The 130,196-nt window shown below is 41.9% G+C and overlaps 4 protein-coding genes and 1 pseudogene across 5 annotated transcripts; 4 read left to right on the top strand and 1 right to left on the bottom strand.

Annotated features, from left to right (window-relative positions):
* Positions 1-21,104: 21,104 nt before the first annotated feature.
* Positions 21,105-23,197, bottom strand: LOC139469184 (uncharacterized; annotated as a pseudogene).
* Positions 23,198-45,106: 21,909 nt separating this feature from the next.
* LOC139468606 (RYamide receptor-like) lies at positions 45,107-98,706 on the top strand. Of its 2 annotated transcripts, XM_071250727.1 has the most exons (4): positions 45,107-45,375; positions 72,591-72,725; positions 89,318-90,128; positions 96,357-98,706. In XM_071250727.1, the coding sequence occupies exons 3-4, from the start codon at positions 89,364-89,366 to the stop codon at positions 96,741-96,743; spliced, it is 1,152 nt and encodes a 383-aa protein (XP_071106828.1). In that variant the 5' UTR covers positions 45,107-45,375; positions 72,591-72,725; positions 89,318-89,363; the 3' UTR covers positions 96,744-98,706. The 2 variants fall into 2 exon arrangements, with proteins under 2 accessions (XP_071106828.1, XP_071106827.1); XM_071250726.1 differs by lacking the exon at positions 72,591-72,725.
* A 7,695-nt stretch (positions 98,707-106,401) lies between these two features.
* LOC139469015 (uncharacterized) lies at positions 106,402-110,287 on the top strand. Its single transcript, XM_071251151.1, has 4 exons — positions 106,402-106,451; positions 106,646-106,724; positions 108,110-108,244; positions 110,070-110,287. Exons 1-4 carry the CDS (start codon positions 106,431-106,433, stop codon positions 110,132-110,134), a joined length of 300 nt encoding a protein of 99 aa, XP_071107252.1. The 5' UTR covers positions 106,402-106,430; the 3' UTR covers positions 110,135-110,287.
* Positions 110,288-116,965: 6,678 nt separating this feature from the next.
* Positions 116,966-121,030, top strand: LOC139468761 (uncharacterized). The gene is made up of 4 exons (XM_071250892.1): positions 116,966-117,066; positions 119,598-119,738; positions 120,382-120,505; positions 120,962-121,030. Exons 1-4 carry the CDS (start codon positions 117,027-117,029, stop codon positions 120,969-120,971), a joined length of 315 nt encoding a protein of 104 aa, XP_071106993.1. The 5' UTR covers positions 116,966-117,026; the 3' UTR covers positions 120,972-121,030.
* Positions 121,031-124,597: 3,567 nt separating this feature from the next.
* Positions 124,598-129,809, top strand: LOC139468760 (uncharacterized). The gene is made up of 4 exons (XM_071250891.1): positions 124,598-124,679; positions 128,854-128,988; positions 129,313-129,433; positions 129,739-129,809. The coding sequence occupies exons 1-4, from the start codon at positions 124,607-124,609 to the stop codon at positions 129,746-129,748; spliced, it is 339 nt and encodes a 112-aa protein (XP_071106992.1). The 5' UTR covers positions 124,598-124,606; the 3' UTR covers positions 129,749-129,809.
* The last annotated feature ends 387 nt before the right edge of the window (positions 129,810-130,196 follow it).

Genomic DNA, 130,196 nt, shown 5'->3' with positions numbered 1-130,196 from the left:
GTTCCATCAGCTGGCAAAGTTATGGCTTCGGTTTTCTGTGGTTCTAAAGGAATGCTTCTGGTGGAACACCTCCTGAAGGGTCCGATAATTGATGGATGATATTACGCTAAACTGCCCAGGCAACTGCATGAGAATATCCAGGCCGTTGAAAAGGTCGTTGAAAAGTGAGTGAGTGAGTGAGTGAGTGAGTGAGTGAGTGAGTGAGTGAGCGAGCGAGCGAGCATGTTTTTACACCACTTTTAGCAATATTGCAGCAATTATTTATTTTCATTTATTATTATAATTTTTCATTGTTTTTTATATGTAGTAAATCAGATGTAGATAGCCAATGATCCCGAATGATCGTTAATGGGGGGTCATTTAGACATGAATGTAGCTGCCTATACAGTATTCATGTTCTTAACATGACATTAAATATTACAATCACCCACAAGAGATCCATCAAAACAGAATAGTTTAAAACCTTAGAGGGGATCTTATTTTACAACAAAACAGCGTGACAGACAAAATACGGCCTCTTAGGATGCGATGATCCTGGTTATATGCTCAGTCAGGGCAGAGCCTCATTTAAAGACTTGGATATAGATTGAGGCAAACTGCCTTTCAAACAAAAGTCCTGTAGAAATTTCAAAATACCTTGTTTAATGTCATACGCTTTTCTTAGATAGTGCATGTCTGTTGCTTACAACATATTTTGTAATTGCATTATTGCAATGACTCCTATGTAACTAAATGGTCAACTGTACTCCGATTTTTACAAAAAAACACATTAGAATGAATATTCGTGATTAATTTATTGTTGACCATACCGTCTGTAGTTTCATAGTATCAGTAGGTATTGATATGCGTACACTTTGCGTGATTTTCAGTGATTCATTCATATAATTGTCACCGTTCTATTACCTTTAACGCCAACTGGAACCTGTCTGGGCACATAATCGAGACTGATTATTCTCTGGCGTTTTATATTTGCAAACGCAGCAGGTCGATGAAACAGGTCGATGAAATAGGTCGACAAATTGGAGGGATTCCAGGTTTTTAGTATGGGAACAACTATTGCATTACGCCATGATGAAAAAAATTTGAAGTGGTCATAATTGAAGAATTTTGTCAAAGTGCAGGTATCATAAAAAAAACAGTGACAGTGTTTTTACATCATTGTGTAGCCAGTATGATGTACAGTGTGAAAATGTAAACTTAGCGCTCCTGCGCTTAATTAAGATTATGCATTTTATTTGTAACAACACAAACAAATCCCAAACAGTGTCAAAGAGGAGGCGTGGCTTAATTAAGCACTGCCGGCTAAGCCTGCAAGCTGACTGGGTACAGAATATACGCGATCGTTTCATTAGTGATATTGAGACCTGAGTTGTATCTGTAATACCCGTATGGATTCCATGTAAGACAGGATTATGTCTAATGGGGTCGTGTCGCGTAACCTTGATTAAACATCAGTTATGTAATTTTAACACGGTAGAAAATATTCCTTTTTCGGTTTTAGGGGTTCGTAACGCAGGAAGTCTTATAACGGGTTTTCCCCATTGTCTGATTAAAAGTTGTATTTTTCATTTTTCGCCGTTTTTGGTATTGTGGAATTAGGCCAAGTGCGTACATTAGTTGATGAGGAAGAATGCGTAGCCAGAGTTTCCCCCACATTTATTTATAACACCTTTTGTTACCATCACTTACCAATTGATCCCCATTTTTAAGATGCGAGATGCTTTAGCATTTAAAAACGTAATCAATGTTGAGCCTTTTTCCGTGCTTTCCTGGCGTTTGGCTGTCATCATTAAACCACCGCTTACGATTGAGTGGATGCGAAGAACACTTAGGAATACATTCATCAGCTATTTTATTAAGTTTATGGGGAATTAAAATAAAGGGTCAATAACGTCAATAAACTGACCAGGTAAAGTATTTCAAGGCCAGTTTGTCTTTGCAGAATTTCATCTTGTTGAAGGAGGAACATATGAACATCTCTCACCTCCACTTCCATTGAGCCTAACCCTGCCCCCAGAGCACCAAAACCTAACCCTGACTCCAGAGCACCAGAACCTAACCCTGCCCCCAGAGCACCAGAACCTAACCCTGACTCCAGAGCACCAGAACCTAACCCTGACTCCAGAGCACCAGAACCTAACCCTGACTCCAGAGCACCAGAGCCTTACCCTGACTCCAGAGCACCAGAACCTAACCCTGCCCCCAGAGCACCAGAACCTAATGCTGACGCCAGAGCACCAGAACCTAACACTGACTCCAGAGCACCAGAACCTAACCCTGCCCCCAGAGCACCAGAGCGGAGTTGAGGATGTATACAGCTAAAGAAGTGGGGCTACTGGGTGTTTGTTTCTGTTTAACTGTTTTCTTTCTGTTTTGGATAACTTTCGTTCCGAAATGTCTGGATCTTCAGGGACTGGTCTCAGACTGAAAGTCTATAAGATGATACTGTAGATTGACCGTAATGAATATCAAGCTGAACGACAGAGGCAGTTGCAACAGGTCGATCAGCGAACAGATGAAGTATCCGCGGAATGAGAGACAGCTGCGGAATAATTGAGAAATGGCGGAGGTGTGTTGACTGACTGGCAACAAGTTTTTTTATATTTTCTGCAAAAGAGGTGTTATTTCAATAGTTTTGTTTCGTTTGCCAAATAGGGCAGGAATTGGAGGAGACTCTGTGTTGGTAATCACACCTGGAACACATAAGGTCTTTACTCCAAGCAGCGCTCTCATGGTCTTCCTCCCAACATGGACAAACCGTGGAAATACTCGAACCATATGTCGGCCGTAGGATATGGTTGTTCTAGGGGATATTTCTTCAATTTACAACACGAGTCCGTCTTCGGGTCCACTACGTGTTATTGTGAGAGCTTCACCGGGTGTTCAGTGTTCACCTCCAATATATCTCAACAGCTGTCCAGGCCGCGTAGTATCTCGTCCACAGCCCATATGACTCTCGTGCACTGGTCGTCAGGATGATTTGCTGTTTGTTTGTTGTTAAACGCCGGGCTCAGCAATATTCCAGCTATATGACGGTGGTCTATAAATAATCGAGTCTGAACCAGACATCGATCTGCGCAATTGGGATACGGTGACATGCATCAACCAAGTCAGCGAGCCTGACCACCCGATCCCGTTAGTCGCCTCTTACAACCAGCATAGTCGCCTGTTACGGCAAGCATGGGTTGCTGAAGGCCTATTCTACCCGGGACCTTCAGGCGTCGTCAGGATGATCTTACTCTTGATCTTATAAGACAACATCATCAAAATTGCTGTCCCAGAACTCCAAGGATAAGTATGGCCGGTGTCACGAAATATATTCGCCCCCAGAATAAAATCTCCCCCCGGCGAATTTATACCGGTACAGTTCCGCCCCTCTCGAAATAAACACTCCCCCACATTACGAAATAAAATCTCCCCCCAGAATATTTCCTCCCCCGGTCGTTTTATAAATACTTGCCATGCAGTTCAATAGTTGATGTTATTTTGGGTTAGGTAATGTTGTAATCTATTTTTAGCCATTGATTCCATTACTTTGCATACGTTTGAAGTTGAGATAATGGTCGATATGAGTTAACTTGATTAGCTGGTTTATTAGGTTTAGGGATTGGTATGACTAGGGCCTGTTTCCAGGGAGTAGGAACTTGTCCGTTTAGGTAGATGAGATTGTATAGTTTGAGTAGTGCCTGGAATAGTTTTAGGGGGAGTTTTTAATTATTTGGTAAGAAGTTAGGTCTAATCCTGGGTCTTTTCTCTTTTTCCTGTTTTTGGATTACGTAGAGGAGATCCTCCACTGTGTAGGGTTGGTTTATTTCTAGATTGTTATTGTTTGGTTCTTTTGTTGGTTTGTTTTTTGTTTTAAGTTTATCTTGGAATTTTTGGCTTTTAGTTGGTGTTACTGCTAACGGCCGAAAAGTGGTTGGCGAGATTATTTGCTTTTTGGGCGAGGTTGGTTGAGTTGTTAATGTTAGGTTTTCTATGTCGTTTTAAGCCTCTTATGGCGTGGATTTTGCGCCAGACCATTGTGGCATTTGTACGGTTATTTATACCTTCGCAGAATTTTTTCCAGTCTCTACTTTTGGCTAGTTGGACTAGTTTTTGAACCTGGTGGTTTAGTTCGTGGGCTATGTTTAGATATTTGTAGTCGCGTTTTGCTTTATTGACGGCTGATTTACGTTTTCGTCTAGTCTGTTCTATTTCCTCATTCCACCATTGTACCGTCGGTTTGCCTGTCTTAGATGTTTTGAAGGGGATGGAGGATTTGGCTGCGTTTATGATATAGTCTGTTAGGTTTTTACAATAGGTTTCTGGGTCATTATTTTCTATTTCGTTTAAGTTAGCTTCGTTGCAGATATCTTGGAATTGGTCCCAGTTAGCTTTATTGTAATGGAATGTTGGTTCTTGGTTTTCTGTTTGTTTTCTGTTTGTCATCTACGGACACGTTGGAATAGTTCGTTTGAAAATGATTTTTTTGGTTTGTACTACATTCATAAATTAATATTACGTTTATAAGCTTACTTTTCAATGATGCAAGCAACAATAGCTTTATTAAAAATCCTAAAATTCATATTTCAATTAAGAATATATCTTTCTGACGTGTTTCTTTTGAATGAAAAACACTTTCATTCAGTCAGTTCGCCACGCGGTTTGGGGCCCGTTTTGGGAGGTGGTTGAGATGTAAATTCAAACGGCGCACCTCAAGTCAAACCGCTATGCAAAGATTTTTTCAAAGATATTAGGGCTTATTCTGCAAAATTACCCTTGGCTCGGGTAGAACCGCTGGGCTAACCACGCTGTTCAAGATATACGAGCACTGTTCGATTTTAGGCCGAATGGTCCTAACCGCGCCAATGGAAATACTACATCATAAATGAACTGTTTCGATTTGCGCGGTTTTACCAACCGCTAGCCCCTAGTTTTTTCTGGGTTATATATTCATCTAAATATACATTCAGTTACTTGTGTGTGTGTGTGTGGTTTGTTTTTTTATTTGTTGATTTTTATTTTTTATTGATTTTGCGGTTTTTTTTCTTGTTTTGGGGGAAGGGGGGGGGGGGGGCACTTTTCCTTTCGTTTATCATAATATTTATTTTTTTAAGTTGTATATAACGTACGAATCCCTTCACAGATTACATTATCACATTTCTCTATGACGTGCTATTTTACTTCTCTGTGTTTTTCTTGTTTTCTCTTCAGTATGAGGTTATACTGTATCATTTTTACTATTTTGATATTTTGCAATATGTTTTGGTCATCAGTTATGCAAATCAGTTTCGGTGTGTCTTTTAAACAAGGTGTCCTTCATTAAGATTCACCGCCAGCCCGATTGTAACAATTACATGTACACTTTGCTTTGACGATGCCGGTTGATGTTGTTCAATACATTCTTAGTGTTAAAACCGAATGTTTGCGAGGATTAATAAGATTTCTGAATTCTGTTACAACAGTAACCGTGCATGTATTTGTTACATTAAGTCATTTCATTCAAATTTGTTTGGTATGATTATGTCTTATAATTATTTTAGGATAGAAGGTACAGGTACCAAATAAAATATGCTGAAATATCAATTCATTATGACCATATTTCATAATCTGTTTTTAAGGTAACCCTCCTTACATTAAAGATAACTATTTAAAGAATATAGTACTTAAAGACATTGCAACAAACCGAATAATCAGGGGGGAGACGTTATACTGAGGGGGGCGCGAAACATATCCGCCCGGGGGAGATTTCTACCGGTATAAAATCACCGGGGGGAGAGGTTGTAAAGTGGAGAGTTTATACCGGGACACCGGCCTCCCGTACCCCTCACTATCACCGGCAAAACAGCTGAGTCTACGTTTGACCTGTGACCTAGTTACACCCCAATGAAGCGTTGGGCTAAGAGGAAATGGAAGCTACAGCTGCCCAGCGCAGTGAATATGAGGTACAGTGGACAATCGATATAAATATATCAAAACTGAAATTTCTTGAAATATTGTCTAATCGCTGGGCAATAATTGTTGTAGATGGACATGAATTACGAATTAGATTCGGTGGTACAATCCTTTCACGTGTACAACTTTTTTTCGTAATAATCGTTCAATGCAATCTCTAAATACATTCACATACATAGGTACAGTCATGAAATAGAATGAAACAAATAAACATAAACAATGATCTACTAATGCTGGTTAATGGTATATAATCAACATATGTATTACAAAACTCACTAGGTTTACAAATCAATACAAATTACTGCACAGCAGTTACAGGGCAGTATGCAATAGAGTGGTGGTACAATATTCAATGACAGTGTATAATATGATGACAGTGGTCAGTATCACATACACAAATACAGTGGTGATAGCAAAAGTCAGGGATAAGAGTATATTCACTCAGGGGCGACGGTGGTCAAGCTTCCGAGATGGGCCTCGGCAGGGACTCCGGGGTGATCTTCACACGAAAACTGGTCCTGATATATTCTCAGGTGGAAATGTGCGATGACATGTGAGATGCATGCTACTTTTTACCCCTTATATACTTTCTAACTAGCTTACAAAACTTTCTACACAGTGCCATAAGGCTCTATACAATGCTGGACGAGTCTAGCTGTGTACGGAAGTTGCCAAATGTTGTTGTTGCATTAGGTGTTTAAGATGTCGCCTTCTGCCCAGGCAATTTCGGCTGACCTGTCCCTCTTTGGGACTCCTGTGTGTGAGAAGGGTTCACATATCTATTGTGAGTTCGGTGTTCGAAATAATGTATGTTTTTGCATTGATATGATTCCTATTTTCATATATTGATATGATTTCATTTTTATCCTTGGCTGCTCTGTTTATATACGTTCGAGCAGCTGTCCATCTCACAGAAATAGAGTTAGTTTGGCCTTCGCTATTGCATCTCTTGGCTTTAGGAGATCTATTACAGATAGCGGATCTAACTGCAATTCTTGTTTTAACCTAGCCCGGGCTGGGTATGGTCTTGACATTCTAGTAACACATGGTCAATGGTTTCAGCCTGATTGCAAGATGAACAAACCTTGTCATAGTGCTTTTTGTGACCAAGTCTGAGGCGTGAGATAGCAATTTCAATTTTCCTTTCATTTGAGTATGAGTTTGGCTTTTGTTGGACCTTGGGTTGAAGTTTGTATAGCCATCTGCCGATCTTACTTGCGTCCCATTGGGCTTGCCATCTTTTTGCTATGGAGGCTTTGATTTTGCTTTTTATCTCTAGTTTACTAAAGGGAATAGGCTGTATATCCGCTTTGTCTAGAGCTAGCTTCGCCAGTGTGTCTGCTTTTTCATTTCCATGAATATCTATATGAGAGGGGATCCAACACAGCTCCACCTGTTGCCCTTGGTCCGATAGTTTTGTATATTCGTATAGAATATTGTTGACTGTGTTTGGCCTGGAGTTTGAGTTTGAGTTTCTCCCACTGATGGCCTGAAGTGCACTTAGCGAGTCTGATAGGACGACTGCCTTTGCTTCCGGGAGTTCCGGTATGAGTTTGAGTGCATGATGAATTGCCTCCAATTCAGCCATGAATACTGACTGACCATCAGGCAATCGAACTGAAAGAGCTTGGGGTTTGGAGCTGTGGATATGGATCCCGTAACCAGCACTGTTGTTGATAGGATTCTTGGATCCATCAGTGTATATATGGGCCCAGCTGTCCCAGGTAGTTTGAATTTTAGTGATAGCTATTGATCGTAGTAGGGTTGGGTTTTCTTTTTTAGCGACTTCTGATGTTAAAGCAGTGTCAAATTTGGGAGTTTGTAAAGTCCTGGGAGGGTGTAACCCTTTGTAGTGACTTTCTGGAGGCTGACTGTCATCGCAATTGTGACTTCGAATGAGTTCACATACTAATATCCCAGATGGCTTTAGTGAGGGATTTTTTCGAGCTAGGGCTTCATCTCGAGCGTTTTTGTCTTGCCATATCTTTTTAACCAAAGGGTTTGATGTTCGTCCCCAAAACGATAATATTGCCTGCTCTCTTCTTAGTTTCAATGGGAGTTCTCCCGTTTCTACTTGTAGTGCTTCTAGTGAGGTGCCTGTCGCTGCGCCTGTGGCCAGCATTAGGGCTTTGTATTGTATTCTGTCTAGGCGCCTCAAGACAGTATTTGATGCTGAGTGAAAAACCTCAGAACCATAGTCAATTTTTGATCTGATAAGAGCTTTGTAGAGGTCCAGCTGAGTGGTCTTTTCAGGTGTTTTTGACATCTGTTTTCCACATATTCTATATGCTTGCGCCAAGTGAGGTGTTGATCAAGGATAACCCCAAGAAATATTGCAGATTTTTCGAATTTGATAGCTTTGCCTTTTATGGAGACACGGGGTATCGTTTGAATAGAACTCTAACAGTTTTTTCACTTGAAAGGGTGAATCCCCATTTATTGCACCATTGATCTACTCCGTCCAGGGCTGACTGGAGTTTTTTTCTGATTTGTGAGATATCTCTGTGCTTTACCCTATTGCTCCGTCATCAGCGAACTTAGACGGCGTTTGGGTAGGAGAGTTGACATGGTCAAAAAGATCATTGATCATGATATTAAACGGGGTTGGGCAAGTTGCCAAACCACACTAGCATCTTAATATAGTAACTTCCTGCCGACTGCCTACATTAAACAGTACTACATGCTTGACGACTAATCATTGTCCAAATATAATGCAATGAGGTTCTATCGATACATTACAGAAACAATATACAGTTACGATCATTGTTCAACAAAAAAATACATGCATTGACAGTAGCGGGTGACCTCGCGTGGTGAACACTACCAAGCTGACTGTCGTTCATTACGTCAGTATGTCACGTGATTACGTTGTCAATCGAGCGGAGTCATACAGAACTACTTTACGTGAATTCCTCATTGTCTAAAAATAACATTAAAAATCATTAGCGACAACTGACGACATCGATTCCTGCTATGATTTGTGCGAGCTTTGAGGCCAGACAGATCACACAGGTCGAAATGAAGCATCCATGGCCATTCGAAGCTACAACAGAGAATGCTCGACTTACCAAAGGAAATCCCTGAGCTTCACACTGCCGTGTATTGCTTCGGGACTTCCAACCGCGCCGCCTGAAGCGGTAATCCCCGTCATCAGCAGCCGTAGTATGACTCAAACACACACCCAAAGTTCAGAGAACGTTATTATTAATCATTTTTTTAGCATCAGCCGCGTCTTGATTTCTTTCCAACGCTAACTTGTTCTGGGTGCTTATTTCAAGTGAATGACATTTCCGTAGCCGCCATTTTCTACCGTTTGTAAAACTAAGGGATGTCACTCCAAATGGAATGTTTGGGACGGATGGCGTCACGCGTTGATATAGATCGCTTTAGATAATTAAAGTCGGATGTTTAATGGATAGTTTTGTTATGATTTATGTTTCTGTCAATATGAGGATTGAAGTTGTATTTGTTGACTTTCATCAGCTGATGAAGACAGTGCCTCACGTGAGCAAATTCGCGCTTCATGGTAATTTGCTCACGCGAGGCACTGTCTTCATCAGCTGATGAACGTCAAAAAATACAACTTCAATCCTTAAATACACTGCCATCTAACACTGTACTTGTGGCTGCTGCAGTATACAGTTCCCCCTGCTGCCATTCCCTCCCCTGTCCGCACATTCCCCTGGACAGTCATGTCGTTAATGTACGGAGTTATCTGTTTGAATCAACAATGCAGTAGTCGCGTAGTCCGAGTTTTGTTGAGTCGGTTGCCCCTCCCCGCGGAGTATACCACAACAGGAAAGTCTACAAAGGAAGGTTTCTCCCACAGCTCTCTTCCATCTAAAACATAACAGTGAGGTCGCGCTTTGTTAACAAAACCCCGTGGTAGGTATTGATTCAGGTCAAAGAAGGCGCAATAATGAATATATTGCAGTTATCTCGTCTCTCAACACAGCTCGTTATTGTGTGTGCTTCTCAGGGCGGTGTGAATGTAATAGTTTAATAAACGCCAGAACAGTACATAACCACCAACAACATCAACACTGACAATGAGATTATGTCCTTCATCCTTGGTTCGTTTCTTCTTCTTCTTCTTCTTCTTCTTCTTCTTCTTCTTCTTCTTCTTCCTCTTCTTTGTAGAAGTGGTGCTAATTCTGAAGACGCTGTGTTCCCAAGATACCGTCACGTAGGGCCCTAACATCATGGGATTCCGTATGTCCGTGTGTGTATATCATGGTGCGTGTAAATCAAGGTGCGTGGATATCGTTGTTCATGTAAAAAAGTGTGTATGTATATCGAGTATATCATGGTGTGTGTTTATCGTGGTGCGTGTATGTCATGGTGTGTGTTTATCGTGGTGCGTGCATGTCATGGTGTGTGTTTATCGTGGTGCGTGTATATCATGCTGTCTGTTTATCATGGTGCGTGTATGTCATGCTGTGTGTTTATCATGGTGCGTGTATATCATGGGGTGTGCTTATCGTGGTGCGTGTATATCATGCTGTCTGTTTATCATGGTGCGTGTATATCATGGTTCTTTGTGATTGCATAGCGAGCGTAGGGTACTGTAAACCAGCTCGCCACTCACAGCTGGAGTGGACCAGTAGTGACCCCCTCAACTCTCTACAGGGTTGGGTTCCAGCAGCCAACTCGATAACTTCTGTGGGCACTGCAAGTCATATCCCTTTTCACGAAGGGAATGTTAGACACGCTTAAAGGTCAGTTATCACTGCTAATTGACTTTCCCTGAGAAGATTTCTTTGGGAGAGTATAGAGATAGTAATCATCATAGATAGATAGGTATTCTTTATTTTGTTCATATGAATTAAGATAACAATATGCAAAGGTAAGTAAGTTACATGTTAACATGGAATGGGGATATTTATAAACATTGACATACAAATACTTTATATATTGTTATAAAGTTGCTAACATTAATGATAAATTCTGACTACACATCTCTTTCTGTATTCATATTGGCTATCCACCAAGTACAGACGCCAGTAAAACAGCAGCAGCACAATTCATAGCATCATGTACGGCCTTGGACAAGCATTTATTATTATTAAATTGACAATCCTTAACCTAGATAACAAGTGTAGCACTTCATTTATATTTCTGTAGAAGCTGCAGCAATGACATATCGGAGACTGTGTACTCCATACGTCACATACAGAACTTCATTAATTTATGTATTGACCCAAGCGAACTAAAAACATTACTTTGAAAACACAGTTATACTTGGCATCACTGGCATCACAAGGAGTGCTCTTTTATCTTTGAAATCCTGCAGTGGCATAATACCGATAGCGTTCAATCCACCAATACCAGTAGAGCCATCATGTAGTCCAGGGCCACCTGCTCTAGGGCTAGGAATTCTTAAAAGCGATCGTAAAGCTTTCGAAATTTGACTATCGCTATTCTCAAAACTATCGTGAACTTAAGAATTCTTAAATTTAAGACAAAGTCTAACATAGATCAACAGCTGTCGTAAGAACATTCAAATTGACGTCTTATTTTCTAATTGGAGGATTAGTTGATCAGGAAGATCGACTAGGAACGACGAGCGTGTGTAGCGTGTGTGCGCGGGTTAGACCTTCAGGTACTCATCAGCCAGTATCTTATGCCTCGTGATGCAATTGAAAACTTAAAAGATCTTGTCCGTCCCTAACTTGAGCCCAGCGTCCTACCCCTTGATCCGTAAATCTACGCGTTAATCACCTTAAGGTATTTCAGCAAGGGGGAGTTCAATCGGAACTAATGTGATAAAGTTTCTGAAGGGTGCACCATCTGGACGCTGGTCAAGGCAGGAAGTTATACCATTGCTGATTTTCGGAACGTTATAGGATGTATCGATGGGTACCATCATCCAGATCATCCGGCCATTAGCTGACGGAGATCCGTACCTTGTATAATGGCGGGCTCATTAGAAGTTCATATCATTGTATTTTGACATTATTTATTGCTATGTTATGTAAGCAAGGGTTTGGAGGTTAGGATATTTTTTATGCATTTCGAGTCAAGTGTAACCTGTAATCAATGTCGACAACTATAGGCTAATCAAGCATGGTATGAAACTTTACTTACTTATTTACTTACTTACTTACTTACTTACTTACTTACTTACTTACTTACTTACTTTGGAGATTTAACGTGCGCTTTTCGACTGATGCGTATTTCGCACACGGGCCCGGCCAGGCCATTTAATGTGTTTCCGAAAGGGGCGAAAATGGTCTGTGCAACCCAAGAGGGGGCTTTAGGGGTTGCTTATATAGAATTTGGGAATTTGGAGACTTGGAATAGATGCCGATGGGGTTGGGGGGGAGGGAGAACTAAGGGAGCTGGATATGGTGGATGTTTGTTTGTTTATGTGATTTTGATTAGGTAGATTATAGTGTTTTTAGATTAGTTCCGTTTTGATTAAGAATACGCCTAAGACCTTGAAGTTTTCTGGTTTATTTTGTTGGTTTAGTATTGCTTCTAGTTTAGTGATTAATCTGTCGATTTTTTTTGATGGATGGAGAATTTTTGGTTTGGTTAGTGGTTTGCTGGGCACTTTTTTGATTTGGCTATTTGAGTTTAGATAAAGGTTATGCCATTTTTTGTGATTTTTTGCTTGTTTACGCATTTCATTTCTGATTTTGAAATAAGTAAGTTTAAGCTTATTTCTGGGATTTGTGAGGGATAGTTTCCGACTCCCAAACAACCAATCAATATTCACGGCAGAACTAATGGGCATGGCCTCAGCCCTCCATAATCAAGAATCCAAAAACCACAAAAAAATCCTAATACTTACCGACTCCTTAAGTGGACTGCAAGCCCTCCAAAACAAAAATACCAAAAACCGACCTAAATTAATAAATCAAATACTTAAAAGGTCCAACGACCGAACTAAGGCAGGCAAACAAATAACCTTCTTGTGGATACCCGCCCACGTAGGAATATACGGTAATGAAAACGCCGATAAAGCAGCTAAACTTTCCCTCAAAATCCCAGAAATAAGCTTAAACTTACCCATCTCAAAATCAGAAATTAAAAGTGTAAACAAGCAAAAAATCACAAAAATGGCATAACCTATATCTAAACTCAAATAGCCAGATCAAAAAAGTGCTCAGCAAACCACTAACCAAACCAAAAATTCTCCATCCATCAAAAAAAATCAACAGAGTAATCACTAAACACCATACAGGACACACCAACCTAAATAACCACCTAAAAATTTAAAAAAAACACACTACAGGTAACTGCCCACACTGCAAACAACCAGAAACCCCAGAACACGCACTCATCCACTGCACACACTACCTAACACATCGAACCGCATTACAAACCACCCTCAATCTAAACAAGGCTCTCACTCTAGAAGCAATACTAAACCCACAAAATAAACTCGAAAACTTCAAGGCCTTATGCGTATTCTTAATAAAAACGGAACTAATAAAACGCATCTAAAAACACAATAACCTACCTAATCAAAATCACATTAACAAACAAACATCCACCATACCCAGCTCCCTTAGTTCTCCTCCCCAACCCCATCGGCATCTATTCCAAATCTCCAAATTCCCAAATTCTATATAAGCAACCCCTAAAGCCCCCTCCTAGGGTTGCACAGACCACTTTCGCCCCTTTCGGAAACACATTAAATGGCCTGGCCGGGCCCGTGTGCGAAATACGCATCAGTCGGAAAGCGCACGTTAAATCTCCAAAGTAAGTAAGTAAGTAAGATGTAAATCACTTGCTTGATAACGGCGTTAGAACCTACACCGAAACATCCCTCTTAATTGTAACAAAGAAGTTGTTCATCCATAAATTCTTATCCTTACTTAGTACTCCAACTTCTAAATGCCTATCAAAGAAGTAAGTAAGGAAGTAAGTAAGTATTGTTCACTGGGGAAATCGACACGTTCTTCGCGTAGTTTGTGGCTGTTCATTATTTGCAGTGTCTAGCTAATCACGACGTGTAGTGTCTGGCTGATCATGATGTGTAGTGTCTGGCTGATCATGATGTGTAGTGTCTGGCTGATCATGATGTGTAGTGTCTGGCTGTACATGATGTGTAGTGTCTGGCTAATCATGATGTGTAGTGCCTGGCTATTCATGATGTGTTGTGTCTGGCTAATCATGATGTGTAGTGTCTGGCTGATCATGATGTGTAGTGTCTGGCTGATCATGATGTATGGTGTCTGGCTGATTATGATGTGTAGTGTCTGGCTGATCACGATGTGTTGTGTCTGGCTGATCATGATGTGTAGTGTCTGGCTGATCATGATGTGTAGTGTTTGGCTGATCATGATGTGTAGTGTCTGGCTGATCATGATGTGTAGTGTCTGGCTGATCATGATGAGTAGTGTCTGGCTGATCATGATGTGTAGTGTCTGACTGATCATGGTGTGTTGTGTCTGGCTGATTATGATGAGTAGTGTCTGGCTGATCATGATGTGTAGTGTCTGGCTGATCATGATGTGTAGTGTCTGGCTGATCATGATGTATGGTGTCTGGCTGATTATGATGTGTAGTGTCTGGCTGATCATGATGTGTTGTGTCTGGCTGATTATGATGTGTAGTGTCTGGCTGATCATGATGTGTTGTGTCTGGCTGATCATGATGTGTAGTGTCTGGCTGATCATGATGTATAGTGTCTGGCTGATCATGATGTGTAGTGTCTGGCTGATCATGACGTGTAGTGTCTGACTGATCATGATGTGTTGTGTCTGGCTGATCATGATGAGTAGTGTCTGGCTGATCATGATGTGTAGTGTCTGGCTGATCATGATGTGTAGTGTCTGGCTGACCATGATGTGTAGTGTCTGGCTAATGATGTGTTGTGTCTGGATAATCATGATGTGTAGTGTCTGGCTGATCATGATGTGTAGTGTCTGGCTGATCATGATGTGTAGTGTCTGGCTGATCATGATGTGTAGTGTCTGGCTATTCATGATGTGTAGTGTCTGTTTCAGAAACCGTGGAGGAAGCTAGGGGCTAACAGGTGGCAGGAGAATTCATGTGAGACTCTGTGAGTGCCCTTCCTACTTGTACCCAAAGCATATAATGTCCTCTGAGGCTCTAGTGAACAGGGGTCCATTTCTCTTTGTCGAATACAATAGGGACTTATCTTGATTCATGTATACGTCGAGGCTCTACAAGTTTCCCTTATCATCTTTGGCTAAACCAAGTAGATAAAAGTACTACACATTTCCTCCTCGCTAGGACTTCTGGAAGACACTTAGCATGTGATGTCCACATACATCATCTATTCCACTCTCAGTATTGCCACTGACGTGGGGAGCTACAAGAAAGGACGAAGGCCAAATAAAACTATTCATTTGGAAGATATGTTCCTTCAAGAACCACTGGGACTGCACAAAGTAAGCACAAGACAATAATCTGTGTCGTTGAGAGAAATCAAACGACCCCAGCAACGTGTCTTGATGGTTGGGTCTAGACACTGTTAGCGCCTTGAGAGTATAATTCCCGATAAGGTTTTTTCAACGCTTGTCCAAACAGAAACAGTCTCAGAAAAAAACGCATTATCCCCGAACTGTCCCACCATATGTCAAATTTCAGGAACGTGTTACAGAACGTGGCAGCACCTGCCAATTTCCACTACTTGTGACTGCCAAAAAATACCATATTGCTATTGCTACAAACCTGATGGTCATATAATCATAGGTGACTTCCGTAAAGTTGACAATAACAACCTTCGTCAGTTATTCAAATATGGACAAAATATTGTGAGCAGCCGACCAATTGGGATCACCATATGCCAAAGGAGAAGGTGAACCTATTGAATGTGGTTCAGAGTTGCTTCAGTCAGCATGTGTCTTGTCACTGGATGAATGTACAGACTGAAAAATAGAATCACAATTGAAACAAACCCAGAAGACATGGATTCGAAAGCTACATAACCATCCGTACAAAAGGCGATATACTGTTGGGTCCAGCAACTGTATCACCAAAATTAATACCTGTCACAACGTTTGACCATAGTCCATCAAAACACTTTCTAAATATTCGTTGATGGAATTAATACCATTGGGATTTTAAAAATCTCTATCTTGAAATGTTCACGACAATTTGTGAAAAATGGAAGCAAATGTCATCTAAAGTTTACTGAGAAACAATATGTGAAATGCTGGAAGGTCAGATAACATCCATCTAAAATGTGGTGATGAGACGTTTAGGCAGGAAGCAGCTTATTGTGCCCCCCTTCTTGCTAACCTGTTTCTTAATGCGTATTATTCGGAATTTCTTCTCGAAATAAAAAAATCAAAGCAAGGGAATTGGACCAAGTAGTTTAAAGTAAGCTTCGTGTTTATCGATACTCTGATTATATCTATTTATAAAGATTTAGAGTGACAGAAACATCCCCACAAGAGGGTTGACGTTACTTTTCCAATAGTCAACTTTCCCTCTATGTCGAGCCATAGTCCAGCTGCTCCAGGCTTCGATGTCTACTTTTCACAAACATTTATATAAGCGATGAGACCAGATGTTCCCGCAAGTAAAGTAAATGATTAGATGACAGCAGACAAGCATATTCAGTCAAATATTTTTTCAACTAAAATATGCGCCTGGTATTTTGGTCGGATTCATTTGACAACATTGTTGTTTAACCACAAGGATTTCAACAAGATATTCTACCACAGATAAGATGTGTTTTACAGGCTGTTATTGATAAATATATACCAACAAAACGTTGACAGTTTTTACAATATTACTGAAGTAAGATTATATACTTAACAACAAAAGTTCCAGTGACACCAATATTTCAGTGTATTTTTCAAACAAGTAAAGTTTGGTTTTCTATATTGTAGTACATGTACATGTTTTGAATCAAGTCACAAAAACGCAAGCATGCATTCCATGACAAAAGTTGCCTTTTAAGCAAGCCCCATGCATTTCACTACACTACGAAAAGCCACGCCTCTCCGAAAATGAGCGTCTGCGAGCCATTGGAATGCTTGAAGCAGGATCGAGTCAACGTGATGTTGCAAGACAATTTAACGTCCACAGAAACAACATTTGGTGTTTATGGCAACGTTGGCAACAGACGAATGCAGTCAGAGACCATCCTCAGTGTGGCAGGCCACGCGTAACCAATAATCGACAAGACAACTATATTCAAACAAAACACCTACGAAATCGATTCCAGCCAGCAACAGTGATTGCAAGAAGTATCCTGGCCTTCGACGAATTTCTTCACAAACCGCACGTCGTCGCCTCAGATGTGCAGGGATTGTCGCCAGAAGACCCACCAGACGTCTCATTTTGACAGGAAACCAACCGTCAAGCACGTATACGGTGGCGCAGACAGCGTCTACGCTGGACGTCCATGCAGTGGGGACAAGTTCTATTCACTGACGAGTCTCGTTTTCACCTCAGCCACAGCGATGGACGGATTCGAGTGAACCGACGTCGAGGTGAACGTTACATCAATCATTGCGTCATGGGGGCAAGACAGAGGACCCATTTGATAGTGGTAGAGGGAAATCTCAATGGACAGCGCTACCACGACGAGATCATCGGCCCTGTTGTTCTACCGTTTTTGCGTCTTCATGGCCAAGGCATTATCTTTCAACATGACAACGCCCGGCCTCATATTGCCCAACTTGTTCAGGGATCTCTTCGTCAAAACAACGTGAATGTCATTCCCTGGCCGGCTCGCTCCCCTGATCTCTCACCAATAGGTCACATGTGGGATGAGATGGATCGGCGCCTTCGACGTCAACCACGTCTTCCACGGATACTCTAGGAACTTCGAAACATGCTCCAGCACATATGGACAGATATCCCACAGGAGTCTGTGCGATGAGACAAAGATGTGTTGCTTGCATCGCAACCAGAGGTAGACACACACGCTATTGATTTGTAAATAGACATTTTGGCATGTACATTTTTTTTTTAAATCACGCATTTTCTGAAGTCAGTATGGCAAATTAAACCATTTCAACACTTACAGGGGTATTTCATCTTTTACAAACCTAAATTGTTTCAGATTTGGTAAAAAACATAACTTTGCATTCAATCTTATTCAATGTCACATGAACTTTTGTTGTTATATTTATATAGTGGAAAAGAGATGACAGTTTATTGTTTGTGGAAAACGGTTTTGACATTCTTATTATTGTACATATGACCACGGAAGACACAATTGTAAAGGTGGCTAAGGATAATAATTGACGAAACGCCATAGTAAAGCTAATGAAGCTGACAGTGACTTATTTATTCCGGTTCTTGTCTATAACAATTAAACGGCCCTATATTCCAACACGTCGTTCGATAAACACATGTATATGTTTGGACACACATATATATCTTGATACAAGGCAATTAATGACGTACTAAAGCTGGTAGTAATTGACAGAAAGATCACATAACGGAATAATGATATGATGTCCCCCATAAACCTAACAGTAATCGCTGGTTTAGTGGATGCGAGATTGTGAATAACAACCTATTTATTTAATGTTAAGCTTCAAATACTGATATTGTTATTTGAAGCAATAATCAGACGGTCAGTACAATGTACTTATGCTGATGTTTGGCAGTGGCTAGACGGGAGTGGAAAGGGAGTGCGCCCACGTGTGTAGAGAAGGACGAAACCCACTGTAGCAGGAAAGGTTCGTGTTCACATAATAGATCAACCTGTATTGCTTCCCAACCGATAGATCAGAAATTGCTGAAGTGTAAATGTTCATCAGTTATAACAAAGCAATGTTGTTTCACTTACAGATTGTTCACAGGTCTTTGCAGGTTCCAGTTTCAAAGGTCCACCACATCCGACATGACCGGTGCTGAGTGTGCAATTGTGTTTATAGCCTTAACGGAACACGGGCGTGTCGTCTTGTAACTAAACTCGTTCAGAATCCGAAAACAATGAGCTGGGATATTGCAACATACCAAGAATTAATGTACAATCTAAACATGCTTCAAATCCATACTTGTTTGGAGTCTAAACGTGTTCACAATCCAGACAGTCAATGTTTGTAAGCTGAACGTGTTAAGAGCTTATACATGTTCCCCTTCTCTGGTTCTCTTGTCAACCTGATGTACGTAACTTTAAAAAAACTACTGTTGACGAGAACAGCTTGACGAGAATTGTGGGTGAGTTGAGTTTGATAGTATTACCCTTCAGACGAGCCTTAAGGACTTCGAATGGTTCAGGGAAAAGTTTTCTTGCGTCATCATTTGACAATGAAATCAACGACAGAAATGTTGATAATGATGCGATGTGTTTAAACTTAAAGCCAATACTGCCTTTAAGCCATATCATAATCATATCCAGGTAATATCTTCATTTATTACCCACGCGGTGAAGACACAGGTGGTAAGATACTAAATCCGTACGTCAAACGCGTGTCGAACAAGGTTGACCTCGTTTTATTTGTTTTGCTTGGATAACCGTGGCCTCTGTCACACCGGGACCATTTTTTTTCATTCCAAAAAAATCGCGAGACGTCATTCATTTTACAACTACAAGGCAGAACTGAAGCAAGCTCATGAGGCCGAGGGATATTAACAAACACTTTATTAAACCAAGAAGATAGTCACACGCATCAAATTCGTTTTGCATCCTATATAAGTTATACATTGAGCTTCTACAGACATTATATAATCGAGCTATATCCATTTACAATGTACGACCACCGATCAATAGATCGAGGGTCCCAATGAGCGTGACGCACCCGACCATTTTCGACCAACTTCCAATTTGATTTAACGTAAAAGGATAAGCGTGGTGAAATGAAGTCAGTTTAAACTCCCTGAACAGGTATGTAGACTTACTTGGGATGATCTGGTTGTGCAGTGTCCATTTTGAATGCACAGACGGAACCCCGACAATGCGAGTGACCGACTGTTGGTCCGATATTCAAGGCGCAGCGCTAATGTGACTTTTCAGATGTAATCGGTGTCCTGCGAATTAACAACATGGCGCTTGAATTACCATAAGTTGAAGAAATTCTTCCAAAAGGATCTTGAGCGTCGGTGCTGTTATGTTTGCAAACACAACTCCAGGCGCATGTTGTTAATGCGTATGGATAAAATGTCAACTGTAACCGGGGTTTGTGATGGCAAATACAAGGTCCAACACAGGCTACGGGTGTGAGTCTTATACCATGGTAGATAATGACACCCTGTAATGTACAAAACAATAACATTATAAAAACAGCAGTACATAGGTTTCATACACACATATATTAATACAATACAAAGCGACCTTTCACTTAATATAAGCATAATCAATGATTTATAAATCATTATCTTAATCCTGAAGTATACAAACAATTCATCACGGGCGATAACTCGATCCCGACATTACTTATAAGATACAATATATATATAGATGGTCCATGGTTCTAAAATACAATGAACATTACAAATGCAATTACCACTTTGTTGAAACTACTATATTAATTCATTAACTGATCATACATTTGGTATGATACACAATTTACAAAGTATATTTCGAGACACGACAAACATGTAAATTATCCCTACCCTGTGGTGGCCACGCAGCTCTCAGCACACTCCCATTTACAGAATCAACAATGAATAAATATAAGATACAGAGTACAGTTGAAGCATTGTAGGAAATGTAACTGACTACACACTATTATAAAATGATTGACATTGCATACAAATACAGTATATACACAATTATGATATTCAACGCATTCACTCATACATTCACACACAGAAAGAAGAAGGATGAGAAGCATTTATAGTGTTTACTTAGCCTTATTTAAATATTAACTGAGCAATATGGTGACACAATGCAATCACCATACCAGAGATAAGCATGTTAATGATACTGAAATAGCATTCCACATAACTTAGATAAGTTTTATGATTATACAAATACATACATAGATATCAGCTAGCAATTTTATAGATTACTAACCTTAACAATAGAATGATTTATCCAAGATGCGTCCAAATTGTTGACTGACTTCTGAATTGGTGTAGTGTCTAGTGCAAGATGGATGAAAAGTGCACAGTTTGAACAAGCCAATGAAAACAAGGTTTTGGTTAGAACAAGAGAAGAAACAATGACACAAACATGGACCAACCCAACCACCCTCTACATAATAAGTAAACTAATCCAGAAGCCCACTATAGACATTGAACTAAGAACCTAATTTACTAAACAACTTAAAATAATATTACAGACTTAACAGTATGTCAACACTTGTGTCTGCCACATTCTCCAGGTGTGACCTGGTTCTGGTTGACTGCCGTGGCTGAGAAGCATCTTCTTGCAGCAAATTTGTTTGTTCTTCTCTGTCATCCTCACTACCTGTGGCCCCAGTCTCAGATCTGTCTTCATCATGCTCGTTCTGGTGAACAGTATCATCAATTGGCTCTTCTTCTTCAGTGGGAGTCTCATCTCCTTCTAAAGATTCTGTTAACTCTCCTTCAGTTGGCCTTTCCACTGGGATCTAAGTAGGAACTGAAGGTTCTGAAGAACTGGTGTAGCTGATTGCCGATCCCTCATCAGACAGATCTTCACTCGTTTCGACAGCCATGTTCTCCCTCGGCTTAGGCACAGGTATTGGTACTTGTCGTCGTCTGGGTTTAACGGCTGGTGGCATTTTGACTGGCAAAGAACTAACCGGCAGCAAGAGGTTACGATGTAGCGCTCTATTCCTTCCCTCTCCATTCTCCTTTCCAACCTCAAAGACAGGTATCGATGGATTGGGATGGTGCAGCACAACATATACATCTTCCTCCAATCTGTTAGCTAATTTATGTCTTCTGTCAAAGGCATCAATCTTCACAAGGTCTCGATCTCCTGGTTCCAACATTGCAGCTCTGGTCCTCTGGTCATAGTAAGTCTTCTGTTTAGCCTGAGATTTCTGAGATGCGTTTAAAGCTATGTCACAGGATTGCCACAAACGGTCCTTCAAGGATTTAGTGTACTCCGTTATGGACCTGCTTTCCTGAATTTCTATGTCCATTTCCAAAAACAAGGTCAACTGGTAGTCTTGAATGTCACTTTTCTACCTTCAGAAGCTGTCACAATTCCTGCATCACCTTCCCTGTAAAATTAGCTCCTTGATCAGAATGGATTCTTTTTGGAGTATTGCTGAAAAAGGCTTCTGCTGTTGTTCTTGCTGACATATTCTTGGTTTGGTTGGCTTGGGCGTTGTGAGTGAAGTGATCTGTCACATCCAGGACATGTGCTATTCCTCCTTTAGAGGGTTCTAGGGAAAGGAAGTCCATGCATACAAGCTCTAGTGGCTCGGAAGTTTTGATGTTGATTGAGTTAGCTTTGATGTTGGTTGCAGTTTTCCTCCTCAGACAACGCTCACAATGTTTTAGGTGGTTCTCCACGTCACGTGTTATCTCTGGAAGTAGAACCTGTCCCGTAGAACTGATACAGTCCTGTCTCTTCCAGGGTGTCCAACATTGTCATGGAGTCTCCTAATTGCTGCAGTTCTTAATCGAGAGGGTTGAACTAGCTGTTCCCTGTCAGCGCCATGAACACTGACGACACTGTATAGAACTCCTCGCTTGAGTTTGAACTGACTGTAGTTCTTCATCAATGATGTCATTTCAGGATCCTTCAGGTACTTGATCCGGTCTCATCTTGCTCTATTCCTGAATTGTGTGATAATTTCTACCAGTGCTTGGTCTTTAGCCTGTGATCGTCTCCAGCCTCTAGCATTTTGTTCACATCTGTCTTCAGTTAAGTCAATGTCTTCATCTTCAACAACATCTGCAGAGAGGCACAATCTTTCCACAAGATTCCCCTCATGGGTAGAATGACAAATAGCTGTGACATAATCTTTGGCAATCTCATCCATGTCATCATCAGTGTCTTCCTTGACTGGTAACCTAGACAGAGCCTCGGCATCACTGTTGGATTTCCCTGGTCAGTACTTAATGCTGAAACCATAGCTGGAGAGAGCAGGAAGCCATCTATGACCGATGACGTCCAATCGAGCACTTGTCAGCACATACGTCAACGGACTGTTGTCTGTAAAAACCACAAAGTCATGACCCCACAAGTAGTCATGAAACGTCTCTGAGATAGATCATTTCAGACACAAAAACTCCAGCTTGCGTGCGTAATAATTTCTCCTCTACTTGCATAAGCTATTACTCGTGGCTGCACACTTGTAGAGTACTGCACCTGTTTGAAGGGAACTTCATCAACAATGTCTATCCGGTGATGCACCATGTTGCTATATCCAATGTCATCATCATGTTTGGAGAAGATGTCTGTGAACTTCATGATGATGTCAAGTCCCATCGGTATCTCTTCCCTTGTCGGGTCCGTGTCATCAGCATCGTGTCATCTGGGTCACCTTGTTCTCCACTGGGTAGCTCCGGAATAGATACAGACTGAATTTCACACAACAAAGCTCTAGGAGGGACAACTACTGTTCTATTTGTAAGGTGGGAGATGTGCACATCCAGTGAGTTCGGACTGTCATAGTTGTTAGATGTTAGCGTAGGTGCTATTTCCAAATCCCGTGGTAATGAAGCAAATCTGGTAGGCTGACAATTCATTCAATTGACAAGGGAACACCTGGTATCATCACTATTTAACAGTGATTCATAAGCATATGCTCATGATATAATCGGAATCGTATAATGACAATTATGAAAATGGAAAAGGTTTTGTCGCTTTTATTCACAAAGCTGCCAAACATGAGAGTCATGAATCTTTATAAACAAATGTCCGGAAAAAAGTATACCAGCAAAAAAGTTTTCCACTATATTGATAACTTGATAAAAAAATCAATATGAATTAAGACGTAAATATGTCGTAGGAATACAACCAAATGTAATCGGCGAAGACAATCAGGAAAAACTGACTATATTTCTGAAAATCGTGCATTTAGCCAGGTCTTTGGGCTACATAGAACTAAATGCACGCCACATTCGGACACCATCTCCGAAACTGCGTAATTACAGCGACGGTAACTGCAGCGACAGCACTGGAACACAGGGTCAGTCGACAGACAGTGTATAACATATTAAGTGAATGTGGTATAAGAGCACGTCACCCTACCGCGATGTGATGATAACTCGTCAACACCGACGTAACAGGTTGACATGGGTCAGTCGAACATTTATGGGATCACCTTGACCAACAGATCAGAAGACGACCAGCGGCTCCAGTCAGCCTTAAAAACTGGAACAATGTCTCCTTGGGGAATGGCCGCGGATTAGCCCCAACGTCACCCAACGTTTAACGTCATCCATGCGTCGTCGTGCTTAGCTGGCATTAATGCACAAGGTGGACACAATCGGACAAGTTGATTTTGAATTTGCTTTCTTACATTTTAAATTCATGCTGAACAAGATTGATATTGTCAAACTTGTCATGTTTGTCTTTTTGTCTCAGTCAGTGGTAAAGTGTGTTTTCGGATAACACGAATACTTTTATACATTATGTTAAAACTCAAGTCAAATGAAATAATACATATTGACTTTTTACATGCTTTTGTTTTTCTTTCATAGTCTTTACAACTCTTGGTATACTTGCTTTGGGACATTCTTTATTTTGAATATGTTTGGTTCCCGTTTCGATAATGAATATGTCTGCACGTTTAAATATGCTTATAAGCATGGAAATAAGCTTAACATGAGTCTATATTTATCTCGTAATTTCCATTATTTTTTCTCGTTATTTCAAAAACTCGAAATTTCATTTTTTTTCTCGATACATCGATTACTTCCTCGTTAGTTCAATTAAAATTTATTCCTAACTCAAAATTTCGAGAAAATAATTGAAACAATGAGAAAATAATCGAAGTAACGAGGAAAAACCCATAATTTCGAGAAAATAATTGAAATAATTAGAACAAAAATCGAAATCGAGTTTTTATAAATAAACTTGCAATACCGAGAAAATAATCGAACCAACGAGAAATTAATTGAAATGTCGAGAACAAAAATCGAAATACTGAGGTTTTTTAAAAGAAACCCTTGAAATAACGAGAAAATATTCGAAAATACGAGAAAATAATCGAAGCAGCGAAAAATAATTGAAAAAAACTCAACCCCAAAAGTACTAGAATCTGTACTTATTAAGAAAACGTGTTTCCAAGCATAACATTTATATGGTACAATATAGTTTCTTACCAGGGTGAATGTGTGACTGTCATCCGTATTTATACCTTTTCTAGCTATTATAAATATACACTGTCGGCGCCATTGAACACCTTTTTGATGGAAACAAGGAGTTCTAATGTTGATATAATCGACTCATTGAAAATGCTACTATTAACCCGAACATATTACATTTCAATATGCTTTGTATTCTCTGTTTCATTGTTTATAGAATCGGGCACTGAGCTGATAAAGATTTCTTTCTTTACATTGTCCATTCAAGGTTACCGCCTGACGACAGCAGTGCATTATCAACAACAGTGTAGTGTATGGTAATGATGTTTTAACGTGAACTCACACTCAACTCCCACTCCTCTGAACTTAACACATATGATAGGTGTCGATTTCAAAGGAGCCGGTGTTGATTATCCTATTTTAAAAGCATTTTCAGTATCATGGGGGCATTCTTGATGACAAGTCAACCAACATGAATATTGAAACTTACAGTGCCATACAGACAGTCAAGCATGAGCTTATGGTCAAACATCAGTGGCTATGTATTTTCACGAGGACCCAAAACATGCACAAGTTGACCCACAATTTAGCAGTGTCTTAGAGACATTATACAGACTCAAAGGAGGCCAGGCAGCTGGAAAGGAATGAACGCCTGAATTATTTTGGAGTGGTTCCATCACATGTGAATCCAACTGCCAAGAGAAAATACAGAGAAATGTTGGATATTTTTTTTCCATGACAGATGCCTGACGAAAAAAACTAATTTGCTTAGACAACGAATAACAGAATATTCATATCAAGTGATGTGTGACGTTATGAAGTGCATCATATGTGAATTTCTTGAAATATTTTCTGTGATCATTAACTAACACACTGAAGAAATTTACATAATGTAAAAGAATCAGTGATAGATTGAAGGAAGTGGAATGTTTCAATATCATTTAAACATTTATGTCCTTTTTCAATACTGTTCATGATTCATTGGTTATCATACTGCTACAAATGTTTGGTAATTATTGAACATTGAGATGGTGTAAATGTTGTCCAAACTGCACGAAATTGCTTGAACGCAATCAAACGTTTGAAAAAATTTCACCGACCCCCTAGAGTGTTCCATCTTTTTGGGGAAAACCTGCCCACATTCCTGAATATTCTGCATATATTTAAACCCATTTCTACACTATATACTTCAATTATACATTTCAAAGGAATTTTGGAAAACATAGATTAAGCCATGAAACAGACTTATTTCGAAAGGTGTACGATTTTTGTGTCTCCCGAGGAATGTCACAGACATCATTTAAGACACGAGCCAACGTGTTTGTTTGATGTCTGATCACAGAAAGTGTTTATATCAGTCATTTTAAACCACTCAAGAACAACGTTTGCGTCATCGTTTTGATATCGCTCTCAGCTCCAAGCTATCTTCACTGGCAGCCTTGCTTTCTTCCTTACAATTAAGTACGATACGAGAAGGCTGGTGTTTCGAATGATGTCAAGTCTTCTTCCATATCAGCATTCAGCACACAGACACAGTGTTTCGGACCAATCAGCACACAGACACAGTGTTTCGGACCAATCAGCACACAGACACAGTGTTTCGGACCAATCAGCACACAGACACAGTGTTTCGGACGAATCAGCACACAGACACAGTGTTACGGACGAATCAGCAGGCAGGCACAGTTTTAAGGATGAATCAGCGAACAGGCACTATGTTAAGGACCAATCATCACCCAGCTACCAGGTAAATCAGCTTATAGACAAAAAGATATGGTTCAAGGAAAAAGCTTATCGCCCGCCATTAAATGTTTAGAGACTTTTCCAACTACGGTAATAGCAAAAAGGACGTCTGTTTAACGAAGAAGAGTTAGCTGGGTTTGCTCATCTAACAGTATATCTCAGAAAGCAGGAGGGTTTACATCTTGTTCTTATATCAGTGATGACAACGCTGGAGAGGGGCTGGATTTGACAGCATGCATGAGACCAAACACGAGCACACGAAGAATCGAGTATTTGTTAATATTAATGTAACATATTACAGCAGATGAGTACGTGAAATCGTCAGATTGAAGTAGACTTGAACACTCAGACAATCACGTAACACAATGAGTCGACATGAACACTCAGACAATCACGTAACACAACGAGTCGACATGAACACTCAGACAATCACGTAACACAATGAGTCGACATGAACAATTAGACATAGACGTAACACAATGAGTTGACATGATCAATTAGAGATAGATGTAACACAATGAGTTGACATGAACAATTAGAGATAGACGTAACACAATGAGTCGACATGAACAATTATAGATAGATGTAACACAATGGGTCGACATGAACAATTATAGATAGATGTAACACAATGAGTCGACATGAACAATTAGAGATAGACGTAACAGAATGAGTTGACATGATCAATTATAGATAGACGTAACACAATGAGTCGACATGGACAATTAGAGATAGATGTAACACAATGAGTCGACATGAACAATTAGAGACAGATGTAACACAATGACTCGACATGAACAATTAGAGATATACGTAACACAACGAGTCGACATGAACAATTAGAGATAGATGTAACACAATGAGTCGACATGAACAATTAGAGATAGACGTAACACAATGAGTCGACATGAACAATTATAGATAGACGTAACACAATGAGTCGACATGAACAATTAGAGATAGACGTAACACAATGAGTCGACATGAACAATTAGAGATAGACGTAACACAATGAGTCGACATGAACAATTAGAGATAGATGTAACACAATGAGTCGACATGAATAATTAGAGATAGACGTAACACAATGAGTCGACATGAACAATTAGAGATAGATGTAACACAATGAGTCGACATGAACAATTAGAGATAGATGTAACACAATGAGTCGACATGAACAATTAGACATAGACGTAACACAATGAGTCGACATGAACAATTAGAGATAGATGTAACACAATGAGTCGACATGAACAATTACAGATAGACGTAATACAATGAGTTGACATAGAAAACTGCAGATAGGCGTAATACAGTGACTAGACATGGAAAACTACAGATAGATGTAACGCAATGAGTCGACATGAACAATTAGAGATAGACGTAATACAACGAGTCGTCGTAAACAACTACATATAGACAAAATACAATGAGTAGACGTATATACAGTAAGGTGACAACTACAAACTGGCTAATACAATGAGTATGTGTGAACAACAAGATATAGACGTAATTCCTTGAGGAGACCTGAAGAGCTAGCGATAGGCTTAATACAGTGAGAAGACACGAACATCGAGAGGTAATACAACGTTCATGTCTACTTCAATGCTACACATCGTCATAGAGCTGACACAGCGTCATAGAGTTGACACCGCGTCATAGAGCTGACACAGCGTCATATAGAGAACACAATGTGATCTAGATGAGACACTCCAATAGGGCTCACTCACTGTCACAGAGCTGACACCACGTCATAGAGCTGACACACCGTCATATATCTAACATGCCGACAAAGAGGTGACACATCGACATACCGCTGAAACATTGTCATAGAGTTGACACACCGTCAGAGAGCTGACACACCGTCAAAGAGCTGACACACCGTCAAAGAGCTGACACAACGTCATATACCTGGCAAAGCGTCATAGAGCTAACACATAGACACTTACTGGACACAACTTCATATAGATGACACACTCTGACACACGCACTGAGACACCGCCAGAGAGATGACACACCGTCATATACCTGACACAACGTCGTAGAGCTGACACCCCGTCAGAGAGCTGACACACCGTCAAAGAGCTGACACACCGTCAAAGAGCTGACACAACGTCAGAGAGATGAACCACAGTCATAGTGCTGACACACCGTCAACTAGCTTTAATACTGTTCAAGTGGCTTTAAACACACTCACGCGCTAAATCATATGATCTATGTGAGAGATGTAAACATCCTACCATGGATCTGAATCCTTAATATACAACGTATATCACCCGAAATATGATCCCTTACAAACAAGTCGAGTGAGGCGTGCCCTATAACAAGAGACCCCGGGGAAAGTAGTGCCAACACACAAACAGAAGCCTTTACACAGGATCTGGACAGAAGGGATGACAAGAGTCTGTAACCAACTGACTTAGTACCTGGCAATGGCCGAAACATACATTAGTTGGTGAAAAGATGCATATCGGCTACTAGTATTTGCTTTCCCCGCAATGAGTAATCTTCCCCCACACCAGCCCCTAGGTGACAGGTCGTTCCATACACATTGGTACAATAACAGTTTAGACCATCCAATGGGGATGTGAATTAATCCTACAACACACCAGGGGTCTCAGAAAACATTATTGACGCCGTATAGCCTTTTCATTGAAGTTGATCTTACAACTGATATGTCCACAGGTGGGGTGGTGCCGTGTGTAATGATGGCCTCCGCTCGGGGGATCACTGGGGCATCAGCTGCCGGAGGCAGCTTCCTGGGGGGGGGGGGGGGGGGGGGGTGGCACTTCACCTCACACCTTCACACTTCTCATCCGCTGGCGTCCTCAGTGACGGATACAGCGACCAGGAAACTATAGGAAACATCACCTTCACTACCAGCTGCTCCAGTGTTATAACTAGGCATATACTTTGACTGAGGGACGTGACAAAGAGCTGAGGCCGGTCAAGTACTCTTCTTGCCGCCTTTAGTGGTCTACATGTCCACTTAATGCCATAGATGCCACTCTACGCATGTAAAAGTTCCTGAAAAAGATGTGTTCTATTGCAGTATACTACAAGTGATCCGAACTGAGCACACGTCTAACACTTCAATGCTTGAGTTTAATTAGTGCAGTTTATCAATTGCAGAAGACCAGCTACCGGTCCAGTACAGGGAAACACTATTTATTGTAAAGCGATCAAAGAAAACTCTATAGAATGTTCAAATAATTCGGCGAACATATGTGACCACTCATGATATAAGGGACCATATGGGCGAAAAATCATATTTTGGATTCTAAATATATTTTAAAACAGCATCTTAAAATACAATTTATAAGCTTCAATTTATATTTATTACAGACATCAAACACTTGGACTCATTTTCTGCAAAGTCCCTTTCACAGGCTTATCATGCTTAAAAATATTTGTGTAGTAATTACAAGGGTTTTTTTATAATTTAATGGACGTAGAGATGTTTTGAAATATTTATTATTATTATTATTATTATTATTATTATTATTATTATTATTATTATTATTACGAACAAACGAGAGAAAAATATGATATTCTTGTACAGTCCTCACACGGCCATATCTTCCGGAAGTAAAACGTCCCTCTTTATGACGTCACAGCACAATTGTATCCTAGCACCCATAAGGCCCCTTTGTCTCCTGCTGAGACACACATATTTACGTATTTAGTTTGCTAAAACAAAACAACGTCTGAATACATTTCCTACTATAGAATTGACTTCCAGAGACTAAACCAAGAATCTAATACAAATATTGATGACAAGAACGTTTAGCGAGTCTGTTATTATAGGCAGCCTGATATAATGATACGTCCATGAATAGGGGTAAAAACAATGCTGATGATGCTGGTGCCATCTTCATTATTCAAACCACACCGCCGATATGCTGCAGAAACTGCTTGACCGGAGGCGTTAACCCCAACTATGACGACGCAACAACTGGGATCTTCTGATTGCGCGGCTTCCCGCATCCCTGATTTAAGCGATGGTAACTGATAACATTTAGAAAGTTTGTCGTTTTACCTGTTTAACACCATAAAGCCAAATCGAAGAATTGTCACACTCAATAGCGTTCAAATATACGATTATGTAATATTGCCTATTCCTTGGTCTAAAAGTCCGTTGAGGCTGCGATGCAAGCGTCATGTATTTTAAACGAGGCAGTACTGTTATAGAGATGATCAAGGTTGCACCGTCCTAGACTGTCCTGTAGCGGAATGTCTCGGCAAAAGTATGGTTCGTTGGAACTATTTATAAGGGGGATGAATCTAATCTAATTCGTTCTCAGGTTTTCGAAACACATTTGTTTGGTGAACGTTTCAAACATCGCCATATGACTTTTGCTCAGAAGCTGTTTGATCAAAGTTATAATATTCCAATCCTCGGTAAGCTTTCAAAACGTTGATGATAGACATGTGGAGGCCAATTCCAATTTGACGCATGAGTAACAAGAATGAAGTCCAAAGCAATTCCCTATTTTGACTTGTACCATATGTTCCGTGGTTTTCAGGTGTCCAATTGTCTTGACTTTGCATGTATTTGTAACGGATGCCAACAGCGGGGCAAGATACGCTCACCTTTTAGCGAACACCTGGTGTCATCACTATTTTATGGGCATTCATGATCACATGATATAGTCGGAATCGAACAGTCGACTCTGTTTGTTGCAGCGGTGTCTTATGGATATAGAAAGGGTTTTCTCGCTTTTATTTAATTGAAGACAATGTATCGTGAGCCTAGCCTCAATGTTTGTCCACCCTCCTACTCATATATCTTGTAGCGCAGACAGAAAAATACATTTTGCTTCAAGCAAACATTCCAGACCCAGACGCCAGAATATTAAATGTTCGGTCTCTATAAGTGTTTCATGTTCCTCCTCCGTATCAGAAGAGTCTGAACCACATTCCCGTCAAGGGCTGACCAAGTGACCAAAGTTCCTGTGACATTGAATAAGATTAAATGCAAAGTTAAGTTTTTTACCAAATCTGAAACAAGTTCGGTTTGCAACAGATAAAAGACTCCTGTGAGTGTTCAAATGGTCAAATTTGCCATACTGACTTCAGAAAACATGAACATGAACATGCCAAAATGGCAATTTACAAATCAATAGCGTGTGTGTCTACCTCTGGTTGCAATGCAAGCTACACATCTTCGTCTCATGAAATGGACCAGGCGTCGCACAAAGTGTGATATCCGTCCATATCTGCTGGAGCATGTTTCGAAGTTCCTGGAGTGTCTGTGAAACACGTTGACGTCAAAGGCGCTGATCCATCTCATCCCACATGTGCTCCATTGGTGAGAGTTCAGCGGAGCGAGCCGGGATGACATTCACGTTGTTTTGTTGAAGGGATTCCTGAACAAGTCGGGCAATATGAGGCCAGGCGTTGTCATGTTGAAAGGTAATGCCTGGGCCATGACGACGCAAAAACGGTAGAACAACAGGGCCGATGATCTCGTCGCGGTAGCGCTGTCCATTGAGATTTCCCTCTACCACTGTGAAATGGGTCCTTTGTCTTGCTGTAAACCCACCCCATACCATAACTCTGCCGCCCCCGAACCGATCTTCTTCCATGACACAGTGATTGACGTAACGTTCACCTCGAAATCGGTACACTCGAATCCGTCCATCGCTGTGGCTGAGGTGAAAACGAGATTCGTCAGTGAATAAACTTGTCCCCACTGCATGGACGTCCAGCGTAGACGCTGTCTGCGCTACCGTAGACGTGCTTGACGGTTGGTTTCCTGTCAAAATGGGACGTCTGGCGGGTCTTCTGGCGACAACTCCTGCACATCTGAGGCGACGACGTACGGTTTGTGAAGATATTCGTCGAAGGCCAGGTGTGCTTCTTGCAGTCACTGTTGCTGGCTGGAATCGATTTCGTAGGTGTGTTGTTCGAATCCAGTTGTCTTGTCGATTATTGGTTACCCGTGGCCTGCCACTTCGAGGATGGTTTCTCATTCGTCTGTTGCCAACGTTGCCATAAACACCAAATGGTGTTCCTGTGGACGTTAAATTGTCTTGCAACATCACGTTGACTTGATCCTGCTTCAAGCATACCAATGGCTCGGAGACGCTCATTTTCGGAGAGGCGTGGCATTTCGTAATGTTGAATAATTGCGTAATTTTGTTGTTTTTCTGAGTGGCTGTTGTCAGCACGATGCTGAACAATGCATTTGGAATCCCGTTAACGCCCATGTTTTAAATGCATGGGGCTTGCATAAAAGTCAATTTTTGCATGGAATGCATGCTTTTCTGTAGCAGTTGCATTTTTGTGACTTGATTCAATACATGTACTACAGTACTGAAAACCAAACTTTACTTGTTTGAAAAATGCACTAAAATATTGGTGTCACGGGAACTCTTGTTGTTGAGTGTGTATATATATATATATATATATATATATAGATAGATAGATAGATAGATAGATAGATAGATAGATAGATAGATAGATAGATATATATATATATATATATATATATCTAAACTGCCGTCCAAAAGAAACTTTACCAGAGTTTTAAATCACTCTTGCTAACAAACAACAAAACATACGTGCATGAAGTAAAGTGTATTGAGAAGATCAATATAATATCAACATAATCAACACTGAAAATGACAATCGTACCGCGACCGAGAATGACGTCAGAGCCCCCCAAAGTGTGATACAAAACTCGAGCTTTCAGAATCATGGACAATAGGCAGAGTACATAAATAATCGCTCACGTTCAATAACAAGTCATTAGTATCGTATGTGACCACCAAATGCCTCAATACACGCAGAAACTCTTCGACGCACAGAAAAATTCAGTCGTCTGATGAGGTCACGTGGGATTTGACGCCATTCGTCTTGGAGGGCCAAGATCAGTTCTTGCGGGTTGGCTGGAGAGTGTGGTCGTTGTCGGACACGACGATCCATCAAGTCCCAGAGGTGTTCTATGGGGGACAAGTCGGGTGAGCGTGCAGGCCTCGGCAGGACGTTGCCGTTGTTGGCTGCGAGGAAGTTAGTGACAATTTTGGCCGTATTGGCTCCAGCGTTGTCATGCTAATAAATAACACCACGTGGCTGCTGTTGGAGAAATGGTAGTACAACTGGACGAAGAATGTTATCCATGTAACGCTGAGCTGTCAAGTTTCCGTCAACGATGACCAGCGGTGTCCTCTCCTGCCCACAGATCCCTCCCCACACCATGACACTCCCTCCACCATATGGTACGACCTCCTGCACGCAACACGCCGCCGTTCGTTCACCCCTTCGGCGGTAAACACGTTGTCTTCCATCAGCCCTAAACATACAGAATCGACTTTCGTCAGTGAAGACAACTCTCTGCCAGTCACGTCATTGCCAACGTCGTACAGTCCGGGCCCATCTCAATCGCAGACGACGATGTTGCGCTGTTAATAGCCGTCCTCTGTATGGTCTAAAAGCCCTGATTCCATGAGCCCTGAGTCTCCTAGCCACTGTCTGTCGACTACCCCTGTGACCTAAGGCATTTGTCGCCGATGACGTCACTGTCTGGAAGCGATTTCGGAGGTGCAAGGTATGCATGTACCGGTCATCATGGGGCGTGGTCACCCTGGGTCTGCCTGTTCTTGGCCTGTCAGCGGTCCGCCATGTCTGTCTGTAACGTTGCATCAAGTTGGTAACGGCAACACGGGAGCAACCGAAGGTTCGTGCAATATGGGCGTGGGTGGCTCCCATCTGTACCATACCGAGGGCTCGTTCACGTTGTTCGACTGTGGCATTTCATTTGTGGTTTTTTTTATCACTGTGGATGTGTGACTTGCCGTTGCAATCGTTTCATACCCTTACCCGCACGTGCATTTGCAGTTGTCCGTGGTGCACGTGTTGTTCACTTTTTCGCGTGTTATCTCGCAAACATGTAACAGACGATTAACATTTTCTGCATACATTATTGTTGTATTTAGATTATGTGTTTTGGAATAGACTTCATCGAAAAAAAATTATACTTTGTCTGAAATTTATATTTTCAGTTGGTAAAGTTTCTTTTGTACGTCAGAAAATTCAGAATACGATGTTATTAAATAATTGGTATGCTAAACTTTTTTTGAAGCGTTTATTTTGCTTGGTGAATTATCATATCTTGTGGGCAGTGTGAAGTCAGGAGTCTCCCAGGTACGAGGCATGCGGGTGATGCTGGACGGGGGTCTGATAGGGACAGTTAATACTGACACTGTGTGTAATCCAGGCGCTGGAACATCTAAACGTGTCTTCTGCGTCAATTCAATTAAATACTTCACGTACGACCGTAACAACGTATCATAAACAATTATCCATGAGATGTATAGATGGCGTTGATGAGACGAGATACAGGAGGCAAGGGATCATGCAGGACAGGTCAGTGATTGGTCAGTGACTGGTCAGCAAGATACAGATCCGGCAGTTGTGGCGCCCCCAGGGACGTCCCGCGACTGCGAAGTCCCCCTGCACCATCATCATCTGAACAGTACAATAAAGATCGGTGACTGCATAATCCATCAATTATCTTGACTTGGAGGTTTCGGTAAAATAGTTCCAGAGCCGTGATGGCCAGACGTGCTGCACTAATGGGGGAAGCTGGGGGGACATCTATCACAACCTTCACCTTAAGAGGAGAGGGGTAATTGTGCAGTCCGAATTCAGAACGGCCAAGAAGACATGCGGCCTCTCTACATGCGCAATAAATACATGATCCTGTCTGCATCCATGTAATACCATGTCTGATAAGCCCACAGGACACCATTATGACATTGCCTTCTGTGCATTGTGTTTTCGTGAGAAAACTACGGTGCACTCAACTAAATGAACGAACACAATGTCCGCCCGACGGGTCTGTCTGAAGGTAGACTATGGAGGGCTATAGTATAATATATGCCATTCCGCCAGTAAGGCTACCTTCACAACAACCTTTACAATTACATTTGGGATATTGTAGAATGTAAAGACTATTATTCACCAAAGAGTTGGGGAGTGATTGACTGATGAACGAGTACAATGTAGCGGTTCCAGTCAAACAGAAGATGAAAAAAACACAGGCAACTGGTCCCATCATCTGGTAGTCCATTACGGTGAAGTCCACATCTGCTAGGACAAGTCTGATACGTTGAAGTCCACATCTGCTAGGACAAGTCTGAAACGGTGAAATCCTCATCTGCTAGGACAAGTCTGATACGGTGAAGTCCACAACTGCAAGGACGAGTCTGATACGGTGAAGTCCACATCTGCTGGGACAAGTCCATCAGGGTGAAGTCCACATCTGCTAGGACAAGTCTGATACGGTGAAGTCAACATCATTTGCTAGGAAAAGCCTGATACGGTGAGGTCCACATCTGCTAGGACAAGCCTTATACGTGGAGTCCACATCTGCTAGGACAAGTCCTTTACAGTGAGGTCCACATCTGCTAGGACAAGTCTCATACGTTGAAGTCCACATCTGCTGGGACAAGTCTGATACGGTGAAGTCCACACCTGCTAGGGCAAGTCTGATACAGTGAAGTCCACATCTGCTAGGACAAGTCTGATACGGTGAAGTCCACACCTGCTAGGGCAAGTCTGATACGGTGAAGTCCTCATCTGCTTGTACAAGTCTGATACGGTGAAGTCCACATCTGCTAGTACAAGTCTGATACTGTGAAGTCCACATCTGCTAGGACAAGTCTGATACGGTGAAGTCCACATCTGCTAAGACAAGTCCATCAGGGTGAAGTCCACATCTACTAGAAGAAGTCTGATACGGTGACGTCCACATCTGCTGGGACAAGTCTGATACGGTGGTCCACATCTGCTAGGAGAAGTCTGATACGATGGAGTCCACACCTGCTAGGACAAGTTTGATACGGTGAAGTCCACACCTGCTAGGGCAAGTCTGATACGGTGAAGTCCTCATCTGCTTGTACAAGTCTGATACGGTGAAGTCCACATCTGCTTGGACAAGTATGATACAGTGAAGTCCACATCTGCTAGGACAAGTCTCATACGGTGAAGTCCACATCTACTAGGACAAGACTGATACAGAGAAGTCCATATCTGCTAGGGCAAGTCTGATACGGTGAAGTCCTCATTTGCTAGGACAAGTCTGATACAGTGAAGTCCACATCTGCTAGGACAAGTCTGATACGGTGAAGTCCACACCTGCTAGGGCAAGTCTGATACAGTGAAGTCCACATCTGCTAAGACAAGTCCATCAGGGTGAAGTCCACATCTACTAGAAGAAGTCTGATACGGTGACGTCCACATCTGCTGGGACAAGTCCATCAGGGTGAAGTCCACATCTACTAGAAGAAGTCTGATACGGTGACGTCCACATCTGCTGGGACAAGTCTGATACGGTGGTCCACATCTGCTAGGAGAAGTCTGATACGATGGAGTCCACACCTGCTAGGACAAGTTTGATACGGTGAAGTCCACACCTGCTAGGGCAAGTCTGATACGGTGAAGTCCTCATCGGCTTGTACAAGTCCGATACGGTGAAGTCCACATCTGCTTGGACAAGTATGATACAGTGAAGTCCACATCTGCTAGGACAAGTCTCATACGGTGAAGTCCACATCTACTAGGACAAGACTGATACAGAGAAGTCCATATCTGCTAGGGCAAGTCTGATACGGTGAAGTCCTCATTTGCTAGGACAAGTCTGCTACAGTGAAGTCCACATCTGCTAGGACAAGTCTGATACAGTGAAGTCCACACCTGTTAGGACAAGTCTGATACAGTGAAGTCCACATCTGCTAAGACAAGTCCATCAGGGTGAAGTCCACATCTACTAGAAGAAGTCTGATACGGTGACGTCCACATCTGCTGGGACAAGTCTGATACGGTGGTCCACATCTGCTAGGAGAAGTCTGATACGATGGAGTCCACACCTGCTAGGGCAAGTCTGATACGGTGAAGTCCTCATCTGCTTGTACAAGTCTGATACGGTGAAGTCCACATCTGCTAGTACAAGTCTGATACTGTGAAGTCCACATCTGCTAGGACAAGTCTGATACGGTGAAGTCCTCATTTGCTAGGACAAGTCTGCTACAGTGAAGTCCACATCTGCTAGGACAAGTCTGATACAGTGAAGTCCACACCTGTTAGGACAAGTCTGATACAGTGAAGTCCACATCTGCTAGGACAAGTCTGATACGGTGAAGTCCACACCTGCTAGTACAAGTCTGATACTGTGAAGTCCACATCTGCTAGGACAAGTCTGATACGGTGAAGTCCACATCTGCTAAGACAAGTCCATCAGGGTGAAGTCCACATCTACTGGAAGAAGTCTGATACGGTGACGTCCACATCTGCTGGGACAAGTCTGATACGGTGGTCCACATCTGCTAGGAGAAGTCTGATACGATGGAGTCCACACCTGCTAGGACAAGTTTGATACGGTGAAGTCCACACCTGCTAGGGCAAGTCTGATACGGTGAAGTCCTCATCTGCTTGTACAAGTCTGATACGGTGAAGTCCACATCTGCTTGGACAAGTATGATACAGTGAAGTCCACATCTGCTAGGACAAGTCTCATACGGTGAAGTCCACATCTACTAGGACAAGACTGATACAGAGAAGTCCATATCTGCTAGGGCAAGTCTGATACGGTGAAGTCCTCATTTGCTAGGACAAGTCTGATACAGTGAAGTCCACATCTGCTAGGACAAGTCTGATACGGTGAAGTCCACACCTGCTAGGGCAAGTCTGATACAGTGAAGTCCACATCTGCTAAGACAAGTCCATCAGGGTGAAGTCCACATCTACTAGAAGAAGTCTGATACGGTGACGTCCACATCTGCTGGGACAAGTCCATCAGGGTGAAGTCCACATCTACTAGAAGAAGTCTGATACGGTGACGTCCACATCTGCTGGGACAAGTCTGATACGGTGGTCCACATCTGCTAGGAGAAGTCTGATACGATGGAGTCCACACCTGCTAGGACAAGTTTGATACGGTGAAGTCCACACCTGCTAGGGCAAGTCTGATACGGTGAAGTCCTCATCGGCTTGTACAAGTCCGATACGGTGAAGTCCACATCTGCTAGGACAAGTCTCATACGGTGAAGTCCACATCTACTAGGACAAGACTGATACAGAGAAGTCCATATCTGCTAGGGCAAGTCTGATACGGTGAAGTCCTCATTTGCTAGGACAAGTCTGCTACAGTGAAGTCCACATCTGCTAGGACAAGTCTGATACAGTGAAGTCCACACCTGTTAGGACAAGTCTGATACAGTGAAGTCCACATCTGCTAAGACAAGTCCATCAGGGTGAAGTCCACATCTACTAGAAGAAGTCTGATACGGTGACGTCCACATCTGCTGGGACAAGTCTGATACGGTGGTCCACATCTGCTAGGAGAAGTCTGATTCGATGGAGTCCACACCTGCTAGGACAAGTTTGATACGGTGAAGTCCACATCTTCTAGGACAAGTCTGATACAGTGAAGTCCACATCTGCTGGGACAAGTCTGGCACGGTGAAGTCCACATCTGCTGGGACAAGTCTGATACGGTGAAGTCCACATCTGCTAGGACAAGTCTGATACGGTGAAGTCCACATCTGCTAGGACAAGTCTGATACGGTGAAGTCCACATCTGCTTGGACAAGTCTGACACGGTGAAGTCCACATCTGCTGGGACAAGTCTGACACGGTGAAGTCCACATCTGCTGGGACAAGTCTGACACGGTGAAGTCCACATCTGCTGGGACAAGTCTGACACGGTGAAGTCCAGACCTTCACCAGTATATAATTCCCTACAGCATCACCTATGTCCTTCCTTTACACTGCCGCGTCCTGTCATCCTCCCACTTCTTGTTAAACTTCAAGCATGGCCGTTGATCTTTTCGACAGAGAACATGGGTATGAACTTCAAAAACGACTATGGACTTATAACACAGCGCGTGACGCAGAGTCTACACATGCACAACGTAACACAACGAAGAATGTGAAGGATATAAGATATCTGGCTAAATCTCACTCTTCACTGGAGGGTGTATTTCGTGTTCGGGCCAGTCTGATCGTTCTCACCAGCATTGTAGTAGATAAAACTTTCGCCAGCATCATATGCTAAACGATTGAAACAGAGTCACCACTATGCCACATTTGAAACCTTCACCATGTCAGTAAATATTGACTCCGCTGATTGTAACTGTCATGTCCAATAAGACGTTCAGGCCTTCTGACATTACTTGTAGAGATTTTATACCATGGAACAGACGTTAGGGAGACACAGGTTTCAACGACACAGGTGGCTGCAGTCACCATCTGAATTGACCTACAGTAAAGTACGGTTATAACGAACTCAAAGGGACTACTAATTTTAGTTCGTTATAACCGTAGTTCGTTATAAGCATATGTACAGCATAACTACAGCAAAAAGTCGGGACCAAAAAGGTAAGTTCGTTATATCCGTCAGTTCGTTATAAGCGTGTTCGTTATAACCGTAGTTTACTGTACTTGGTAAACACCAAGGCTCTTAATGGCTCTTAACCGTCTTAGCAGACATTGTCAAATATATCCTAACTTCACATGACAATCACTTTTAGACGCTGTCAATCATCGGTTGCCAAGTAACGTACGTGTGGACCAGGTTTTACTTGAAGGAGTTGCTGGGTTCTAAGAGAGAAACGACATACGTGGGAGTAGGAAACTAGCCTGCCACTTGACTGGCCGTTTATGCAAGGCTGTCGCATGTTACATAACATCACGTGATTGTACTTACCTGCAACTAGTCACATTAAACAAACAGACGTCTGTTGGCGGACGTCATAACAGTACACATTAGTTTACAACTACTGCATTTCAATAACAGATATGACAGGAGTAGACAAATTACATGAGTCAGTTATTGGCGACATACTGCTATCACCTCACTTGACAACCTCAGTAGTCAGCTGTGTTAGATTGTTGTACTTATGATGTATCAGATGACGAACATGCCCTCCTATGTGTCACTACTCCTCCGTACTGAATGGAGTACTTGTGGGAATATGTAGACAACATTGTACACTGAATGGGCAAAAGCAGATAACGAGCACATATCAATCTGAACTGGCTATATGTTTACAAGATATTAACATTCCACCAGGTGAAGTATCACACGGGAGCGTGGACATGTATAACTCCGCAATAACTAATCCCTTGTTGGTTTCTGATAAATGTACCATCCAAGTCCAAGTTTCAAATCCCAATTAAAACCTTATTGGAAGTAAAATGGCTAACATAATTATAACTATGAAAAGGGAGCATCCAGGATACTTGGTATGCTCACAGTAAGCCCCGGGGACGTAATTCTACCACGTATGTTGAATATAAACCAGCTAAACGCAGGTGTAGGTGTTACATGGGATAGCCGATATGAGATATAATGAAGGCAAATAGCTGCTCAGAGGCATACGCTGTAAAGATACTATTTCAGATAGAGAATACTCAACGGCACTTTGCCAGAGTCATTCAAGGTCTATAGCCAAAACCAATCCACTGATGCAACCACAGTGAGACGAGGGATGTGGACACTACCAGGATACACAGATAAAGGCTAATATTCCTCGGAGGACTCTGTAAAACTCATGCTACTCTGCTATAGAATAATATTATATGTGCATGCTTATCTTTAGTCAATGTTCATAATATTAAAACTAGCACCAGCATTATTATGTGACACATTGATATTACTGCTTGTAAATAAACTGAGGGGCAAAAGAAACGCCAGCAAATAAATAATGGTCGTCGGTTTTCAACAAATTGGCCAAACAGCACGAAAACAGTTGGGAACATGTGCACGTGCTTCACGTAGTTTGCGAGAAAAGTGAATTTATTCACTAAAGAATGCAAAATGTGCCCAAAGTTACCCGTATGAAATTGTGGTATAACACATGAACAGGATGGTACTCTCTCATCACATGGAACCTTTTAAAACAACGAACATTAACCGCAGAGCAGAGGGAGAGAGCCACCGGAATGTTGCAAATGGGAGCGACGATGGAGGAGCACGTTGCCAGGATCATGGGCTGCTTCAAGTACACCATCGCCAGACTTGTCACATGTCACAGGTAAACTGGCAGTACTGCAGACAGGCCGAAGAGTGGAAGACCCAAGGTCACGACCCCATAGGAAGACCGGTAAGTACGGGTGCTTCACCTAATGTCCAGGCTGTGACGTCATCGTCCGCAAACAGCCTTGGACATCCAGTCAGCAGAAGGACCGTTGCTAGACGACACTCCCTGTATGGTCTCCGTGCCTATCGACCTTTCAAGGGCATGACGTTAACGTTAACAGACTGAGATGGGCCAGGAATCTACCGACGACGTGGTAAACGGGTGGCACTTTGTTGCGTCCAAGAAGTGAAGCCTTATGGAGGTGTTAGTGTCATTGGCTGGGGTGACAGACCAGAAGACAGATCTGGTCATCATCGACGGAAATCTCACTGCACGTCGTTACATTGATGAGGTTTTGCGGCCTGTGGTACCTCCTTTCGGAAACAGCCACATGTATTATGGAACCTAGCACTAACTCAAGTATTGCATCCAATGCTCTCTTAAGACAGCTTCCTGGCCCATTACACCTAGAGAATGTTCTTAATGTAGTGACCATGCCTTTGATGAAGACAGATATGTACTTCTACACTGGAGTATTTTAGCAATGACCGAATGAATTCTTCCCCACCCTCATTGACAAACTGGATGTTGAAAGTTTTGTTCAAGTTGAACTTCTTGAAGAACATATGCTTGTACTCTTCTAAGGGCACATTTCAATACAATCTGGAATTGTGAACAAGTTTACCTGGGAGAACATATCATTAATATTCTGCGAATTTATCGTAAATTTGAAGAAAAAAATGTTTTAAGTCATATTCCACAATATTGCAACATCTGTAGATATTGTAGAAAACAATACGAATACATAATAATATTTAATGTATCGAATGAGTCTCGTGAATGGCAATGTTTTTTGTTTGTTTGCCTAGCGCTCAGGGCAATTACAATGTGAAGATTTTCTAATACAACTTAAAAACAAGTCATCATCCATCCAAGTACACATATACTAGGACAGTCGTGGGACCACAGCAGTCAACGCCAGGGAGAACATCCGTTGTTGATATTACAGAGGGAGAGGTTTAGTATCATCACGTGTACATGACATAGTCAGGTGACATACGTAGCATCTGGCAACAGTATGACTCACAATGAAAATGATAATTTAATACAGTTTAAAATGCAACAAAATTTAAAATTTAAAACTTCCATACAATACAATAGAAAAAACAGCATATTGACTGGTGGACAGGGAGCCATGGTGATGTGACGGACTATGAACTGGTAGACAGGAAGTCATGGCGCTGTGTCGGACTATGTCCTGATAGAAAGGGAGTCATGGCGATGTGATAGATATGTCCTGATAGACAGGAAGTCATGACGATGTGACGGACTATGAACTGGTAGACAGGGAGTCATGGCGCTGTGACGGTCTATGAAGTGGTAGACAGGAAGTCATGGCGATGTGACGGACTATGAACTGGTAGACAGGAAGTCATGGCGCTGTGTCGGACTACGTCCTGATAGAAAGGGAGTCATGGCGATGTGATAGATATGTCCTGATAGACAGGAAGTCATGGCGATGTGACGGACTATGAAGTGGTAGACAGGAAGTCATGGCGCTGTGACGGACTATGAACTGGTAAACAGGAAGTCATGGCGCTGTGACGGACTATGAACTGGTAAACAGGAAGTCATGGCGATGTGACGGACTATAAAGTGGTAGACAGGAAGTCATGGCGCTGTGACGAACTATGAACTGGTAAACAGGAAGTCATGGCGATGTGACGGACTATGTCCTGGTAGACAGGTAGTCATAACAATGTGAAGGACTATGAACTGGTAGGCAGGAAGTCATGACGCTGTGACGGACTATGAACTCGCCATGACTCCCTGTCTATCAGTTCATAGTCCGTCACATCTTCATGACTCCCTGTCTACCAGTTCATAGTCCGTCAGATCGCCATGACTCGCTGTCTATAAGGACATAGTCTATCACATCACCATGTCTTACGGACGCAATCAGTAGTGTTAACTGACTAATCGCAGATTCTACCACTGATAATTAGGTTTCTTATATTACATTGTCACAGACCGTCATCTGCGCGTGATTGGTGTACACATGGCGATATCCTTCCCCTGCTCTCAGGCTCCTGATGTGACATGCATATATTTCATTGGGGAAAGGTTACAAGAAGCGTGCACATATTTCGTGGAGCAATTACCAGCTAATTATAAGTTGTTAACATAAATGTAAATTGACTTGAAGGAGTTTAAAACTTCGTAATTTCTGAAATTACCATGACTATTTCTGAATACTGATCACGTTTGTGAATGTCGCATGAACTCGATCATGGAGTTGAAGCACGTATCTCCAACATGGCAAGGTGAGTGAGTGAGTGAGTGAGTGAGTGAGAGTGAGAGTGAGCGTGGGTGAGTGCGCGAGCGAGCGAGTGAGTGAGTGAGTGAGTGAGTGAGTGAGTGAGTGAGTGAGTGAGTGAGTGAGTGAGTGAGTGAGTGAGTTGGTGAGTGAGTTGGTGAGTGAGTGAGTGAGAGTGAGTGGGTGGGTGGGTGGGTGGGTGAGTGAGTGAGTGAGTGAGTGAGTGAGTGAGTGAGTGAGTGAGTGAGTGAGTGAGTGAGTGAGTGATATTTTAGGTGAACCTGGTGCAGGCCTGCAACTTGCTTGAGCACGTTTTTTTAATTTTTTGTTGACTTTTCCTTGTTGGGTGAGGGGGGGGGGGGGGGAACAAATCAAGAGTCACAATCGGGGCGACATGTGGAGTGGGGCCCAACTCTACACAGCATATTGCCGCGCCTAGCGATGTGCTATTGTCCAATCTAGCGAGGTGCTGTTTTTACACGATGCTTAATATTAGCTTTGTTTCAAAACGTGCCCTCTGCAGCTATCAATTATCACCCGGCCACGAGCTGAGAATATCCACAGATCAGCCGCACAGATTCCGTCCGTCCAAACCACCAGCTGGGCTGTGCTACCTCCTCCGCCGTGAAACTCCGGAGAGAGAAAATGGTTTGAATGCAGTGAAGTCAAATACGTTTAAGGCATGAACGGATGTCGATACGATTATTTGATGCCGTTCTGTGATTGGCTACTATGGACATAGAACTCTTACTGGAGATATTTAAGGTAGCTACACAAGGCGGAAACGCTCACGAGAGACCATTACACTTCGATCTGACAAATCCCCGCTTCCCACGTCTCATCGGGCAATAGTTCTTGTCTTTGATTGGCTTCGGCTATTGGTGTCACAGCGAGGGGGAACACGGATTTTCTGTTGCACGGAGCACAAGGAATACCGTGAGTGACACACAGACACACGGCTAGCCGAGGCTGTGGGTGTAAGGTTGAAACACACGTCTCCTTACTACCAGTATTCTGTAAAACCTTGGATAGATTTCCGGAACTGTACCCCTCCCAGTGAAGGGGCTGTGAAGTGTATGGAGCCCCTGTGTTGAAAGTTGTCAACTTTGTGTGGCAGCAAATGCTGATAGTGGGAGAGTTGTGTGGGAGCCGGAGCCAAGTCTCAGGGTGCCACCCTGCAGCCCGGGGGAGCCGCGATACGTGACCCAGGTAGGGGAAACACACATATATCTCACACAGAGCAATACAGGGGATAGCTGTATGTACTTAAGGCATATCTAGTTTATATAACAGGTGTAACCTTTATTTGTGTTTGTTTCCATTTGATGCGTTTCTTAATATGAGGATAATGTTCTCATAAATACGATTTGAAACTGGTAGATATATTATGATGTTGTTGTGAAATGACTAACAGACGTTAGTGTGCATTATTTAGTACTGACGTTGAAAAGTTGAAATGTAAAAAGTAAAAGTTAGTTAATATCTTTCTCACCTGTCGAGTGAACGAATGTTTGATGGTGGCAAAAGATTGAACACATAAGAAATGACAAGATAGACGTCAACTTCTAAGTAATGCCTATCAAACAACATAAGAAATGGTTATTCGATGTTGTTGTTTTTAAGTAGGGTATCATAGATGTGTTTTGGGCCTTAGGTTTCAGTGTTATTTTATAGCCTATGGGACCTTGATGGATTATGTCTGTGAAAGTGTTTATTGGGGGGATGGGGGTCCCTGTATCTTTAACAGGAAAACCTTTTTGTGGCATCACTACCTCATATATTCATTTATATATTTCATGTGTATACGAGTTTGAATATAACGATTGAACCAATTCTTGAATTAATGCGCGGGTCACTATCAAAATTATTTATACGTAACTCTTTTTCGAGCAAATGTTTTGATTCAAATTCAACATTACAATACTGAGAAATATTTAAGCTTGTCTTATCAGAGCGGCATAATGTGTCGTATGTTATAAATGAGATGATTTATTATAAATTCATCAATGAATATTGGTCTGGTGACCTATCTACATTGTGGGTAATAGTGGTGGGGATTCATGGAGAGCCCAGTTGGCAAAACTCTTGACCTGTCGTTCCACCTCGCCCAAGTGACGGGTAATGTTTTGATGACGTTTGTATTTTCAAGTGAATAATTCCTTATGCCCCACATCATATCATTGAGAAAGACACAGGTCTTCGTCTGACATGTTTCACTGATATCCCCGGGGTGGGTGAGTAAGGGCGGGGGGGGTCTGGGGGGGGGGGGGGGGGGTGGTGGAGGGTGTGTGTGTTTGTAACTCCATCCTAGGATATAAATGATGCATATTGGAGGAAGACCTTTGTTCTTGTCTTTCCAGGTTTCCTAATACATGTATACACCTAAGAAACGCAGGTAGAAAGATAAGAATATGCACTTGTACTCGCACACTGAAACTCGCCAGGGGCAGTGTCCCACCTGAGAGGAATATACTTGTTTTGATGTGACATGTCGTGAGGGCTCGAGCCCTGATTCCTTATGTGGAAGAGACAGTTTCAGTGAATGGCGGAACCGTGAGTTGTGCATAATGCTGTGAAGTGGACGTGCTCTGTGTGTTGTTGCTGTCGGAGGGGTGAGACACGTGGCACATGTACTCTGTATTGGTCCGTGAACACAGAGTTGTCTTGATTATGTGAATGTGACGTATCGGCACGTGCTGATACATACAAGTATCTCTTCCAGTAGCCACATCTCTCCCCATTGGTTCTACACTTTCTACTATACCACCTGATGATACAGAGATATACCAGAGTTAACACTGCCCCGATGTGCATTGTCATAGCGATAGTATGTCCTCGTCGTGGGATTGTGCTGGGAGACGGAAGGTGCGCCTTGCCCTATCAGTCTTTCTGAATGAGAACCGTGACTTGCTAATGGAATTGAAGGTTTAATCACATACTGCAATTATCTAGATAAAATCGTATCGACACCGAAGACGACGGGGCTAGTGTCTGGGGAGCCTGTGTGGACACACCGATCCCTGCAGAGTGCGATGTTCAACAGTACATGCTGTGGGAGAGTCGGGGAATAGCTGCATACAAACTGTGGTGTGAGGTGTTTGAGTAATGGCGAATGACGAAACATCTGCTGTGACATTGCGAGTAACAGCACAAACGACAAAAGAGGGAACTGACGAAATGATAGTGTCAGTGTCATGACGTTAAAATGTCTTTAATAATTGATTTGTGTCGGGACGTGAAAATGTCTAAACAAAATCATTTCGGGCGTGTAGATCAATAGCTGGTGTGTCCACAGGCAGGACACATTGATGGTATACTGTTGATCAACTTGTGTATGGTTGCCCCTGGTATTGCCTGCCTCTCCGACTGAAGAGCTACCCCAAACTGGGCTACGTTGGAGAGTGCTGGGTCTCAGGCGTACTACCCCCGCCCGCGAAATTCCCACAGATGCTCTGTTGCGGACATGGCAGGGGACATGGCAGGGAACATGGCAGGGGACATAGCTGGCCTGTCCAATGCCCACCTTCCTATCGGAGATAATAGGGACTACCTGGGCACGATATGGTCTGGCATTGCCATTTTGCAGTCAGAAATATATGCCGATAATTCTAGCGAATGGAAGAACAACGGGACGCAACATTTCGTCCACATATCGCTGGCCAGTCAAATGTCCATTCACAATAACCGAATCAGTTCATGTGTCATGTGTGATACCGCCCCACACCATGTGACTGCCGCCTCTATACCGATCATGGTCAAGAATTGTTGCCCTGGAATACCGCTCGCCGCTACGTCGCCAACAACGCTTTCTGCCAAAACCTTGATTCCCCTGTATATAGGGTGTAACGTCCAATGGCGCACATCCCGTCCGTGGTGTTGCCTAGCCCACCCTATTCTTTGCCGCCTATGGTATACTGTTAGGGGCACACTTTACTTTCTCAGACGGGCTGCATGGAACCGGTTTTCAACGGAAGGTGTTAAATTCGCCTTCCCGTTAGGAGCTTATTCGAATCTTTTGCGTCTAGGTGTTGGATTTTAAGGGCCTCCCACGCCCCCGTCACATTGCAACACCAACCCCCGTGTTACCCAAACATTCGGGAAACTTGGGATAAACCTACCCCATACCTCCTACCCTAGACTAACATTTAGTCTCTGAAATCTTATATTACACAATATCCTTCTTGACTCTAAAACATATTTCACTATGCTGATTTCAGAATAGAGCTAACTTGAGCTGGCCAGACTTGCCTTTGTATGCATTTCTAGATAAAATAAATATAGTCCACGGTCATGGTGCAGGACCACACCTACCCCACAACCCACAACCCGCCGCTTTGTCTGTTCACTGGAATATGCTCTCGAAGTCACTTTAAGCGCGTGCTAAGTTCAGTTGCATTAGTGATAGATGTTGTGTTCAAATACAACGACTCGGTATTGTGGATGTACACCTCAACGACAACTGCATCCTCATCATTAGTTGCCTTATTTTTGGTCGGTTGTATATACTCTCTCACTCAGTGACCTTATCACGTGTGACGTTATTGAGTGAAATAACCTGGAAGATATATACAGTGAGCTGGAGCAACTGCTTGTGGTATTTGAATCGCCTTGGAACAATCTACCTATTCGCAATTTTCTATTTTATGATGTTCTAAAGTTTACGAAATAGGGAGCAAGCTTCTCATTTCTTTCCACGTGGACGCCGCACCGCGTATCAGTAGCTAATAACGAGCATTAGAAAAAGCGCCATGAGATGATGGATGAAGTCTGACAAGGAGATGAATGAAGCTGCGCGTGACCTTCAGCAGTGGGGGGTAACGTCTTCGTGCCTCACGGCTGCAGCTTGAACAACCTGTTATAGTACGCGCTCTACACCCTGCAGATATATACTGAAACGCCATGATTATTTCTGTACATATTCACAATCAATGGTTTCAGTCAGAACACAACATGAATGTGAACAATTTTAAATAATACATACATATATAGATCATATATAGACCATATTTAGACCATATTTAGACCATATATAGACCATAAATAGACAATATTTAGACCATATATAGACCATATATAGACCATATACTTTTCTTACATGCCACAGACCCGTGGAGATCCGGGGTAGAATAGGTCTCCAGCAACCCATGCTTGTCTCCCCTCGTGGAGATCCGGGGTAGAATAGGTCTCCAGCAACCCATGCTTGTCTCCCCCCGTGGAGATCCTGGGTAGAATAGGTCTCCAGCAACCCATGCTTGCCATAAATCGCGACTAGTCTTGTCGTAAGAGGCGACAAACGGGATCGGGTGGTCAGGCTCGCTGCATAGGTTGATGCATGTCATCGTATCCCAATTCCGTGGATCGCTGATCATAATGTTAGTCACTGGATTGTCTGGTCCAGACTGGATTATTTACAACCCACAGTTATATATCTGGAATATCGATGTGTACGGCGTTAAACAACAAACAAATAAGAATATCTTACAGGTCACACTACATGTATCTCCATCAAAGCTGTGCTGCAGGGTAATATCTTGAAGAGACAGTAGTCCACATGTAAGTCTGTTGGTATTTCTCAGGACCGGAAACAACAAATTGTAATTCGAATCAGTGGTGCTGTGGTCACTGCCGAGGCTTGACGCCATGTACAAGCAAGGTGGGCTAAGGCTTGACGACATGTACCAGCAAGGTGAGCTGTGAGGCTTGACAACATGTCCCAGCAAGGTGAGCTATCATGCATGACAGCATGTACCAGCCAGGTGAGCTATGATCCTTGACGGCATGTACCAGCAATGTGAGCTATGAGGCTTGACGACATATATCAGCAAGATGAGGTATGAGGCTTGACACCATGTACCAGCGATGGCAGCTGTGAGGCTTGACGACATGTACGAGCAAGGTGAGCTGCGAGGCTTGACGACATGTATCAGCAAGATGGGGTATGAGGCTTGACGCCATGTACCAGCGATGGCAGCTGTGAGGCTTGACGACATGTATCAGCAAGATGGGGTATGAGGCTTGACGCCATGTACCAGTGATGGCAGCTGTGAGGCTTGACGACATGTACCAGCAAGGTGAGCTGTGAGGCTTGACGACATGTACCAGCAAGGTGAGCTGTGAGGCTTGACGGCATGTACAAGCAAGGTGAGCTGTGAGGCTTGACGGCATGTACCAGCAAGGTGAGCTGTGAGGCTTGACAACATGTCCCAGCAAGGTGAGCTGTGAGGCTTGACAACATGTCCCAGCAAGGTGAGCTATGATGCATGACGGCATGTACCAGTCACGTAAGCTATGATGCATGACAGCATGTACCAGCCAGGTGAGCTATGATGCTTGACGGCATGTACCGGCAATGTGAGCTATGAGGCTTGACGCCATGTACTGGCAAGGTGAGCTATGATGCATGGCGGCATGTACCGGCTAGCTGCAAGTTCAATTACTGCAAGCATGCCATACATCAGCTGTGGCCATTACACTCTGTGCATCAGTCATCCTTAACACGGTGTATTCTGAAGCCGCTTTTTAGGTTCTTTCTAGATCGGTATTCAGGACGCGCCAAGGAAAACGTCACGTCCTTTTTTTTATATCAAGGACGCATAAACTTGGCACTAACATGCAAATGTGTGTCACATACTTACGATCGGGAAGGAAATCGTTCTATCACGTCGTTGGAAGATTAAGCGATTATGATTGATGATATAATATTATGTTTATATTTGCCAGACGCTTGATTTTGCAGTCAAATTACCATTTTATATTTGGGGAGGAGTGGGGTGTGTGTAGGTGGGCTGGGATATTGTTTGTTTGTTTGTTTGTTTGTTTGTTGTTTAACGCCGCACTCAGCAATATTCCAGCTATATGACGGCGGTCTGTAAATAATCGAGTCTGGACCAGACAATCCAGTGATTAATATCATGAGCATCGATCCACACAAATGGGATCGATGACATGCATCAACCAAGTCAGCGAGCCTTACCACCCAATCCCGTTAGTCGCCTTTTACGACAAGCAGTCACCTCTTACGGCAAGCATGGGGTGCTGAAGACCTATTCTACTCCGGAATCTTCACGGGGGACAAGCATTGGTTGCTGGAGACCTATTCTACCCCGGAATCTTCACGGGTGGGCTGGGATTTTGTATCGATATTAGATTTTGTTTAGCTACAGCTACAAAACCAGTTAAAAGTTTGAATTTAAAACTATGATCCTGATTGTGTTTCAAGATAAACACTGTCTGAAGCGTCATTAGTTTTTGTAAATAATTTTTGGGGACAATTTTATTTTAGCATCCTCATAGCTTCCGGCACGCGAACGAAAAGCTGCTCTTCACAGAGAATAAAAGACTTGATGAGAATGTCAGTTTGTATCGTGGCACGGGAACGAAAAGCTACTCTTCACAGAGAATAAAAGACTTGATGAGAATGTCAGTTTGTATCGTGGCACATCGGGCGGAATGAGGGCCATACGTGTTACTTTTGTCGAGTTTCAATTCGGGAGAAAACATTAATGTGAAATGATCGATGAGTATTGGTTTTAGTAATTCAAAATATAGGAGCGATTGCCCTTTTATTCACAGTCACCGCATCATACTACGCATATAACGATTATCATATGGTAGTTGACTCGCGGCGAGCGAGGGGAACAGTCGATCGGAGTGGGGTGCGTTATCGAGTTGTATTATATCCCTAAGATCAATTTCCACTCTCTGCAAGAACCACGTAAACTATTCAGGACAAAATTAGTTAAGGCATGCTTAGATCGGCATCAAAACCTTCCATGAAGAGAACCCAATACAATCAATTTACTGTAATATTGGCGCTGCCAAACCATTCACTGCGCGCTTCTTGCATCAAGGATTATCAGTAGAAGCCTAGAAGGCTATCACCTCCATCGTTCCACCAGACTCGCGCCTCAGCTCAGTCATTGTCCCAAGGGCAGATGTATGTTTGCCTCTAAAGGAGGTCTAGTCGACTTATTGTTTCGGCCTGTAGGCGAACATGCTCCACTTGCTAAACTTCATGTGACACATGGAACTGTGGCAGGGACTTTGTGAAACATTCGTGACCAACTCCTGTTATTCCGGGACAAGCCGAATAACGACACGAGCCCCTCTCGTGGCCATGTTTGCCACCTGGTTCCGTCTTAGCGCAATTGTCAACTCGTTGCGTGATGGCTCACAGATGTTTTCTTATATATATGTTTCAGATGCAATTTAAAGTACATCGGGACGTGTGGAATTATACAGTATGATTTTACACATTTAACTGTGCCTTGGGTATATTTTAAGATGCAAGACATATGTAAAACCAAAACTTATTTCTGAGGGATTCTTTTTCTTTATTATTAGAACTTGAAAACATACGCGCACTCTGATTGGTTTGTCGTATTTTCGCACAGAACATTCATCGATAGAGGAATGAGTCTTCTTGCAGGTTAGGGAAAGGGGCGAGTGGTGACGAATGTTTGTGAAAGTCTCGATATCCCCGAGCATTGACTGGAACGACTGCTTCAATACCCGCCATCACCACATCGCCACATCACCACGTCATGACGGTGGCATGTTGATCCCCTGCACTGAAGACAGCACTATCGCATATCAATGTCACATCCCGCACCGCGATGCGATAAACCTCGGTGAACACAGACAGCATACAGACAGCATACAGACAGCATACAGACATCTCATCCTTGAAGCGGTTGGTACTTGGTGGGGCTGTAGAAACGGCGGATATCATAGCAGAATCCCACACGTCAATCGGTCTATAGAACTGTTTCACTTCTTCATATCGTGCTCCACACATCATTGTCCAGTAGGCCTCATCCATGATCGATAAATCAACTTAATTTTCAGCTTACAATTAAATCATACTAAATTTGAATTCCAAAACAACATAATTTCGTCGTTTTTTTCCGGGAGGATGTTATTCATATTGATATATCTGACAGTTGTATTAAGCGTGAACTGTTTCTAAGTGGTGTAGCGGGGTGATGTATGGTGTGGGAGACTATGCCGTACTGTTGCCAGCACCTCCTCAACAGCTGAATGCCTGGAATGAGCTCTTCATCAGTTTCTTATGAATACTGAAACTGCGAGCAAATAAACGTCAGTCAAATATGATTGTAAATTGACTTGACGTTGAATCAATTAATCATTTACAGAAACAAATAAATCTGATGAGCTGTTGTTTCGGCCAGGACGCCAAGTGAGGGAAGTGGGAATTATAAATGCAAATGTTCCATTATAAAACTGCATCAATTCAACAGCTTTGCATAATCAGCAGTTTATTGCCTATTCATGGAAATTAATGTTTTCTAATTTCGAAGATGCGGGAGTTATATGCCATGAATGTTTCATTCTTAACTATGAAAAAACGTAACCTGTTTAAAAATGGATTATGTATGAATATATGTATTCCGGATGTATATAGCGAGTATTTACTACACGCTTAATTACAAGTCTTGGTTTCGTGTTAAACACATTTTGTGAGTGAGTGATGCAGGCCAGGTCACCATTACATTTCCTGTCCAAATATCCTATATACACATGCGACAATGCACGTGTCAATTTCTTCAAACCAAAACCTGGGGATTTTCAATGTGACGATCATGAAAATATCACATAGGATTATTACACGAACATGATAGCAACAGATCAATGTTCACTGAGATATACCAGTTGTCGACTGTAGAACAATAAGACATCTGTTTTCAAAAAAAAGGAGCCTAGATTCATCTAACGAGCTATCAAATGTTCACCGTGGGCTGACGTCGATGATGCCAAGAACGTGATATCAAGAACGTTTTAGACTTCTAGTAATGTTTAAGAATTTTGTTTTTATTGACATTTGATGCGTACAATGTGATAAATAGAAGCTAAACTGAGACTATGACATTTTCTGCATACGTCGTAACAGCTTAGACTAGATGTAACTGCATCTTGCAAATGACTGTAATGCTAGACGTGTATGCGCTCAGGAGACAGCACCTCTCATCACTTCACTAAACACTATTGATGAACATCTCCATTAAAAGAAGTTATTTTCGAGATTTATTTGCACACCATATCTTCTTCCATTGATGAATGTCTGAGTTTCAGTAGATGACTAACATTCAGACAAGGAGAGTATGCCCAGTTCACCTTTAAATGAGATCACTACGAACATATACTTAACGCTATTGCAAATCACCCATGTGTATATGGAGGGTTGAGTTGGAGCCGTTCTTTTCAAAAACATGAAACTGTACAAACCTTCAGTCGCCTAAAACCACGTGGTAATGAACAGTTTTAATATCACTGGAAACAAGCTGCGAATAAGAATTTGTTACTTGCCCGTGAAGAGATCACCCGTTTAATAAACATACAGCTGTATTACACATTGTGTAATACCAAAACGCGTGCTTGTGTACTCTCGGAACACGTTTCACGAACAAATATTGAAAGCTCTCAACATCCCTTGGCTTATTCAACGACATTGCGTGTGGAGTTGATAGATCACTGAGAGGAGCTTGCTAGGCTGACGTCACGTGTCATTGTTTCGCCGATGGATCTTGCAACAAAATTCCACAAATTACGTCATCTGGTATTGTGACGTTTTTGTAAACTTTGAGGTGCAAGGCCCCGTTCCACAAGGCAATCGTATTGTAGCGCAACGACACTCGTTAGTCTAAGTTAAGGTACAATGAGTTGCCATAGTCTTAACCCTACGATAATGTTTGTGAATTCTAAAGGTGGTCCGTTGTATGGTATTAAATTCAAACGTTTCAACTTTTGACGTGTTTGAAATATTATTCTGTTAAACTTAATTGGACTATGCCGTGGATCGTGTGGATGTCAGCCTATTCATACTCAACAGTATAATTCTAAAAACGTTATAAATGACAAGTAATAAATAAAATACTAAACTCGCTCCGGTGAAGCTCGTCAGATACCACAACTATCCACGAGTTGGTTTTACACGGGAGCTCGTTTAGTATTCTATATATATTAAACGGGCAGGTAAACCTGATTAAAAAATATATTAACGCTATTGCAATCACGTATATGTATATGGAGGGTTGAGTTGGAGCCATTCTGTTCAAAAGTAGAATATGAAAATATTCAACTCTCATTTGCCTACGACCAAATGTTAAAGAACAGTTTTAATATCACGGGAAACAATCTGCGAATAGTGATGAATTAAACGGGCAGGTAAACCTGATTAAAAATGTTATGAATGAATGACGTGTGTTCATGGACCCATGGAAATAGCACCCGAACACAACAAATTGTCATTGTCTGCACGTGCAAGATGAACACATTGATTCCAAGTTCATTAACGGGTGACTGGGTGAATGTCCTGGAATATTACAGGTGGCTGCAAGTATGTCCTTGAGCCCAACCTGGAGTATTACAGTTGACTGGACACATGTCCTGGAGTATTACCTGTCACTGGACACATGTCCTGGAGTATTACCTGTCACTGGACACATGTCCTGGAGTATTACCTGTCACTGGACGTATGTCCTGGAGTATTACCTGTCACTGGACACATGTCCTGGAGTATTACCTGTCACTGGACACATGTCCTGGAGTATTTCAGGTGACTGGGTGGATGTCCTGGAGTATTACCTGTCACTGGACACATGTCCTGGAGTATTTCAGGTGACTGGGTGGATGTCCTGGAGTATTACCTGTCACTGGACACATGTCCTGGAGTATTTCAGGTGACTGGGTGGATGTCCTGGAGTATTACCTGTCACTGGACACATGTCCTGGAGTATTACAGGTGACTGGGTGGATGTCCTGGAGTATTACCTGTCACTGGACACATGTCCTGGAGTATTACTGGTGACTGGGTGGATGTCCTGGAGTATTACCTGTCACTGGACACATGTCCTGGAGTATTACAGGTGACTGAACGTATGTCCTGGAGAAATTCAGGTGACTGTGTTGAAGTCCTGTGTCATTGAGGGTACGGAATGAGGCACTAAGTTTAAACAGCATGGTGCCTGACTACCATTTTTGCTTGTGCAGGTTGGTATACGATGACTTTACATTCAACACGATTGTCTAAATTAGTGTGACATCGATATGAACAACTCACATACTCAAAGGGACCTCTGATTTTAATTCCTAATAACAGTAGGTCGTTATAATTATAAATACAACATATATACAGCTAATGAACGGGACCAAAAAGCAGTTCGTTATATCCGTCAGGTCGTTGTAAGCGTGTTGGTTATGAACGTAGTTTACTGTATTATCGCCGCTTCTGTGAAAACAAAGAACAGTTCCAATGTGTGTCCTTGCACCAACACCACGCTCCCTCCCACAGTCGGCTGCTGGCAGGAAATCGAATGGCTGTTGGCATCGTATAAGCAGATTGGCGGACACCTTTTGCAAATGCAAGATATTTGTGAGCAGAGAAATCAATGAGTCGGACCACGAGTGTTATTCAGAGTGATGTTATGCTTAATAGAATATGTTTAGTAGAATGGGATATCCTCAGTATTCTCTCCAATATCTTTGATGGTTCTCCTTCCCAGATTTACTTATTCAACTCAAGGTGTTGAGATGCAGACGGAGACGACGTCCCCATTATCGGATGGGAAGCTCGTACATGCTATTTGAACACAGCTATGAGCATCTCAACGGCACCCAGAGTACCAACTCGACAGCTGAGCATTTCGTCATCATCTTAATGATACTTCAGTGGAGCTCAGAATTACCTTAATGCATTTCTATTAAGGTAAAACGCGACGTTTCTATTCCGATTTCACATTCACACGTTCCTACCATTATGTTTTAAATGTCATAAACACTGATGGGTATTTCCATATCTATTATGAAAAAAACTGGGGTTTCTCTAGCACGAATAAATACAGTAGCGTTGTGTTTGTTATTTTGACAGTTTTCTGGAGCTAGACGTTTTTGCATACATCAGGAAACGCCCGCGATCTAATATTCATTAGGGCTGTTGAGTAGTTTCTCTTCCAATGCTCATATTATTCTATTTGTTCTAACTAAACCAGATAAGATGTACTGCAGAGCAACTGTAGCATACCTAGACTCATTTCATCTCACGTTTGGAGGAACTATTGTTTTCCGCGATAGAGATAGCTGTTGCACGTTTACCAGTGTAAACAAGAAGTCAGTGAATGACTCCGAGGCACACACTGGTGATACAGAAACTCGCATGCTCCGACGTTCATATAGCTCGGGCCTCACACTATGAAGGTCAAACTCACACAAGTGAAGGTCAATTCGTAAATGAACTCCTGCAGTCAGTCACTTGACGTCCACGGGCGTATGAACAACACTACACATTGTGACGGTACTGTATTTCCTAACATGTAGATAGTACCCCAATACATTCTTTGTTCCTAACGAGAAAAAAGACACACCGACATTTATTGGATGCGTTCCCCGTCCTGTCTACAATTCGGTCCCTCGTGGCGTCCGCTGATTGGGAACAGTTATGCTGGAATGTTCAGGATGTATTCGACATTTCTGTACGATAACTCACATCAGTAGTTGAGTGTGACTGACCATTCAATGATGAAACACTGAAGATCTCACCCGTCGCTACGACTGTGTGTGCCGTGTTCACGTCGTGAGCTGCAGGTCTGTGCATGACCGTTCTGTGTGGTAGTCCGTTCTAAAACTGTTCATCTCATCAGACACAAACTCGTTCATTTTCTACGCGATGTGTACACATAAACATGTCGACCTTGGGTCTTCTGTGCATACACAACTGTGTGCCAAATTGTTGGCAAGCACATTCTTTCAGGCCGACTATAGTAGACTTCATACTCAGTATGTAGCTCTACTTAAAACAACAACATGGATTTGACTGTGTATGTGTGTGGGGGGTATATGTATGTGTGTTCGTGTTCAGGTGTGTTAGAATAGTGTGTGTGTTCAATGCCCATCACGGACTCTCAAAGGTTTTGGACGGTGCAAAATTGCCAGAAGATCCATTCTTGTGCGACTTGTCTTGGCGGCGACATAGCAACTACGACCATAACATCCAACTTAAGATTGACTGTTTGGTTATGTTCAAGAAGAATTCGCTACTGTAAATATGACAAAGCCTACAAATGTCCTTACTGTCAGTCAGGCCACGTTCCTATCTTGCTAGTTCTGTTACTGTCACCATTCCCTCACACTCCGGGGCTGATTTATGTACAGAACAAACAGACAATACAACAATCGCGCCAGCACTGCTGATCACAAGAATTCCAAGGACAATAGTCCTGTCTGGACGTCGTCACTTAGTCCCTCTTCCAGCTTAACAGTGCAAGATAAGTAGGCATGCGACCCTCAATTATTGGTTATAATCAGATTCGTGCATTTCTGTGTTTGCTAACACCGTCTTTGTGGCTGTAATTGGATGAAGTACGGTATAGGACTGACAGTGCTGGTAATTGATGCCTAGCGGGTGGCCACGGTGGTCCTGGGGAAATAACAATGATAAATGGAGCGCTGTGTTGTAGCATGTCTAACTCAAGCATCACATCTATCATTGCTCAACAGATCAAACAATTCTCTTTGTTCTTCCTTAATACTGATTGACTATATAACACAAGGACGAGGGGCCACATGCATGAATAAGTTAATCATTTAACCAAAGCATGTATATATGACACACGTGGAAGGTAATGACATACCAGAGTGGATGTCCCAATACCAGCGTGGATGACCCAATACCAGCGTGGATGACCCAATACCAGCGTGGATGGCCCAATACCAGCACCATGCACAGTAAAAGCACTTTGTCCACTGGCGCACGTGAACTGGTGTCATTCAAACAACAGTACAGCATGTTTCCTTTGATCTAGTTGATGTAGGGACCGCGTTTTAATAACTAAACGGGGTTGATACGGTGTTAACACTTTTGCCACATTGCTGTTAAAGGTTTTCAGATGGTTACAGATTGGTGCTATCGAGGTTGAAGTTGCCTGTCACAGATACAGTTTGTAAACAATATGCCCACGACCAATTTCTTGACGAACGATGGCCAACTGCTTTTCAGCTGTCTATACCTTGCCACCAATGGTTTATCCTACAATGACGTGAACAAACAGAGAGATATTGCAATATTTCGTACCTTCTGTCATCACAAATCAACAGTTGTGTATTCAGGATTATCCTGATAATACAAAAATATTATTGTAACCACGGTGTATATTGTAACAGGAAAAGTACAAGATACCTTGTGTTGTCTTAAGAACCTGTTTCATGGCCTCACAGATGCACAAAGGTGTTGGCGTGTAACGTGACGGGAATACACTCATTCTTCTAACAAAATAAGGACATCGATTTGCCATTAGAGAAAGAAGCATTCATTTTCTGTCCTTGACTGGAATATACGTGTGAGTCGTTATTAGCAAGTCCAGAATACTACAATGCACTGGTATCATCATCATGTGGGTAATATCTTGTATAAAACCCATCTGATCATTCGTCATTGAACTCTTAACACCAAGATCATCACCTCATGAGACGGCTCGTGAACGTCCTTTCCCCAACTTATCACCGCCTCCACTCGTAATCCCTACAAATCCCTAAGAATCCCTACAAAGAGAGATATGTTGCTGGATCAACATTTTACAAATGTAAAACCAAATACTTGTCTCAAAGATTAACCTCAATGCTTAATACCACCACGGCAGGACGGTGTATATATTCACAGAAAATATTTGAGATGAGTCGAATTAATACCATCTGAATTTTTAAAAACTCAAAGATTTGCTTGGAGATGTTGCACTCCCACAAGATAACCAAGTTCAATTCTGTCAAAACATTTTGACACACTTGAGAAAGAATTAAGTTCCTTAGTCCATGGGACATTCGGTGTTGAATGTGGTCACCATAGTTACAGGTACATATCTATCTTCAGAGGTTGGGGACAAACTGTCAAAAAAAATGAAAGTAAATAACATCTGAACTTTACCTAGAATTCAATATGTGAAATGCTGTCAAAAAATCAACAGGACATTCGTCTGACACGAGACTCGGAATGGTCCATTGGGGGGAAGCGTCTCTCAACGGCCCAATACCTATTTATTGCTAAAGCTTCATAAACGTTAAATCTCCATATCTATGGGAATTAAACTATCCTCTACTTTAAACACAAACTAACAGACAAGAAATACCAATATTTACACGTCATGCAAGCATGATAAATAATGCTCTTTCAATAGTAGGGTCAATATCATTCTACACATGACGACACTTGACATACTTATTACACATCACCAGATCGTTTTTAACACACAATTCTTTTAAAATCGCATGCATTCTAACGACTACGACATATGGTTGATATTAAATTAAACTAACTGCCCCATGAGGAGATATATAAGTGACTGTCTCGTCACCTGCTCAGCCACCAGCCACACCAATGTAGTTTGTCATCGGACTCAGTTACGAGAAGGGAATCCGCTATAACCTTCACATGTTTCCGACAAAAGAAGTATTTGATGGCATTGTATCCAGCATCATTCACACTAAAACGGTTATTACCGTTAGGTAGAAATGACATTCACCCCAGGAGAGACGACAATCGAGAGACAGTCTCGACAAGGTCATCAGAACCCTGTTCTAACCAGCGGCAGCATAAAAACGATATGATACGCAACAAATAAAAAATTAATAAATATAAATATAAAAAAAAAAAACACCGGCAGCTACTTTCTAGTTCTACTTTCCTCATAAATAAATGAGTTTACATAATGAATATCGTTCAGGGTCCTGCACATATTTCAGTATATATTTATAAAGGGAGAAATATCAGTGTAACTCCTGTTAGCGGATGTACTGAGGGCATCGATCTCCGCGCTCGATAACTTACCATATATAGCTTATCAACCAGGATGAAATCTGTTTCAGAGACACACAATTAACCACTTCGTCAGGGCCACACAGTCATCGGTCACACAAAGAACTGTCCCTCCTTGTCGTCTGCAGAGAGGATGTGCAAACGAGGTCATTTCAATCAGTGAATCATCGCGTTAATGCGAACAGAATGATGATATATGTCTGGGTTCATTATATTTGTAAATACACGACGACCGCGTCTTTTGACGACCATTGATAGTGACGAGTAACACAAATAAATCATGTCCAGCCAGGTGGAACTACAGTTTGAGAGATATTTCCAACCATCTGGTACGGAAGTACAACTTCAAAATAACTAAAATTAAGTTCGGGACCATTTGTGTCACTATTTCTACAAACTGTCACTCCTATGACTTATCCAGGTGATTTCCAAGAAATGACTTCGTCCAAGCTCTGCAAATATGCAACAGATTGCGATGAAATAAAATATATATCTATGGAGGACTATTTCCTCAATTGTATTTTAAACCTATGTATTTTTAACCATTAATTTGAATTAGACAAGAATAAAAGTTAATATTTTTGAACCTGAGTAATATTTCTTAGGTTTATCGCTCCATGTGTTCCCGGCGCGGCATGTTCTCAGAAAGCTGACCTGTGTGTGCACAATTAGCTAATCATGCGATCAAACAGACAACTGATTTAATAGCGTTTTTGTCGTTATTGTAGAATGAACACAAACCTACAGTGTTGTGATATTTGAGGTCGCCTCACTGTAGATTCGATGCCGCTAAAGTGCTCGGTTCCACTGCATCCTCTTAATATCAGTAATTTACCTCTACAGAAGAGGACACTGATATGCTAACCCCCGTCAGTACATGTCCGGCCTTGCTGTACCTTCCTTATGTGGGTATGGATAATACCGCCTCCATTGTCTAGTGGTAGAGCGTCCGGGGTTCGTCACACCAAAAGACGTTAAAAGATGGTACTCGGCATTTAGGGGCTAAAGCAAGGACTGGACAGCTCAGAGTCAGTATACTGTGTCTGAGTGGGGTATCCATGTTAAACTGCTGCATGTATATGGACAAATACTCCCTGCAAGTACAAACACACACACACACACACACACACACACACACACACACACACGTGCATGCACGACGCTATATAAGTGCGATAATCTTGGAGGCGACGTTAAGCCACATTCACCTCATCTCACCTCACCTTCTTTGGATAGGTCTTTATACACACGGCCGATCAAGATCACTCCTATATTCTGTGGAAGAGCGTTTTTGTAACTCTCGTTACCACAGTCCAGTCTAGCCAAAGGATCTTCAAGATCATTTATAGCCAAGGTTTAGCGTCGTGTTTAAGATTGGTGCACGATCCAGGTTAGCTCTGCATTTCTATGAAAGAGGAGAGGTCATATTTTAACACTTTTCAGCAGTTCTATATCAACCCGTGACAGCATGTGTATATTAGGCATACAATTATACATAAGACCGTTCAATAGTAGCAATATATGTCCACGGAATGAAACATGGATAAGCCTTAACTTCATTTCCGCCCGGAATGCACCACGTGATTGCATTTACTACTGTTCTTCCTCTTTCTCTACACAAGCGGATATTTGGGGGTGATTCTCATCAGTCAAGAATTACGTGATATTTTCAAAGCAAATTTCCTGTGCGGGACACTATTTCCTGTGCGGTAATATTTATGTCAAACAATAAAACTGGAAAAACGAACCGATTTCTGCATGTCTTTTAGTGAACCTTTGACAGGAAATGGATATTTTCTCATATTGAGCTGACTCCTTATTGAGCTATCCTCTTGTTGAGCAAACCCCTTGTTCATGTTTAGCTGTTCATGTTTATCTGCAGGTGTCGCCTTGCATTGTTATCAACATGTTCGGTAAGCAGTAGACTTCAGAATACTAAAGGAAATTTCCTGCCACGAATATTGCATTGTTCCAAGGTATTTTTCCAAACGAAATATTCCAGTCAGACTTTTAATTAAAAAATGATCAACTTTTGCTGCTGTAGCTGAAAGAATATGTTACCTCAATACAACATCCCAGTCATGTACGTGTGTATCACTAGTGTTACTGTTACACACCACAGAATCACCTGTCCATGAAGAAATTAATCATTCTGAAAGTGGTGGATCCTGATGGGTGTACAACTGTTTACAACTGATGACACTTAGTATGCGCAATTCCTACCATGAACACATGTTGATTTAGTTGTCAAACTATTAACAACGGTTTACATAAGTATTTTTGATTGTTGCGTATGCTCGATGTAAAATATCTGACAGCCACTCTCTCTTTACATGACGACCGGTATTATAGCCATAACCGCAGCAGCACACGCGTGTCTTGTTGTCAAGAGTTGTCTGCAGCGAAACAGCACAATGGCATTTTAACTGTAGAGTTCCAGTGATCTGAAGGATCGAGCCACCGTTTGATCATTTGGCAGACACTTGTCAAAATGATACGTTAAACCTTACGTAGAAATTGTTAAAGAAAAGAATATTGTGTTCTTATCTACATTGTATGATACCATGTTCATAATAACACTTTGAAAACAAAACAAAACGATACGTATAGTGTGCAAGTTAACATGGACTTTGATGACTATGAAAAAAGCATGGCTGGTAAGTCAGATTTTTGGCCCCCTGACATCAGAAGTAGAGACTATGTACCTAAACACAGAATTGGTACAAATATTAGAAGTTGTGATATTATATTTCAGAATGCTTAATCTCATGTCTCTACCCGCATTTGTTCAAATGACTCTGTCCTTATTAACATGGAATGTACGTGGGGTCCTCCAAGGTACAGATTATATTTGTAAAACCTTATCAATGCCTGTTGACCTCGTTGCCTTACAAGAGCTCTGGCTATCGTCTGATAAGGTAAACTGTTTAAGATCATTTCAAAACATAAATTTAATCACATACAGAGCTTTACCCCCAAATGCGAGTTATGCACGAGGGTCAGATGGGTTAGCTGTCTTATCTAATACCCACACCAAGTGGAAAGCTATTCCAATAGCTATAAGCTCGGATTATGCAATAAGCGTTAAATTGTCACAAACAGGCTACTGTGATGTTTATGTAATAGCCAGTCAACTACCATCTACAAATGTGTTAAACTCTGTTTACTGTAATGCCCTTGATAAACTGATGGATATATATGATAATCTGTGTGAGTTAGGAACAGTTTTTACCTTTGGTGATTTAAATGCTGATGTTTGTAAGGCCAATCTAACAGCCCGGGATAAGCTACATAGAAATGTTACAGAAAATAGACATCTATTACATGCAGTAAATATGGTACAATTCGGAGGTCCAGGATACACATGCAGATCAAATCATAACACGTCTCGAAGCCTTATAGACTATGTTCTTGTACCGTCATGGCTACGGAACTTCATTACAGAGTGTTACATTATAGCAAGCTGTCCTTATGAAATATCTGATCACTTTCCTTGTCATATTCCTATGTCACAAGAAGGGCTAACTAGCCATGATCAAAATATAAAGCGAGTTATCCCTAAGTGGGAAAAAGCAAATAAGACTAATATTTCTATGTTTCAAGCAGAAATTCCCACTCCTCAGATCCACAAAATCTAGAAAACCAATGTGATATAATAAAAGAAATTATTATACATGCAGGTAACAAATGTATCCCACAAAATTTGTTTAAGCCCTTTCTGAAACCATTTTGGAGACAAGATGGTCTTGATAACGCGCATTATTGTATGAGGGTGGCTCGAAGAGCTTGGATTCAAAATGGTAGATCGAGAGATAAAGATTCAAACGAACGTATATTTTACAAAAATGAAAAAAGGTGTTTTAGACGCCTTTATCGCAAATCCAAAAAAAGTAAAAGGAAGGAAGTCCTTACAGAAATTGAAAAATCATCTGAACTTGATATACATTCCTTTTACAAAACTGGAAGAAAGCAAAGGTCACAAACTACAGATATAACAAAACTCAACAATTAGGGAGAGAGTGTCACAACACCCTCGGACATTTTTAGGGAAAATATTACTCTGATCTACCTAATCCATATTGCTCAGACACTTTTGATGAACATTTTCGAAAAGAAATATCTTCTTCCTTAGAACGTATTCACGAAGAAATAGGGGCACATGATGAGGAACTAGAAAGACAATTTTCTACTGTAGAAATAAATGAAACTGTAAAAACACTGAGTAGCAACAAGTCCCCTGGGCCTGATAAAGTTACAAACGAGCATATAATTCACGGGGGTGAATCTTTGATAAGATATCTGTGTGCCCTGTTCAATGCTATGTTAAGACTACAATGCATTCCCCTTAATTATAGACTAGGAATGGTCATTCCTATATACAAGGGTAAGAATGACAAATCGGATCCCCGAAACTATAGAGGTATAACCTTAACTTCATGCATTGGAAAGCTATTTGAAAAGCTGATTGTTAAGCACCTTGAACTAAAAATGATAAAGTCAAATCCTGATTTCAGTTCGGCTTTAGGAAAGAACATGGGGCAATAATGTCCGTTTTTACCTTTATTGAAAGTATTCAATTTTACAAACAGCGAGATTCTACAGTATATGCTGCTTTCTTAGACAATGAAAAGGCTTTCGACAGCATATGGCAGGACGGCATTTTTTATAAATTACACCAAATGGGTAAAAGAGGAAATATATGGAAGTTATTACACCATAGCTATACAAATAGCCATGCTTTTGTTACTTATCAGGGTGAACAGTCAGATATATACCATGCAAGACAAGATGTCGGACAAGGAAAGAGTTCTCTAGATCTCTGCTTGGTTCTTCTTAGTCTATATTAATGACCTTATAACAGCCCTTAGACAAGCAAATAATGGTATTTGTGTATTTGGTCTAGATATTGCAACTGTTTTGCTTGCAGACGACACAACTCTTGTGATCACCTCACCACGAGGGCTACAAAAAGCACTTGATACATTACATTCATATGCCTCAAAGTGGCGACTAACGTATAACCCTTCAAAAAGTAATGCTGTTGTCTTCTCTATGACAAAACAAAAGGGGTTAGATATTAACTGCAAACTTGGTGATATAAATATAACAACCTCTGACTCTGTCATGTATGGTGGCATACTACTAACACATAACCTGTCATGTAAACCAAGTATTGAAAAATGTTGCCAAAAAGCAAGACAAAGTATTATTTCGTTAAAAACTGTGGGACTCAACAGTTCTGAGCTACATCCAGCTACCAGTGTAAAAATCTGGTTAAGAGTGATATTAAAAACACGTTTTTTATGGCTGCGAACTGCTCTTTGATATGAAGGGTCAAAACATTAATGTCATTGAAAATACTCAACGCTATTTCGTACGAACTGTACAAGGACTTGATAAAAGATCTCCATCAGAATCCACTATTTCTAATCTTGGGCTTTGGACAATGATCAGCTATATAGACAAGTGTAAACTTCAGCTGCTTGGCTGCTTATGTAACTTAACCTGTAACAATTTTGTTAAACATCTTTTTTGTGCATACATTGCAAATACAACTAATCCTAAATCTGTATGTGGAGATTTATTATCAGTTCTTAACAAGTATAACCTACGAAACAACCTTTGTACATATGTAAGCGAAACAAAGAGAAACTGGAAGTAACTGGTTAATAAAACCATTCATGAATATGAAGAAAAATGTGGTGCAGAAAAGTTTCTGTCAATACAGGTCTTTCACGCTTCATGCTAATACACACAAAGCTTACTCACCATATATTATGGCAACTAGCATATCTGTACCCAGAACAGACGTCAAGTTTAACATTTTGTGTTAGAGTTTCATCACGAAACAAAACTTCCAGGGACTGTTTTTCGTGTAACAATCATGCCTTTAATTATGATAATCACATCATATCACATTGTGAAGCTCTACTGCAGGAAAGAAATGAACTGTTTTAAACTTTTATTGATCTGCTTGATGTTGAAACTTATGTCCAGTTGGAATTACAAGATGAAGAAGATATGTAATCATTTTTCTTTGGTGCTGGTACTCACTTCTCACAATGTATTGATATAGTTACATGGGAATCTGTTATACTGATATGTTCTGCTTATGTACTTACACTAAAGCCTTACCTTGATTATGTCATCTGATCCAACCTTTTGTACTGTGTGGATGGCATAACACTGGTGCTACTGTCTTTTATTGACAATGTATATATGTACAGGAAATATGAGTTTGTGTGAATACGTTTGATTAATTATGTATAATCTTCGGATTAACTTCTTTACTGGATTAACTGGAGGAAATAAAGAATCTCTCTCTCTCTCTCTCTCTCTCTCTCTCTCTCTCTCTCTCTCTCTCTCTCTCTCTCTCTCTCTCTCTCTCTCTCTCTCTCTCTCTCTCTCTCTGAAAACATACTCAAACGATATATCAATTCTTAAAATCATATGGCATTAGCTTTTGAGCTTGTAATTAACTTCGAGATTATTTCGTCTGAAACATTCACAGTGTTTCATTACTAACAGCGAATTATATTACGTCCACAGAAATAACTGTGAATGAATAGATTTGATATTTATTATGATAGAAAACGTATCGTGTTGGAAACCCAAATTGGAAAGGTTCACAGCGAAATGTTTAATTATATCATCGTCTCGAAATAAAGAAATATGTGAATCTGTACTGACCAGGCACTGTTGGTAGCATCAGTACAGTGCATTTTGTGGATATAATATTTTAGGCTATTTTCAGGATTTTGTAAATGCCATTACAAAACAGGTTTGTAAAAAAAACTGTCCAGGCGAATACAGTCCTTGCTTCTGTGAATATTTTAATGCTGTAGCCATTGCAAACACGCGGATGTTGTGGTCGATGTTTGATCACAATAATGCTGTTGCGGATAGAGACACGCGGATGTAGTGGTCGATGTATGAAAACAATAATGCTGTTGCGGATAGAGACACGCGGATGTAGTGGTCGATGTATGAAAACAATAATGCTGTTGCGGATAGAGACATGCGGATGTAGTGGTCGATGTATGATCACAATAATGCTGTTGCGGATGGAGACACGCGGATGTAGTGGTCGATGTATGAAAACAATAATGCTGTTGCGGATGGAGACACGCGGATGTTGTGGTCGATGTTTGATCAAAATAATGCTGCTGCAGATAGAGACACGCGGATGTAGTGGTCGCTGTATGATCACAATAATGCTGTTGCGGATAGAGACATGCGGATGTAGTGGTCGATGTATGAAAACAATAATGCTGTTGCGGATGTAGTGGTTGATGTATGGTCACAATAATCCTGTTGCGGATGGAGACACGCGGATGTAGTGGTCGATGTATGATCACAATAATGCTGTTGCGGATGTAGTGGTCGCTGTATGATCACAATAATGATGTTGCGGACCGAGAAACGCGGATGTAGTGATCGATGTAGGAATCACAATAATGCTGTTGCGGATGGAGTCATTAAATAACCATCAAATAGTCAATTCCCTTACACTGTTTTACCCACCTGGACTAGAAATACAGGAGACCAGTGAGAACGCCTCATCTGTTTCATATTCATATCTAGGCATAAAGATTCAGAGTGACAAAACACTCTCCACAAGACTGTATGACAAGAGGGATGACTTCAAGATTTTCCAATAGTCAATTTTCCCTTTAAGTCGAGCAAAACACCTGCAGCTCCAGCTTTCAGTGTATACATTTCACTTCTCTTGAGTTACATTTGAGAATGTAGTTTTCAAGAAGATTTCAAAAGACGTTATGTATCTCTTGCTCAAAAGCTGTCTGATCACGGTTACAACAATCAAGGCCTCAGTAAAGCTTTCAAAGGTGTATGGTACACATGTGAAGTACATTTCCAAATGTAAGGCATCAGTGACAAAAATGTCCTATGCAATTTCCTATTCTTGCCTTTTAGATGAACAGTTGACCTGACTTTTCATGTGTTTGTGACGGGTGCCACCGGGAGGGCAGGATGCGCTCACCATTGTGCGAACACCTGGTTTCATCGCTAGCTGATAGTGATTCATAAACACCTGCTCCTGATATTGTCGGAATCATACAATCGACTGTGTTTTTGGCAGACATTGTCCATGAATGTGGAAAGGGTTATGTCGCTTCTCGTTTAGATGATCCTGGCACAGTCAGGCTGGTTAGGCTCATTATCAGCTCAGGGCCCTTGCCCCCTCTACACGCAGTCTAGACAGCGAATGGGACTTCTCCCATGAAACGCTGCCTAGTCGAACCCACCCAGATCTTTTCGGAGAATGTGAAACTCCCCAAAACTGCAGCCTTCTGCATTACCCAGATTGTCAGAAGGGTTGTGTTCCTGGTAGAAAACCCGGATACTCTCCCAATGTCAGTCAACAGATTGGGAGGTACCTAACCTAGAACAATTGGGAGTTGGACAACTTGGTACTTGATAAGCAAGCGTGGCATTTCAAAAGCGAGGTCTGCAAATGTGCAACGTTTTTCCTTAATCTTGTCAATCGCATTAGTGTCAAAAGTGACAGAAAATTCATTAATATAAATGATTTCATTGGATTTATCAAAAAAGGACAAGATCAGGTTTTATGGCCTTGATACGTCTGAGGCTGTATACGGTCCTATTTCAAAGAATTTGGTATTGATCATTTTCCACGACGCCTTCTACATATCCTGGGTTGTGCCACGGATGGACTTATGTGTCAAATCCACAAGCATTACGAAGACAATGTCGCTTAAGATACTGTATTTGTGCTAAAGCCGGGCATCCACTGACAATGTGTTGGGAAGTCACTAAGTTCATTGCATATAATTTACATTTAATATTTACATTTTGATGCAAAATCACACATTTGACGGTTTCGAGTGGGAAGTGACTGGTCCTGAGTAGCAGACAGAAAGTCTTCTGTTTCACCTATCAGACCAGCCCACTTCGTACAAGGGAAGGACTCTTCAGGGTTACTGATCTTCGCAACACACTGCACATAAACTCGATGCAGTGGTCGTTCACATAGCCTCTACTTGAAAAACTGAGTCTGGGGCGATTTGAGACACTCGCTTTGTTGACACTCAATTCTGCACCGTTCAGCAGCACAGAACCATCAACAAAATACACATTGACATTGGGACCCGCCCAGAAAACTATGGAATGAGTTTTCTCATGAGTTTTGACATGCTTCACAAGAGGATCATCAAACAAATACATGTGTGCAAAAGTGGACTGAACAATTCTATCATGAAGATGATTGGTAAATATAAGCGATTGATGAAAGTACGAGGGTGGTGGGATTTATTGTTTGACATCAATCTTCGTGTAAGGGTGTCAATACCCTGAAATTCTTGTTTCGTCCAATCCACAAGACTATAGGAATATGAAAGGACGGGTACAGCATAAGTATTTGTGGCTTTAACTGTATTGCGAGCGTTCAGCTCTGAACTCCAGATTTTCTGAAGCCTTCAATTGTACTCGAGGTTTTTCCTTAAAATGAGCATTCTGGAGTTAATAGAGAAATATGGAGAAATATTACACACTGGCGATTGAGTAAGTTCTGTTTCCCTTGACGCCGCCATTAGAAGCGTTTACCTGCGTAGATGACGATGTCGGAAGCTGCTCGTTTATGAATCCTGGTAGTGATGCCGGTCACGTCATTCGGAAGGCTATTAGAGTTATTAAATGATTGCGGTCGATGTTTGTGTCGGACTAGGGCCCTTATGATTGTCACATGTAAATATCTGCCTCTACGCTTCAGGAAAAAATGTCGATCTGACTCCAATCCTTCGACAGGCTGTACTTTGCATGATTACAATAATTTTTCAAAACTAATATTTGTGGTTTTAAGATTTTTCTTGATAAAATAATACAAAAAAAAAAAGCCAGTTGAGCTGTCTTTAAACGATTTGATAATTTTTGTATCTCTATTTGACATAAAAACATCCCAATTAGGAGATAAACATACAGTGTATTCAATGTAGCGGTAGGTTACCTGCATTTTGTGGCCAATAACTGTAGAAGTCTACTCACATTCATTGAGAAAATATTGGCTTCCGCTTACGACCGTCAAACCAAAATATCAAATTGGATGTTTTCAAATACTTGTGATGACTATCATTTATATATTTCCGCAATGTGCAGTTTGATGAAAAATCAAAGAGCTGATCTCAAGTTACTGTTTTCTGACGAAGTAACCTTTGTAGAACACAATGGCAGACATTTTGAAAAAGCAAATACTTTATAGGGACGGCAAGTTTCATTTAACTTAATGGCTTTGCGTTCCCTCGGCACACAGAGAAAGCAGAAAAACGACTTGGCGGTGTCGTCAGTTTACGAAAACGAAATGCTTTCTGAAAGCATGGCTTTCAACATGGATTGTTATTACCCCGCTCGCTAAGTATTGCATGGGGTGTCACTCCATACATCTATCTGCAGCGACATACGTCAAACGTCATACATCATACGTCACGCCTAAATACCCATTGGACATCCGTGCGTCAAACGTGTGTCGTGCAAGGTAGAGCACATTTTATTCGTTTTAATTGGAGTGAATGAATATGGTTTAACTCCGCTTTGAGTAATATTCCAGTAATATCACGTCGGGGACCCCAGACACTGGGCTTGTGGGTAATTGAACCTGGGTCTTAGGCGTGACGAGCGAACGCTTGAACCACGGGGCTACCCCACCGCCCCCGTCTTAATTGGATAACCATGACATCACACATGGAACATAACGTTGGAAGTTTCTTTTGATTCATACATAAAGAACTAGACTGCAGATATACTACACTATATCGCATTGGGCTCTATCCATGTGCCTGATAAGGTCAGTCTCTTGGTCAGTGTTCATGGGCGTGATGCGCCCTCTAACTTTCAATTTGATTTAAAGCAAACAGTTCAGCGTGTTGAATTGACGATATGTAGGCTCACGTTGGGTGATGCGACTTGCTATCGGTGTCCCATTCGAAGCCCATTTTGTGGCACTGTTTCCAGAAGTTGTTTTTTTTATGAATGAACGTAAGCGACTGCACGATCAGATCAAACTGACCATTTCCGGTATGATTAACAAAAGTGACACAACAAAACCGAAAACTACGTGAAAGAGTGTGTGTTCATCCAGTGTTCGTGGCGACAGGTGGTGACAGACAGCGACAGTAGGTCCGACATTAAAAAAAACGGTGCTGCTCGACGTTATATATTTTCTTACAGTTGTACTGACAACGATGTGATTGAATTACAATTAATTGAAGAATTTCTTAAATACAGATGATCACTAGTTATTGGCTTTGCAACCAGCTTTGGATTGGTCTGCTAAACGAACGAAAAGTGTTATATATTTACACTTAAGTACATATTTAACGTTGGGAATACATAAGGTAACACAATCTTTCTAGTCAGATACCATTTGTACGAAACTAGAGAACTTTTCATTGACTTTCCTTTCGCTCGGTCCACAGAGTCCACTCGTTTCCTAAAACGGTACATGACGAAAATGAGTGTAGTTTTCTCTGCATAATGAATTCTTCGTGAGTGGTCAAGTGGGTGGTCAAGTGGGTGGTCATAGGTGGTCAAAGGACAGCTGTAAGCGCTGTCTTTTCATTTCACAATACAGGATCCGTCGCAGCTAAAACAGAAACACCCACGAAGCAGTCCGCCGGGATACATCACGGAACACCGTCTGTCGCTTTGTCCTGCAGTCACTGGGCTCTGGAAGGACTTTCAAATGCAACAATGTCATCAACTGTAGGTAATTAAATTCCCGGGCTTCTAGCGTATGATCTACGTATTGTTTACAGGTATCAAATCAACATGTATTTTACAGGTATCAAATCAAGAGACAAATAGAAACCGAAGTTTAACATATTCTTGCCTATACAGTTTCAAACACCTCTAATTGTGCTATGCCACAATTTATTTCAATATCCACTGCTCATAAAAGTTATTCTCAGATAATTGAGCAAAAGTTATATCCATAATAAATGCATATCCGTGATACATGCACATAGTAAAAAATCATATCCGTAAAAAGTTCATTCATACGTAGTACATTCACATGCGTAATACATTTACATGCGTAATACGTAAACAATTCATATATGTAATATTTTTATTTATTATATACCTCAGTGTGAACGACTAAGTTTTTTGAAGATGAGAAAAGTGATAAGTGAACAGTTGATATTTCTCTTCAGTGAACATAACACTTTGACGGAAGTTACAAGAGTGACCTCCCATCGAATTGTCTCGCTTTATCATACGTGTCTAGCCCTTACACAAACTGTTGAAGTTTTTTTTACATCAGTTCCACATTGATAAGGTAAAGTGATAACAGATGGTCATTTATGAAGTTAATATCGCTTCTGGCCGTTTGTTATTCACTCAAAAATGGTTCGTTATAAACTGTAAATTTCTCATCTAACTCGTCAATCGAGACTGTTCGTTTCGCAAATCGCCATGTTTGTGATTTAACCAGCATGTATTTTTTTCCCTTCCAACAGCAGTCTCGTAGTTTCAAGAATATTTTGGTACAGGTTCATTTTGTATATAATCATATCTAAATGTAAGGGGAGGGAGAGGGGGGGGGGGGGGGAGGGGGGGGGGAGGGAGGGGGGGAGGGGGGGGGGAGTACTTAAAAAGAGACATAACTCGCCAGTGAATAAGGTTTGAATTGCTTTTTTTCATGGTGATTTATTTTTTTTAAATTGAACATAATCGTTATATTGTCATGATCATCGTTATATTAGTCAGCTGTGGGGTTGCCCAGATACATACTTTCAGTCGTGTATATTTATATTCAATAATTTTGACACTTTCAAGGAAAGTCGATTGATCACAGTGTAACAATATTCCTGTTACTTGTATTGATTCTGCTTGTCTCGCAGTGATTTACTTAATCTAAATTGTTTGTGTATGAACTGGCGATGTGGCGTCGGAGTGCAGAGCGTCTGTGGGTTATTGGGATGCCAATACGTTCACTGTTTCGCAGTCTGTGAACAGCTGATCACGTGGCATGTTCTTAGATGAATTTGGATTCACTATGTGCTTCCTTTATTGGGTGTGGTCATTGTCGTCGAAATGAACGTCGTCAAGCCAATGTCAACATGGGACCTGATGACAGAGTTGGCGTTGGACTGGTTATGGTGTAGGGTGGGGTGACTGAGCGAACCCCACTACATATTGTGCCAGGAAAGGCAACTAGACACTGCACAGTAGTGTCTGACACGATGCTGACACCTTTCGTTGTCCCGTTTGCACACCGTGTTGGTCGACGTTTTGTCTTTCAGGGCGATAACGCCCATGCTCATCGTTCGAGAATCGTTCATGCTCACCTCCAGTAGCACAACATCCACAGAGTGCGATGGCCAGCAATATGCCCATACCTCTATTCAACCACTGAACACGAGACATGTTTGACAAATCGTGGCGGTATTACGCATTACTGATCCAAAAATATCAATTGTGAAATTTCTTATCTTGCCTCTATTCCCTGTCTTGTCCTTCAACATCGTTGGTGGTCACCACATCTACCGTCATACTTCTCTGCCTTCACTAATGTCTCCCCATGTCGTTCAGTATTATTATACAACTATAACTAGAAACTAATATCTCGTACAATTTTGGAAATTTTAAGTTATTTCCCAGTATCCCCTACGTTAAGTTATTTCCAAGTATCCCCTATTTGAAGTTATTTCCCAGTATCCCCTATTTAATGTTATTTCCCAGTATCCCCTATTTGAAGTTATTTCCCAGTATCACCTATTTCAAGTTATTTCCCAGTATCCCCTATTTTAAGTTATTTCCAGTATCACCTATTTTAAGTTATTTCCCAGTATCCCCTATGTTAAGTTATTTCCCAGTATCCCCTATTTGAAGTTATTTCCCACTATCCCCTATTTGAAGTTATTTCCCAGTATCCCCTATTTGAAGTTATTTCCCAGTATCCCCTATTTTAAGTTATTTCCCAGTATCACCTATTTTAAGTTATTTTCCAGTATCACCTATTTTAGGTTATTTCCCAGTATCACCTATTTTAAGTTATTTCCCAGTATCACCTATTTTAAGTTATTTCCCAGTATCCCCTATGTTAAGTTATTTCCCAGTATCCCCTTATTTTTGTAACTAAAGTAAACATTGATGTGCTGTTATCTTTAGGTTCATCGAGTTATGAATAAAAAAAACAAAGTGCAAAAATATATGAAGTTTTAGATTGATTTGCCGTTGATAAAACCGAAGAAGACTAACGCTGATTCCTTGTAAGCCTGTCAACAGTGTGTGGTTGTGATGTTTCAACCCAACCTCTCTGCCAACACGAGCCCAAGTTTTCCCCCTGCTCCCTGGTACATACTTGCATAGAAAATGTTAGTGGATTTCACAATGACGCCATTAACATAGATTGTGCTCCGCAAGCTACAACACAACGTGATCAAACTTCACTTAGACATTCAATCTACAGAAAACCTTTTAGTGGTTATTAATGTGGAAGATATACATTCAATGATGAAATCAATAATGCACCCGTAAACACACATGCGCAGCGTGGACATCGCTGAAGGATGCCGTCATTTTCTTTCATGTTTCACTTAAGTGGCTGTGCTTCATGAACAAAATAAGAGAAAATACGTTTTGTTACGATGCTAATCAAATACCGTTAAAAACGTGCATTTGACATGAGATATTACATTGGTCTTTCAAACTAAATGTTTCTATTAATAATTGATTTCAGACGCAAGATGTGTTAAATAGTGTATGCTACACGCCAGGTTCTGCTATTCATTACAGGGTTTATGGGTTTAGAATTACGCAACGTTGCTCCGTGCCGGACATAGGGGAGCAAGGTTCTCAAACACACAGGCAAGCCCCAACACTCGTGAATTGAGTTACCCGTGCGATAATAAAGTACATTTTGTTATATTTTAGTTTTGGTGACTGAACAAGTACTTGTTAACCAACATTCATATAGTCTCTAATGGGAAGTTCTTACCGACATGTTTCAATCAGTGCAATTATCAGTTAAATGATGCTTGATGACAACGCCCTCTATGATTGTTAGAGAATGCACAGTACAGATCTCAACATCGATTGGGGGTAACGTGCCATGTTGACTGTGGCTATGTATATAACCAGCACTAATTGTTCAAAGTACAGAAGGAACTGGTAGATTAAACAACTCGACTCCGGAATATCACATCTGGATCTCCTCCTTGGAGTTATATAGCATTGACGAGACAATGAAGACACAACACACAGGCAGGACACACAACACACACGCAATGAAGACACAGCACACACGCAATGAAGACACAACACACACGCAATGAAGACACAGCACACACGCAATGAAGACACAACACACACGATATGAAGACACAACACACACGCAAAGAAGACACAATACACACGCAATGAAGACACAGCACACACGCAATGAAGACACAATACACATGCAATGAAGACACAACACACACGCAATGAAGACACAACACACACGCTATAAAGACACAACACACACGCTATGAAGACACATCACACACGCAATGAAGACACAGCACACACGCTCTAAAGACACAACACACACGCTATGAAGACACATCACACACGCAATGAAGACACAACACACACGCAATGAAGACACAATACACACGCAAAGAAGACACAATACACACGCTATGAAGACACAACACACACGCTATGAAGACACAGCACACACGCAATGAAGACGCAATACACACGCTATGAAGACACAATACACACGCTATGAAGACACATCACACACGCTATGAAGACACAACACACACGCAAAGAAGACACAATACACACGCTATGAAGACACAACACACACGCTATGAAGACACAGCACACACGCTATGAAGACACAACACACGCTATGAAGACACAGCACAAACGCAATGAAGACACAACACACACGCAATGAAGACACAATACACATGCTATGAAGACACAACACACACGCAAAGAGGACACAATACACACGCTATGAAAACACAACACACACGCAATGAAGTAACAAAATACACACGCAAAGAAGACACAGCACACACGCAAAGAAGACACAATACACACGCTATGAAGACACAACACACACGCAAAGAAGACACAACTCACGCGCAAAGAAGACACAATACACACGCTATGAAGACACAACTCACGCGCAAAGAAGACACAATACACACGCTATGAAGACACAATACTCACGCAATGAAGACACAACACACACGCAATGAAGACACAACACACGCGCAAAGAAGACGCAATACACACGCTGTGAAGACACAACACACACGCAAAGAAGACATAATACACACGCAATGAAGACACAAGACACACGCAATGAAGACACAATACACACGCTATGAAGACACAGCACACACGCAAAGAAGACACAATACACACGCTATGAAGACACAACACACACGCAATGAAGACACAACACACACGCTATGAAGACACAACACACACGCAATGAAGACGCAATACACACGCTATGAAGACACAACACACACGCAATGAGGACACACCACACATGCAGGACATACAACACATACGCAATGAAGACACAACACATGCAAGACACAAAGCACACACGTAATGAAGACACAACACACATGCATGACACACAACATACACAATGAAGACACAACACACACACAACACACACGCAAGACACATACAAAACAACACAAGGCACACAGACGCACATTAGACACACAGACGCACATTAGACACACAGACACGCATTAGACACAAAGACACACATTAGACACACAGACACACATCAGACACACAGACACATAAACACACAGACATACAGAATACATACACAATAGTTACAATAATCAATAAAATCTCTGATATCAGCACAGTCCATTTTATGATTCCGACTATATCATAACCACGTGTTTATGAATCATTCTACCATTAAGTTAGAAATTACTCGATTCTAATTTGTCAATCAGAGGTTGTCAAATCACAATATTTAAATTTTCGTCGTTTCCATTGCGATTCCTGCACATGGTGGAACGTGCGCATCCGTCAAGGTGTGAAGACGTGTTTATGTCGTGGGAGAAAAATCAACACTAAAAGTGGTGAAAAGACAAGTAATACTATATCAAACATCATATTATGGTGTGATATGACTTCGTGGATTGATGTTGCCCACTTTGGCTATATAATTCTCTACTACAAGTCGAGATTGTGCTTGTAAGCGCACCTGTAATCAAGCTCACCTCAGGACAGGTAGATATCGACTTTGGAATTCGTCACCAGTGCGCCCGCCCTTCTCGTGCGGCCATGGGAGTCACACTACAGTGTTGGCGTGCCCGCATTGGGACATTTTTACCCCAAACTCATCAATCAAAGTTCAAAGTGAGTAAATTGACTTTATCAGGAACATTTTTTTACAAAGGCAATTTTGCTTTGTACTCATTCTCTGTTCACCTGTGTACATGAGCGGCCGACTCACACCTGACTTGTGGGGACAGACGTACCAAACAGTACAGTGAGAACGTTTTCAAATTCACATGTGACAATTCTGATACAAATTGTGGTAGCTTTGAACCATGTGATGCAAGACTGATAGAAGTCTGTTGTGACATTGAAATGAACCCTGGGCCAAGGGATAGGGAATCTAATTGTCGAACTAGGTCAGCGAGGCAATCAACCCTGACTAACGAGGGAGACAACGAATTGAATGGCGATAGTGATCATATCGAGGTAATTGAAACGGATATTCTGAAAAATATCAGGTCGGAAATTTCAGGCTTGAACAAAAAGTTTGACAATGTGAAATCTGAATTCAATAAGGAATTTGATAAACTGAAATCAGAAAATACTGAACTGAAGAAACGTGTGACAGAGTTAGAGGATAGTGTTGATGTGGCTGAAGCACAGAGCAGACGCAATAGCATTATAATGCATGGCATTGAGGGGTCTCCGGGTGAAAGTTGCGATCAGACTGAGGAATAAGTGGGAATTTTTTTTAAGGATGATTTAGACCTCAAGGATGCAGGTTCAGTTCCTGAACGCGCACACCGGTTAAAAAGCAAAAATAAATCAAAACCTATTAAATGCAAATTCCTCTCTTACAAAGACAAATCCAGAGTGGTTTCAAGTGCTAGAGATAAGTTAAAGAAGAATGAGATCCTACGAGTTGGAGAAGACTACACACTGAAGACACGACAGACTAGAGCCGGACTCATCCACTACATGCTGGACGCCAGAGGTGAAGACAAGACAGCCTACTTATCTTATGACAAGCTCATCATAGGTGATAATATTTTTGTATTAGACAGTAATGGGGGATTACAACGGGTGTGCAGTAAACGAGGTAAACACTCATCGACCCGTAGCAGACCCCGTCACCATTCTCCAGCGGACAGGGCGGATGGCCCACCCGGCCCCCAGGGGAGGGGCGAAGGGAGACGCGCCGAAGGCTCTTCTTCTCGCGCCTCTTTTTCTTCTGCTTCAGACAAGGAAGACGGCCGTGGCCCACTGAAGTACCAGCACGAGTCACGTCACAGCTTCCCCGTCAACAGACAACGCCTCTAAGCTCGACATTTAACCACAATGTCTGCGCTTGGAATGTGCAAGGCATTCATTCACACATTCAAGACACAGACTTTTTTAACTTTTGTCAGAAATATGAAATATTTGGCCTGATAGAGACCATGCAACCTGTCACTGACAGGATTAGAAATATTTTCCCAGACTTTATTTGGTTTGCATCACCTGCCAGGAGATTGAAAGACTCTGGAAGATTTTCAGACGGAGTGGCTTTGTAGTGAGTGAGTGAGTGAGTGAGTTAATGCTTTACGTCACATTGGCAATATTTCAGCCATATCGTGGCGAGAAATTATACATTTTTAATACATATATTTTACCTAAATAAAAACCTGTCATCGATGGACAGTAAAATTACTAGAATATCACAGATTAGTATTTAAAACTAGCATTCAACTATAAAAAGATATCTCTATTTATAACGGTACAATATAAAAAAGGGCTATAGATCGCCAGCAGCTGAAGGTAGATCACCATACTAAGTACCATGGGGACTTACAGAACTTTAGCTTCCTGCATGGAACCCAGCAGGATTTACATCAACCCTTCAGCAATTAGCGATTGTACGCAAAGTTAGCCACAATTAAAATTCCAAATATAATACGTTTAAAAGGTCTAGTAGGCAGAACTATTCTTCGAATGACATGGACTTACTATATACTCTCAGGGGGACAATAGTTGTAAAACTACGTCAACCCCCTTTGAGGATACAGCCAATAACAAACTCAGATATAAATTCATTCTACCAATTTTAAAAGGTTTTCATTTTATACAAGACATTATCAAAATTTACTATACAATTCTATTTCTTTTAAAAACTCAATAATTAAATGAGAATGAATATTATTAAAAAGATCAGATATAAATACATTCTACCAATTTTATAAAGTTTTCATTTTATACAAGACATTATCAAAATTTACAATACAATTCTATTTCTTTTAAAATTCAATAATTAAATGAGAATGAGTATTGTTAAAAAGATCCTTTAGAGAAGATGATTTGAAATAGTTATCCCTTGTGATGGCAAAATCAATACAGACAAGCAGGACATGTTTGACCGTGATTCACTAGGGATACAAAATGGAGGATCTTCACCTTTTTATAAATATTCGTGACTATATCTACTACATCTACTAAAATGACCTCTTCAAATCGGGACTGACAACCCAAGTAGGTGTAACTGATATTTGGTTTAATTTCATGTAATTTATTGATACCTACTTGAGTGTCCCACTTCTGTTGCATTTGATCTCTGATGTAACATCTAATAACAGGTTTGATGTCGCTGTATGGAATCAGAAGTGGTGTCACAGATTTGTTGAGTGCTGCTTTTGCAGCAGCATCGGCCATTGTGTTCCCAGTGATTCCAACATGGCTGGGTAACCAACAAAAGACGATGTCATATTGGCCAGTAGCGAGTTTATTATATAATTCAATAATTTGGATTAAAAGTGGATGGTTAAATGATATATTTTTGATAGCCTGAAGACATGAGAGAGAGTCTGAAAATAATACAAATTGCCTATGCTTAGAATGTTTACCAATTTATTTTAGAGTTGTTAAAATGGCATGGGAATCAGCTGTTAAAATAGAACTATGATCTCGAAGTTGTGAAGAAATAGTCCTGGATCCAATGACAGTGGCGCTGGCAACCGCGTCACCGTCCTTGGATCCATCTGTGAACATAGTTTTGTAAGTTTTATATGTGTTCCGCAGCTGATTAAATGCTTGTTGGTAAATTAGTTGGTTTGTTTCGGATTTCTTAAGTTTAGTTAATGACAGATCAACCTCTGGCTGTACCAACTGCCGTGGTGGAGAAGACAAAAGCTGAGTTGGAGCTATATTTTTAAGATCGATATTAGCAGCAGAAATAGCAGGTTTGATTCGTAGACCGAGTGGAGGAATAAGGGATGGCTTTTTAAGGTATATGTCCTCATAGAGAGGATGAAAAACGCAACCATATGCAGGATTAGTTTGATTCGAATAAAGCTTTGTAAGATATTGTAATGAGAGTTTTATCCGACGTCGATTAAGTGATGGCTCATCAGTCTCCACATAGAGACTTTCGATAGGGGATGTTCTGAAGGATCCAAGGCAAAGCCTCAGGCCTTGATGATGAATACTATATAATATTTTTAAGTTACCATAGATGATGGAGCCATAGTCCAGTTTAGAACGGATAAGTGCTCTGTACAGTTTGAGGAGGATTTTCTGATCCCCTCCCCACTTTTGAGGTCAAGGGCCTTCAGGCATTTATTTTTTCAAATATTTTAAGTGTGGTAAAAGGTCAGATGGTGGTAAAAAATAATGCCCCAAACTTGGCTTCTTTTACAACTTTGATAGGAGTGCTATCCAAAACTAGTTCTGGGTCTTTATGTGATTTGTATTTTCTACAAAAATATATACAAGTCGTTTTTGATATTGAAAATTTAAAACCATTTTCTAATGACCATTTATGGATTTTATTTAGACATAACTGTAATTGTCTTTCAATAGTATGCATATTTGTACCACGACATGAAATGTTAAAATCATCCATGAATAGAGATCCATCAATGGAATCATTTAAAACCTTAGATAAGCTAGTTTTCTTAATACTGAGCAATGTGACAGACAAAATACTGCCTTCTGGGACAGCCTGATTCTTATTGTAATGATCAGACAGGGTGGAACCAACACGAACTTGAAATTGCCTGTCTGATAAAAATTTGGAGATAAATTGATGCAAACGACCTCGCAACCCCAAATCATGTAAATCTTTTAAAATACCATGTTTCCATGTAGTGTCATATGCTTTTTCTAAATCGAAAAAGATAGACACTGCATGTTATTTGTTTATGATGGCATTTTTAACAAAAGTTTCCAAACGAACTAAATGATCGATTGTACTTAACGATTATTGATCATACGTTCCATAGCTTTGCAAACGCAGCTGGTCAATGAAATTGGTCGATAATTTGAAGGATCAGTATGATCACGACCAGGTTTAGGCATTGGAACAATAATAGCTTCACGCCACGAAGAAGGAAATTCTCCTGAAATCCAGATGTCATCAAATATTGTTAAAAGGGTTTCTAGACATGATTGTGGTAAATGTTTGAGGATTTGATAAGGTATATTATCCGATCCTGAAGCAGTATCATGAGCTTGCCCAATAGCAGTATGGAGCTCAAGCATGGAGAAGATTTCATTATAATCTTTCCCATTATCTGATTTGAAATTAATAGATTTATTTTCTTGCTGCTCTTTGTAGGATTGGAATTTAGGGACATAATTCGACGAGGAAGAATGTTTAGACAGAGTTTCACCAAGTTTATTGGCAATATCTGAAGTATCTGTCAACAAGTCATCCTCCTTTTTAAGATGGTGGATGCTAGTTTTCGAACCCTTTCCTTTAATTCTTTTATTCATGTTCCATACTTTAGACAATGGAGTACGTGAATTTATTTTAGAGATATATTTTTGCCATATTGGCGTTTGCTTTGTTTAAATATGCGCCTGGCTTTAGCATTCATAATCTTCAATTTATTTAGATTATGCACCATTGGATGGCGGCGGAAATAATGCTCGGCCTTTTTCCTGGCCTTCCTAGCTTGTTTGCAAGCATCATTAAACCATGGTTTTCATATGTGAGGAACCGCAGAGGACTTTGGAATACATTCATCGGCATTTTTTGTTAATTCATCAGAAAAAAACATTTGATAGCATCAGGAACACCAATAAAAAGATAAGGTTTAAGTTTGTTGGTACAGAGAGTTCCATAGAAGGCCCAGTTAGCTTCATTAAAGTTCCATTTAGATGAATGAGGAACATCAGATGGGATCACAGGCTGTAAAATAGTAGGGAAATGGTGACTTCCACAGAAGTCATTGTGGACTGACCATTCAAATTCATTCAGTATTTCTGAATCTGTAATTGACAAATCCAGAGAAGAGTAAGTACCTGTTCCAGGATGTAGATAAGTGTCTGACCCATCATTATATATGCACAAATCGTTATCAGAAATGAAATCTTCTATGGTCTTTCCTTTGTTACTTGTATGCGCACTGCCCCAAAGCGGATTATTGCCATTGGAATCGCCCATAATAATACACGGCTTAGGCAGCTGGTCAAACAGGGCCTGAAGGTCAGTCTGCGTCATAGTAGACAATGGAGGGATGTAAACAGAGCATAGGGTAAGAACAATGTGCATAGTTATGAAGTGGGGTATCAAGAGTTACAGGGCTGTGAATAACACCCTGCCTCACCAAGACAGAAGAACCTCCAGTAGCTTTAGCACCCGAAGGTGAATAGAAATGATACGAATTATACTGTCTGATATCCATTAGATCAGTGGTTTTCAAGTAAGTCTCTTGGGGGCAAAAATGCTGATGGTTTATGATCTTGTATTAATGATTGCAAATCATTAAAATTATTTCTTAGTCCTCTGCAATTCCACTGGATGATATTTGGAGAGCTACTCATGGTGGCTCAATTGGTGATCTGGAACGTGAGGGAGGACCACTCCCAGGTGACCTCCATCTCCAGAGGTTCAGACGAATTGTGAACCTCAACAGGGTTAGGTGTATGAGAAGGCACCTCCAAGTGTTGGTGGGTCCTGGCTCTTTTCTTAATCTTTTTTTTTTCTTTATTGGTCAAGTAGGCATCGCCCTTGAATGGTTCCGTTTCTTTAACTGATTCTTGTTCATAATGTACGAATTCAGTCTGTGAAGCTGATGTCGAGACATGTGACGGTGCTCTAGTGATGGGAGTCACATCCTCAAGGGTGATCTGCCGTTCCGTCACCCAAGATAAAGTTGTTTGACAAGAAGTGGAAATTGTATGAACTTTTTTGACAGAATTTTTCGAAGAGGCTGTAGCAGAATAAGTTTTTGCAGCAGTAGTTTGGGATTGCGGTTGAACTAACCTTTTTGCGTCGTGATACGAGATATTTCGGGTGCATTTTATTTTCAGAATTTGGGACTCGTATATTTATGATGTGCAGACTTTCGATGAAGCAACATGGTCACCATATCAGTTTGCACATTTGATAGATTCAGTTGAGCAGTCGGAGCTCTCGTGAGCTCCACCACAACGGACGCAGACAGTGTTGCGGGTGCAGAATTTAGCACCATGGCCAAATCGTTGGCACTTGAAGCATCGGATTGGGTTTGGCACATATACCTTCACTCCGAAGTTGAAATAGCCAGGTCTGAGAGAAGTCGGGATTTTCTGCAGGTCAAAAGTACATGTTCATTTTGATGACTTTTTCATTTTGTTTTTTGGTGAAACGCTTTACAGCGGTTACACCTTGTACCTTTATTTCATCTACAATCTCTTCTTCGCTCATGTCAGAAAGACAACTAGCATAGTCTCTAACGATATCCTGACAGGAGTTCAGAGTCCTGTGCACCGAGACAACAACCTTGGTGTTAACGAACTGCTGTAGTCCCAGCAGGTTAACAGATTGTTGCCTCCGTAAACATTCAACCAGAATTGAACCACTTGAAAGCACCTGGTATTGACGGTTTTTATGCCTGTTTCATAGACTTTAGTAAAGCCTTCGACTATGTAGACAGAAATATGTTGTTATATGTGTTATTGAATAGAGGTGTTCATGGTGAAATGTTTATTATCCTTAGAAATATGTATGAAAATATAAAAGCATGTGTAAGGGTTGAAGATGTGAAAACAAGTTTTTTTAACACTACAAATGGTGTTAGACAAGGTTGCATGTTAAGTCCTGTTCTTTTTATACTTTTTATAAACGAGTGTGTACGTGAAATGGAAATGTTTGGGCTAAGAGGCATATTTATGAAAGATAATTTTGATGAAATCATGTTATTTTTATTTGCTGATGATGTCACTCTTATTGACGATTGTGTAATTGGACTGCAGAGAAAACTAGATGCTTTAGACTCTTATTGTAACAATGGGGCCTTGAAGTTAATTTAGATAAGACAAATATCATAGTTTTTAGGAACGGCGGTTATCTGAGGAAAACTGAGAAATGGTTTTATAAAGGTTCGCAAATTGAAGTTGTATCATAGTTCGAATACCCTGGTCTACTATTCTCTTCAAGGCTTGTTTGGACTAAAGCATGTGATACACTAGCTTTTCAAGCAAGAAAAGCGACTTTTCCTTTGTTAAATATGATAAAGAAATTCCCATCTCTCCCATTTTCTACTGCTTCTAAAATATTTGATTCAAAGATTGCTCCTGATCTTTTATATGTCTCAGAAATTTGGGGATGTACCTGCCAACGCGCATGTGTTGACGGGGAATTAGCTCTTGGGGGAATAAAGGACAAAATCGACATCACTGTCCCGGAACGCTTTATGCACAACATGTAAACAATAAACAACAATTGCACAATGAGCGGAATACCTGCTCTGACAACACATAGTCAAACACAGCAATGAGCAGACTTTCCAGCTCAGGCGTACAAGAGGTGAGCGGAGCTCCAGCTCACCTCAGGGCGTTTCCTACGAGCAGCATATCCTGCTCGAGGTCGTCCGTATGCCAGCACTCGGAATACCAAGCCTGACTAACACCGTAGTAACTGTGTAATGGTAGCACATATATAGTAATGAACAACAATGGACAGACAAAGAGACAACGACGTTGCTTTGGACATATGGGCGTGATTAACAAACACAGTTCATGGGATGATCAATTAGGGCAATAAATGCCATACTATAAAAAGCAGTAGTTAAACGGAAGTGATATGGTAGTCCAGGCTGACTGACAGTCAAAATACCATGAAATGTTGGTGAGGATTAACAACGGGGATTAGCGCCTAAAACGTAATGACAATTAAGTTATGGAGACATGGCTACATGGTAAATTGCCCTTGAAGTCAAATGTACTGCAGACAATGGTAGTCATAAATCAGTCGCTATGACATACCTATAGAAAAAGCATTGAAAAGGTTCAGAGTAATTTCTTTAAAAGTGTTCTTTTTGTTAATAAAAGAATATCAACAAATGCAATTCCTGGAGAGCTGGGAAGAACATCACTGTGTGTACACTATTACAGTCGTTGTATTAAGTACTTACGTCGACTACTTAGATTACATGAAGCAAGATATCCGTATCCCTGTTACTATGTGTTAAAAGCCTATGACAAAAATTGTCAAATTAACTGTGTTTCTTATATAAGAAAATTATTGTTTCAAACTGGGTTTTCATATGTGTTGTTGTCTCAGGATTCCGGCGATATGAAATGCTTCATGGTTATATTCAAACAACGATGTAAAGATATAGAAGTTAAAAACTGGCATTACAAAATCACAAATTCTTCTTTCCTTGAGGATTATTCATCTTATAAATCACTACTCGAGATAGAAAAATATCTGTCTACCTTAGCATGTGAAAGAGATCTTCTCAGAGCCTTATGTAAATTCCGTTGTTTAAGCCATAATCTGAATGTACAGAAAACTCGATTTAATACAACCAAAGAGTATTCGTTTAGTTTAAGTATGAAATGTAACCGCTATGAAATAGAAAATGAATACCATTTTTTTGTTTATTTGTCCTTTTTATAAAAGTAGTAGAGAAAATTTAATTACAAAGTGTTACCATGTGCAACCATCTGTCCCAAAATTTATCAGTCTTCTATCTACCAGAAATGATTGTATTATTAAAAATCTGTCCATATATTTAATAAAGTCATTTACCTATGTAAATACAAATGTCAAAAAAGATGAACGCTTGTTGTAAGAATATTTGTGCATCTGCATAGTATAGATTATTCCTGTAAATGAACTCTGGGCCATGTGGCCTTCATTCAGGAATAAACGTCTTCTTCTTACTGCATTCAGATTGGCTGAATTGGTCACGTGTTATTGCAATGAAGCCCCAGTGAATGTAAAACGATTTGCCACGCCCACCGAAACGGAATACTTATATTACTTCGGACTGTTGGGAATCCCAATATTTCAGTCGAGGGAATTCCCCTTCTGCTTACCTGTATGGTCATGCAAAGTAACACTCAGCGAATATCATATATATTCATGCATATTCAAACCACCCTTTGAGAACGAAGGCTTAGAAGGAATCAAACAGGAAGTGTGCAGGCTTGCTCGCCTATTGTTGTTTTTTGCTCCTCGGGGTTGCACAAATTTCATGTCCCTGGTTTCATTTCTAACCCGCATTTTCCCAAGTAGTCGGAGAGTTACTGATACACCTGCAGATGTAGTTGAAATGTACATGATGCACCTGCAGGTGCATTTGAAATGAACGTGATACACCTGCAGATGTAGTTGAAATGTACAGGATACACTTGCAGGTGTAGTTGAAATGTACGTGATACACTTGCAGGTGTACTTGAAATGTACGTGATGCACCTGCAGATGTAGTTGAAATGTACGTGATACACTTGCAGGTGTAGTTGAAATGTACATGATACACTTGCAGATGTAGTTGAAATGTACGTGATGCACCTGCAGGTGTAGTTGAAATGAACGTGATGCACCTGCAGGTGTACTTGAAATGAACGTGAAACGCTTGCAGGTGTAGTTGAAATGAACGTGATACACTTGCAGATGTTGTTGAAATGAACGTAATACACCTGCAGGTGTAGTTGAATTGAACGTGATACACTTGCAGATGTTCTTGAAATGAACGTAATACACCTGCAGGTGTAGTTGAAATGTACATGATACACTTGCAGGTGTAGTTGAAACGTACATGATGCACCTGCAGGTGCATTTGAAATGAACGTGATACACCTGCAGATGTAGTTGAAATGTACAGGATACACTTGCAGGTGTACTTGAAATATACGTGATGCACCTGCAGATGTAGTTGAAATGTACGTGATACACTTGCAGGTGTTGTTGAAATGTACATGATGCACTTGCAGGTGTAGTTGAATTGAACGTGATATAATTGCAGATGTTGTTGAAACGACGTGATTCACTTGTTGTTGAAATGAACGTAATACACCTGCAGGTGTAGTTGAAATGAACGTTATACACCTGCAGGTGTAGTTGAAATGAACGTAATACACCTGCAGGTGTAGTTGAAATGAACGTAATACACCTGAAGGTGTAGTTGAAATGAAGGTAATACACCTGCAGGTGTAGTTGAAATGTACGTGATACACCTTCACCTGATGAAGGAATAAGCATATACTCCGAAACAGTGTGTTCCTCATAATAAAGAAGTTGACATACATATATCATCTTCCGTACAGTTACGTTTACTTCATGACTATGCCAAGCACGTTTCGGTTGTTGTTTCAGTCTCTGGTATCTGGTTCCTTTTAGTGGGGGATACCTTTGAAGATCTTGGGTAGAATAGGCCTTCAGCAACCAATGTTTGCCGTAAATGGCGAATGTGCTTGTCGTGAGAGGCGACTAAAGGGACCGGGTGGTCAGGCTCGTTGACGTGGTTGATGCAGGTCATCGTATCCCAACTGCGTGGATCGATACTCATGATATCAATCACTGGATTGTCTGGTCCAGAAACGATTATTTACAGACTGCCGTCATATAGCTGGAATAATGCCGAGTGCGGTGTTAAACAAAAAACAAATGTAGTTTGGAAGCAAAACTGACTGATTTCACGTCACTTGTCACAATTTCTGGCAAAAGCAAGGCAATGGGCACAAGAAATGGGGTTTACATGTGGGAACTCGAACCCGGGCCTCGGTGTGACGAGCGAGCGCGTTAGGTATTCGGCTACCCCTCCAACGCTTAATCTGGTGTGTTACGTTCTAATCCATGTAGCAGCGGTTGCATCCCTGTCTGTAATGTACACATCCTGCATGTTTCAGCTTCATCTTCATCTGCACGTGCTGCCGAGGACGGGACGTTGTCGAGATGAGTGGACAGAACACCAGCTACTCTGTCTTCCTGCAAACAACGGAACTCTTGACCAACGCTTCCGGTGCCCCTCTCGCAGACTCTGGCGTCAGCCTCACCGTCACAATCATCCTCGTCCTCATGTACACCCTCATCATTCTCGTCGCCGTCAGCGGGAACGTCGCCGTCTGCTACATCATCCTCTCCGACCACAGGATGAGAACAGTCACCAACCTGTTCCTCCTTACTCTGGCTCTCAGTGACATCATCAAGGCAGTGATCTGCAACCCGTTCTCTGTGTTCGCTAACCTCATGCTGTACTGGCCATTCGGGAGTGTCATGTGCCCTGTGTGGCAGTATCTTCAGGTGGTCGCCGTTTACGTCAGTTCTCTCACCCTAGTGGCCATGAGCCTTGACAGGTTCGTCGCCATTTTATTCCCTCTAAAGCCCCGGATGTCAAAGAGTCGTCTGCTGGTGATAATCGTGTCAATACTCTTCCTGTCCTGCGCACTGCCTTTACCAACAGCTGTCAAGTCGAAGGTGACGTACCCCAAACCCCAGTACCCAAATGACCCGTCGTCGAATGGGCTCTGTCTGGAGAAATGGGACAATGACTTCCATAAGTATGTGTACAGTATGGGTATCATGGTGACACAATACTTTCTACCCCTGTCAGTTCTCGCGTTTACAAATGGATGTATCGGCTATGTCGTGTGGCTTAAAAAGCCCCCAGGAGAAGCGGATTCTGGACGAGACAACAGATTGGCTGCATCGAAGAGACGGGTAGGTTGTCAAAAAGGAATCGTACACATTTTATACATCTATGCTGGGTACATGTGTGAGTTTGTTGGGTCTGTGTCCTCTGGGCATGTTGGGTTCTGCCGACTGTTTATTGCACATGTTATGTTTATGTGATACCATTCCCCGCGAGTTGAGTATACGACTCTGTGCATTTACGTTATGGTGTTTCCCTCCCTCGCGCATAGCATACGTTGTATCTAACTGATACTCTTCCTCTGCGAACTGTGTATAACCCACGTTGTATCTAACTGATACTGTTCCTCTGCGGACTGTATATAACCCACGTTGTATCTAACTGATACTGTTCCGGGATCCCCTGCAAACTGTGTATAACCCACGTTGTATCTTACTCATACTGTTCCCCTGCGGACTGTGTACAACCCACATTGTAACTTACTGATACTGTTCCCCTGCGAACTGAGTATGGCCAACGTTGTATCTAACTGATACTGTTCCCCTGCGGACTGTTCATACCCAACGTTGTATCGAACTAATCCTTCCCCCCGCGAACTGTGTATAACCCACGTTGTATCAAACTGATACTGTCCCCCTGCGAACTGTGTATAACCCACGTTGTAACTAACAGATAATGTTCCCTTGCGAACTGTGTATGACCCACGTTGTATAAAAAAGATACTGTTCCCCTGCGAACTGTGTATAACCCACGTTATATTTCAGTGGTAGTGTTCCCCTGCGGACTGTGTGTAACCCACGTTGTATTCAAGGGAGAGCGTTTCCCTGCGAACTGTGTATAACCCACGTTATATTTAAGTGACAGTGTTCCCCTGCGAACTGTGTATAACAGATGTTGTATTCAAAGGTGATAATGTTCCCCTGAGAACTGTGTGTAACCCACGTTGTACTCAAGTGATGGTGTCCCCCTGCGAGCTGTGTATAACCCACGTTATATTTCAGTGGTACTGTTCCCCTGCGGACCGTGTGTAACCCACATTGTATTCAAGTGAGAGTGTTTCCCTGCGAACTGTGTATAACCCACGTTATACTTCAGTGGCAGTGTTCCCCTGCGAACTGTGTGTAACGCACGTTGTATTCAAGTGATGGTGTTCCCCTGCGAACTGTGTGTAACGCACGTTGTATTCAAGTGATGGTGTTCCCCTGCGAACGGTGTATAACCCATGTTGTATCTAACTGATACTGTTCCCCTGCAAACTGTGTATAACCCACGTTGTATCTAACTGATACTGTTCCCCTGCGGACTGTGTGAAACCCACGTTGTATCTTACTGATACTGTCCCCCTGCGAACTATGTATAACCGACGTTGTATTCAAGTGATAGTGTCCCCCCTGCGTACTGTGTATAACCCATGCTGTATTTAAATGATAGTGTTCCCCTGCGAACTGTACATGTGTATAACCCACGTAATATTTCAGTGGTAGTGTTTCCCTGCGAACTGTGTATAACCCACGTTGTATTCAAGTGGTAATGTCCCCCCTGCGTACTGTGTATAACCCATGCTGTATTTAAATGATAGTGTTCCCCTGCGAACTGTACATGTGTATAACCCACGTAATATTTCAGTGGTAGTGTTTCCCTGCGAACTGTGTATAACCCACGTTGTATTCAAGTGAGAATGTTTTACTGTGGACTTTGTATAACCCATGTTGTATCAAACTGATACTGCCCCCCTGCGAACTGTGTATAACACGTGTTATATTTAAGTGATAGTGTCCCCCTGCGAAATATGTATAACCCACAATGTAGCTAACAGATATTGTTCCCTTGCGAACTGAGTATAACCCACGTTGTATCAAACTGATACTGTTCCCCTGCGAACTATGTATAACCCACGTAATATTTCAGTGATAGTGTTCCCCTGCGGACTGTGTGTAACCCACGTTGTATTCAAGTAATAGTGTTTCCCTGCGAACTGTGTATAACCCACGTTGTATTAAAGTGATAGTGTTCCCCTGCGAACTGTGTATAACACATGTTGTATTCAAGTAATAGTGTTCCCCTGCGAACTGTGTATAACCCACGTTGTATTCAAAGGTGATAGTGTTCCCTGCGAACTGTGTGTAACCCACGTTGTATTCAATTGATAGTGTCCCCCTGCGAGCTGTGTATAACCCACGTTATATTTCAGTGGTAGTGTTCCCCTGCGGACTGTGTGTAACCCACGTTGTATTCAAGGGAGAGCGTTTCCCTGCGAACTGTGTATAACCCACGTTGTTTTTAAGTGATAGTGTTCCCCTGCGAACTGTGTATAACACATGTTGTATTCAAGTGATAGTGTTCTCCTGCGAACTGTGTATAACCCACGTTGTATTCAAAGGTGATAGTGTTCCCCTGCGAAATGTGTGTAACCCACGTTGTATTCAAGTGATGGTTATATTTCAGTGGTAGTTTTCCACTGCAGACCGTGTGTAACCCACATTGTATTCAAGTGAGAGCGTTTCCCTGCGAACTGTGTATAACCCATGTTGTATTTAAGTGATAGTGTTCCCCAGCGGACTGTGTATAACCCACGTTGTATTTAAGTGATAGTGTTCCCCTGCGAACTGTGTATAACAGATGTTGTATTCAAAGGTGATAATGTTCCCCTGAGAACTGTGTGTAACCCACGTTGTACTCAAGTGATGGTGTCCCCCTGCGAGCTGTGTATAACCCACGTTATATTTCAGTGGTACTGTTCCCCTGCGGACCGTGTGTAACCCACATTGTATTCAAGTGAGAGTGTTTCCCTGCGAACTGTGTATAACCCACGTTATACTTCAGTGGCAGTGTTCCCCTGCGGACTGTGTGTAACGCACGTTGTATTCAAGTGATGGTGTTCCCCTGCGAACGGTGTATAACCCATGTTGTATCTAACTGATACTGTTCCCCTGCAAACTGTGTATAACCCACGTTGTATCTAACTGATACTGTTCCCCTGCGGACTGTGTGAAACCCACGTTGTATCTTACTGATACTGTCCCCCTGCGAACTATGTATAACCGACGTTGTATTCAAGTGATAGTGTCCCCCCTGCGTACTGTGTATAACCCATGCTGTATTTAAATGATAGTGTTCCCCTGCGAACTGTACATGTGTATAACCCACGTAATATTTCAGTGGTAGTGTTTCCCTGCGAACTGTGTATAACCGACGTTGTATTCAAGTGGTAGTGTCTTCCCTGCGTACTGTGTATAACCCATGCTGTATTTAAATGATAGTGTTCCCCTGCGAACTGTACATGTGTATAACCCACGTAATATTTCAGTGGTAGTGTTTCCCTGCGAACTGTGTATAACCCACGTTGTATTCAAGTGAGAATGTTTTACTGTGGACTTTGTATAACCCATGTTGTATCAAACTGATACTGCCCCCCTGCGAACTGTGTATAACACGTGTTATATTTAAGTGATAGTGTCCCCCTGCGAAATATGTATAACCCACAATGTAGCTAACAGATATTGTTCCCTTGCGAACTGAGTATAACCCACGTTGTATCAAACTGATACTGTTCCCCTGCGAACTATGTATAACCCACGTAATATTTCAGTGATAGTGTTCCCCTGCGGACTGTGTGTAACCCACGTTGTATTCAAGTAATAGTGTTTCCCTGCGAACTGTGTATAACCCACGTTGTATTAAAGTGATAGTGTTCCCCTGCGAACTGTGTATAACACATGTTGTATTCAAGTAATAGTGTTCCCCTGCGAACTGTGTATAACCCACGTTGTATTCAAAGGTGATAGTGTTCCCTGCGAACTGTGTGTAACCCACGTTGTATTCAATTGATAGTGTCCCCCTGCGAGCTGTGTATAACCCACGTTATATTTCAGTGGTAGTGTTCCCCTGCGGACTGTGTGTAACCCACGTTGTATTCAAGGGAGAGCGTTTCCTTGCGAACTGTGTATAACCCACGTTGTTTTTAAGTGATAGTGTTCCCCTGCGAACTGTGTATAACACATGTTGTATTCAAGTGATAGTGTTCTCCTGCGAACTGTGTATAACCCACGTTGTATTCAAAGGTGATAGTGTTCCCCTGCGAAATGTGTGTAACCCACGTTGTATTCAAGTGATGGTGTCCCCCTGCGAACTGTGTATAACCCACGTTATATTTCAGTGGTAGTTTTCCACTGCAGACCGTGTGTAACCCACATTGTATTCAAGTGAGAGCGTTTCCCTGCGGACTGTGTATAACCCACGTTGTATTCAATTGATAGTGTTCCCTGCGTACTGTGTATAACCCATGTTGTATTTAAATGATAGTGTTACCCTGCGAACTGTGTATAACCCATGTAATATTTCAGTGGTTTTGTTACCCTGCGAACTGTGTATAACCCACATTGTATTCAAGTGATAATGTTTTACTGTGGACTGTGTATAACCCATGTTGTATCAAACTGATACTGTCCCCCTGCGAACTGTGTATAACACGTGTTATATTTAAGTGATAGTGTCCCCCTACGAGCTGTGTATAACCCACGTTATATTTCACTGGTAGTGTTCCCCTGCGAACTTTGTATAACCCACGTTTTATTTCAGTGGTAGTTATTCCCTGCGAACTGTGTATAACCCACGTTGTGTCAAACTGCGGACTCGGTATAACACTTGTTGTATTTAAGTGATACTATTCCCTGTGTACTGTCCATAACCCTCTGTTGAGTTAAAGCAGAGAAGGGACGTGTAACAGTTGTTGGACATTAAGACATGTTTTATGCCTATTATTGCCTATTCATCATGGACGTTTTCTGAGGATGTTATGAGCTGGTAATGCACAAAACTACAGAGCGCCGTTACTTGTACCTTTGACGTTAAGAACATCGACGATGGTTTCAGTTAGCACGTGTGATAAGGATCGCCTCTTTAGATTGCTAGATAAACCCATGCGTCTTCTTACACGATTAATGACCACGATCATGCTGGTGTGATCAGGCAGCTGTGTCCAAATATCAACGTCGTGGAACAAGCACCAAGGATGTGCTGTTTCCCCAAGACAATGCACATGTGTAAAGTCCGTGCAGTCCATGAGTGAGTGAATGAGTTACGAATGAATGTCACATCGGCAATATGCAATTCATGATAGGGGCTTTGAACTCATTTAACATCCTCCCGATTCACCAGAATTTGCACCGTCAGATTTCCACCTCTTCCCTCAGTTGAAGACAGAACTGTCTTGCAAACAATATGTTAATGCTGTTGGCGTTATTTCTGTTGTGGAGGACTTGTTACAGTTTGACACCAACTTGGGGAATCCTACACCTGTGGGATCCAGGCACTTCAGCATCGTTTATGGACGTCGGGATTATATTGCGAAATACTTAGAAGCCAACTCTATAAACGCAGTGCATCACAGTTAGGCTCAGAACTCTACAGCCACCCCTTGTCTTTTGCTCTCAGAGAAGATGGGTGGACGCCCGTCTTGGTAACTGGCTCGTCACACCGCTCACGGGGAGACGAATGGGTCATCGCAAGTAATAACAGTGTTGGACATGCATCGTCCTTACTAGCCTCTACCATAAATATCATATGAACAACTTCCATTCTAAATGCCGTTCAAAGAACTTGCAAGAGCGGATACAGCTTGTTGGGTTAAGAAGGGGAACTCGGGCTATTTAGTCATGTAATTGTGATGAGTGAGTGAGTGATTGTGTGAGTGAGTATGACAACATAACAACATGATACATTTTAAGTGTGTTCTGTTTCCCGCCTAGAGAGGCACCTCATTATTTCTCCATTGTGACAGCTTCCCGTAAAACAACACCAAACGTACGAGAATCTGTACTTTACAAAGAAAGTGTTATCCCAAATATAACATTTGTTACGTTTGACCACTTTCTAAATGGCAATGTGTGTTCACAGCTTCGGCCATGGGAGCCGTGCCAATTAACACTTGTCAGAGGGGTACTCAAAGTACGTGATCTAGACTACCAGTTGCGGACTTTCATTTTTGTGGAAGCCTCGGTGGCTGAGTGGGTTAGATCGCTGACTTTGTGTTCACTCTGGCAGTGTGGGTTGGAATCCCGGACGGGACTCAACCCGAAAAAGTACGAGAATCTGTACTTTACAAAGAAAGTGTTATCCCAAATATAACATTTGTTACATTTGACCACTTTCTAAATGGCAATGTGTGTTCACACATACCTCCAGTATTTGGGTTCAAAAGTGCCAAAATGAAATAATGACTACAAGCATGTGATCATTAATTGTGTGATACTATGTATGCATGTCCCCCTTAACGACGTCGGTATTCCCATCCACAGATGGTGAAGATGATCATCGTCGTGGTGCTGATCTACGCTGTGTGTTGGCTGCCGCTGCACGTCCTCACACTGGTGGGCGACCGCGACCAGAGCATCTACAACGACAGCTACATGAACATCGTCTTTCTCGCCATCCAGTGGCTGGCAACCAGTCACTCCTGCTACAACCCCTTCGTCTACTTCTGGATGAACCCAAAGTTTAGGAATGGTTTCAAGAGAATGTTGCGCTTCATTCAACTGCGGAAAATGAAGGAAAAAGACGCCAATGTTCCCTTCCATGCCGACCACCTGGACAGAGAGGCGTCCAGTCACTTTGACTCGGGGGGATCCAGGTACTACCACAGCACACGGACCAGTAACCACGTACAGAGTGTGGACTGTATGTAGGTGATACACAATGCCTGGTACAGAGTGTGGAATGTATGTAGGTGATACACAATGCATGGTACAGAGTGTGGAATGTATGTAGGTGATACACAATGGAGGATACAAAGACGGGGCTGTATGTAGGTGATACACAGTGGATGGTACAGAGTGTGGAATATGTGGGTGATACACAGTGGCTGGTACAGAGTGTGGACTGTATGTAGGTGATACACAATGCTTGGTACAGAGTGTGGACTGTATGTAGGTGATACACAATGCCTGGTACAGAGTGTGGACTGTATGTAGGTGATACACAGTGGCTGGTACAGAGTGTGGACTGTATGTAGGTGATACACAGTGGCTGGTACAGAGTGTGGACTGTATGTATGTGATACACAATGCTTGGTAGAGAGTGTGGAATGTATGTAGGTGATACACAATGCCCGGTACAGAGTGTGGAATGTATGTAGGTGATACACAATGCCTGGTACAGAGTGTGGAATGTATGTAGGTGATACACAGTGGCTGGTACAGAGTGTGGACTGTATGTAGGTGATACACAGTGGCTGGTACAGAGGGTGGACTGTATGTAGGTGATACACAATGCCTGGTACAGAGTGTGGACTGTATGTAGGTGATACACAATGGCTGGTACAGGTGTGGAGGATACAAAGACGGGGCTGTATGTAGGTGATACACAGTGGATGGTACAGAGTGTGGACTGTACGTAGGTGATACACAATGCTTGGTACAGAGTGTGGAGTGTATGTAGGTGATACACAGTCGATGGTACAGAGAGTGAAATGTATGTAGGTGATACACAGTGGATGGTACAGAGTGTGGAATGTATGTAGGTGATACACAGTGGATGGTACAGAGTGTGGAATGTATGTAGGTGATACACAGTGGCTGGTACAGAGTGTGGAGTGTATGTAGGTGATACACAGTGGATGGTACAGAGTGTGGACTGTATGTAGGTGATAAACAGTCGATGGTACAGAGTGTGGACTGTATGTAGGTGATACACAGTGGAGGATAAAGAGAGTGGAATGTATGTAGGTGATACACAGTGGATGGTACAGAGAGTGGAATGTATGTAGGTGATACACAGTGGAGGATAAAGAGAGTGGAATGTATGTAGGTGATACTCATTCGATGGTACAGAGTGTGGAATGTATGTAGGTGATACACAGTGGCTGGTACAGAGTGTGGAATGTATGTAGGTGATACACAGTGGATGGTACAGAGTGTGGAATGTAAGTAGGTGATACACAGTGGCTGGTACAGAGTGTGGAGTGTATGTAGGTGATAAACAGTCGATGGTACAGAGTGTGGACTGTATGTAGGTGATACACAGTGGAGGATAAAGAGAGTGGAATGTATGTAGGTGATACACAGTGGATGGTACAGAGAGTGGAATGTATGTAGGTGATACACAGTGGAGGATAAAGAGAGTGGAATGTATGTAGGTGATACTCATTCGATGGTACAGAGTGTGGACTGTATGTAGGTGATACACAGTCGATGGTACAGAGATTGGACTGTGTGTAGGTGATACACAGTGGAGGATACAGAGTGTGGAGTGTATGTAGGTGATACACAGTGGATGGTACAGAGAGTGGAATGAATGTAAGTGATACACAGTCGATGGTATAGGGTGTGGACTGTATGTAGGTGATACACAGTTCGAGGATACAGAGTGTGGACTGTATGTAGGTGATACACAGTGGATGGTACAGAGTGTGGAATGTATGTAGGTGATACACAGTGGATGGTACAGAGTGTGGACTGTATGTAGGTGATACACAGTGGATGGTACAGAGTGTGGACTGTATGTAGGTGATACACAGTCGATGGTACAGAGTGTGGACTGTGTGCGGGTAATGTAATGGATTGAACTAAATAAAAAACAAAATGTCAGTGACACAAACACGTGGTAGGAATGGTTTATTATGCACCACACATAACACAAACACGTGGTAGGAACGGGTTTATTATGCACCACACATAACACAAACACGTGGTAGGAATGGTTTATTATGCACCACACATAACACAAACACGTGGTAGGAATGGTTTATTATGCACCACACATAACACAAACACGTGGTAGGAATGGTTTATTATGCACAACACATAACACAAACACGTGGTAGGAATGGTTTATTATGCACCACACATAACACAAACACGTGGTAGGAATGGTTTATTATGCACCACACATAACACAAACACGTGGTAGGAATGGTTTATTATGCACCACACATAACACAAACACGTGGTAGGAACGGCTTTATTATGCACCACACATAACACAAACACGTGGTAGGAACGGGTTTATTATGCACCACACATAACACAAACACGTGGTAGGAACGGGTTTATTATGCACCACACATAACACAAACACGTGGTAGGAACGGGTTTATTGTAAACCACACATAACACAAACACGTGGTAGGAACGGGTTTATTGTAAACCACAAATAACACAAACACGTGGTAGGAACGGGCTTATTGTAAACCACACATAACACAAACACGTGGTAGGAACGGGTTTATTATGCACCACACATAACACAAACACGTGGTAGGAATGGTTTATTATGCACCACACATAACACAAACACGTGGTAGGAATGGTTTATTATGCACCACACATAACACAAACACATGGTAGGAATGGTTTATTATGCACCACACATAACACAAACACGTGGTAGGAATGGTTTATTATGCACCACACATAACACAAACACGTGGTAGGAACGGCTTTATTATGCACCACACATAACACAAACACGTGGTAGGAATGGTTTATTATGCACCACACATAACACAAACACGTGGTAGGAACGGGTTTATTATGCACCACACATAACACAAACACGTGGTAGGAACGGGTTTATTGTAAACCACACATAACACAAACACGTGGTAGGAACGGGTTTATTGTAAACCACAAATAACACAAACACGTGGTAGGAACGGGCTTATTGTAAACCACACATAACACAAACACGTGGTAGGAACGGGTTTATTGTAAACCACACATAACACAAACACGTGGTAGGAACGGGCTTATTGTAAACCACACATAACACAAACACGTGGTAGGAACGGGTTTATTGTAAACCACACATAACACAAACACGTGGTAGGAACGGGTTTATTATTAATACATGTGTTTGTGTTGTGGGTGGAACCTTCCTGTTGTAACTGAAACATGCCTCAAGGGAGTGAGTGAGTGAGTGAGTGAGTGAGTGAGTGACTGAGTGACTGAGTGAGTGACCTAGATATTCATAGTATGATGTTGTGCTTTTATTTTCATCAAACATCTTTTTGTCTTCGTGAGCCAAACACTAGAACACTGCTTAACATTATTTTCACACGCTGTCTGTCGCTTGATATAATAATTGCATACAAAGACACACATAACTCTGACAGAAGACACACGCGGTCCTCGGTTGTACCGCTCAAGTTGTGAAATGTTATCAGACATCATTTCGATCACTGATGCGTCAAGTTTGGAAATGTCCTCCACGTGTCTACCATAACAAACTTGGAAAGCTTTACTAAAGCCTTGAATGTTGCCTTGATCAAGCAACAAGAGAAGTATATGGCGATCTTTAATATATTCATGGAAAGAGCATGTTACAAGTTGTAAAATGGAAACACTAAAGTTGGAGCTGCTGGACTACTGCTCGACGGAAAGGAAAAGTTAACAGTTGGAAAGCTGAAGTCATCACACTTGTCACACAGTGTTTGTTGGTCACTCTGAATTTTATTTATGCAGGGCTTTTAATGTGAAACTAAGGAGGCGGTTTAACTGGTGTCTTTTATTTATAGCCCAGGTAGCTATACCATTGGCTATTTGGCTGTTATGGAACAATATTGGATCACCTGAAGCTTATGTTATACAGCTTGGTCAAATCCCCGTGTTTTGATTTTGAAAATCCGAGCTGATATTTCGATTCATGTGCATAAGGAAACATAAGCAAGAAGGGCAACACAACGGGTACCCACTGGGGTGCCTACTTCTCCGAAAAATGTCTGTTGCCCAAATTTCACATAGATGTTATCAATGAGGAAGTCCAGCGATGAAAATACATGTGTTGTTTTTACAGTAAACTTCAGATAACATTTGTTTTTGACAAATTGTGGTGAATATATGCATGCTTTACGATAAGTATGTCGCCTGTACTGAGACAAGACTGGGCATCATCACACCCATGTAGACAACCTCCAGGATTTGTGCTGAACAACTCCTAATGCAGGAACACAACACGCGGACGTATCTTTGTAATGGAAAGTGACCAGTGACAAGATACAATATTGAATATGCCGTGTTTGTCCCGTGGAGAGTGTTATATATCAAATGGTATGTCCGTGGACGAGTTGTGAATAAATGTAACGTGAAATAGTAATGTCTTGTATTGTGTTCACATGGGTGATGGAATGTGTATAGTATTGGACTTTGTGAAGGATCGTCCGAGACGCCCCGGCGGAAAGAAGCAATAAAATGTTTAAATGATTAACGGAGTTCAAGTTTAGGCCGCTGTTAGCAATAGTCAAGCAATATCACTTCGGTTGCCACCAGAAATTGGATTCATACCTTATGCATGGGGGAATCAATCATGGGCCTTCGGCGTGACGAGCCAACACTGTAACCACTCGGCTACCCAACTTCCCCTTCAGCTAAAAAGGATATTATCTATAAAATCGACAAAACCATTTTCCTAATCATCAGACATATCCGTCCGTTGTACGGGTTCAATCATATCATAGGAATGTGTTTGTGAATCACTATCAATTACAGTCCGTTTGGCTCCAGATAAGAACGATGACTTACAAAGCAACTGCTGTCATGCCCACCGTATCCTGTTCAACCGGTGACATTCGTCATAAACACATGCATAGGCAAGTAAGTTTTCAATGAAACAAACACGGCAATATATGGTGCCAGTCAAAACGATTGCATCGGACATTGTTTTGATGACTGAAGCAACACTATGAGCTCTTGATATTATCATAAAGACTAAACCTATTCAACTTGAGTGTTTTTCAAACAAATTTTGACAACTGTTCCAATAACATGACCCTGTCAGCGAGATGTCCGCGAGATGTCAAACGTGGAACTCGTCACGAGTGTGTATCTTGTCAGTCCAGGAACACATGACCTGGCAAGACATGTGATCACTTAAAAATAGTACTAAAGTTTTCAGCACGTTCTCTGACATTGTTCCCTTGCATATTGATATTATTGCTCAATTTGATATTATTTATTTTCATTTCGATTGCCAATTTGTGTATCGTACTACTAAACACAGCAGGATTTGTACATATCAACTCAGCATTGGTCGGGCGTGATTGGGTTTACCTTCGTGCGCTTGTGTTTCTAATGATGACAAATAAACACACGTACCCCAGTTGGGTAAGGCGTAGAAAGAAAAGAAGCGCTCACAGTTGCTATTTTTCATAACGGTAGCAAGAGTCAGTGGTTGAAATAGAACTCTTTCCAAGCAAAACCTCATCACGAAACTGATCCGTTTCAGAAAGAAGAGATGTTTTACATTACACAACCTTTAAATGTATTATCGATAACAATCACCAAGGCAACTGTATAGTAAAGCAATGAACTGTAAGGGATTTATGAAATTAGCAACAGTGATGAAATAATTACAGACTTAATAAGAACCTAGTGGACGCATTGCTCCAAGGATACTGGGAAATGATGCTCCGAGATTCAAACTGTAGGTCTCGATACACAGGGCACATGTATTGACACACACAGTCACATATATTGACACACACAGTCACATATATTGATACACGCAGTCACATATATTGATACACGCAGTCACATATATTGATACACGCAGTCACATATATTGATACACACAGGGCACATATACTGACACACACAGGGCACATATATTGACACACACAGGGCACATATACTGATACACACAGGGCACATATATTGATACACACAGGGTACAAATATGAGACACATAAGGCTGTCTTTTTTTGGTCAATCCTGCTAAGAGATTTTGGTATGCTCGCTAGTCTAGTTTTATTGCGTTTCAACATTCAGAGCAGAAGTACTTGTTGCGAAATGGTGGTCCTGACCTAACACCTGCATCCTCTTCATACCCAGTGTTCCAGTTCCAGTGAGAGAGGCGTCCATATCTGGAGAAAGGCTGCACTATTAGTTGTCAATGGTTCACCTGATGTGGATTTTACTGCCATACAATGGATAGCAAAGGTTTGCATCGAGTTAATGAAGCGGCTGTAAAATCTCCCAAACCCCTCATGACGGGAAGTAGTTAACTCGGTGGTCACCCAATACTCTCAAATACTGTATTATGTTTCAAGTAGTTCGAGGGTAGGATACCATGTGGCAAGTCTCTGAATTGAAAACGAACCTATGTCAATAAGACATTCAACATTTCTGGCATCCGCTTCAACATCCTCCATGATTATTTTAAAGTTGTGATCCCAGTTTGTTTCTTTGTCGTTTAACGCCACGCTCAGCAATATTCCAGCTCTATGAAGGGCGGTCTGTGAGAAACATCGAGTCTGGACCGGACAATCCAGTGATTGACATCCTAAGCATCGATGCACGCAATTGGGATACGGTGATATGCATCAACCAAGTCAGCGAGCCTGACCACCCGATCCCGTTAGTCGTCTTTTACAGCAAGCATGGGTTGCTGAAGACCTATTCTAACAAGAATCTGACATGCTCACTACAAACCTTAAAGTGTTTAAACCCGTCACGGTTATGTATTAAGACTAAAAGATCAAATTATGGCACAATGATTTAGTCAAGCCATGACCGTGGTAAATTGATATTGCTTATCTACGAAACGTAGGTAAAATGATGAAATCGGGTATTTTACACGGTATAATCGTATTGATGGTCACATTACTCATAAGTAATGGAAAAAATGAAACTACACATTGAAACAGGATGACCATGCTTGCTATAGATACTGACATTCTGAACTGATATAATGTCATGTCCTTAAATGTAGACACAGACTTAAACCAAAAGAATCATATTTCTTTCGAAGTATAATATTAATGTCTAAAAATCGTTCAGTATTTTAACACGTTTAGGTTCTTCTAGTGTGCACCGATCACCGCAATACAAAACAAAGAAGAAAATTACACTACGGAAAACAGCAACGTATAGCAGATAAAAACAATTTTAGGTATAAGATCATGAGTGGATACAAATAGTATAATCTATTGATAAGCAAATGTTTCCTTTTGCTAGAAACGAGTATGGACCCTTTGTCAATTTATCTTCAAAACGCCACCAAATCAAGTATTGGCTTAAAACATCATTATTGGACACGTGAAGACCCGGGTTAGAATAGTTCTTCAGCAATCCAAGCTTGCCGTAATAGGCGGCTATGTTTGTCGTAAGAGGCGTCTAACGGTGGTCAAGCTCGCTGACTTGGTTGATGCATGTTATCATATCCCAAATGCGTGGATCGATGCTCATGATGCCAATCACTGGGTTATTTACAGACCGCGGTCATATAGCTGGAATATTGTTGCGGGCGGCGTTAAGCAACAAACAAACAAACAAATAAACATCATTGGTGTATTTGCATGTGCTTTTATTGCACGTGCAAGGTGCACTCCTTTAGAAATAAAACCGCGGGGTCTGACTGTTGTAGGCACTGTATTAAGAAACGAGTTTGAAGTTATGCCTCGCCTAAATGAGGCACAGCGGAATAATGTGATTGGCCACTGGCAGACTGAAGCGTCAGGCATCTACACGTGTCCCAGAGTACCTTAGGAAGACTTAATCACATAATTAGCCCGTTGTGGTAGACCATTCTTACTTACGTGTTTATAGTATACCCCCAGCTACGTGCAGGAAGTGGACAAATCTGGAGGCGGGAGCGTTACGGTGTGGGCTTCCATCTCACACAGTCGGGGAACGGATCTTGGTGTCGTTCAAGGCAATCTCAACGCATCTTCCCGGGTCAAGGGAGTTTACTGACTGTAAAGTCCAGTTTCCACACTTGCCGAACCAGGCTGGTATTAGGCTCGATCGTTGCGCTACCTGTGGCTATTACGATTTATGTCCCTTCTATGTCCCTCCTACTGACCAATCAGATTCCACCTCTCATATCACTTGCATTTGCTTTAATCAAAATGGCGGCGCCCAGTCAAGACGATCAGATCGATAAGCAAGATCTATATTGTAATAAAACATGTCTTACTTCGCGAAGTGCATCAAATCACTTGAGCACCTTAATAAGAAACATGAAAGGATTTGGAAAATATCTGATAACGGCGAGTTGGTGTTTTACAAATCCTTCAATCGACCGAAATGTCGATTTCGTTTCGCAATTGTGATTGGACTACGCATAGACCCGTTAGTGCAGTCAAAATATAACTTCATAGTTCCAGCCTAGTTGGGCAAGGGTGGAAAATGGACTTTTCAGTTAACTCCCTTGCCTCGGGAAGATGATCTCAAATTTACTGCGATGAAATCATCAGACCACCATTCATGAACAACCAAGACGTCATCCACCAACAAGTCAACCCGACCACACACAGCTATACTGACCACAGCTATCCTCGCCCACAACAAGTCAACCTGACCACACAGCTATACTGACCACAGCTATCCTCGCCCACAACAAGTCCGGGTGCTCCCTGACAATCCCGGTTACCAGATCTCAAACTTATTGAACCCTTTTGAACGTCAACCCGAACCTCAGACCATCCCAGCTTTGTTGTCGACCCTGTATGAGGAGTATCAGAACATTCCAAGACCTGTCATCCGGAATATGATTCAGTCTCGGGTAAATCGTTACTGACATCGTGTGACCTTGACATTGTTCTTCAAGTTTAAGCTGTTGTCTTCCCTTTACAACAAGTGCTTTCGACAGTTTATGTGTATGCTCATATCTACATTCATAAATACTTAATGGAATTATCTATTCGTTTCTTTTATTGAGTGGTATATATTGATTAGACAGTACAGTATAACTAATGTTCCTTTATTTTGATTATAAAGAATGCTTTCATTTTTAGGGATCTGGCATTTCAATACTGTTCAATAAGTGTGTTTTAAGTGATCAGTGCAGATAGTGGGAAAACCGTGTACCATTGTCGTGTACATGGCTATAGACTAGAATAAGTGCAACAGTAACTGACGCGATCATGATAGTGTTTAAGCCCAATATGTGTATCTTGCATGTTATATAATAGATTTAGGATTGACATGTTGATAGAAATACGACTATTGGTTTAACTGGGTTTCTGGACAAAGATATATAGATTTAAGGTGACAAGGTAGACACAATCTGTCATCCGTCAACTTCTAAGTAATGCCTATCAAACTATTTTGATTTAAGGTATGTGACACTTTATCAGCTAAGACGAACTGAATATCTTGACATTGTAGACTGTCCATGTTTGTTATAGCTATCTCGACATTCACAACCCCCCATTACCTCACCAAAGTCCACCCTAGAGTAGACAGCCATGTAAAACTAATTCAAACATAAAGCATCTGGACACCGACAGTTCCGGCAATATCTCAATCAAGCAGCTTGCCCGTGAAGATCAGGGTTAGAATAGGTCTTCAGCAACCTATGGTTGTCGTAACGGGCGACTGTCCTTGTCGTAAGAGGCGACTAACGAGACCGGGTGGTCAGGATTGCTGACTCGGTTGATGCATGTCTCTGAATCCAATGTGCGTTGATCGATGCTCATGATGTCAATCACTGGATTGTCAGGTCAAGACTCGATTGTTTAGAGACCACTGTTATATAGCTGGAATATATATATAGTGCGGCGTTAAACAACAAACAAACAATCAAGCAGCTCTGGTAAACGACTTCCACAGGCTGTCACGATGTGTACTTTATATAGTATCTATCTGTTTAGTTCACACGGCAACCGTCCACGCAGCAGGCCGCCGGAATGTTGCCATATGCGCCGATCCTTCTTTCTCTCGCTGCCTACGGTTTGTATTTAAAAAACATTTTGAAGTTGAAATACTCAACTAATTTCGGTAGAAATGTAAGCCAAGTAATCAGCATTGATGCAACTTTATCTGGGATCATTAAATGTATGTGGATAAAGTCAGATGAGAGGATTGTCGTGCATCAGTCAATCTGAGGTCGCATGCTCGTGTTAGTATGTGTCATGCTTGTTATCATCAACAGTTAGTTTTGGTGAATTATTTGATAGGTATTTCTTAGAGGACGACGAATGACAAAGTAGATGCAATGTATGTGCAACACCTTCTGTATCATACTGTAACAGCTGACAACAATGTGCACACACGGGGGTGATTAACATGAGTAGGTTACGTATTAACACCAGGAGGATAACACTGTAGGATAACATCATGGACAGAGGGCACACGATGAGGAAGCCAATTAAACAGGATTGCAAAAAACATTGCTAAATGAGCTCAAGGTAGGCGGATGGGATAAAATAGACTTGATATCTGTTGATTGATTGTTACTGACTGAAGATCGGGAGTGCCTCCACTAGTTTTCTTTAATGGGGCCTTTACACAGGATGGCGACCTTTGTGCTTCCCGTGTGCGACCATGAAATTAGCCAGGTCGTCGTTTGAGGCTCAAAGGTTGCCCAGGTCAATCCAAGGTGGTACAGAGGAGGTGCCGTAAATTTTTGAACATGTTCAAAACAGTCGCACAAAGGACTCCGAGGAGGTTGGTTGCTCAAAGGTGGCTCAACGGAGGTAGAAGGGGGGCACAAGCATTGCCGTTGTGCAGAATGAAGGCACAGTGGTCGCCCAATGGTCGCAAGGTAATAGATGCGTTCTGCTGCAAATTTTCCCTCTCAATCTGGGCGATGCTTCTGCCTCCCTTGTGCCTCCTTTTGGCGACCAACAGGGTGCATTGAATGATGAAAAAGGCGAACGCCAAGCCTCCATTAGACCACCACGATAACCCGTGAGACACCATGGCAATGCTTCTGCCTCTTTTCTGTCTCCTTTGAGCTACCTGCAGTGCCTCCTCAGCTTGTACCTGCAGTGTTTCATCGTGGTTGCAGACGCTGAACAAGCAGTTACTGCTGAACAACTGCTGGAACAGTTACACAGAAATATGATTTTCTGGGTTTAGGCGAGCATTGAGCGTCCTGGTCAGTTTTTGGTGGCTCAAAGGTGGCACAAAGGTCGCAGCCCTCTGTAAAGGAGCCTTTAGTCATGGAGATTTAATATTGTCCACAGTTGCAACTACTGCGGTTGGCTCTAAGTAGGGTAATCGGGAGGTGACTCTGGGGAAGTAGGTGTTGGCCTGCTATCATAAAAAGGAGTATTATAATTAAAAGAAGTTGTTGTCTGTATATTGTCTACTTTGAAACGTTGTTGCTTCAGTTGTGCTGGTGAGCGGCGAGACGTGCGTGCTGCCCTCCAACTGCACCGTCACACAGTGTTCGACGGGAGACTCCCCGCACTGCCTCGACAACCTGTGTACCTGCCTCGGGCTGTGTGACCCCCAACCTGACCTAGGTGAGCACCGACCTCTCACCTCTCACCTCTCACCCCTCACCTCCTCATCCCTCAACTCTCACCTCCTCACCCCCTCACCTCCTCACCTCTCACCCCTCACCTCCTCATCCCTCAACTCTCACCTCCTCGCCTCTCACCCCTCAACTCTCACCCCTCACCTCTCACCCCTCACCTCCTCACCTCCTCATCCATCACCTCTCACCTCCTCACCTCCTCGCCTCTCACCTCTCACCTTCCCACCTCTCAACTCTCACCTCCTCATCTCCTCACCTCCTCGCCTCCTCGCCTCTCACCCCTCGCCCCCTCACCTCTCACCTCTCACCCCTCACCTCCTCATCCCTCAACTCTCACCTCCTCGCCTCTCACCCCTCAACTCTCACCCCTCACCTCTCACCCCTCACCTCCTCACCTCCTCATCCATCACCTCTCACCTCCTCACCTCCTCGCCTCTCACCTCTCACCTTCCCACCTCTCAACTCTCACCTCCTCATCTCCTCACCTCCTCGCCTCCTCGCCTCTCACCCCTCAACTCTCACCCCTCACCTCTCACCCCTCACCTCCTCACCTCCTCATCCATCACCTCTCACCTCCTCACCTCCTCGCCTCTCACCCCTCACCTTCCCACCTCTCAACTCTCACCTCCTCGCCTCTCACCCCTCGCCTCCTCACCTCTCAACTCTCACCTCCTCATCTCCTCACATGTCAACTCTCACCCCTCACCTCTCACCCCTCGCCTCCTCACCTCTCAACTCTCACCTCCTCATTTCCTCACATGTCAACTCTCACCTCTTCACCTCCTCACCTTCTCGCCTCTCACCCCTCACCTCCTCACCTCTCAACTCTCACCCCTCACCTCCTCACATGTCAACTCTCACCTCCTCACCTCTCATCTCCTCATCTCCTCATCTCCTCATCTCCTCACCTCCCCACCTCTCATCTCTCACCCCTCACCCCTCATCTCCTCACCTCCTCACCCCAACTCCCACCTCTCACCCCTCACCCCTCACCCCTCTCACTTCACCTCTCATCTCTCACCACTCAGCTCCCACCTCTCTACCCTCACCTCTCACCTCTCACCTCCTCACCTCTCATCTCTCACCCCTCACCCCTCACCCCTCATCTCCTCACCTCCTCACCCCAACTCCCACCTCTCACCCCTCACCCCTCGCCCCTCGCCTCTCTCCACTCGCCCCTCACCCCTCTCACTTCACCTCTCATCTTTCACCACTCAGTTCCCACTTCTCTACCCTCACCTCTCACCTCTCACCTCTCACCTCCTCACCTCTCATCTCTCACCCCTCACCCCTCACCCGTCATCTCCTCACCTCCTCACCCCTAAACTCTAAGCCCTCACCCCTCACCCCTCACCCCTCACCCCTCGCCCCTCGCCTCTCTCCACTCGCCCCTCACACCTCGCCCCTCGCCACTCACCCCTCTCACCTCAACTCTCACCTCTCACCTATCATCTCTCACCTCTCTACCCTCACCCCTCACCTCGCACACGTCGCCCCTCGCCTCTCTCCACTCACCCCTCAACCCTTACCCTTCGTCCATCACCCCTCACACACACACACACACACACACACACGGTACACACACCGCACACACACACACTCCTCTCATGGACAACCACACAAGAACATTCTAAATGGTGCTTTGTCGTATTAACTATGCTGTGTTTACACTTAAGGGTATTTCAGTGTCGTTATTGTCGTGAAGGAAAGGTCCGCTACTTCAATGTTTCGTCAGATCCTATGTCACATTCACGAACATGTCAATGAGTCTAGGAGTGACATGGGACTTTATCGTGTTTCTGTGTTGACAGGGCGCTGTTCCAAACAAGAGGATTGCTTCAACCGCTACGAGAACCACTTCATGCAGTGCCTGTGAACTCCAGTAGCCACCCTTCACTGTATTGACGGCCAGTGCCATTGTGGCTATCCCCGGCCATAAACACTACACATGTGCACAACACACACGTGCACAACACACATACACAACACACTTGTGTAAAACATGAACGAATAAAATTTCTGGAGGCCCGGTCTGTTTTGTGTCTGTACATCATGTTAGGTTCAATGTGTATTACTATCTGAGTTCTGAACAATGCTTACTGTCCTCTCAGCTCGCTCTCTGGCGTAAGCCGAGCCTGGTGTATATAGACAGTGTAAGCCACGCCTGGTGTATATAAACAGTGTAAGCCATGCCTGGTGTATAAAATCAGTGTCAGCCACACTTGGTGTATGTAGGCAGTGTAAGCCACACTTGGTGTATGTAGGCAGTGTAAGCCACGCCTGGTGTATATAGACAGTGTAAAACACGCCTGGTGTATATAGACAGTGTAAGCCACGTCTGGTGTATATAGACAGTGTAAGCCACGTCTAGTGTATGTAGACAGTGTAAGCCACGCCTGGTGTATATAGACAGTGTAAGCCACGTCTGGTGTATGTAGACAGTGTAAGCCACACCTGGTGTATATAGACAGTGTAAGCCACGCCTGGCGTATATAGACAGTGTAAGCCACGCCTGGTGTATACAGACACTGTAAGCCACGCCTGGTGTATACAGACAGTGTAAGCCACGCCTGGTGTATATAGGTAATGTAAGCCACACCTGGTGTATATAAACAGTGTAAGCCATGCTTGGTGAATATAGACAGTGTAAGCCACGCCTGATGTCTACAAACAGCCTAAACCACGCCTGGTCTATATAAACAGCGTAAGCCACGCCTGGTGTATATGGACAGTTTAAGCCACGCCTTTGTGTATATAGGTAATGTAAGCCACACTTGGTGTATATAAACAGTCTAAGCCACGCCTGGTGTATATAAACAGTGTAAGCCACACCTGGTGTATATAAACAGCGTAAGCCACGCGTGGTGTATATAGGCAGTGTAAGCCAGGCCTGGTGTATATAAACAGTGTAAGCCACGCCTGGCGTATATAGACAGTGTAAGCCACGCCTGGTGTATACAGACAGTGTAAGCCACGCCTGGTTTATACAGACAGTGTAAGCCACGCCTGGTGTATATAGGTAATGTAAGCCACACCTGGTGTATACAAACAGTGAAAGCCACGCCTGGCGTATATAGACAGTGTAAGCAACGCCTGGCGTATATAGACAGACTAAGCCACGCCTGGTGTATACAGACAGTATAAGCCACGCCTGGTGTATACAGGTAATGTAAGCCATACCTGGTGTATATAGGCAGTGTAAGCCACGCCTGGTGTATATAGGTAATGTAAGCCACGCCTGGTGTATATAAACAGTGAAAGCCACGCCTGGTGTATATAGACAGTGTAAGCCACGCCTGGTGTATATAAACAGTGTAAGCCACGCCTGGTGTATATAGACAGTGTAAGCCACGCCTGGTGTATATAAACAGTGTAAGCCACGCCTGGTGTATACAAACAGTGTAAGCCACGCCTGGTGTATATAAACAGTGTAAGCCACGCCTGGCGTATATGGACAGTGTAAGCCACGCCTGGTGTATACAGACAGTGTAAGCCACGCCTGGTGTATACAGACAGTGTAAGCCACGCCTGGTGTATATAGGTAATGTAAGCCACGCCTGGTGTATACAAACAGTGTAAGCCACGCCTGGCGTATATGGACAGTGTAAGCAACGCCTGGCGTATATAGACAGTGTAAGCCACGCCTGGTGTAAACAGACAGTATAAGCCACGCCTGGTGTATACGGACAGTTTAAGCCACGCCTGGTGTATATAGGTAATGTTAGCCACGCCTGATGTATACAGACAGTGTAAGCCACGCCTGGCGTATATATACAGTGTAAGCCACGCCTGGTGTATACAGACAGTGTAAGCCATGCCTGGTGTATACAGACAGTGTAATCCACACCTGGTGTATATGGATAATGTAAGCCACGTCTGCTGTATACAAACAGTGTAAGCCACGCCTGGTGTATATAAACAGTCTAAACCACGCCTGGTCTATATAAACAGCGTAAGCCACGCCTGGTGTATATAGACAGTTTAAGCCACGCCTGGTGTATATAGGTAATGTTAGCCACGCCTGATGTATACAGACAGTTTAAGCCACGCCTGGTGTATACAGGTAATGTAAGCCATATCTGGTGTATATAGGCAGTGTAAACCACGCCTGGTGTATATAGGTAATGTAAGCCACGCCTGGTGTATATAAACAGTCTAAGCCACGCTTGGTGTATATAAACAGTGTAAACCGCGCCTGGTGTATATAAACAGCGTAAGCCACGCCTGGTGTATACAAACAGTGAAAGCCACGCCTGGTGTATATAGACAGTGTAAGCCACGCCTGGTGTATATAAACAGTGTAAGCCACGCCTGGTGTATATAGACAGTGTAAGCCACGCCTGGTGTATATAAACAGTGTAAGCCACGACTGGTGTATACAAACAGTGTAAGCCACGCCTGGTGTATATAAACAGTGTAAGCCACGCCTGGCGTGTATAGACAGTGTAAGCCATACCTGGTGTATACAGACAGTGTAAGCCACGCCTGGTGTATATGGGTAATGTAAGCCACGCCTGGTGTATACAAACAGTGTAAGCAACGCCTGGCGTATATAGACAGTGTAAGCCACGCCTGGTGTATACAGACAGTGTAAGCCACGCCTGGTGTATACAGACAGTGTAAGCCACGCCTGGTGTATATAGGTAATGTAAGCCACGCCTGGTGTATACAAACAGTGTAAGCCACGCCTGGCGTATATAGACAGTGTAAGCCACGCCTGGCGTATATATACAGTGTAAGCCACGCCTGGTGTATACAGACAGTGTAAGCCATGCCTGGTGTATACAGACAGTGTAATCCACGCCTGGTGTATATAGATAATGTAAGCCACGTCTGGTGTATACAAACAGTGTAAGCCACGCCTGGTGTATATAAACAGTCTAAACCACGCCTGGTCTATATAAACAGCGTAAGCCACGCCTGGTGTATATAGACAGTTTAAGCCACGCCTGGTGTATATAGGTAATGTTAGCCACGCCTGATGTATACAGACAGTATAAGCCACGCCTGGTGTATACAGGTAATGTAAGCCATACCTGGTGTATATAGGCAGTGTAAGCCACGCCTGGTGTATATAGGTAATGTAAGCCACGCCTGGTGTATATAAACAGTCTAAGCCACGCCTGGTCTATATAAACAGTGTAAGCCACGCCTGGTGTATATGAACAGTGTAAGCCACGCCTGGTGTATGTATATAAAACAACCTTTCAATGTAGGATGTAGGATGTGGGCTAAGTTTATGTACAGCTTGAAATACGCTGAGGATACCGAACTTACTGAGGGATAAATACTGTAAATAAAAACTACAAAATCATTTCAATAATCATCAGACATATATGCAAACGGCAGACTGTCGTACGATTCCGACAAAGTGATGATTAATTACAAAACTTCGTCTGAAAAGTATGATTGTTGTCCAGGGGTCAAGACTTTCTAAATAAAGATTCTTTGAATAGTCCCATTAAATCTTGAAAAGAGACATGACCGTTTCAGCATCGTAGAATCCTGAAAGGTAAATCTGATTTCTTTATGCATGCAAGGCTGAATTCCTTCCATCAAAACAACGTAATTCGTCCAAGAAGTTAAACTCAGGCTTCAGGCATATCGATGACCTAATATCTTTCATTAAAGATCAAAAAGCCAATTCCCTTCCACTGATATACCACATGAGCTAGACCTGTGAAATCATCTCATCTGTTTCGTATTTAGATCTATGCATGAAAATTCAAACTGAATTCAATATTTGAAAGCAAAGTCAGAGCTTTTATGTTGACACAACAAAGATATCAAGATAGTTAATGCGTATAAATATCTTGGGTTATTGTTGAAAGCTTTGGATCAATAAAATGAAGGTTACCTGTTAGAACAAATATAACGAAATCAGTAAATGTGCCATTTTGAGACTGGGTTTCGAGACCGTTACCTCAACTTATTTCATCTTCTGGTTTGTTTACAGGTCGCAGTCGCATGGCAGGAGTACTGCCGGTCGGCGTCAGGCAACAACCACATACTTGTTGATGCACATTGCGACACCGGATGCCATCATGTTCAGTGATCCCTTCATATCATTGTCAACGCTATCCTCCCTGTCACCTCCAATGGAATCTGTTTCATTGGATAATCATGACTGGTTACTAAGTACTTGACGTTATACATCTAAACTATGTGACTGTCAGACAGATACAGTTTTACTATACAACAAAGGGTGCATTTACTTGCTTGTAAATATAACCACCGCAAAATACTGAGTGCCTATATTCATATCGAGACATGGTACACGTGATTTCCAAACTGTACACGCTAAACCTGCACGAAACAAATGGTGCATCTCGAGTCATAGATTTATGACGTCACATGTGATGCGTGTATGAGCGTCGGTTCTCACACCATACCGGTATGTGCGTCGAACAAATCTAATATTTCTTGAATGTGAGCAGTTCTTGATATTTTATGACACATTGACGGTTTTCTTTTTGTCGGTGAGTATATATAGAACGTTGCAATAGTAGTATATTCATGTCCACATTATTGTTAACTGTGTTATTTCCCCGAGGTCTTGTCTGCGTTATTGGTTGAACCAAACGTATGCCTGTCTGCTAAAGAAAACGTAAAATCTGTTTGTATTTTTGGATAACTTTGGTATACAGTCTTAGGTGCGTGCTTTTCGACATGAATGGTGTTCTTTTCTCATGGACAGTACAAGGTATGACACGTATTGTTAGTTCAATTTCCTATAGTAATCTTTATATGTCATCTTTTCGATTTTGACTCAGTTTTACTTTTCTTAATGAAGGGAGATATGTGTACAAACGAAACACATTTTACGTGTGGGTCCAAGAGGAATGTCTTTAGTGTTATATGTACGCTCACCCGTCAAGGTCGGGAGGAGAATAGGTCTTCAACAACCCACGCTGGTCGTAAAAGGCGACTATGCTTGCCGTGAGAGGCGATTAACGGGATCGGGTTGTCAGACTCGGTGACTTGGTTGATGCATGTCATCGTATCCCGATTGCGTAGATTTATGCTCATGATATCAATCACTGGATAGTCTGGTCCATACTCAATTATATACATATGTAGAGAGAGTATTGCTAAGTTCGGCCTTAAACAACAAACAAATAGTATGTCTGTGTATGATCTGTTTTGCCAACCTCAGCTCTATCTACATGTTTAAACACAGCTGTTGCTGCTGGCATCTTTCTATCTAGCAAGGCTAATTAAGGAAAACATCATAACTTGACTCTGTACCTTCACCACACGATGGAACTGTTATAATCTGCACCTACCTGCATGTGTGTAGAGATGTACGTATTGCTGAAATGTAACATGGGTTTTGATAAAAACAAATTAATAGCTGTTTGTGGTTTTACATTAAATAACAATTCCTAGCACATCTACCACACTATCCAGTACCTTCAGAGTATGTGCGTGAGTTGGGTTTGACGCCGCTTTCAACAGTATTCCAGTTATACCACGGCGTGTCAGCTTAAGGTGGGAGGAAAGCCCCAAGAAATGCAGGTCTCGGACGTTTATTACTTCGGTGAAACCCACAAGCACGTGTAGGGTGCTGACAAACCTAGAAACATAACCGGGGCGAACCGGGATTCGAATTCGTAGGTGTCTTTCGAGCCCAAGGGAGGCAACTCTGCACAGCGAATTAGATGAATTGCCCACGAGGTCCCCAGTCTTAAAACTCTACACATTCTGTTACATTGTGGTAGTCAGACAGTGGATAATGGTAGATATACTAGGGGTTGTTATTTAACGTTAAAGCAAAATGACCCACAGAATTATACAAAGTGGATATCCCCTGTAGAATGTAGAATATGGAACAAATGATAAAGTCATTTATTTTATTATTCTTGTATAAGAAAGTCTGTTGACTTGATGTGTACATTGAATAAGAATATTTTGCTTTGGTATTTTCCTCGCCTCGGGAAGATGGTATTTTCCTAAAAACTGGTATTTACCTGAAAACAAGGTGTTTAAATCTCGAGACACTGTACAAATAACGTGTAATGTGTGAACAGGAGGAACACAAGGGCATAGCTCTCTGTTGTAGAAAGGTGTTTTTACCTACTGGACGTCCCAGGATCCGCGGAATATGGGTTCGAATCCTGGATCCATCTCGATTTCTGGTTTGTTACCACCGTCCACGTGATTGGCATGACGGTAGCTTCTGACCCCCGCGGTTTGTATCCCCACACAGCAGCTGACACGATACTTGTCTTCAGCTTCACCGGCCGTAAAACCCATTACTCGTGAGACCCGCGAAGCTCCGAGATTGAAGAGGTCTTCAGCAACACATGTTAATCGTAAAAGGCGACGATGCTTGTCGTAAGAGGCGACTAACGGCACCGGGTGGTCAGGCTCACTGACTTGGTTGATTCATGTCATCCTATCCCAGTTGCGGGGATCGATGCTCATGATGTCAATCACTGGATTGTCTGGTGCAGACTTGATTATTTCAAGACGCCGTTATATAGCTATAATATTGTTAAGTGCGGCGTTAAACAGCAAACAAACAAACAAACATTATTCTTGGGAGTGTTGTTTAATCGTTTACACGACTGGCATGAGAGTGTCTACAACTAAATGATGGGACAGGTATGTCCTCTCAGCATTTACGGACCTCTTGTCGCCAGTGAGGAAAAGTCCTCGGACAGCCGGTGACCCCGGTCACGTGAGACCTCGCCAGTGTCCAAGAAGTGGAGATAGGTGTGGCTCATATCAGTGTTGGCAGAACCTACGACCGCCAGTCTGCCACCATGAAGTGTCTCCTCCTGCTCGTGTCGGCTGTTGTAACAGGTACAGTGTGTTTCGTAGTGTAGGCTATTACGACCTTTCTTGTGTCAAAATGAAGGCGATTACGCAATTCTAGTTTAACTACTTCGTTTCCAATGAGAGATAATGTCTGGTTTACCAACCAAAGGGTGCACGCAAGTTTTGAAATTAACAAGTGTTATGTTTCTGAAATAAGTTTTCTCTCTACAGTAACGTTACCGAAACCGAATATATTTGACGATACCGAGCGTATAGTCACACATAACACAGATTGCAAGTATTGTCACACATTACACAGATTGCAAGTATTGTCACACATTACACAGAAAGTAGGATATATTGTCACATAATGCAGATTCAGCAAGAATATAGTCACACATTGCACAGAGAGCAAGGACATAAACAAACATTACTCATGTAGCAAGGATGTAATCACACCTTACACGGATGAAAAGGATATATTCAAACATTATACCGATAGCAAGGATATATTCACACATGACACAGGTAGAAAGGATATAGTCACACATGACAAAGGTAGCAAGGATATTGTCACACATGACAAAGGTAGCAAGGATATAGTCACACATGACAAAAGTAGAAAGGATATAGTCACACATGACACAGGTAGCAATGATATAGTCACACATGACATAGATGGCAAGGATATAGTCACACATGACACAGGTAGCAAGGATATTGTCACACATGACACAGGTAGCAAGGATATAGTCACACATGACACAGGTAGCAAGGATATAGTCACACATGACAAAGGTAGCAAGGATATTGTCACACATGACACAGGTAGCAAGGATATAGTCACACATGACAAAGGTAGCAAGGATATAGTCACACATGACAAAGGTAGCAAGGATATAGTCACACATGACAAAGGTAGCAAGGATATAGTCACACATTACACAGGTAGCAAGGATATAGTCACACATGACACAGGTAGCAAGGATATAGTCACACATGACAAAGGTAGCAAGGATATTGTCACACATGACACAGGTAGCAAGGATATAGTCACACATGACAAAGGTAGCAAGGATATATTCACACATGACAAAGGTAGCAAGGATATAGTCACACATGACACAGGTAGCAAGGATATAGTCACACATGACAAAGGTAGTAAGGATATTGTCACACATGACACAGGTAGCAAGGATATAGTCACACATAACAAAGGTAGCAAGGATATAGTCACACATGACACAGGTAGCAAGGATATAGTCACACATGACACAGGTAGCAAGGATATAGTCACACATGACAAAGGTAGTAAGGATATTGTCACACATGACACAGGTAGCAAGGATATAGTCACACATAACAAAGGTAGCAAGGATATAGTCACACATGACACAGGTAGCAAGGATATAGTCACACATGACACAGGTAGCAAGGATATTGTCACACATGACAAAGGTAGCAAGGATATTGTCACACATGACACAGGTAGCAAGGATATTGTCACACATGACACAGGTAGCAAGGATATAGTCACACATGACACAGGTAGCAAGGATATTGTCACACATGACACAGGTAGCAAGGATATAGTCACATATGACACAGGTAGAAAGGATATTGTCACACATGACACAGATGGCAAGGATATTTTCACACATGACACAGGTAGCAAGGATATAGTCACACATGACACAGGTAGCAAGGATATAGTCACATATGACACAGGTAGCAAGGATATTGTCACACATGACACAGGTAGCAAGGATATATTCTCTCATGCACAGGTAGCAAGGATATAGTCACATATGACACAGGTAGAAAGGATTTTTTCTCCCATGACACAGATCAAAGGGATATAGTCACACACTGGATGGGAACAAGTGCTTCAAGTCAAAATAGGGAATTGTGTCAGACATCATTTCGGTCATTGATGGTCAAATCCTTTTGAAAACTTCACTCTCGCATCGACATCTGTAAGCCTGCTGCAACAACTTGTGCATGAACTGTGAGATGCTGATAGATGCTGAACAGATGAGGCAGGCTCGCTGGGCTCTCTTATATCTAGTGGAAAAATCAGTCGACGGGAAAGAGCTGTTTCATTATTTACGATATCGGATCATAAATATAATGAAGCTTGAGTTAAGCTGCTTGGCCAAATTCACGTGTTTTTGTCTTTCTCATCCGAGCTTAAATTCTGTTTCATGTGAAAAACGAAACAAATCAGCAATACTCAAGCTATATGACGGCGGTCGGTAAACAATCGAGTCTGGAACAGACAATCCAGTGATTGACATCATGAGCATCGATCCACGCAATTGGGATACGAAGACATGCATCTACCAAGTCAGCGCGCCTGACCACTCGATGCCGTTAGTCGCCTCTTACGACAAGCACACAGTTGCCTTTTTACGACAAGCATGGGTTGCTGAAGACCTATTCTACCCCAGATATTCACGGGTCTATAACAAAAATACGACTCCATACATACACAGACGTAAACATATAGACACACATGGACAATTACAGGAATGTTACTATGTTAATATGTCCTTGTTTTGCTCCTCTCCACGCAGTGATGATAGTGAATGGCGAGCCCTGCAATGTCGACTCAGATTGTGTCGGCGGTATCACCAGTTGCTCCGACGGCAGCGACTCCGTTTGCATCAACGGACAGTGCACCTGCACCAGCGTGTGCGACCCGGAGCCTAACCTCGGTCAGTATCACTCTTACAACGTGTGTCGTGTGTACGGCGTCAGTCTTCCTGGCGATGTGTCGTGTGTACGGCGTCAGTCTCTCCCTGACGGTGGGTCGTGTGTACGACGTCAGTCTCTCCCTGACGGTGTGTCGTGTGTACGGCGTCAATCTCTCCCTGACGGTGTGTCGTGTGTACAGTGTCAGTCTTCCTGACGGTGTGTCGTGTGTATGGCGTCAGTCTTCCTGACGGTGTGTCGTGTGTACGGTGTCAGTCTCTCCCTGACGGTGTGTCGTGTGTACGGCGTCAGTCTCTCGCTGACAGTGTCGTATGTACGGTGACAGCCTTCCTGACGGTGTGTCGTGTGTATGACTTCAGTCTCTCGCTGACAGTGTTGTGTGTACGATGACAGCCTTCCTGACGGTGTGTCGTGTGTATGGCGTCAGTATCTCGCTGACAGTGTCGTGTTTACGGTGTCAGTCGTTCCTGGCTGTGTGTCGTGTGTATGGCGTCAGTCTCTCGCTAACAGTGTCGTTTGTACGGCGTCAGTCTTCCTGACGGTGTGTCGTGTGTATGGCGACATATCATTACATCAATAACCAAGATGAAGAAATACTTAGAACAATAAATATATGTTTCTACTTCATTTATTTTCCACATTCAGGAAGATGCTTCGGCAAGAATATGTGTGTCCAGTTCTACGAAGGTGGTCGTATTTCCTGTGATTGTCCAAACCACATCGCAAACCTCCACTGTATTGATGGAGAATGTCACTGTGGCTACCCATCGTAAGTATACAACCTAAACTGCATTGACGGTCAGTGTCACTATGGTTACCCATCGTAAGTATACAAGCTCAACTGTATTGACAGTCAGTGTCTCTGTGCCTACCCCCCGTAAGTATACAACCTAAACTGCATTGACGGCCAGTGTCACTATGCCTACCCCCCGTAAGTATACAACCTAAACTGCATTGACGGCCAGTGTCACTATGGCTACCCATCGTACGTATACAGCCTACACTGTATATATGACCAGTGTCACTGTGGCAACCCCTCGTAAGTATACAGCCTACACTGTATATATGACCAGTGTCACTGTGGCAACCCTTCGTAAGTGTACAACTCCACAGTGTATAAGGAAAGTGTCACTTTTAGCTTGTACACATCAGCCTATACCTACCTAGACGTCTTGCCATGTTGAGTATGCCATCAAAGCTTTTGAATGTTTTTTGTTTGTTTCAGGGGTAATTAAGATCACTGGTGGAAGCAATCCTGATCTGAGAAATTGTGGAAATAAAAATTCTGACGATATTGGACTTTTTAGTTTGATTACATTATGAAACACACACACACTCTTGCTTTGCCAATGTTCTATTTGGGGCGGAACATTTGAATTTTGAGGAGTTTGTCGATAAAAGTAAATTGTCACTCATAATTTGTCAATTTGGTGAAAGAAATAGAAATTGTTTGCCACTAAAATGTCGTTCTTGCTGTTATAACTAATCTCTAACCAAAACCCCAGCCTTACCCCTCAACAACTAACCTCCCCAGAATATCACATAGTCGGTCCGCTTGTGTATGTTGATCGGATCCAAATCAGATCATGGATGTAAAATATCACATACCAGTTAACAACATATGACTATCCACTGGGAATATCAACTGTGCCAAAGGATTGAGATTAGGAGAAAGATGATCATCATATGTTTTTCTCTATAGTCTATATTAGGGAAGTGGAAAGTTGCCCTCGTGTCGTTATTGTATACCGTGTAATATTCAGCTGTGTTTCTGCACATATATTGGTGAGTGGTCTGTACAAGTGAACAGGGTGGTCGATACTCGCTAGTTGTGTAAGTGTACTTGTTAGGTGTCAATTCCCAAATTGAAACAAAGTTTACAAAGAAACCTGTACGTAAAAGAACTTGGTGTGAAACCAACAAACAAGCGGTCTACAATCAACATAAGTATTACAAAATTTACTTCGTTTACAAATCAATACAAATTACTGCACAGCAACTACAATGACAGTAGACAATAGAGGGGTAGTTCAGTATTCAGTGGCAACTAATAACATGATGGCAGTGGTCAGCATCAAATACAGAAAATACAGAGGCGATAGCACACGTCAGTGATAGTAATATTTAGACCATGGCTGCTTTGTCTTTGACCGTGGTCTCACTGACTGAATTGTGGTTAAAAACAACACTGGGCAATGACGAAACTTTTTTTGTCTTGATCATAGAACAATTTCATGAGAAACGTTTGTCGCCAGCGGGATTCGAACCCAAGAAGTCCGCACTGGAGGCTTATGAATGTAGTCTTCTGCCACGGCGACATAAGAGATAGGGTATGAAATTAACAACTAAATATTTCCTTACATCAGTACCAATTGCTTATCCCTTTATGAATTGCGAAATGTGTTTTATGCAATTTTTCTACAGTATGTTACTTTATGCATTCTAGTATTTGTCCAGTAATTGTTGTTTTGTAGCTTTTGCTTTTCGTTCAACGAAACGAACACATAGAACAGAAATTAATATTATGTTGATCAGGGCTATATTTACTTATAATAGGCCCATCAACATTGCCAAGTAATATCTAGTTGATTGATAAATGTGCTCGAGTTGGTCCAAAATGAATGGTATACTTGCCCCGGGGCATGCATTCCATAACCCAAATCGGCAAAGTGCGAGGTGCACGTGCAAAATGGTCGGCGAACACATTTCACGTGCTTCACGTAGGGCCGACTCACAGTGTTCTCCCAGCTGAGCATAGAGTTCCTGAATATCTTTCATAAAACCTTTAACGAAACAATGTTTTTTTAAGCATTAAGGTGCCATAAATGTTGGATATGAGACGTCTCGGACCCAAGTGTCTAATCGTTGAAATGGCTTCGCCCCTCGTTGTTTCAACGATTAGATACTGGGTCCTCGTGGTCTAACCTGTACATATTTACCCGCTGCCACAGTGGACAAGCTTCCGACATGGGTTAGGCAGGGAATCGTGGATGATGAGCTATCCTCACATCAAAGCTGGTTCCGAAGCGATGAAAAGTGTGTGAGGCACTATTGTCTACTTTTATTGTCTGACCAGCTACTGGTATCATAATATTCTCTCTTTACATCAACAGTCTAATCTCTGTCAACCTCTCAACCGCTCCTTCATTTGTGTTATCACGAGAACATTTTTATCAAATAATCGTGGAGCAAACCTTTATCATGACGTGTATTCCACTTAAATATTTTTTCTTGTTGCAATACTAAAATAAACTTTGACATCCAAATGTTTGTGAGAAGGTGGCATGCGGTCAGATTTAGTGAAAAGAGAGGTAACATCATGAAAAGCAATTAGTCAGATTCGGTTGTCTTGGACTTCATATTCTAATGATTGGAGAGATGAGATAGCTTTGTATACCAAGAAATGAGCGGCTTATACAAGTAATCGTTGCTGAGTTTCATAGTTGTCTTGTACATTCATTAAATCACGACTTGTTACTTTCTACCAACAAATTTCTGAAAGTTAGATTTCAACAGGTGCTATGGTCACGCAGTATATTTGTTAAAACTGTTCAGCTAAATATGTTTCCATTTTTATGTACAGTATTGTACAACAGCGATGTATCGGTATAACTGAACAGCGCTGCACACGTTAAACCTTATTTTGTGAATGTAATGTATTATGGGCCAGTGGCGCCTTTTCTAAAATAAACTCACTTTCACTCAGGATAGTTGTATACATTATGATAAGTATGTATGGGGTGAATTCCGGGCTAAAGTTTCTTCACATGTCTCCAAAATCACCTTTGTCTGGATCGAATAGTAAACTATCTCTAAGAAAACATCGTTTATCTACTCGTAGTTTCACAATGTACAATGTAGGAAGAAATATGTAGAATGGTTACGCGTACATCAAGATGTGGAGAAACTGGGAATCCGATGCATAACAAAAGGCATGTGAAGGTAAGGCAAGCACCTCGTGCTGAGATATTACTCTAGATCTGGAGAGCGGTTTTAATACTACAGTCAAACCCAAGAGCCATGTATCTAAATGTGAATTGTAAGCACATGTTAGGCATGGGTTTTCAACTCACGGGAGAATTCATTAACCTGATATTTACACAGGGATAAACCTAATGAGTTTCCATGAGAAGATACCTGAATGTCGAGCTGGATTTAGAGACAATTAGACACCCATTACCTATATTTTCACTTAAAATGCTTTTGTCTTGAAATACCTTTTATCATAGGAAACAGATGATCTGTTTGAAAAAAATAAGACGTTCAGGAGAAATATTTCAGATTTCAAAGCATAGAAACTCAGAGACCTCGTAGTGGTTCTGGTTGATGAAAGTCCCCAGCAATCTATGGTGGTCGTATATTGCATGGATCGTTGCTCGTAATATCGATCGGCCCGTGAAGATCCGGGGTAGAATAGGTCTTCAGCAACCCATGCTTGTCGTAAAAGGCGACAAACGGGATCGGGTGGTCAGGCTCGATAATTTGGTTGATGCATGTCATCGTATACCAATTGCGTGGATCGATGCCCATGACATTTATCACTGGATTGTCTGGTCCAGACTCGATTATTTACAGACCGCCGTCATATAGCCGAAATATTGCTGAGTGCGGCGTAAAACAACAAACCAACCAACCAACCAACGTAATATCGATAACTTGATCGTCCTGACCACAGAATACTCCCTTTACTTCAACAGTCTAACCTCTGTACACCTCACAAACGCTCCTTAATTTGCGTGATCACGAGAACATGTTTAATCAAAAATGCGTGCTGCAAACCTTTATGATGACATGATTTTCCACTGAGATATATTATCTTTTTTAAATACTCAGATAAGCTTTAACATATAAAAGTTTGTGAGATGTGGGCATGCGCTCAGTAAATCTGCTTCAAGTAAACATCATGAAGACTGTATGTGTCCTGGGACTTCTGGCTGTAATTGGTAGGTATACACACAAATGAGATAGATATCTCTCTGATAGTCTCTGATTCGCCGTTCTGTGCCTGATGTGTTCGAATCGAGTCTGGTTTAGATTTCTCGGTTTGTCAGCGCGATTCCCGTGCTCGTGAGCTCCCCGTAACTGGTAACCGTCAAAGACCTGCATCATTCAAGTTTTCCTCCCAGTTTAAGCTACCATACGTGAAATAAGTGAAATACAGTTCAAAGTGGCGCTAAACCCCACTAACTCACTCACTCGGATCTCGATCTGTAACCTGTTTTAGGATATAGACAGGGAATACCTAATGCCTGACGAGTCAGCCTGCTGTGCCTTAGCTTTGTAGGATGTTGAGAGCAAAAAAAATATGTTTCCCTGTGGGGTTAGTCAAGACAGCAGAGGTTGATCAACAAGTTGTCTATATTTTCTCAGATGATTTGCTAAAAGTCGAAAAGCACCGACTCTACTCTATCCTGCCACAATGTTCACTTTTTGAGTTACGTCATAATGGACTGACGTCATGGTGAAGTTCAAATTAACACCCCATCCGCCCCCCTTCTTTCGCCATGTTCGTCCCACGGCGACGTCATATCACGTCTCCGGACGTCAATTCACGTCGGTTACCGTATCATGTAGCGCAACCATCTCGATGAGCACTCTAATTCATTGCTTTCAGCTGCTGCAGGTTTCTGACATTAGTCGTGGAAACAAAGTTGTAATTTGGATGACAGAAAACATTCCAACTCACAGTATCCAGGGACACCGAACTTCGACTTTCTTTATATTTCTTAGCTCGGCCCTATAATGCACTAATGACTTGTGGAATGTTTCGAGTCACGTGATTAATTTGAAGCAAATAAATATAAAAACAAAAATTAAAAAATCCTGTGTTACTGTTTGGGAATATGGGTAACCGCGCACTGAACGGATAATGAAATGACGTATTCAAATTGCAACTTTCCCGCTTTAGTGGCGTTTTATTATGTTCAGAACGTAAATATTTCCCTTAACATGAAGGTGCAGCAAGTAGGTGAAAGAGCCTCTTAATCAGGCCTGTTCGAGCTGCGGACACAGCTTCACGACTGAACGTTGTATCAGGTCTACCTAATGTCTGTTACAACCCTTTATGTAAAAAACACTCTCAATGTATTTGTTTTAGATTAAGGGTTACGGGTTGATCCTTGTTTCTCTTAATGTAAAAAATATTCTTAATGTTTACATTAAGGGTTGAAGTGACAGACAATATCATTATTTACATTTTGGGTTATCACTATGAAATAATACTTATCAAGCATTAATGAAACTTCGCAGTTTAATTTATCGTTACTTTGTCTAGATGTGCATCATTTTAGATTCCCTCTCTACAATGACCATCAGGTTGCTATATGCAGGTTTTATAAAAGGGTTTATGACCCCTGACCTTTTTAACCTATTTCTATCAAACTTACTGCTGTACAAAGGTTATCTTTCGATATTCTGTAAGGCAACCTAATTTCCGTTACCATCCTGATACAATAGAGACGGAAAGGAGGACTCGGGCCAAGCAGACAGGACCAAAGCGTATATGGTGGTGGGTTGTTAGAATGTCCACTAACAGAGTTTTAGGCATAGAATAATGGACATTTTGAAGCAGTCTTACGCATTTGACAGATGGAATTAAAAACATATGATATTAAAAATCCCAATGCAATGATGCCGTTGTTAAAAAAACGTCTGTTTTACAAGTACAGTGTCGAGTAAAAAATAACCATGAAACGTTATAAATGTTTCGGATATGAAGCCTATACCTTTTCTATAGCAGTTTAGTATATCCTGTAGCTTGACTATTGTTCATTGAACAGCAACAAGAACAAAAGGCATATGACGTGTAGAGTATTGTGTGTCAGTTAGGGACCGACCATTCGAACTTCTGGGGGAGATGACGTAAGCTCATCGTGGAATGTCGTACCAAGTGAGCTGTAAATGCTATCTTTCGACATATTTTATGAATAAATCATATTGGATTGTTAATAGATTTCGCATGACAGATGACGGACGCTGTACAAAGACGGATGGCAATACGTCACATAAGTCTTTCAGCCATCTTGAATGTATGAAAAATAATTAAGCTAACTAGAACTGTCCTATGGGTAAAAACGTCCCGCAGACGTATGATAATCTTAACGTGAGTATCCAAACGTCCCTCTGCAATCGCACTGGAAGACATAATCACAACCTCTATTTGTTTTAAGATTATATGAAATAGGGTAGAGTATTTCAGAGTCAGAGGCCTGTTTTCCATTGACATGGTAAAAACAAAACCTATGTGGTCGAGTTAGGAATTCCATGACATGTCAATATACAAAATTTAAACGAAATCAGACAATTTCTAAATTTCAATTTCTAAACATCTTTGGCGAACACTCTGATTGCCTTCCAAAATGTGTACGGACATGATATAAATTCAACTGATAGATCAAGGAAACTGAACCATTTTGATTGTACAGCCAGGACACCGGACGCTTGAATTACCATAAGCTGGTGCTGTTATATTTGCAAACACATCCGCAGGCGCATGTTGTTAATGCGTATGCATACAAATGTTAACAACGTCCATATTTGGGCGTATATCAATGCATGCTACCAGATTTTGCAACCCGTTTCAGCTTGGTATGTCAACAAAGGAACTTTCTATGACATCTGAAAGTCCACTCGTACCTAACGAGAATTCAGAAGAAGAAGCAGAAGTCTTTTATTTGTACTAAGGCCACTGGCCCATATACAATACATATGAGTGTAGTATTCTCTATTTACGAATAAGAATAAGACACCGGACAGAAACAATAAAAAATGTGAAAATAGCCAAAAGTACCCTATTTATATATTTCCAGTCAAACTTTGTTTATAAGAATCTTTTACAGTAAGGGGCGATATTTGCTTTATTTACCCTAAATGCAAAAAAGTAAAAGTAGAAATTACATTAAGAGTTAACACATAACCCTTTGTGTACGATTTTTCAAATCATGAGTTATTTTCACATTGAGGGTTGTAACACAGGTCTACCTGTCACACCTGAATCTAGTCACTGCCTTCAGGGAACACGGAGTCCATATTGCGTGTTACTAGTAGTTTCTGTGAAGATCAAACTGGTGAGTTAAAGGCCCCCAGAGGGCTGGACGATTTACAGTAACACGTGACCTAAAGTCCTTCGTTCGCACGTGACCAGTGTTATAACTACCTGCTACTGCTACACTGTGAAGTCTGTATACTACTCCTTAGATTACATATTGTTACTCTAACCCTCCACGTCACCTGTCTCACTTCTTGCCATTATAATACGTCTCAAATTTACGCATTTGGCTTCAAGAAGTGTAACAGGTTTCTGATACGCGAAAGTTGCATTGGAGCGATTCTCAGATCAGATTGGTTAGAACAAAGTGACGTCAGTTATCTGTCTTCTGAGACATTTCACACTTTCTTTCTTTTTAAGATGACAGACAGACAGACACTGGCATCATTGAACATAAAACAAAATTTGTCGATATCAGGTTCATCTAAAAGATTCAGAGACTTAGTAGCATTCATTCAGAAGAGTTTCCCTGATACCATCACATAATACACAGTGAAACAATACAGTGTAAACAGGTATTTAGGACAGGTATCACTTCATACCGACCGGTTTCCACTCGAATTGTACCTAGGACTCTCATTTAAAACGTAGTCTTCTGCTACATGCACTTGCTTGCAACATCGGTACACTCTGATTTTAATAAGCCCTCTTCACCCATCTGCCTTTCTTAATGTATTGCTCCAACGGGAAACATGCTCATTCATACACTATTGTTCTATCTGTGTACACACAAAAGAATTAACTATAACACCTGTTGAGTTTAACAGGTGTCCTAAATCCATATTACAAAACTTCTTCCTTAACCTACTATTCCAATTTTTATAACCATTTTCAGCATTCGTATCAGCCCAGTTAAACACATGTTTGTGTAATAGGTAACAACAGGTAAGAGGCTACTTTCTACTTGATTATCTGCTCCTCTTCAGCGAAGGCTTTAAATCAGTTAGCTATTCATTCTGGACATACTAATTATTTCTCGTTGGTTGTTCTCTGACGACCTCTCTACAAACACGATTTGTCTTCCTACAAATTTTACTCTGCAAAACCTAATTGTGATATTTGTTTTGTAGTGGTCTCCGTGCAGGGTGAAGTGTGTAGCAATGTCCGTGACTGCACCATCACTCAGTGTACCTCTGGTGGAACTATCACATGTGTGGCGGGAACCTGCACGTGCACCAGTCTGTGTACTCCAGAACCTAACCTAGGTAGGCGGGATGTCATATCTCTCTGAATAGTGACCATATTTCGAAATTCAAAGGGTCAGTATGTTGATATCAAAAATGTTTGAAATTATTATGACACGCCTCATAAAAGTATGTTTGAGACAATGGGTCGCTCTGAAGATATTACCAGGGTTTCTGACAATTTCTGATAATTTTCATCATAGGGAGTTAAACATGTATCAAACATAAAAGTAAGCATGTGCACATAAATACTAGGGTATTGTATGTATTAATGTGTGCCTTCCCAATGATTGTTGATGTAACTGTGTTCATCATGCATAATTATACCTAACACGACACCTACAGCCAGATGCAGAAACCAGGATGATTGCCGTAACGCTTACAACAATGGTCAGATAGCCTGCACGTGCCAGCCTCTCTCCGACCTCCACTGTATTGACGGGAATTGCCACTGTGGCTACCCAACGTAAGTATACAACCTCCACTGTATCAACGGTTAGTGTCACTGTGGCTACCCATCGCAAGTATACAACCATCATTTTATTGACTGTCAGTGTCACTATGGCTACCAATCGTAAGTATACAACCTCCACTGTATTGATGGTCAGTGTCACTGTGGCTACCAATCGTAAGTGTACATCTCAACAGTGTATGAGGAAAGTGTCACTTTGGCTGAGGAAAGAAGCTTGGACACATCATCCTATCAATACCTAGACGTCTTACCATATTGAGTGTGCTATGAAAGCTGTGTACATTTCTTGTTTGTTTCAGGGATGGATAGGATTGCCGGTGGAAACAATCCGGAGTAAAGAAAAATTGTGGAAATAAACATTCCGAAGATATTTGACTTCTAGTTTGATTACATTATGAAACACACACGCTCTTGGTCAAGGGGACCGAACGATTAGGGACGGACCATTTGATTTTTTTGGATATTGTCGGAAAAAAGAAATTGTCCCTGAAAATTTGCGAAAAAAGAAATAATACTCCAGACTGGTGAAAGAAAAAGAAATTGTTTGCCACTAAAATTGCATTCTCGACATAATATCTAATATCTTAATAAAATTCCAGCCCTCCCCAACCCCATACAAGGATGTAAAATATAGTAACTTCTACCTCATCTCCATCCAAAACAATGTAAAGTAGTGACAATCTTTGTTCTGCCATATAACATACTCTACTTGTTATTCGTACCTCAGACGTTTCTGCAAACTTAATGGACAAATGCT

Source organism: Haliotis cracherodii, unplaced genomic scaffold, assembly GCF_022045235.1.
Source record: "Haliotis cracherodii isolate W230 unplaced genomic scaffold, xgHalCrac1.p SCAF_2, whole genome shotgun sequence".
NCBI lineage: Eukaryota > Metazoa > Mollusca > Gastropoda > Lepetellida > Haliotidae > Haliotis > Haliotis cracherodii.
The sequence above is the reverse complement of the archived record's forward strand: the minus strand, read 5'-3'. Positions and strand labels throughout refer to the sequence as shown.

Excerpts from the sequence above, each read along its gene's own strand:
- LOC139468606 (XM_071250726.1), top strand. The coding sequence starts at position 89,364 with ATGAGTGGACAGAACACCAGCTACTCTGTCTTCCTGCAAACAACGGAA. Across the intron at positions 90,129-96,356 it reads TGGCTGCATCGAAGAGACGG|ATGGTGAAGATGATCATCGT; the intron begins GTAGGTTGTCAA and ends TCCCATCCACAG.
- LOC139469015 (XM_071251151.1), top strand. The coding sequence starts at position 106,431 with ATGCATGTCTCTGAATCCAAT. Across the intron at positions 106,452-106,645 it reads TGCATGTCTCTGAATCCAAT|TTCACACGGCAACCGTCCAC; the intron begins GTGCGTTGATCG and ends CTATCTGTTTAG. Across the intron at positions 106,725-108,109 it reads TCTTTCTCTCGCTGCCTACG|TTGTGCTGGTGAGCGGCGAG; the intron begins GTTTGTATTTAA and ends TTGTTGCTTCAG.
- LOC139468761 (XM_071250892.1), top strand. The coding sequence starts at position 117,027 with ATGAAGTGTCTCCTCCTGCTCGTGTCGGCTGTTGTAACAG. Across the intron at positions 117,067-119,597 it reads CGTGTCGGCTGTTGTAACAG|TGATGATAGTGAATGGCGAG; the intron begins GTACAGTGTGTT and ends CTCTCCACGCAG. Across the intron at positions 119,739-120,381 it reads CGACCCGGAGCCTAACCTCG|GAAGATGCTTCGGCAAGAAT; the intron begins GTCAGTATCACT and ends TTCCACATTCAG.
- LOC139468760 (XM_071250891.1), top strand. The coding sequence starts at position 124,607 with ATGCGCTCAGTAAATCTGCTTCAAGTAAACATCATGAAGACTGTATGT. Across the intron at positions 124,680-128,853 it reads GGGACTTCTGGCTGTAATTG|TGGTCTCCGTGCAGGGTGAA; the intron begins GTAGGTATACAC and ends TTTGTTTTGTAG. Across the intron at positions 128,989-129,312 it reads TACTCCAGAACCTAACCTAG|CCAGATGCAGAAACCAGGAT; the intron begins GTAGGCGGGATG and ends CGACACCTACAG.